This window comes from Gobio gobio (assembly GCF_949357685.1).
Source record: "Gobio gobio genome assembly, chromosome: 4".
NCBI classification, from domain to species: domain Eukaryota; kingdom Metazoa; phylum Chordata; class Actinopteri; order Cypriniformes; family Gobionidae; genus Gobio; species Gobio gobio.
The window spans coordinates 60,938,139-61,061,442 of NC_137100.1; the positions used below are offsets into that span (position 1 = coordinate 60,938,139).

Genomic DNA, 123,304 nt, shown 5'->3' on the forward strand with positions numbered 1-123,304 from the left:
GTCTTTAACTGTTGCGCTCATGTCTCACATGGAGCAAAACATGAACAAATTACAGTGAACTACTTATTACAGTATTTTTATTATCTGACATGCATTTGACAGTAATATTATTTATTTTTCTTAAGCGAAAAAGAACTTCAAATGCAGCCACAACTCTAACACTGCAAACTGAAAAAGGTATTTTAGTTTTACAATATAACTGTATAAAAAACAGTGCAACAAATAAACGTGGGTATATAAAAAAATATATATTAATCAGAAAATAATCTCTTTACAACCGTCTAGGAATAATAATAATAATTATTATTATTATTAGTAGAGACGTATTATTATTACATAGAGACGTAGCTAAATCTACTGTAGGCTACAAGAGTAGCCTAATATATTCTGAAAATTTCTTCACGTTAAACCAAACTTTTATTTTGACGGGTTGCCGTGAACATGTCACGTCATCGAGTGTCTGTGTTCATTATATGACACAGTAAATTCTCATGAAGTGGCGATTTATGCATTTTTGTCCTCAAATAGTGACCATAGACTGTAAAAACGCACGTAGAGTTTGAGAAACTGGGGGGAGGACAAAGACAGCGAGCGAGTGTAACGCACGTGTGTGTGCGCGGGCACCCGCCATCAACACAGAGACGAAATACTGCTAAACAGCGGACATACTGCTAACGCTTTTTCATTTCTTTGCTGCTCTAAATAGTAGTTGTTTGTGGCAACACAGCACAACTTCCTGTGTTTGCAATGCATTCTGAGCAGCGAAGAAGAACTGTGCGTGCAGCGGTTAGGCAAAGCTCGCGGTCATAACTTAGGTCTTGTTTAAGAAAATGGTATCGGATCGGTACGTGGGTTCAAGTACTCGCCGATGCCAGAATTTGTTGTGGTATCGGTGATATTTCTGATACTAGTATCGGAATCGGAACAACTCTACTTGAATGGTCAGATAGATGCACAATATTGTCAAAATGCCCAAAAATTTGCGTAAACATAGTCAGTTATGTCTTAAATTAACGTAAAAACAGTTTGGTGAAAAGCGGAAGTGTGTCAGTAAATTAGATTTGTGCATTCGGTCTTAAAGGGCCAGCAGCATAATAAACATGTTAATCAAAGAAAGAGAGAATCACTCACTGTTCTTGACTGAATCACCTTTGTATATTTGATAAGAATCAGTTCATATTTGATTCATGCTGTGAAGACTAGGCAAGTGTTTTAGTTATACACCTGATTACTCAATTTCTGTAGTATTTGTATGTTATATCAATGTAAAGTTGATAGGGCCCGAGCACCGATGGTGTGAGGACCCTATTGGAATTGGTCATTATTATTCTTCTCCGAAATTAATCACATTTTTTAGGGCCTAAACATGCTCTCAAACTCATGAAACTTTGCTCACACATCAGAAGTGGTGAAAATGTACATCTGATATGGGTTTCAGAATTAGGCGTGGCAAAATGGCTCGATAGCACCACCTGCAAAAATTAAATTAAGCGCCATTCACGCTATGTTTCACATACCAGTATGAAATTCAGTAGACATATGTAACAGCCCAATACCAACAAAAAAGTCCCTGGGTGCAAAATCTGAAAACCAACAGGAAGGGAGATATTGTGAATTTTTTCTGCAAAAGTTTAGCTTTTTTTGTCATTTCCATACATTGTACTTTAATGAACTCCTAGATTTAATCAGATCAACATCACATTTGGTCAGTCTAATCTAAAGACCTTTGCGACGTCAAATTATCTCGAGTTTTCGCCGAAGGGCGTGTCCATGGCGGCCTCACAAAGTTCGACGTTTCCCCATTAAGTTGTTGTAACTATAGCATACCGGGTCCAATCTGCCTTAAACTTCCCACATTTGATAATAGTCCTGGCCTGAAGACATCTACATGCCAATATTCAGTTGAACTTATGTTCAAAGCACCACGTGATGGCAACAGGAAGTGTGGCACATCGAAATGACTTTGCCATTTTTCTCCTATATTTACCCGCTTAAATGCATGTCGCCCACTATACGCTATAATAAAATAAAAATAGCTATATTGACATTTACATTGTTATCGTGAAAGAAATATTTCTGAAAGATTCTGAAGGCTTTGTTCATATCATACACCCCCAAGTCGCTCCTACATTTTTATTTTGTTGAAGAATAACTTTTTTTCACTTTGGATTATGGAGTACATTTACATTTACACATTTGGCAGGCGCTTTTATCCAAAGCGACTTACATTGCATTCAAGGTACACATTTTGTCAATTCTTGCTATTCCCTGGGAATCGAACCCATGATCTTGCCGTTGCTAGCGCCATGCTCTACTGTTTGAGCTACAGGAAAGAGTAAAATGGGATGTGAACAACATCATAACGGACTAGACCCGACATGAACTCCACAAGTTCATACAAAACCTGATGATCATGTTTTGAGATCAGCATAATCAACCTGATCAGCATGATTTGAGAATGATCCAGAAAGCATCTTGAGCTTCAGTGGAAGAACATCTGATCTTTTATACACGGAAGTTCACATGAACAGTGTCACAAATGTGCTTTTTTTCAAATAATCTCCTTTAGTGCAGAAACTAAAACATTTCGAAATTAGTCCAAAAAGTATTTCCAACTTAATTTCTTTGAGTCAGAGTGGTCTATGATGAAAACAAACACATGCGTTTCCCTCCTTCTCTTCATCTAGAGGGGCAGGAGACCTTTCCAAAGACCCTCCCACAGTTGAGCTGGCAGTTCCTCCTCTCCAGTGTGTGAAAGAGCTCTTCTCTCTTTCAACAGGCTCCTCCTCTTCTCATCTTCCCTCCACTCTGTTATTGGTTCTTCCCTGTCCTTCTCACTAACACCCTCCACGCTTGCAGTTCTTTTCTGCCAAACTCTTGCGCTTTTCTTTCTAAGTACACACTTCTCTCCAGTCTCTCAGCGTAGAGGATCTTCGTCACAGGAAGGGCTGGACTGGATCCCTTTATTTTGATGTGAGTACGCGGTCTGTTATTCCTCTGAATGTGGGTGTGAGTTTTCTCAGACCATGTGAGTCCAAGTGTGTGAGAGGGGGAGCAGCAGTGTTTGGTCTGGCTGTATTCCTAGCACACGTGGAAAGATAGCTGCAGTTCTTGGTAACTCTGGCTGCGTTTCAGAGACTACTTCTAATGAAATCATTTGCTCACAGACTACACTGAGATTGTTGTATTGTGACTGTGTGGATGCAAATGGTAAAACAAGCTAAAGTCCTGAATGAAGGGGACTTTTAGTCAGATTATCAAATCCAAGAAGGCATTCATTGGTTAAAAGCCAATGTCCAAACTTTTGACATCGGATGTGTGTCTTCCAAACAAACAAATAATTTACAGATTTTTAGTTTAAGGCAAGCATTACTATTCTTGTTGCTCATGAACGAACCACTAACCCTAATTATTATAATTTTGCATGTACCTGTAACTTGTTTTGCACTGTTGATACCTCAAATCTTGTGGTCTGTTGAGGAGAAGTGTGCTATTAGTTTTCTTGGAGATCTTTCACATGGTAGATCTTTTAATTTAGTTTGATTTGCAACCATCTAGTGATGCAAACACAGTTGCAACCCCTCACATTGTGGCTGTGATTTTTGTACGAGCAAGCGCCATAAAACAATAGTTACCTCTATTATCGTTATCATCACATTAATGGGTATTGCATTGATGATGTTACCTATATGTTGTTCTCCGCAGTTTCTCATCAAGCATTCAGCGGTGTCTGGTGTGTCCGGTGTGGCGCCGCCTCCAGGCATGACTCAGAGTAACGGGGAGACGCGTCTGCAGCGGAGCAGAGTGCAGCAGCTGCGGGACGGCATCACCGAGCGCTCACGGCGGGCCCGCACCACCGTACAGAACATCACCACTAATGACGTCAAAGGCTGCTTCATGCGGAATGCTTTCGTCATCCTCACAGTCGTGGCCGTCATCGTTGGTGAGAGGATGTTCGGTCTTGTGATCATTTGTGCCTCCTAGTCTGAAACGGATCTTCACATACAAGATTATAATTGAATAAATAAATAAAGAATACAATTAATTATAAAAGTAAAGACGATTCATTATAAAAGTGAAGATGTCATATAATGCGGGGTAAAATACAATATTATAATTGAAATAAATAAGAAATAAAAACGCTAAATATGGAATGCTAGTACATATTAAATATGAAAGTAAAAATTTTTATATTTATTTTAAATGCACATATATATATATATTGTCACGGCCAGCTCGTTCTCGACCGTAACATAAAGAGGATCACACATGCAAACGAATAGTTTGACTTACAAGATTATTTATTAAACACAAATAGTGATCCAGTACAGAAATATAACAAAGTCTAGGGATTTAAACAATACAGGGAAAAATAATAATCCAATTTGTGAGGAATGTTGAGAAATGATACCTAAAACAGAACGCCACAAAGTGGAGCAAAATGACTTCTCTGGAGATGTTCCCCCAGAGGAAGTACTGATGAGCAGGTGAATACAGCTTTTATACTCTCCGCCCATAAATTAATCAATTAAGTATGATTGTCTGCAGCCAATCACACCCTCAGAACATAATAGGAGACAGGGTCGTAACAATATATATATATATATATATATATATACATATATATATATATATATATATATATATATATATACATATATATATATATATATATATATATATACATATATATATATATATATATATATATATATACATATATATATATATATATATATATATATACATATATATATATATATATATATATATATATATATATATACCGGTACTTAGGTAGAAACATATACATAGAAGCCTGACAAAAATGCTCATTTTAAAGAAAAACGTCAGACGGACTTAGAGGCTTTTGCATCTGAAGTCTTCATATATATATATATATATATAAAAATTATGTGCATCTGTAGGTTTTGAAAATTACATTAGGTGGAATGACCATATCTCTTAATCAGCCTATCAGGAACTGCTATTAATAATCTCAAAATGGCGATATTGGCTGATTAGTTGGCCTAAATTTTAACATAGCTTAATATTTCAGGGAACAAATTTTATGTAATTAAGGAATATTTAGCAAAAGTATTATGTTATGCCATCATATATTCAACATCTTATATATTCCATTTCAGGAAACCTATATTTTTCAGTATTCTTACACATTTGATGTCATAACAGAACATTGAACCTCACCTGTCATGACAATAAAACCATATTATTAAAGACGTCATGAATGTTTTTGTTATGTATATCCGATTGAAACGGCTTCTCAAACAAGAACAAATGCGGGACTTGGTTTTGCCTATGGGGAATTTGATTGGATGGTTGTGGTTTGCTATTGTTTATTTATAGTTTATTTGGTTGGAACAGATACTGTGAACATAGATTATCCCATGTCAGTATCATAGTGTTTATAGCTAAGGCTAATTCGCAACACCTGTCCGTATTGGTGGATCTCATGTGAGTGACAGGCTGTCCCGTCCTCGCGCCAGTAAACACGTCATCAGAGAAAAGAGGTTATTTTGAAAAGAGTTATTTGGATTATAGATTACAAGGCACATGGATTTAAAATATATATGTGCATGGATACTATTCCATAAAAAATAATAATTGTCCATTTTGATGTCATGGCGACTTTAAAGAATTCCAATAAGGAACAATTGGAACCAATTTGGAGCCAATATGATCCAACTGGATAAACTGAAAATCTATTTTTGTTCGATCCCATCAGGATTGATTCCAAATTGATCCTCTATTTCAGATTTTCACAATCGTGACATTTATTTTTTTCTCTTACAACCTAAACACTCCAGCTTAAACGTGAATGTAAATGTTTTTTTTTTTACGGACCCATTCAAGCTGCATGTGTGTCTCTCTCACAGGTACAATTCTGGGATTCGGACTGCGGCCGTATAAACTGTCATATCGAGAGGTGAAGTACTTCTCCTTTCCCGGAGAGCTGCTGATGAGAATGCTGCAGATGCTGGTGCTCCCCCTGCTGGTGTCCAGTTTAATTACAGGTACTTGCATCCACTGTGGCGCCACCAGGCACTGACCAGACACGGGCAACTCTGCCAGCTAAACCCAGAACAACATGGGTGCACATGATGCAGAGGAAGGGGACGGGCCGAATGTGATCTGGTCAAGCTCAAATGGGGCGACAGATTGATTTATGTCTCACCTTTTGTTATGTCACTCACTCGGGCAGCTGAAGCCATTCAGTCCGTTTCTGCAGCTGTAGATGTATTTGTATATAGATTTTATAGTCAGCAAAACTATATATGCTTATGGAAAAATAGTTTAAGAAGGATTCAATTTATTTTTGAGATCTTTAAGGCTGATCCAACTTCGACACTGCTAAAAATTATTTTCTTGTTTAGTATTTTTGTCTTGTTTTGTGTCCATTAAAATATCTAAAAAGTCAAGATACATTTACATTTAAAAGGAAAATGATTAAAGATATTAAGTCTTGTTTTCTGAAAACATTCAGTGCTTAATTTAATGCAAACAAATTTAGTTTTTGAAACAAGACAAAATATCTGGAATGGGGTAAGAAAGATCTAATTTTCCCTTTTAATTAAGTTTATTTTTCTTATCCCTGTGACAGTTTTTCATGTTCCAAGCATAAACTCTATTTTATGCTTGGAACTTTATTATGAGAAATACAAATTAGAAATTAAGATTTAAACCTGGTTTCACAGACAGGGCTTAGATTAAGCCAGGATTAGGCCTTAGTTCAATTAGGACATTTAAGTAGCTTTTATAAATGTGCCTTAGAAAAAAAACATTACTGGTGTGCATCTTGAGACAAAACAATGACACTGACATATTTTCAGATATCTCAGTGCAAGTTGCTTTCAGTTAAAACAGCTCAAACATGCATTTTAGTCTTGGACTATAGGCTACTTGTCTTTTAAACCGGACATTAGTACCTTAGTTGCTTCTCTTGATTTAAGAATGTTTCGATATTTGCACTGGAAAACAAGACAAAAATACTGAGTATAAAATCGTTTGTTTTGTTTGAAAATAAAGGAGAATCGTAAGAAAGGTTAACATAAGTTCTCTGAGGAGTACGACCAGTTGAGGAAACTTTTCCAAACAGACAAGAGGTCAAGGGTCAAAGTGACCATACAGAGAAACGAACAAAAGCTTCTTTCAGTCACCTCTCTCTCACACACTCTTTCTCTGTGTATAAATAGCATTTGCTGCCTTCTAAATAAAGTCGTAAACTGTTTCTAGACAGATTGATGGCTGCTGTGCAGCTTTATAGATTGACTATGGAACTAACACAGTTTATATAGAATGAAGAAGACAATACTTTTGGTTTTTGTTCATCTTTGAAAATTGAAAATCCACATGAAACGGCGTTCACGAGCCATTCACATACATAATCAGGCATATTTTAGTGTGAAATGTGATATTTAATGAGAAAATGTATGGCAGGACTTGATTTTATCCATTGAAAATTGATTGGATTGAGAAAAGTTGATTTTACATACCAGAATGGAGTCAGATGTCTGGTGTGGAGGGGATAAAAAGTAAAAGATATTCATAATGTCATCTAAAAAGTAAAGAGGTGGAGCAAATTATTACATTTAATTGTTAAATTTACAATAAGACCTGAAATGTGTATTAATAGCATTTTGATTTCATATTGACTGCAATGGATATGATAGCAGCTGTCTTTAAAGATCTTTTCAGAATTGTTTCTCTCTTTCTCTCACATGCACTGTCACAAGGTTGAACGTCAATGACACAGTAGAGGCCCATTTAGATCATTTAAATGCTCAGAACATAAAAATGCACATACACACACGCACACACCCATGCATCACAGCTTGTTGTCAGGTCAGCCAAATCTGTAAAAGCCAAAACAACAATAAACTGTTCAATGGCTGCCCGGCCATACATTTACTAAGCAGAATGCACAAATGTTAATACACTGTGATTTAAAATGCTGTATATTGGCAATATAAACTGACTGTTTAATAGTGTGAGATGGAGAAAGAGAGAGCATTTTTATTTCTGTATAATAACCTGAGGGAATGAACTAGAAAAACAAGATCTTTGCATTTTCTGAGGAAGCTTTATTTTACAGTAATGAAAACCTAATTCAATATACTGTGAAATTAAGCTGCTCTAATAATGAAGTGCTGTCAAATCAATTAATCACATCTAACCTATATATATGTACGTATATGGGAACACTTTAGTTTAGGGTCCAATTCTCACTATGAACTAGTTGCTTATTAGCATGCATATTACTAGGATATTGGCTGTTTATTACTTATAAAGCACATATTAATGCCTTATTCTGCATGACCATATTCTACATCCCTTAATCCTACCCAATACCTAAACTCAACAACTACCTTACTAACTATTAATAAGCCGTAATTATTTAGGCAAATGTCGTAGTTAATAGATAGTTAATAGTCAGAATTGGACCCTAAACTAAGGTGTGACCATATATATATAATATATATATAGTTTTCACCATTTTTATTGTTCACCAGGTGAAAATCATAAGCCCAAATCTGAGTGGTATGACAATATATAGGGGAGAGCGGCGCACAGCCTAACGCTTTTTGACTTTCTCAGTTTGTGTAAATCCACTTGGGGTTGAGAGTATTTATTTTTTCCCACATTAACTTCACACATGTCTAGTACAATTATGTGGTTTTGTTTCATTAATACAGTGTATACATTTTTTTTTTTTTTACCCCAAAAGAATGGAAGTGAATGTGACAACATGCCCCGTGGGTGGGGCACATTGTAACATGACCAAATGACAGCTTAAAATGTTACCTGATATAATCACAAAAATATCCAAGACAAATTAAAATATTTTGTCAATAAAATACAATTATTAACTTTTTCAGATAAAATAATGGCATTTTTTAATCATTAAAAAAAAAATTAGTTTGACAACAAACACCTCAAAACACAGCTATACAGCTTAGTTCAAACATAATAATAATCAAGCATTTCTGAACATTGACTCTCTGGCAGTACGTTTTGGGAGTTCATTTTTAGTCCATCTCTGCAAAACGGACTTCAGGATGGACTAAAATGAACTCCCAAAACGTACTGCCAGATTCTGGAAGATGAATTCTTCAAACAGTGGTACTAGAGGATGTGGTGCTGGTCCTTCAAGAGTCACTCTCAACCTATCTGTCCATAAAGCCTATAAAAAAACCTTCTTCATGTATTTTACAACACTTCAGCTTGTGATTCTTATCTAGTGGGGGTCATTTTTTAGGATTCTTTACCTAACTGAAGTCTCTGAGATCCTGACACCTTCACTTCTGGAGACTCCAGGTAGGCTGCAGCTTTGGAAAATGGTGGCGCTGGAGACTAAAGGGTTCCTGATGGTTTCACCCTTAATTCTTCACCTTAATTCTTCATTCTTTTGCAGTTAACAGGTGTCTTTTCTTCACCACCTGTTTTTGTCAGATCCTGCTGACCCAACGAGCATTTCACTGTCCAATGGTCACGCCTTAACTGCAATGTCTAGTATTGCATTAGTATTGCATCCTTCTCATGGGCATTTAATACTTTTTGACTTTTCAGTCTGAGTTAAATCTCTTTTTTGGCTCAATTTATCTGTAAAAGAAAACATGCCTAATAATTCTGCACACCTGAATATAAGGTGATTTTCATTTCTAGCCTTCATGAACAATTATATATGGTAAATGGACTGCATTTATATAGCGCTTTTAACAGACCTACGGCCATCCAAAGCGCTTTACATTTTTGCCTCACATTCACCCATTCATACACCGACGGCGGTGTCAGCCATGCAAGGCGCCATCCAGCTCGTCGGGAGCAGCTGGGGTTTGGTGTCTTGCTCATGGACACCTCGACACTTGGTCAGGTGGAACCGGGGATCGAACCACCAACCTTCCGGTTTGTAGACAACCTACATGAACCACTGAGCCACTGCCGCCCCACGTAATGTATATCACTTATACATTATTAAATACTAAATCAATAGTAGTTATTAGGATTACTGTGGTTTGGAATTGGTCAAATGTGCCTGGAAAAAAAATATGATCAGAAAATCAACGTGCCTAATAATTCTGCACTCCCTGTATAGAATATAATAGCGTAGTTCTAATAGGGGCTCATTGTAATGCAGTGTGACAACATGCCCCACCTGCGCAACTGAGATTTAACCCTGGCACGTGTCTTCTGCTGGTTAGATCAGCATTAAAGATCGATTTCAACTCTTAAATAACAGATTTATCAAATAAAAGTTCAGTGATATCTTCCAAAGATTTTTTAATTTTGATGCTATTTTTTCTCTAGATAATGTTGATATGGCAACATTCTAGTAAATCCTGGAATGTGTGGAAAGTGTTAAACCATTTGTTACAAAATAACTATATCGTGATATACATTGTTATCGTTGTAATTGTAATTTCTCATATCGTGAAATACGAATTTGGCCATATCACCCACTGCTAACCCAATTGCTTAGAAACTAGTAGCATGCTTTTCCTCAAAATACCACATTAACTCTTAAATAACAGATATAAGATTAAAATCATATCAGATTTGTCTTATTTTAAATAAACACAAAAAACAGAGATGAAAAAGGAACTTAAGTTCTTTCAAAACTTTACTTTTGCTATGGTCAAATAAAAGTTCAGTGATATCTTCCAAAGATTTTTTAATTTTGATGCTATTTTTTCTCTAAATAATATTGATATGGCAACATTATAGTAAATCCTGGAATGTGTGGAAAGTGTTAAACCTTTTGTTACAACTTGCAACCCAGCGTTAGGTTGTGCCCCACTCTCCCCTATCATTTCCACAGTATAAAATGTCAGTTAGAAATGTTGCTATATCGTGGTATGTAAATATATGGCACTATTGACACTTTAGAGTGATGAATGCATGAATGAGACTATAAAGAGCGGGACGTGCTTGATGTTAAAAAGAACTATAAGCGCAATATATCCTGAAAAGGAACTCGGTGCGTTGCTCATGCTGACTGGCACACTGCCAAACTGTGCGCACAGAAAGCTGCTTCTCTCAGAAGGCCATAACGAATTTGGGACATGCTCGATGTTAAAAAGTGTTATTAAGCACAATAAGCAGTGAAAAAGAACTCAATGCAGTGCATGATCTGACTGCGTAAGCACATGCACAGAAAGCCGCGTCTCTCAGCATGTGATAGCAAATTCAGTTCTCTTTCATCTCTTATTGCGCTTGAATGCTTCGAAAACACACGCAACTGGTCAAAATGCCCATCGTGTGGAGTATTCATGTAAACACAGCTAGTTATGTCTCTAGTGAAAGTGTGTAAACCGGATGTGTATCGGTATAATGGATCCGTGCGTTTGGTCTTAAAGTGACAGCAACCTAATAAAACTGCTGCTCGGCGTCATTATTGTGAATCAAACAAAAGAGAAAATTGACTTACTGCTCTGGACTGAATAACTTTTTTAGCTTTAATAAGAATACTTTTATATTTAATTCATACAGTGAAGACTATGCAATATTTATTTTTTACATTTGATTATTACATTTCTGTACTAATTCTAACAACATGTCAAATAAACCTTTTGTACCTGAATTTTTTTATATTTAATTCATATTTCTGTTATATTGTATTTGTCCTATTTGTTGCACTTCTTTTTTATTATTTTTAATTACAGAATTTAGATAAAATAACACAAAATAACTATATCGTGATATATATTGTTATCGTTGTAATTGTAATTTCTCATATCGTGAAATACGACTTTGGCTGCTTACCCAATTGCTTAGAAAGTAGTAGCATGCTTTTCCTCAAAATTTGAGGAATCATTTATGTCTGTAAGACAAACAGTATGGATGCTGCAGTATCAGAACCTTAAATATTTGATTAAACAGCTACTTTATGGAACAGACAGATTTAGTTTATCAGCTAAATCTGGCTGTTCACAGATGCCATGAAGAGTGTGCTCTCATTAGATGAGAATGTCTTTGTGAGGGGTCACCCACAATTCGTCTTTGAAGAGTGTGTGTGTGTATATGTGAGGTAATTACTTTGCGGTATAGGAGAATAAGACTTTATAAGACTCTCGCAGGGGAAGTCATCGTTACCATGGCGATGAAAACTAATGAGAGCAGCAGGAAGAGAACATGACCTGTGCAGAAAGTTCCCAGGCCAGTGTGTCTGTGGGTGCTGGGGTGGAAGCTGAGGGGCTTTATGGGCTCAGGGGCAGTGAGATCACTACTTAGGATCACACACACACACACACACACACATACACCATGCCACAATAATGGAAGACATACATAGTTCAGTACAATGGGCGTTTCAGTCCTATAGAGAGAAATGTTCAATGGCAGTGGTGTCCTTCAGGAAATATACTGTTTTACTACTATAGAATCTGTTGTTGAGCATCAATGTAGAGTTTCTTTCTTTCTTTCTTTCTTTCTTTCTTTCTTTCTTTCTTTCTTTCTTTCTTTCTTTCTTTCTTTCTTATTATTTTTCTTATTATCTTAAAAATTAAGCTCTTACTTAAGTTAGCTTTATAGACAAACATGAATTGTCCTTCTTTACAAATCTTTTATTCAACAAGTATGGACTGGGATGTGAAGGAAAATCAGCCAACAAAGATCCAGCATGTTTCTTAAGTTTAAGGTCACTAAACAATTCCTATAGGTTCATTTTGTGTCAACTCAACCAGGTCCCTGGCAAATTTTTTTGATTTTGATAATCATTTTTTTGGTGAAAGACATACATAAATGAAGAAGAAAATCAAAATATGAAATGTGATGGATGTATATTGACTGAGAAATCCCCCTTTTTTTTGTTGAGGGGGTCAATATGAACATTTTTGGTCAATATTTGATTTGGAGCGAAATTTGGGGGGTAAAAATGACTTAAGAAAGATGGCAGCATCAGGATTTTATTTTTACACAGAGATTTGTAGGTCTATTAGTAAAATCTGTTGACTTTAGCCTTCTTTGTTGCGTTAGATGCCAATGGTGGAAAAAGCACTTCTTGTGTTTTTTGCTCTAAGTTTGCATGCCTGTAACTCCAGAGTCATTAAAGATATCTTAATATCTTTTTAGATTCTGGTACTTAACAAACATTTCTTTTAGTATCTTCATTTTAAAGGCCCTATATGGTTAAATCCCAGAGATATGGAGATCCTAATGCGGATCTGTGCATACATTGGTCAATTGTACACATTTTTAATGGTCGAAAAACACATTTTCATGAAAATTATGAAAAGGATTCAGCTTTAAATTCAGCTTTGCATCACAGGAATGAATTGCATTTTAAAATATAATATATTATATATAAATATTCAAATAGAAAACTTAAAATGTAATCATATTACTATATTTTTAGTTGAATAAATGCAACTTTGTACTGACATATGGAGCTTTTGAAAGCTAGCGTAGAATGAGCAGGACTGCCACTGTTGGTCTATATGCTGTTGCTTGCAATACTATACGGACATGCATGCACAGAATCATGTGAAACTAACTCATACTGCGGTCTAACACACCTGTGTGCAGGTATGGCCGCTCTGGACAGCCGAGCGTCAGGGAAGATGGGTTTAAGGGCTGTAGTTTACTACACCACCACCACTATCATCGCTGTATTCATTGGGATCGTCATGGTGCTCATCATCCACCCAGGAAAAGGCTCTAGGGACGAATTCACCAAACAGGAGAAAATCGAGTCAGTCAGTCCAGCAGATGCCTTCCTCGATCTCATCAGGTGTGGTGAAGTGCGTTCTTAATCTCATTTTATTATGTCTGTTTTTTTCTTTTTAACTTAATTTATTTTCTTTTTGCACAGAAACATGTTTCCTCCTAATTTAGTGCAAGCTTGTACACAACAGGTAAGTTTTTAATGCGTTTTTAAATAAGTTTTTAAACACTAGAAATCTAGCTCCCCATAAGATGGTAAACAACACCAAGTAACTGTTTCTATTCTCTCTACCTTCCACAGTTTAAAACGAAAAATGGCAAGCGAGTGGTCACTATTAGAATTCCAGCGAACGACACCTTGTTGGGTTTGAATAACGGGTCGCAGGAAGTCAAACTTGAAGAAGTGATACCGGTGCTGGGAACGGTTAATGGAATCAATGCACTCGGACTCGTGGTCTTCTCCATGTGCTTTGGCCTCATCATTGGGGGCATGAAGGAGCAGGGTCAACCACTACGGGATTTCTTTGACTGTCTGAATGAGGCCATCATGAGACTGGTTGCAATTATCATGTGGTGAGTGATTTAGAGTGGGAAAGTTCTCAGCTCTGAGCAAATGAATGGACATATTATGAATTTGGATTTTATAAACTGTGTTTGTCATAATGAATGAAGACCACTGGCTATGAAACTATGATAATTAAACCATGTCATGACCTGCTAGATTTTTTTATCCATTAGCAAATGAAACAGAATTAGTTTGAAAGAGTTTAAAATTGACACTCATAATAAATAATAATAATGAACTGCTTTGCTAAGACACCAACAGAAATCCCATCTTTTCATTCATCAGTTTGTGTGTGTGTGTGTGTGTGTGTGTGTGTGTGTATATATTTATATTCTGTATGTATATATACATGCACAGTAGTATATATTATTGTATTTTATATTATACATGCACAGTATCGGTCAAAAGTTTGGAAACATTACTATTTTTAATGTTTTTGAAAGAAGTCTCTTATTCTCATCAAGGCTGCATTTAATTGATCAAAAATACAGAAAAAAACTTTAATAATATGAAATATTATTACAATTTAAAATAATGGTTTTCTATTTTTAATATACTTAAAACTGCGTTTATTTAAATTGGAAAGCTTTTGTAACAATATACACTACTGTTCAAAAGTTTGTGGTCAGTCATTATTTTGAAAGAAATTTATACTTTTATTCAGCAAGGATGTGTTAAAAAGATTTAAAAAGGTATTTAAACTTTGTATTAATTAATGAATCCTGAAAAAAGTATCACAAGTTCCAAAAAAATATTAAGCAGCACAACTGTTTCCAACATTGATAATAAATCATCATATGAGAATGATTTCTGAAGGTTCATGTGACACTGAAGACTGGAGTAATGATGCTGAAAATTCAGTTTTGCATCACAGGAATGGGCTAAATTATATCTTAAAGTATATTGAAATAGAAAACCATTATTTTAAATTGTAATACTATTTCATAAAATTACTGTTCCAATTTGATGCTGTCACTCTGATGATCCTAATTGTATTTGTGCCATATAAATATCACGTTTTGTAAGAATATTTAAGAATATTTCTGCCTGTTTCTGCCAGTTTAAGTAGATTGAAGCAAGTCTTACGAACCTAAAAAAAGCATACGTCCTGGTACTTTTCAAATTGACACTGTGTGTGAAAAAATATATACGCGACTCAGGAAGGAAGTCAAGTGGGAAGTTTAGTTTAGTTTAGATTAGTTTATAAAGCACATTTAAAAAATAACAGTTGTTGAAACCAAAGTGTTGTACAAATGTAAAAGAAACTTAAAACAAACATATTCAAGAAAACCAAAAGGACAAATTAGAAATTGTACACCCTCAAAACAGAATTAAAACATAAAGAATAAAAATGGGTCTGAGGAAGACTGTTCCAGAGCCTATAGGAGCAGCCACTGCAAAAGCCTGGTCGCCTTTAGTTTTACCTGGGGTTTGAGAGGAGAAATTGACTAGATGACCGAAGAGATCTAGAGGAATTATGCGGGATAAGGAGATTACAAATATACTGGGGAAGCACATTCATGTAAAGCTTTAAACACAAAGAGCAGAATCTAAAAATTGACCGGTAGCCAGTGAAGAGAGGCGAGTACTGGAGTACTGTGCTCGTGTTTTCTAGTGCCAGTCAATATCTGGCTGCCACATTTTGCACCAATTGCAATTGTTCCAGAGATGATTTAGGCAAACCCAGATAGAGTGAATGGCAGTAATCCAATCTCGAAGTTATAGGGTTAGGCTCCTAAAGAGGGTCAAGAAACACGAATCCATCACACCGGTTTTAACAAACTTGCAGTGGCTCCCCGTTCAATCTAGAGTGAAATACAAGATTTAAATTTTTGTCTACAAATCCCTGAATAATCAGGCCCCCACATATCTCGCAAATCTGCTGACCCCTTATGATCCCCTAGAGCACTGCTTTCAGGAAATCAAAACTTCTAGTTCTACCAAGGAAAAATCGCTGGGAAAAAAGGTGATATCGCCTTTGCAGTTATGGGACGAGATTATGGAATGAGCTGCCTCTACCTATTAGATTGGCAAAATCTCTGTATCCAGTATTTAAGACCTTGCTGAAAGCTCATTTAACGTTGACAGCGTATAACTGTTAAACGATGCGATATATGTGGTGTCGGCGATGTTTGAATTGTAAATGTTTGTTGTATATTGTATCTTTTATTCCTTTTTATGTAAAGCACTTTGGTCAACTCTGGTTGTTTTTACTATATAAATAAACGAATGAAAGAAAAAGTTATAAATACATGAATTACAGTTTGAAGGTCCTTCGTGGAAAGCATCATCTTGATTTTAGCAATGGCTCTTAATTGAAAGAAACTACTTTTCACAACAGCACTGCATGGGAACTCAATAATCTGAACGATTCACTGAATGCTTTCACACCTCAGGTACGCTCCACTGGGCATAATGTTCCTGATTGCTGGAAAGATAGTTGAGATGGATGATATAACAGAAATGGGAGGCCAGTTGGGAATGTACACCATCACAGTCATCATTGGCCTACTGATACATGCAGTCATTGTACTGCCCTTGCTCTACTTCCTCGTGACAAGAAAAAACCCATTTGTGTTCATCGCTGGACTTCTGCAAGCCCTTGTCACTGCTCTTGGTACCTCTTCCAGGTGAGCTTTTACACCCATCCTACTACTATACTACTACAGCTTTGTACATACATACATACATACATACATACATACGGGCAAAAAGTATTTAGTCAGCCACCAATTGTGCAAGTTCTCCCACTTAAAAAGATGAGAGAGGCCTGTAATTTCATCATAGGTACACTTCAACTATGAGAGACAGAATGAGAAATAAAAAATCCAGAAAATCACATTGTCTGATTTTTAAAGAATGTATTTGCAAATTGTTGTGAAAAATAAGAATTTGGTCACCTACAAAAAAGCAAGATTTCTGGCTCTCACAGACCTGTAACTTCTTCTCTAAGAGGCTCCTCTATCCTCCACTCGTTACCTGTATTAATGGCACCCGTTTGAACTCGTTATCAGTATAAAAGACACCTGTCCACAACCTCAAACAGTCAGACTCCAAACTCCACTATGGCCAAGACCAAAGAGCTGACAAAGGACACCAGAAACAAAAGTGTAGACCTGCACCAGGCTTGGGAAGACTGAATCGGACATGACGGGCCCGGACATGTACTGGCTTAAGCAGGGGGACACGTCTGGCATACGATACATGGCCCCATTCATTCAGGATTTTTTTTCCCTCATTCTGTCTCTCATAGTTGAAGTGTACCTATGAGGAAAATTACAGGCCTCTCTCATCTTTTTAAGTGGGAAAACTTGCACAACTGGTAGCTGACTAAATACTTTTTTGCCCCACTGTATATATTAATTATAGTCATTTGTTCGCGAATGAGACTTGTGTCCTGTACACTGTTTTCTTTGCATCACATTCAATACAGACTGTCAACATTCATAACAAGTAAAATATGATTTATTTTGCCATAGCACTCCAGCTTACGTCGAAATTGCGCAACATTCTTATTCCAAGTCTTAACATGGGTAAAAAACATTATGATGAGTAAATTATAGAATTTGCCATGTCTCTCCGCAGCTCTGCCACTCTTCCCATCACCTTTAAGTGTCTAGAGGAAAATAACCATGTGGATAAACGTGTAACCCGTTTTGTGCTGCCCGTGGGAGCCACTATAAACATGGACGGTACAGCTCTGTACGAGGCTCTGGCTGCCATCTTCATCGCACAGGTCAATAACATGGAGATGAACTTTGGAGAGATCCTAACCATCAGGTAATGATGGGAAGCATTAAAAAACCTTATTTTATGACAGCGTACAACATTTATTCAGTAAAGGCAACAGGTGAATAGAGTCAAATTTGTAATCGCCAAACTTTCCCAGTTAAATAACCACAGTACATTAAGACATTCAATTGTGTAATACACGTTTGAAATGTTGTGTTTAAAATAAGCAAATATGCTATTTTTAATATCTAATAAAAATAAATCTAGAACAGAAATATGAACATTGGAATTGGATACAACTTCGAAATAATTGGTTTATTTTTTTATTGATATATTGGAGTGGAAGGTTTTTCAGAAGATTTGTGGTATTTGTGTTATAAGTGTCATTGTGTCATAAGTCGCACATGTATATTTGTGTCAATAGCCAACAATACATTGTATGGGTCAAAATTTTAGATTTTTCTTTTATGCTAAAAATCTTTAGGATTTTAAGTAAAGATCATGTTCCATGAAGATATTTTGTAAATTTCCTACCATAAATATATATAAAAAATGTATTATTAGTAGTAATATGCTTTGCTAAGGACTTCATTTGTACAATTTTAAAGACGATTTTTTTTCAATATTTAGATTTGTTGCACCCTCAGATTCCAGATTTTCAAATAGTTGTATCTTGGCCAAATATTGTCATATCCAAATAAACCATACATCAATGGAAAGCTATACATATATTTAATCACTCCATACAACATAAATAGTCAACAGTCCAGAAAGAAAATGACTGTTTTTAGGAATAAAATGTTAAATGAACAAAAAACTTCAGAATATAGATAGCACTGACGTTTAGTGCATGTAAGTGCTATAAAGTGGAGATTTCTTGCTTAGTGCATGAGAAAAAAAATAGGTATTAATTCTAATTAAAATAATTAAAATCTACAAATGCAAATAGATAAAGTGTAATAAACACTTTTTCTCCCATAATCTCAAAATTGACCAGTGCATGAAAATGTCATATCTTGTCTTAAATGCTGTTAATTCCTCACACCATTCAGTATTTTATCTCAATGAAACCAATAATGATTTTAGAGTGCATGCTTTGTGTCATTTTTAAAGCATCACAGCAACAGCCGCCAGTATTGGTGCAGCTGGAATCCCTCAGGCTGGCCTGGTTACCATGGTGATAGTGCTGACCTCTGTGGGACTGCCCACTGATGACATCACTCTAATTATCGCTGTTGACTGGTTCCTGTGAGTACTATGTTTTGTGTAATATGACAAATGTTTAAAGTATTTTTGTGTGTGAGATCATCCATCATAAGACTCAATATATGCATGGCTTACTGTACGTTTTGCACATTAAACTGGGATAGGAGGAGGTATTTGAACAACTACACACATCAGCCAAAACAAACAGACAGGGTTACCGCTAGAAATATTGAAGCATTTTCAGATTCAGATTCATTTGTATAGCGCTTTTCACAATACACATGAAGTTGATGTTTATAATATCTTCATGCCTTATAGTAGATAATATAGTTCACTTTTACGACAATACAAGCAATCAGTTGAGATTTGCTATATTGTTTATATCACCCTACCTGAGTATACTGTATGTATGCAGATAAAGTTGGACATTCTCACATGCTAATACAACTTTATATAAAGAGCTGGACGATAATATAGGTTTACAATAAAAAAAAAAATCAGGCAGTATATAGTGTATACAGTATAAATCACTTTATGTGAGTGTACGGTATAAATGCAGATATGGTTGGATATCTTCATATATAGAATTGTGTAAAATTTTTTTGCAATGATAAAAACAATCATGCAGCTGAGATGTACTATGTAGTATATATTGCTTTATGTTTTTACTGTGATGTGATGTTCTGAAGACATCTGTAAACTATATTATTATTATCACCCAGCTCTAATCTGATAAATGCGACTACGGTCCTGTTTACACCTGGTATTAAAGGGTTAGTTCACTCAAAAATGAAAATTCTGTCATTAATTCCTCACCCTCATGTCGTTCCAAATCCGTAAGACCTTTGTTCATCTTCGGAACACAAATTAAGCTATTTTTTGATGAAATCTGAGAGCTCTCTTTCCCTCCATAGACAGTAACATCATTGTAACTTTCAAGGCCCAGAAAGGTAGTAAAGACATCGTTAAAATAGTCCGTCACTACAGTTGTTCAACCTTAAAGGGTTAGTTCACCCAAAAATGAAAATTCTGTCATTAATTACTCACCCTACTGTCGTTCGACACATGTAAGACCTCCGTTCATCTTCGGAACACAAATGAAGATATTTTAGTTGAAATGCAAACTGCTGAAATCATGTGGCTTTAGCGATCCAAACCGCTGAATCGACTCACTGATTCATAACGCTTCGAAGCTTCATGATGCAGTGTTTTGAAATCGGTCATCACTAAATAAGTCGTTATTTAGTTTTTGTTTTGCGCACAAAAACTATTCTCGTCGCTTCATAAAGTTATTGTAGAACCACTGTAGTGAGATGGACTTTGTAACGACGTCTTTAGTACCTTTTATGGGTCTTGAGAGTGAACCGTGCATTGTGCCAATGGAGGCCTTTCTGAGCCGTCGGATTTCAACTAAAATATCTTCATTTGTGTTCTGAAGATGAACGGAGGTCTTACGGGTGTCCAACGACATGAGGGGAAGTCATTAATGACAGGATTTTCATTATTGGGTGAACTAACCCTTTAATTTTATGAAGTGACTTGAATACTTTTTGTGCGCAAAAACAAATAAAAATAATGACTTTATCCAACAATTTCATCTGTCAGTATCCTACTCTGTTTACGTTGTAAATTAAAACTTCGGATGCAAAAGAATCTAAGTCCGTCTGACGTTTTTCTTTAAAATAAGCATTTTTGTCAGGCTTCTATGTATAGGTTTCTACCTAAGTATCGGTACTTCTGAATGGGCTGAGCCTGGGATTTAGTGGGTTTGAAGTGAAAGTATTTTGTGAATGTATACTATATGCGGAGAGCATTCACTCAGTATCGTCATCTCATTTCTGAACGGAAGTGGCTTTTAGAGACTTGCATCTGAACTCTTCAAATACAGTGCAAGCTTCCGAGTTCTACATCAGAACGCCGGCTCACCATTGGCTGAGGCTGTTCACGTGAACACCACGACGCATGCGTGTGATGTAGAATAAAGAAAAATCTAATTAAGGTTGAATCACTGGAGCCACATGGACTATTTTACCGTCTTTACTACCTTTCTGGGCCTTGAAAGTGTTAATTAAACAGCTGTCTCTGGAGGGGTCAGAGAGCTCTTGGATTTCATCAAAAATATCTTAATTTGTGTTACGAAGTTGAACGAAGGTCTTACAGGTTTGGAACGACATGAGGGTGAGGAATTAATGACAGCATTAAAAGTTTAGGGTGAACTAACCCTTTAAAGTGCATTTTGGTCTTACAGGTGTAAACGGGGTCTAAAACATTTTGAGCTTTTCCACTTTCGACCACTTCCAGAGGTAATTGAAAACGCATTCGATTGGATTGTTTTCGTAGTGTAAACACTCATGTGATCAAATGTGTTCAAACAGCCACAAAAGACCGTCTAATCTCCGCCTACTGACCTAATGTGTAAACATTATGGGAAGCGCGCTAGCCAGACAGGATTTAAACTTTGTCGGCTGGAGACCAAAGTTTGGTTTGAAGATGAAAAGCGTACCAAACACAATGTTCTCTCCCCATTCCTGATTTCTAACACACACTCTCAGCATTCGGCTGGTCTTGTGGCTGTCCTAGCAGAAACGAAGTGATGCTCTCCGTATGTTTTTCTGTCGTCTCCGGTTGTGTTCATATGTTAATTGCCGAGCTTATTTTGTCCATTAGCTTGAAAGATCTGAAAAAGCCCATACATTTACCAACCCATAGACCCTCCACTCGAAGAAGTGTTTAAAAGTGGATAAAAGAGACGGATTAAACTCCAGGTGTAAACAGGAACGTGTCTCCCTCATCTACTTGTGATCCGATTTACCAAAACACATCTAAGAAATTAAGATATTATGATATAATAAACATTAACATTATGATTTTCTGTAAAGATGCTTTGGAACAATGTGCATTGTGAAAAGCGCTAAACAAATCGACATCTGAAGGTGCTTTGATGTAATATTCCTACACACAGACCCAGGCAGAACTTCAGGGCTGAACAGGAAGCAAGATATTCCATTTTTCACATTCCATAACCCATAATCAAATTGTACATGTCCATGCAACATCTGCTTTCAATGAGTTTTAAGACCCAGCAATACAGCCGTATCCGATAGCATGTTCTTGCGACCTTTATTCCCACCGCATTCACAGCAGTCAGTGAATTCAAGTTCAGTCAGGGACCTTGTTGTCAGATTATGTGCTGGTTAAAGCAGCAAACAGAACAGAAGAGGCATTGTGAGGGACGTTCGTACTAGGAAAGATGGGTCAGCAAAAACACCACGCAAGATGGAGGAAGTGTTTTTCTTAAGCGGAAGCTACATGAGGCCCTCAGAACACAACAAAGGCTCAAGTGATATTAAGCAATCCAGATGTGTAAACCAGAGAATGATTCACTATGGACAAGAGGAGATGACTTTTGATCAGATGTTCTGGTGCATTCGGGTAAAGCACAGCATAATTCTGTTTGTTTCATGGGCTATTTCAGAGATCGGCTGCGCACCACCACTAATGTTTTGGGCGACTCCATTGGTGCTGGCATAGTGGAGCACCTGTCCCGTCACGAGCTGCGCTCTATCGATGCCGAGATCGGAAACTCCGTGGTGGAGGAGAACGAGACCAAGAAATCATATCAGCTCATCTCTCAGGAGAGCGAGTGTGAGAATGCCAAGATCCCGGACAGCGAGACCAAAATGTAACTGCTTGTTTCCTGAGGAGATTTATCCATGGAGAACCAGAGTTTTTGTACAAACACTAGTAACGTAGTCAGACACTAGTCTGATATTCATCTCAAGTCTTTTTATATGCTTGTCAAAGACATCCAAATGTGTTGAAGTCCATCGCACAAGCAGAGACGGACATGTGTGGTCCAAAATGGTCTTCTTTGAACTGTTTTATTGTAGCGTAAACTGATTAGATGGGTACAAATCTTGATTACATTAGACATATTTTTAATAGTTTTCTAGGGGCAGGTTTGGTTTTGTTAATTCAAGAGATACTGAATGTCATTATGGAGGTCGTTTGTTGCTTCTACTTGGGCTGGAAAAAATAAAAGCAATGAATTGCATGCATTCAGTTTGTAACTGTGTGAGTAATGCTAAAAAAGAAACTGGTCGTTATGAAACACGGGATGTTTTGGCTGCTTAAGTTGGAAAGTGAGGCAGCGAGTCCAGAAAACAACAGTATGGTACACTATTTCAGCAAACTTTATCTGTGAAGTCGCTCAGACCGTGCATGAAAAACTGTACATTCTCATTTCAAGGCTTTTATAGATGACTGTCAAGTCTGAACAAAATAAAACAAATATCTATGAATTTTAAAAAAAAAGAGCATTTTGGCCTTAACTGCTCACACTGCATGTTTTGTTTTTTTTACACACACACACACACACACACACACACACACACACACACACACACACACACACACACACACACACACACACACACACACACACACACACACACACACACACACACACACACACACACACACACACACACACACACACACACACACACACACACACACACACACACACACAATCGATTTCACTTTGCAATGGCAATATATGAATGTTCTATCACTAATGTAACACCACCCAGTTCTGCAGAATAACATTCATTATCAGCTGACAATGGCTCATCCTTGACAACTCCCATTATTCTACTATACTTATCAAGTACACAGTGTTACCGCCTTAGAAAGAATGTGTGATACGATCTGTGTGCATATCAAGACTGTGTTGACACAATTTGATCATGTCCTTCTTGACCTGCCCCAGCAGGTTTTTTTTTTTTACTCGAGGTGAGTATAATTTTACATGTTTCAATGAGAACGTTATCACTCTTAAAAATAAAGGTTCTTTATTGGCATCAATGGTTCTATTAAGAACCTTTAACATCCATGGAACCTTTACATTCCACAAAAAGTTCTTTATAGTGGGAAAAGATTCTTTAGGATTGTTCAAATGTTCTATAGAGTGGGATGCATTTGATGTATTGGGGATGTACAAGATATATTTGGACACTTATGCCTCACTAAACAATGTATGAATGTCACTGCATATATAACAAAATATTAAGACAGAAGGTTTATTCATATATTAATTTTGTATAAGAAGGACTATATGTAGACATAGAAAATAAAAAAAATAATAAAAACATACAATTGTTAATTATAAATTTAAACATTTATTTGCACATGGTTTTCTCCAAAGCAAAATTTTTTTATTTTTTCAGTTTATGCATTCCCATGGGAATCAAACCCATGACATTGTCATCACTAGTGCATGCTCTACTGTTTGAGCTGCAGGAATAATACCTAAAAAGAAAAGCACACAAAAAGAAAAAAATAAGCATAAAAATAAATAAACTGGATTAAATTAATTCAATCAGAAGAGCAGTGCTTTCTTGGAAAAATGCAAAGTTTTCATTCTGGACTTGAATACCTTTGGGATACACATGACATTTAATAGTTAATGGAAGGCAGCCATGATATTATAGCTGAACATATTTCATATAGCCACACATAATTATTTCACTTCAAAAGACCAATAAATCCAAAGAAACGTTTAATGTAACTTTATTGTTAAAGTTATTAAACTACAGGTGTGCCCGCTGGCTTTAATCGTTATACTAAGTCGCCATCCAGTGGTGAGAAGTGAAAGTACACAAAGACTCAAAGGACAGGGCTCTTGTATCAAGTTATAATAACCCATAAGTTCCTAAAACACTGACAAAACACTGCTAACGGTTCCCCCAGTAAATCCATCAGCAGCTCAAATATATATTTTGGTTTATTTTCCCAAAAATAATTGTTATTTGTCAAACATAATTGACAAATTTAGAAAATAGTTGGGTTTTTCATTACAACTATTTGAAGATACCATACCTAAAAATTAAGACAGTAATAGACTATTTACTTAAACACTCTCATAAAAGAAGTACCATAAAAAAATCATAAAAAAGTTCAAAGTCAAAGTGTTTATTGTCATATGCACAGTAAGGAAAACACGTTTCCCTGTACAATGAAATTCTTTCTTTGCTGTCCACAGTGAATGCCAAGACAAGTGCAAAGTATGTAAAAAATAAAAACACAAACACAACACACACACTTTTCCCCCTGTGCAATTATACGTTTAGCTTCCAATAAACAAAGAATTAACAACAATCTTTCATATTTGGTGACTTTAAAATTCAAATGATATACATGCTACAGTATATTGAAGTTTTTTGATTATGCAATGGGATGTTTGAGGTGTTCTAATATTCAATTCATTCCGAGGGTCATAGAAGAGGATTTTATATTAATGTCAATACACATCATACTGTTATATACATACTAATATATATATATATATATATATATATATATATATATATATATATATATATATATATATATATATATATATATATATATATATATATATATATATATATATATATATATATATATATATATATATATAAAATGGAAGGAGAGGATTATATATTCATGTCTATTAATAGTATTGATATATATTAATAGTGCTATTTACAATATACATTATAATATATATAGTATAATGTATTGTAAATAACACTTAATATATATCAATACTATTAATATACATTCATATATAATCCTCTCCTTCCATTATTTTGTGTGTATATATATATATATATATATATATATATATATATATATATATATATATAGTGTATATTACAGTATGATGTGTATTCATTATAATGTATATTGTAAATAATAATATTAATATGCTGTGAAGTGGATGCAAAATTATAATAATAAAGAAAAACTCTAGAATAAAAACTATATATCTGGAAATAGACTGTAAATCATCAGCAGCCCATCTGTGTCCGCGGGAAAATAATCACGTTATTAATATTTGTATTTCCGGTCATCCTACAATTCCCTCTGACTAGCGACAAAGCATCAGTTGTGGGGCTTTTTGTTGTCAAACAAAGACGTAAGAAAATGTGTTTTACGAACATTTACGCGATTGGTTAATAAGTGGCTGAATTAAATTCTGCTCCATGATGAAATGTTTTTAAAGTGTGATCAAAGACAGCCTGACCTCCCCCACCCCAGATAAAGATAGAGTTGGCTTGTTGTTAGCTGGCTCGGCTAAACAAACCCCGCTAGCCCGCGCTGATCTTTTTATAGCAGAGAGGGGGAGCCAGAGACTTACAGCAGACCGACAACCAAGCTCTCATCCCAACAACAGTCCCCTTATTTTTTTCTTCTTTGAAGTTACCCCAAGCTAAGGTAAATATGAAACCCTCTCACAATTTCTGTTAAGTCCGCATTCGCGTTCCCTACACACATTTCGACACATTTCCATTTGTTTTTTTCTCGACGGAACGGCTCTGAGGAGACGAACGTCGCAACGGCTCGGCTAGTCGTTCTCCTCCGGCGCGCCCCCGTGGCGGGAAGCGCGTGACCCGGCGTCGCGCTCGTGCGTAGAGTCCGAGGCTTCTGGGGAGCTCGCGGAGGCCTCGCGACACAAACACGGGCGAGTGTTTTTGTGTGGAAACTCAAACGGATTATATACAAATAACCCACGCGCACTGTGATGACCGAGAACGTTTCGTCGTGCGACGTACGGCGTGAGGAAAGAATGGAGGAGAGAAAAAAGTGTTTTTATTGTTCGCGAAAGATGTGCGTAGCCGAACTAGCTTTCGCGAGTGTTTAGCTTAGCAGAGGCTATTGTTTGTTAAGACTAAACGACTAAACTATTGACTGAAAATTGTATGTAAAATAACGGAATTTGTTATTTAAATAAGTAGGAACACAATCGGCCCGGGTTTCTGTAAAAAAATCCCCCATCAGATCAGAGCAATGCTAGCTAGCGAGCATCTGCAAGGAATCTATTAAGTCCCGAGCTAACGCTTTGCTAATAGTCAAAATCATCTCAAATCATCTCTCATTTACCCACGAACGGCTTGAATGTTTGCTATGGTAAATATTTACAATCTCTGGTGTTCATAACTTCGCTATGTTCGTCATGTTTTGAGTCATTACGGCTGAATAAACGTCAGTGAAACGCTTTGAGGATGAATGGTTCCTCTCTCCAGCGATCGACTTGTCAACACTGTGTTTTTGATCATTTTGTGTCACCCTGTTTGTGCAGACGCGATGCTTCACCTCACTGTATGACCTGCCACGTCCTTTAATAGCATCTTGCATCAACGATTTAGAGAATACAAATATAAATTAGGCACATAATTGCATTCAGAACTTAAGCAAGCTGAAAGTCGTTATTACCGTGTTCTCGGTAAGAAATATAAATGTGTGCTTGCTGTAGACGTTAAAAATCGTTTCTGATTGTGCAGTTTTATTTTCTAGCGTCAAGAGGTTTGATTATGAAATGATGCATTATGTGCATTTCGCTGGCGAGTTGTTGTCATGAAACCTGCATGTAAGCGATCGGAATGGATTCATGAATATAAATAAGTGAAACTATTGGCATTTAAAGGGACCGTGCAACAGAAATGCATTTGTAATCTTCCCGTCAGAGATCATCTCTGGACTGTTTACCTTCCCAATACACTTTCTCATGCAAATGGCTCATGAATATTAATGTATTCAAAATAGCCCGGATGCGGAAATGCATTCTTAGGAGACTGTAGCATCTCCTTCTGATAACATGGAAGAGGTTTTTACGATTGTTTTATTTGAAATGCATTTAGCTTTTATTTAAACACAAATACACACATCTTGTCTTCTGAGAAGTGATGTAGTATTTTCTCTTGCTTGTGTGTAAAATGTGTTTTTGGTAAATCTATGTGAGGTCTGCTTCTTTGCATCTCCTCTTTTGTGCTGCTGTCAATCTCCCAGCTGTCATTGGTCCCCTATGGAGACAGGGTTGGGCTTGCATATCCAATAGAGGGGTGTGTCCACGGTCCATCCTCTGTCAGTCCAGAGTGGGTGTGTCCGTCAGGCTGTCTGCACTGTTTGTAGATGTTATCCGTCTTGCATAATGCTCCTCTACAAGGCAGTACATAGAAATCAATACACCTGTTACAGACAGTAAGTCTAAGTGGACTGATTCTGCCAGGAAGCGTAGTGTCTGTTTTGAAATGAGTGTATAATTTATGTTGCTCTATTATCAAGTCGGTGAGACTCCGTAACAAGCAAATGAAGCTTGTAAGACAGCATCCCATGTCACAACCTCATGCAAAACCCTCTTTCTTTTTGTAGGATTGAGTGAGATGTGAGGGATGGTCAGCGTATAAATATCTCTGTGGAACTCTGTGTGCATAAGACTTCTGTGCCCAGCCGTCAGTATGAATGGGGACATGCCACATGTGCCCATCACAACCCTTGCTGGGATCGCTGGTCTCACTGACTGTAAGTACATGCATCACACTACTCGTACTTCACTGGCCAATGGAGCGCAATAGTAACCGCCCACATTCCCAGTGGATTTTGTTCTAGAATTATTTTTCACATAAATTTTTTTCTGTAGGAGTTTTACAAAAATTCTACAATGTGGAATTATAAGCCACGAACCAAGCTGCAAGATGAACCACAACATTGCAGTCTTTTCTTTAAAACACAAAAATCTGTGTACTTAAATTAATTTATGTGTGAGTGAACAATTCATCCCATGAGGCATTACAAATGAGGTAATTGTTTTTTTTTTTTTTTGACTTATCAGTGACTACACATTTGAATTCTTTTTGCAATTAGGGATGCTCATAATTAACCGGTTAACCTATATTAAGAATTTTGACTGATTTAATACTATTGGTTAAATAGTTTACAATATTTTGAAAACGTTTGCTGTAGAGATGCTCATTTCGGTTCATTTTCCCGACTGGCAACCGCCGCCGAATATTAACCATTAACTGATAAGATTATAATATTGAATTGGCATTGAATAAAAATACACTTGACAAGGATCTGTGACCGGTTACATTTTTTTTTCATGAGTTTATTTTACCGTGCAAACGGCAGCATTCAGAACAACCTGTGTTCACACATTATCACATTTTCATGCACCTGCAGCATTTCTGACAACAGAGAAAAACAGAATAAAATAATATAAATTAAAAGCATCAAATAAATAGGCCTACACTAAATATTTTTCACAGAATTTTTTATACTGTTGTCTGAGGTCAACTTATTACCTTCGCGTGGTTTTTACATTCAATAACATCATAATGTGTAAGTAATAGGCTATTTTCTACCCTGGTTTTGAGCCCCTCTCCTGAAACGCTCTGTTTTTATGGGCGTGCCGCACTGAAGACTTGGAAGTAAACACCCACTGCTATGATTGGATAACAGTTTTGCACAATAATGAGTTTCGGCTCTCTTGTCAATAGACGTGAGGAATTGTTTTGAAAACTTCCAATGGGGAGAAATGGCAACCGGAATGATTCGCCCACAGGGCTCGCAAAATCTCTTTATCAAACAAACACAATTATTTATCTCTCATCCACCTGCAATTAATATGAATGTTTGTTTTTATTACTTTCGATGAAGACTGTGTGACGGCTTGGGTTTGAATATCCTTAACCACTCTCCTCCAACCGTTAGTCTGCTATGAGCGTGAGATGGAGAGGAGGAGTGCTGAAGTAAAACCCTGCCCACTAATCAATATTCTGTTTCGCTTGGAAATACGTCACAGCACTGAAATAAAATCAGGTGCAACTTCTGGTTCACTGGGACTTTAAACCGTTTAACTGGTCAAAATTCTTACTTTCGGTTAACGGTTAAACGGTCACTATGAGCATCCCTAGTTACAGAGTCCCTATTTATCCCTAAATAAAGTGAAATGTTTACAAACATTTAAAGAATATAAACATAGCTATAGGCTATTTTAGTTCCCTTCACTCCACAATAAATCCTTTCAGTGCTCCAAACTGCAACCAAATGGTCGCATTTTGCAACCTTTTTTCCTGCAGGTGCGACTACATTTTGTTAGGGGTGTCACTACCACATTGCCCTTGTCTGGCTATCACCAGAACAAGCTCAATTTAAGATTGAACATTGGTCTGGGGAGTCTTCCATTCAAATGACTTTGTACGCAATTGGATAGTGCTTCAACCAATCAGACCACAAAAATGATCAACGGCATCGATCCATCGATTCTCTATCCGTCATCGTGTTAAACCCGCCAATAGCGGGCCAGGTGGATAAGCCAGTCTGTGATTGGTTCCTGCAAAAGTGTGACCGAAGCAGTAGAAATGAATGTACAGGTTTCCAGCCTGAGCTGCAGGGCGAAATCAAATCGCTGACAGATCAGGCTGGGTTTACCCAGTCTAACATTGCCCAAGAGCTGTCTTTTTATATTGCATATGAGAAACATCTAACCTCAAACAAAACGAAAGTGAAATGAAACCACACTACTGATTTGAGCTGAGCTGCATAGACCATTTATAAGCAATACTAAACAGCGCAGCACAAGCTCAGAACAGGTACTCATTGCCCTTGATTCTCGATCACGGGACACCGTTACTACACGGCGCTGGGAGATCCAGTGAGAAAGCGCTTGAATTTGCTGCAGAATTAACAACATCGCAGTGAGATCTAGTGGGAGTCATTTACATTCAATGCAGAATTCTTATATCTGGGGTTAGAAACCACAGACATCAGATCAAACATCGCTGATGTGGAAACCATGAGAAACACTGTGTCATGAATGAAAGTAGGGTTGGGCGATGTCTCCTAAATTGGCAGTTGACGATGTTTACAGTAAAACATCGTGATGGACGATGATATCGTCGTTTTTTTAATTAATACAAATATATAATTTACTATATCTGTATTTTACCATCTCTTTACATAAATACTATTTTCTACTTAAAAACTATATAATTTCGTTATTTTACTAACCCAAATAATGATTCATCCGCGCTAGGTTGCACGTGAGGGAAAAAAAGTAGCTTCCTTCCACTTAAGAAGAGTTGTGCACTTTTTATTTTAATATATCTCTTTACAGAAATACTATTTTCTACTTCAAAACTATAAATTCGTTACTAACCCAGTGTCTTGTATGTTAATGCTGTTTTACGTGAATAATACAGAGTGAAGCACAAAGCTTTGTTTACAAAGGAAATGCATCCGCAGCCATGAATGGATTCATGCCGAATGAGAGAGGTAGGCTGAGCCCAATTTAAGATTTGTCAGCTTTTTTTATTCTGTTTTGCGATTTCCGTGAATATTAACAATATGCCTAACGTTAGTCCATTTTATCCCACATGGACATGCATCTCGTTTTCATATTCATCATCTTCACTCGCGTTGCACCCATTTTCGCAGGGAATTATAAACGTTTCTTCCTTTCGGTTGTTTATAATTAAGTCTATTATACCCATTCACGTCCTTTACTGTGGGAAAGTAGAAAACACTGTAGGACGAATAGGCTTTTTACTTAATTTTATTTAACACAGTTTGTGCTTGTTATTAGACTTGGTAAGGCACGTCAAGTTTATTTGAATAGTGCATTTCACACACACACACACACACACACACACACACACACACACACACACACACACACACACACACACACACACACACACACACAGGCCATTTTACTTTCGTTTTCTCTGGCAGTGAATAATCAAACATAGCTTAAATGTCTTGACTCTGTGGAAGATAAAATTCGCTCTTCAGAACTTTTACAACAAGTGTTGCTTCGCAACATCAGGAGAACACATCAAGACTCGCAATGGGGGGCGTGGCATAACGATGGTGGCGCTCTATCGTAATGTCAGTCCATCGGCACAACCCTAAATGAAAGAGTTGTAGAAGGTTTTTCAATCCACAAATCACCAACATTCACCATGGATTTAATGTAGCAACGCTAACTGTAACCATGGTATTATTGCAGAAATAGTCAAACGTTTTTTTTTTACATACATCTCAGGGAAATTCAAGCACTTTTCAAGTGCTTCACACTTTTTCCCAGCACTTCAAAGCTCTAAATATTATCCAATTTAAATGTTATTTTTAATGTTATAATTAGTAAAACTAAAAGTTAACAGATGTAGAAAAACTTTTCGGCAAACACTTATTTAAAAAAATTACCATGAAATTACCACGATAACCAGTAGACGGCAGCAGAGGAGCACTTTATAGCCGCTTTTCTACTGTCGGGCCGAACTGTAGACGGTTAAACAGTTAAGGAACGGATCCAGTTGTGTTTCTACTTGAGCCTGGTACGGCACGGCACGATTACAAACCGTTCTCGGCATAGTTGTCTAACCATGCTGAATTGTGCTGGTAGAATCCGTGAAGTGGATTAAATTAACTTTATGATTAAAACTCCCCCCAGCACTACCAGATCAGGTGCTGGCGCCAGAAGAACTATATATTGTGTTTTGCATTAATTTGGTGCTAATATGCGCAGCTGAGTAAACAACACTGTATGTGTGTCGCATGAAGGCGGCTTTCTGCTGCTTGCAAACAGAATCTTTTGAGGAGACATTAATTTGCGCAAATACACTGCAGACTCCCTCTCGCTCGTATCCAAGGTAAATCATCAACGCTATCATCTCCTTGTTGCTTTCACATTCACGTGAATTGTGGCACCTTTTGAGTGCAACCAAACTCAGACCACCTCCTTTATGTAGTCTCGGGTTCGATACCCCAGTGCACATCCGGGTCCACATGACAACTTTCACAATTTTTAATGCGAACAGTGCCCCGTTCCGAACTAAACCGCCAGTGTGAAAATGCCTTCGTGGCACCAGTACTACTGCTCTCAAATGTTAGTATGGAGCTCTCCCTTTAAATGTAACTATTCAGAACAGAACAAGAAAGAAAAATAAAAGTAGCTATGTAAACGTCAAGCCAAAATGAATTAATTTAAAGCAAAACTAAAACAGAAACCGGCTCATGTAGCCTACCTCTCTCATTCGGCATGAATCCAAATGTTTTCATATTTCAATGTATTTGGATGCTAAACTATTATATATTATTTAAACAACTAGGCTCGTGTTCCAATATCCACATAAAAAAATCATCATTCATCATCCTAAATGTGCTTGGCATAACACCACAGTGAGGCGGTGGCTACTGATTATTTAAATTGTGTAACACAGTGTAACTTTTTATGTGTTTGGTTAACTATTTTATTTTGATAATGAACAGGCTGCGATGTCAAGTTTGCAAGTGTTGATATGTTGTGTGTGTGTGTGTGTGCGCAAGGCGCGTGAAATTTTTCCTCATAAAAGTGGAAGAAACTTATTCAAATAAGAGTTAAGATATAATTTGAAACTGTAAAGGGTTCTTTTATTTGCGCACACTCAAACACAAAACATTGTGCTTTTGTAAACTAAAGAGAACAAACAGGTTGCGCTTTCTGCCGTCTCGGTTTCCTTGTTTGTGGAGCGCGTCAAAAAATGAAATATATTTAGCATATTTAGTACTTTTATATAAATGATTTGCATGAATCCTTATGTTCTGTTGTTCATGCTGGTATTTGCGCATGTAAAACTAAACCCTTGAAAAACTAATTGTTATTTTTAATGGGTCACACTTATCCATTCTAATTGAATAGTCAGTTAATGATCGGTTAACACGTTTTGGTTGTCGGTTATGTTATTTTATATATTTATAATAGGGAGAGATAGATAGATGTAATGTAATCAATTAATTTAAATTAGATCCTTTAAAAAAAAAAAGTATCACTTGTGGTTTCTGTGGAAGCATTTACTATTGCATGCTTGAAAGCTTATAATGGGTCTGTCTTGTACAGTACATTATCGTTAAAAATCAATTTATATGGAGAGAATGAAATTAATTTTTACTTCCAAAATTCTACTTTTGCGTTCTAAATATAATTTTTGCTCGTAAGACATGTGCATGTGAGGTCATTGTAGGTCATAAGGATGGTTTTCTTGTAAAAAAACAAAAAAACAAACAAATTTCAGGTAAAATTTTTATTCTTTTCTCATTGGCTATGGTAAAGCAATTTACGGTTGCCAAACATTACTGTTGTATTGGACTGGTGTGTGGTCACAGCTCACAGGTGTTTGTGTATCTTCTGTTTATAACAGGGTATTTCTTATCAGAATTTACAGTCTGGATTATCCATTTTATAATTAAGCAATATGAGAGATTCTAATGGTTTGTTTTTATAAAGCTATATATTTATTTATCTATTTATTTGCACTACGTTTGGGGTCGGTACATTTTTTTTGAAAGAAGTCTTTTATACTTAACATGGCTGCATTAATTTAATCAAAATATGGTAAAAACAGTAATGATGTGAAATAATTACTATTTAAAAGGACTATTTTATATTTTAAAAATAAATGTATTCCTGTGATCAAAGCTGAATTTTCAGCATCATTACTCCAGTCTTCAGTGTCACATGATCCTTCAGAAATCCATTCTAGTATGATGATTTGCTGCTCAAGAAACATTTTTGATTATTATAAATTAGAGATTGACCGATTTTGATTTTTCATAACCGATACCAATTATTTGCATGTTTTATGTGCCAGATAACCGATATATAGAAATAGAACCAATATTTATTTATTATTTTTTTAGTTTCTGCACACATAATTTCTTCTCGGTTACTACATCAGCGCAGTTACCGAGTCCATCTCATCTGATACAGGCATGTGCCAGTATCAAATTTTCATGTTGTGATTAATTGCTGAAGCTTTTATAATGGTATACGGTAGTATCACGATATTGCAATTCGTTGCAAAAAAAAAGTGTTGTCATACTATAAAAGGTTTAATAACTTTCTTATAACAAAAATAATCAAACATTTAAATACAATAAACCAATACACAAAAATGTATTTAAATATAAAAAACACAATACATGCTTTGGAAGTATTTTTCATTGTCAGTTTGTTAAAGGGTAACTAAACCCTAAACCAACTTTTTTTAGTTAATGATCTGTAATACTGGGGCTTTATTAATGCTGTTCATTGATTCGAGTAAATGTTTTGACATTTGAGTATAAAGTGTTTTAATTCTATAAAATATGGTGTAAAACCGCCAAAGTGCTGCCCTCTTAAGGTTGAACGGTGGCTACTGCAGTTGAATTTTCCTATTGGACGTTGTGGTACATCGTGACGTAGGATGGTACCTCCAACGGCTCACTATCCGCGCCCCTAGCACGAGCTCACCACGCCCTCAGAAATGTTTCCGCCAATCACACGATGAGAACGACTTCACTCCAGTATGAACTGTCATATTACATGAAGTGGAAACATTATGAATGAAACTCACTTGACACTTGCTTTAACATTGTATTGAAGAAAATACGGTTAAATAATGCAGTTGTCAGTACAAGTCAGGCTTTTCTTGCGATATTATTGCCGCCCGTCATGTGTACAGATAATTTTCATACATGAGACACGCAAGTGGTTGCCGCGGACGCAGATAGATTAGGTCAGTTCTCTTGCGCGGCTGCTTCACTAGCATCGTCGGCATCGGGAGTTAACTCAGTTTGAGCAGCGGCTCGCATTGATAAGGCTCCGGGTTTGTGTCTGTTACAGACAATCCACCCTCCTCCACTTCAGGTGAAGGTAGGAGAAATGACCGCTCTGTTGCAAAGCTGGCGTCACTCCAGTCATTCTCCATCTTTGCGACTCGCGAGTCAGACAGCTGTCAATCAATCCGTCACTGCGGGTCTCAGGTGCACGCCCTCCGCTCAGCCCCGCCCTCGGTTCATCCCCTCAGTGTCCGCCGGGCTCTGCCCACTTTTCCAGCATTTTTTGAAAATTGCCAGTGGGTGGAGTTAAGCTCTGAGCAGGGGTTTAGTTACCCTTTAATGAATGAACTAAGGTTAAAAAAATGTAGCCTTATTGTAAAGCGTGTGACTGAACAACAATCAGAACATATTCAAACAATATCTAGGGCATGTCATTTAGTCCAGATTAAAATATAAAATGTTTCAGTTTGAAAATGAATAGCCTTAAGACTTTAAGTATTAAGTATTTGGTTATGAGATAAGCATTGTTTACGAGGGATACCGGGGAAATGCACGTTGGGTTTGTTTACATCCGTGCGTGTTCCTCTTTGACCATAGAGCTGTAATTACTTATGCGAAATAAAGGCTATACTTGGGTTATATGGTAGCTGTTAAGATAATTTAAAGGGGTCATGAACTGGCTTTTTTATACTGTTGTCTGAGGTCAACTTATGACTTTTGCGTAGTTTTTACTATCAATAACATCATGAATAAGTAATAGGCTATTTTCTACCATGGTTTTGAGCCTAGCTCTTGAAATGCTCTGTTTTTATGGGTGTGCCACATAGAGACAGAGCGTATTTAGGCCACGCCCACACCGGGGGGGGAAAACAATCCAACGCTCTCCATTGACTTTGCATTGCGGGAGGCTGCCTCATTGTCATTTCGGACTTATAACAAAAAACAGAACAATGTCTGAAAGCTGAAATGTGACAAGGTGTACAGCAAACAAGCTAAAAAACACAGAAATACGTTTTTATAAGCTGTCGACCCAAAAAAACGAGCGTTTAAGAAGATAAAAGTGGATTCAGGCAATACGAAGTGAAGCTTCAGCAGGAAGAATGGGTCAATTTTGGGATCCTGACACTCAGTATGCCTCAAAATGTCTGTGTGCAGTAAACATTTTGTCACTGTTAAGTCAAATATCCAAATGTCCAGTTTATATATTATATTTACAGTGGCCGATTACGCTCCCCTCTAGTCGTCGTAGTTCTCAGTGTAATATGAACCGCACGCTCTGTCTGAATGGCCTGTATCCACTTTTTTGTACTTAAACGCTCGTTTTTTGGGTCAACAGCTTATAACAACGTCTGGGTTTTTGCTTCTGTGTTTTGTTTAGCTTGTTTGCTGTACACCTTGTCACATAACAAAAAACTGAACAATGTATAAAAGCTGATATAAGTCCAAAATGACAAAAAGGCCGCTTCACGCAATGCAAAGTCAATGGAGACGGTTTGATTGTTTTCCCCCCCGGTGGGCGTGGTCTTCAGATTATGACGCGTGTCGCTCTGTCTCTATTGAAGACTTGGAAGTAAACACCCACTGCTATGATTGGATAACAGTTTTGCATATTATAATGAGCTTCGTCTCCCCTGTCAGTTCACGTGAGGAATTGTTTTGAAAACTTTAAAGGTCCAATGGCATGAAATTTTCATTTTATGAGGTTTTTCAACATTAATATGAGTTCCCCTAGCCTGAATATTGTCCCCAAGTGGCTAGAAATTTTGATCGGTGTAAAACCGAGTTCTGGGTGTCTTTCTCTGCCTTTGAGAAAATGACAGCCCAGTCGAGCTGATCTGGAATTTTCCTGTTATGAAGTCATAACAGGAACGGTTACCTCCCTTTCCTCCGCCCAGAGAATTTGGCACGCCCATGCAAGCGCTATATTTGTTTGTCCTCGAGAGATCATGGCTTGTGAACGAGTGAATGCTGGCAGTTTCTCAGTGTTTGGATGTATAAATGAAAACATAAGTCTTTTTTTCAGTTCCTTCTGATCTGTGATCAGTGATTTCTGATGTGTTGCAAATTATTCAAGTTCACACAGAACTTTATTATTCTTGCACACGCTGCGGCGACAGAACGGTGTTTACTATCTTGTGAGTCAGTGTTTTTGTACGTCCTCATCACGTCTATCTGTTCTAAAATATGCATATAGTAGTGAGTTTCTGCTCAACATCGGCAGACTCGCATCTCTTTAGAGATAAACCTCACGCACGCCGAAACTCGGGCTGCACTGACCAGTCGGCCTTCAACATCCCCGACCCCAGTACTGCATCTGGCCCACAGCGGAGGCACCAAACGCGGCCCGAGATTAAGTAGAAGGGGGTAAACGTGAGGGTATCTGGGCTAGGCTAGCCAGCTATTCCCACAATAAACTGGATTACATTCGATTACTGCTGTTGTGTCTTTGTTTGCGCTGTGTACTCAATGCGCGTCACTGACGCTTTTCATATGATTGGAACATATCTAAAAATAATGCTATAATCAACACTTACTCGTAACTCGTTCATCTCGACAGCTGTAATGGTACATTGCATGTGTTACAAAGTTGGTAGAATAATGATGAAGACGGACTCGGCGTGACTGGGACTCGTGTTTATTCAGAACTCTCAGATACAAACACAATAAACTCGCGCTGCCAGACAGCGCTCTCACAACTCAGTAGTTACTATAAATAACTTTGTTAGCAATCGCTCCGTCTCTGGTACATTAGTGATGTCCGGTTCACGAACAAATCTTTCTTTTGAACCGGTTCTTTTTAGTGAACCGAACCAGTTCACCAAATCGGACTGAATCGTTCTAAACGGTTCGCGTCTCCAGTCAGCGCTGATCCATAATTTACTAGAGTTACTAACTTTCTGACATGAGTGACAGTCCCTCCGACTAGAAATAAACTAATAACCTGAAGTATATGCTAGTAAATACAACAGTTCACTGAACTGAGACTGACAGAACTGATGTGAAGTGAATTCAGGTCCATCTGTCTCTCTAGCAGCAGCTCGTGCCTGGTAGACCTTGTTAAACCACGCCCCCTCCGCTACAAGATCTGATACTCATTCAAATGCAAAGATGTCAGCCAATTACAACAGTGGGCGTTTTTACTGAAGTCTCACAGCAGACACGCCTCTTGAAACAGGGCAAACAGCCAGAGGGCAAACATCAGTATAGAAAAAATGCCTTTTATTTCTAAATTATGACATTTTATGATGTAAAAATCATACTAACAATATAAGTACACCTCAGGAAACATTATAAAATAATAGAAAAATTGCCATGCCATGGGACCTTTAAATGTGGAGAAACGCCAACCGGAATGATTCGCCCACAGGGCTCTCAAAATGTCTTTATCAAACAAAACAAAAAGTCCTGGCATTATATGTTCCAGTCTAATCACAAATCGCAGGACAATGAACCAACAGCAAACATAAAAAGAACCTCAAATACAAAGCCTGTGACCGCGTGGAAATTATGTTTAGTTAGACACGTACATTATCAGTAGATATCAAATGTAACAATGCAATACTATCACATATAAAAAACATTTTTTGCTCACATAATTGTGTTGCATCATTCCTGTCAGATCCAGAAGCCACAGCATTGTTTTTTAATCTCATCCTGTCAGCAAATCCAGTCTCTTGTTTACAAACTAATCCGGTGAAATGAGGCGAACTAATGCAATGTCTTCCCCACGTGAGCTGCATCTTCATTAAAAATAAAGTTCAACCATGCATTTTGAAAGGAAGCTTATGGCATGCTTGAAAAGTTCCGTCTTTATTGGCACATGGCTTGACGGATTACATGACTCTGCAAGTTTGTCTCTATTTTTAGCGCCAAGTTTAAACTACATAAGCATTTTTGTAACATCTTATTTGTGCATATCTCATGCTGTTATGTTAAAAAGTTTAATTAAGAGAGGCAAGTTATTTTATTTTTGAACACCGTTGTTGACTCATTTCCCCTCAGACGCAGTGCTTTAATGGCAGTCTTGCGCACAATTCTCAAAACGGTCACAAGATGGCACCATTTATCGGTGAAACCAATATTACAAAACCGATACCCGATTATGGGAAAATGCTTAAATATCGGGAAAACGATATATCGGTTGATCTCTATTATTAATGTTGAAAACAGTTTTACTGCTTTAATATTGTTGTGGGAACCATGATACGTTTTTTCAGAATTCTTTGAATAGAAATAAGAAATATTTTGTAACATTATTAATTTAAATGTACGTTTTATTATTATTTTAACCAAATACATTAAATATCATTCTTCCACTATAAGATACAATTACTGATATATAAACAATAATATTATTCTTTTGCACATTGTTTTGCACATGTAAAATAACTATATATATATATATATATATATATATATATATATATATATATATATATATATATATATATATATATATATATATATATATATATATATATATATATATATATATATATATATATATATATATATATATATATATATATATATATATATATATATATATATATATATATATATATTATAAACCATTTTGTTTGCATATTTACAGAATAAATAACGGCATTTTTATTTTTTCCTGTATACTTTGTTATATTTTACTCATACTGTGTTTTCTTCTCTGCTATTTTTATATTTGTTTTACCATAAATGGTTATTGTATATTGATTGTCTAGTTAAATGTTACTTTGAAACCAAAATAAATAAGTGACTATATTAAACCGGACCAGAGTTTTTCTCTGCTACAGTGTCTGTATTATCTTCAAGTTTAGCTAAAAAGAATTTGCTTTCTTGAGCTCTGATTCTTGTACTCTGTAAAAGGGGTGTTTTTACATTGGGTGCGTCAGAACATCTCTGACTGCACTTTAGATGCCTGTTAGATTTCTACCCTGGGAGCTCTGTAATAAAGAAAGCATGGCCTTATTGCTCTATGTTTGTGTGTACAGTGTTGAACCAGCTGCCCCTGCCCTCCCCTTTACCGGGCACCACCACTAAGAGCCTGCTGTACAGCGGGCGTGTAGCTGAGGAAGTGGGGCGTCTGATGGGCTGCAGGGATGAAACTCTAGTCTCTCAGCTTGCCAATGGCCTCAGCCAGGTCGCCTCGGAGAACATGTGAGTTTCTGCTTACATTTGCCCTGTACATAAACCACACACCTGCATACCTTCTCTGTCTCATTCTGTCTAAAGGCCTGGGTATACTTCATTTTCCACATTCTGCACAACTTTCAAAGTATACTTAACAGCGCGTTAAGCACGTTCAACACATGTACAGTACAATTGCTTTACTCTCTACCAGACGTCAGAGGGCAACACTGAGTCATGTAATTTACAGGACAATCACTTGGAAGGACAGAAGAGGAAAAGTACTGGATCCCCCATTGCATGCAAAGATTAGAACAAGATCCAAAATAGAAATACTGTTTTGTATCTCTCTTTACGCACTCTTCTTGGACTTGTACAGTACATCACAACTGTGTGTATTTCCACCTAGTGGACGCCCTATCATACACCCGCCGCAATACGACGCCAGGCGCAACGCAACACTGTGTTTTTTGCTAGTTTCAGCCTGACACAGTTGTCACTGCTCCATTTTTTTCGTTATTTAAAGGGTGCGTTAGTAATATGCCCATATAGGTGGGTGCACAACACGCATAATAAAAGGATTCCTCTCTGGAAAAGCATTCGGTCTTTCTGCTCGCAAATTCCACCCTGTAAATAGTAGGGCTGTGTATCACCAACAATGTCACGATACGATACGCATTACGATACTAAAGTCATGATACGATACGTATCACGATATGGATCAATTTGGATTTTCTTTTGAGGAGAGTTTAGTGACGATTAATATCTGTTTATTGAATAAGCAGTGTTATAAGAGTTGTGATAAGTGAAAAATTATTCAAAAGCAATGAGTTAAATATATTGTCACAAAAAAAAGCTTGGAATGGCTCGATTCAATATCGATTATTTTGGATACATATCCGGTACACACATCTCTCAACTAATGCTATGAACTATTGGAGTCAGTTGTAGCCTACTATAATAGCCTACTGAAGGTTAAAAATGAACTGATTTGTACAAATACTTAAATTACACTATGTTTTTTTTAAATTTATAAAGTTATGATAGCTTTAGAAATTACATAATCCCATTTCGGTAACACTTTATAATAACTACACACTATGAAGCATTAGTTAAGCATTAGTAGATAGTTAATTCATCATTTATAAAGCATTAATATACATTAATAGGCAGTTTATAAATACAGCTATAAATGCTTTATTCTTGATTTATAAACATATCTATAATGTGTTTAATAATAGTATTTTCATACTTTTATAAATGATCAATTTATCATTTCTAAATTAAGTATTACATTATTTACAAACCAGTTATTTAGTTGTCAGTGGTTCATCAGATCATTTAGAAAGTGTAAGTAAAGGATTAATAAACTCTTTAAACGTACATGTATACATCTTATTATTTAGACGTATAGTAATAGTTGCTCAGTGTGCTAATAAATGCATTATTAACATGTATTTCCACTGTAATTCATGATTAATTCAGGTAGTTATAAAACATTTAGTAGTTGTCAGTTAACTATTTTTGTGAGCTCATCTAAAGTGAGGACTATTTTTGCCTCGTAAAGCTTTTACAAAAGAGATTTTAAGGGGTGGTAAAACACATTCTTTTGAAGGCTTGATTGTGTTTGTGGGGTGCACTGTAACGTGTTCATGCTTCGTTTAAAAAAAAAATTGCATTATTTTTCATATATTTGACCTTTATTCTACACTGCTCTGTCCCTCCTTGTAAAACGGTCTGATGGTTTCCGGATTCTATGAAGCCGGTCGCTCAAAAATACGCAGTGGGCTCTGATTGGTTAGCTGGCCCAGTGTGTTGTGATTCGCTAACCGCCTAGTGCACGTTTGACGGAAACGTAACGCCCCTTACCTTTACCGGAGGCTGTGCTTTGATCAGTATTAGAAACAATGGCGTCAATAAAACCATACCAATCTGAGCCCGAATCAGACCCAGAACATTTTACTGAAGATGATCGAGCAGAACCTGTTCAACCTGTTCAGTCCTCAAGAGTAAAGACTGCGGATCTATAGTGATCGCTACTGAATGGCACTTTTGTATTTTTAGAATGATTATAGCCAAATATCTGTCGCAAGAACTATTAACCCAAAACAAACAATAAACATTGGCTTTACTAGTAGCCAAATCACGCACAGAACCATCATGTTTAGCAAGCCTGTAGATAAATTATACATAAAAGCTCTAATCATAGAATCATTTACACTAATGCCAAGTTCGCTGTTGAGATTTTAACTTTAGTGTTTGTAACGTTAAGTGTTCGTCGGTTAACGTTAAGTATGAATGAGCATTTAACAGACTGGTTTGCAGAACAGCATTGTCATCTGTTTACTTCCTTGCTACAACGTACAATTAACCTATTACAGGAAAACACATCGATGAAAAATAAATCAGACTTACAGGTTGTGGCCCGTAAAGAGCTTCTGTTTGTGAATCCAGCTGAATAAAAATGTACCAGTGGATCACACTGGATTACAGGAAGGCCAAAATACAACAAATAAAGTTTGGATAAAACAATAATATAATAAAAGTGTACCCATATTTCTACTCCATTTCATTTTTTCAAAATGCTCCTCTCTATAGTAAATTTTTCTAGCTCACTAATTAATTTATGGACACTGGATATAGATTTTCGAGGTAAATGTGATGTTATATGACATCGTTTACAAGCTGTTACTACAAATAGTAACAAAGCACAAAGATTTGATGGATGGGAGGCGCGCTGCAAAACCTGTAACAACTTAAAATCCTCTTATCCATTTTGAATGTCTGTGCCCGGTTGCATAAAGCACCTTAAGTTTTTCCCTCAAGTATGATACTTAAGGGGCGATTTCCCCTTACCTAAGAGAATAACTTAAGGGTGTTGCATATAATCTCTTAAACGGTTCTCTTAGGTAAGGGAAACATTTAAGTGTTTCACGACAGCGATCCTGGATTCACGTTATAAAAGTCTTGTTGCCATAGATACGCAAAACACTAACACTAATGCTGCGTTCACACCAAATGTGAATAGAGCGTCAAATTCGCGTCTAGTTTAAAACTTTGAATGCATTAGCGCGTCCAAAGCGAGATGGACACGAGTAAAAAGCAAGCGTTTGAAGCGAAATTGACGCGCGTCCTTTTGCGCTTTTCATAGTGGTTGTGTGCGGCCGCTAAATTGAAAAATACTACTGTTATTGTGTCACGAAATGTAGTTTTAAGAGTTGTTCAGTCGAGAATGTAGTTGTTTAAAGCTCAAATCTGTGGTTTATTTGTAAAGATAGCGTCTAATTAAAAATCCTGGCGATCACCGGGAGCTCGCGCTCATGTAACCCGCCTGGAACAGCCTTACCTCGGCTAGTCCTCCTGACTTTTGGCGCTGGTAAACGAGAAATGTTTAAATTCACAATCTATAGTTTCGGTTCTTTTATATGAAACATATAAGTTAAAATACTTTAATGACTTGTTATAACGTCAAATGACTTCTTTAATTACAGTATGTGACTTTTTCTTCATCTCATTCAGAAATGTACTTATGACTGCAAGTGTTCAGTGTCACAGTGGTTGCGATGTGTGACGGTCAAATCGGTATTCTTGCAACAATTTTTCATCGTGAAGATGGTCCAAAGGGTTCTCCCTATCCCTAAAAATTCTTCTTGGCACATAATGATCTTCAGCTGGTTCCATAAATTCTGCCATGTCGTCTTATTTTTGTCCGCGTTACAATTTCCAAACCTTAAGTTATACTTAGGGAAATGACCATTAAAGGGTAACTAAACCCTAAACCAACTTTTTTTAGTTAATGATCTGTAATAATGGGGCTTTATTAATGCTGTTCATTGATTCGAGTAAATGTTTTGACATTTGAGTATAAAGTGTTTTAATTCTATAAAATATGGTGTAAAACCGCCAAAGTGCTGCCCTCTTAAGGTTGAACGGTGGCTACTGCAGTTGAATTTTCCTATTGGACGTTGTGGTACATCGTGACGTAGGATGGCACTTCCAACGGCTCACTATCCGCGCCCCTGGCACGAGCTCACCACGCCCACAGAAATGTTTCCCCAATCACATGATGAGAACGGCTTCACTCCAGTATGAACTGTCATGTTACATGAAGTAAACATTATGAATGAAACTCACTTGACACTTGCTTTAACATTGTATTGAAGGAAATACGGTTAAATAATGCAGTTGTCAGTACACGTCAGGCTTTTCTTGCGATATTATTGCCGCCCGTCATGTGTACAGATAATTTTCATACATGAGACGCGCTTTTCAAACCCTGACACGCAAGTGGTTGCCGTGGACGCAGATAGATTAGGTCAGTTCTCTTGCGCGGCTGCTTCGCTAGCATCGTCGGCATCGGGAGTTAACGCAGTTTGAGCAGCGGCTCGCATTGATAAGGCTCTGGGTCTGTGTCTACAGACAATCCACCCTCCTCCACTTCAGGTGAAGGTAGGAGAATGACCGCTCTGTTGCAAAGCTGGCGTCACTCTAGTCATTCTCCATCTTTGCGACTCGCGAGTCTGACAGCTGTCAATCAATCCGTCACTGCGGGTCTCAGGTGCACGCCCTCCGCTCAGCCCCGCCCTCGGTTCGTCCCCTCTGTGTCCGCCGGGCTCTGCCCACTTTTCCAGCATTTTTTGAAAATTGCCAGTGGGTGGAGTTAAGCTTTGAGCAGGGGTTTAGTTACCCTTTAATTATTATATTATTATTATTATTTAAGGGGTTTTATGCAACATTTAACGCTTTTTTAGGGATTACTTAAATGAAAAAACAGCATTTAAGGGGAATTCTAAGTGTTTATGACGTTTCACTTAAAGAAACCCTTAAAGTTCCTGTAAAGTCAAAATTAAACATGTGTACGGAGTTTCTCACACCACAGATAAATGTGTTATTAACCACCCAGCCAAATTTGAATCATTAAAAAATCCGCTAAGTACATAAAATAGCTTATCAAAAACTTGAAAAAATTAGCAGCATTCTCTGCTCTCAAACGCTGGGGGTGTGAAAGCTGCCGTGGCACACAAGACAACACTCACTGATCACGACGCACCAGATGTCGGCGGGACGGGAGGACTTAGGCCGGGGCGGGGGATAGTCGGTTCTGCAGCGGATTATCAGTGAATCCCAGTTGTCTCCAGTTAAAGTTTGTAAAACGATCCGGTGTATTGTCACTGCAGACTCAGAGGCAGGCGTTGGTGGTGATCCTCAGCTCTCCATCAAGATGGCTGTTCACAAAATTAATCCACCTCTTCTTGATCATCGTGTTTGTTTTATAAGTTGTAGACTATAGTAACTAACAGTACTGACAGTAACTCGCGATCGAGCGGGCAAACTGATGCGAATGTGCTCGTTATGATCGTGTTAGGGGAGGAGCCAGGCTCGGTGGCTCCAGTGCGTCATCGAGACACCGTTTTAACCTCGCCCAGAAAATCCTGAACACAGCAACTGTTTAACGGTCTAACTTCTTAATTCAGTACTACATAGTTCACAGTCTTTGTAATTTGTTTCAGCAATACATTTCTAACATTTATAATGCGTTTAGAAAAAAATCTCAGAATTGCCTTTACAGGGACTTTAAGTAACACTTAAGGGTTTTTTTCTGCAACACCCTTAGGTTTAAGGGAAACATAAGGACAAACTTAAGGGAAAATTACACTTAAGGTGCTTTATGCAACCGGGCACTGGCACTGCTGCTCGTGTTGTTAAAATTGGTACCCCTTGACTCGCGTGATAATTGGTTTAAAGCACACAATATCGATACGGCAGCTGCCTTATCTATACGCGCATCGTCAGGAGTTCATGACGATGTATCTTTGTGTCGCTATTTTGAGCAAAGCCCTAGTAAATAGCAAATCCGCCATGGTGCAAGCACAACTGGCTTTTAAAGGGAATGGGAGATCAGACTCTGATTGGTTTATTGCACGTTATGCCCAAAACACACCAATGACTCATTAAGAGACTAGGTACAACCCTTTTGGACCATGCGCCTGGCGTGCCGACTGAATTTTTTTTTTTTTCCTTTTTTTTTTTCTCGACGTTAAACTAGCAAAATGGATTCGGACCGCCCTAAGTGTACCTACTCCATGTGCTCAGAACATTAAAATAGGGCCCTTGGTCTAAACATTCACCTTGCGCACCATCAGCACGCAATCACAAAAATTGGACTGCACGCAAGCGTGTGCGTGGTTGTCTGTGGACCCTCCTAATGAAGAAAATTACGTCACATCGACAGTGGGCGGCCTGCCACAGAATGTGGACAGCCGAAGTATACTGTGGGCTTAACTCTCGTCATTTCATTAATCATCCAAAATTTGCCTGACTCTGTGACATTCCGCGATATACAGTATATTCCATTTTAATGACTGGATTCTGTGATTCCATCTGCATTTTCTGCATTGTGGAAATCAATAGGGCCCTGTGTACTCTGTCAGTGGTCTGTGAGTGTTTCAAATGTGATATGTTTTCCACAGAGAGTTGAAGGACAACCTGGGAAGTGATGATTTGGAGGGAGATGTTCCAGTTCTGCTGCAGCTTTTGCTGTCCAGGAACCCCAGCATCTTCAGGAATAAGACTTCACCCGGCACTCCCCAGTATTCGGCCCAGCCGGGTAAGAGTTTTTTCAAGTACATGGGGAAACGGATATTACTATAAGGTTAACAAATTGCACTTGCAATCAGTTTAAACTGAAGAAATAACAGTTTTATGTACAATACTGTGTGTTGTTTGCTATTGCTTTTGTAAACGGGGGTTGCCAGTTGCTGTCAGATGCATGTGGCGGAAATTCACCTGTAAAAAGTCAGGTCAATCAGTGGTAAAAATCAAGCAAAATTTTAGTCTCCCTTACAAAGTATTTATTCAGCTCAATCATATTAACTTACAATAGAACAAACACTTGCAATTGATTGGTTAAGTAAATGGAATCATTTATATAAGGCCTCCTATTATCTTTTACCATACGTTGACACTTCTGTGCCATCTTCAGTTCACCCAAAAATGAAAATTACCCCATGATTTAATCCACACATGAAGTAATCACACGGCTCCGGGGGTTAATAAAGGCCTTCTGATGCGAAGCGATGCGTTTTTGTAAGAAAAATATATTTAAAACTTTGCAAAGTAAAATAAAAAAAAGTCTTCCCTATTGAACTTATGAAGAAAGTGGAACGCCTCTCGCATTTCAAAACGTTTACGCTACATCCTACTTCCTATGTCGTGTCAGTTATGCTTTAGTTGAAATATGGAAGGCGGTTTGGCAGAGGCTAGATATTTTACTTTATAGTTTTAAATATGGATATTTGTCTTCCACAAACCCCTCGATTCTCATTCAGAAGGCCTTTATTAACCCCCCGGTGCCGTGTGGAGCACTTTTTTATAATGGATGGATACCCTTTTTTGGGCTTATATTCACTGTCATTATAAAGCTCGGAAAAGCCAGGATATTTTTTAATATAACTCCGATTGTAATCGTCTGAAAGAAGAATGTCATATACACCTCGGATGGCTTGAGTAAATCATGGGGTAATGTTCATTTTTGGGTGAACTATCCCTTTCATCTACTTTGTCTTCCTCTCTACATCTTATAAATATCTTTACTCCCACTCAAGCATGTAATGATATGTGTGCCTGCCTACAGAATGTTCCATTTTCTCTCTGCAGCTTGTGTCCTTCTGATAAGACAGATTCTGCCTCTCTTTTCTCACCCAAAACATAGTTACCATTAGGGCTACAGAAAGAGGCATTGTTTTTATTTGACCTTGTAATGTTCCGTTATACTAAGAAAATAACAATATTGAAACGACAGAGAGGAAAGAAAACCAAATGAGTTATTTCTCTGTAACCATAACAATGAGCTCTCACATTGCATGTTAAATCAATCAGTATATAGAATCAAGGAGCTTAATGGTAATATAAAGAGCATACAAGTTAATGTTTCCACATCCAAAGTACTTGGCACTGCTCCATAGGGCTGTCATTTGAGAAAAATCTAATTCGAACGGATATCAAATATCAAGCAATGTATTCGAATATATTAGAATCTCTACGAGCGCCCCAATCCCCCCCAAAAAATCAGATGAGCCCAGAATATGAACGCAACGCATTTAATTCCACGTTAAGCATTTTTCTCCCATTGGAAACCATTAGGCTATAAGAAAACGCTTAACGTGGCTTTAATGTACTAAGACAGTGTTATTAAAGGAACACTCCACTTTTTTTGAAAATAGGCTCATTTTACAAGTCCCCTAGAGTTAAATAGTTGAGTTTTACCGTTTTTGAATCCATTTAGCCGATCTTTGTATCTGGCGGTAGCACTTTTAGCATAGCTTAGCATACATCATTGATTCTGATCAGTCCATTAGCATCTCATTCAAAAAATGACCAAATACACTTTCAATATTTTTCCTATTTAAAACTTGATTCTTCTACAGTTACATGGACTGATCAGAATCAATGATGTATGCTAAGGTATGCTAAAAGTGCTACCGCCAGATACAAAGATTGGCTGAATGGATTCGAAAACGGTAAAACACAACTATTTAACTCTAGGGGACTTGTAAAATGAGCCTATTTTCAAAAAAAGTGGAGTGTTCCTTTAAGAGACCAACCTCAGGAAACATAACAAAAATACTGTTCGATAGAACTGTGTGTGCTTGGTTTGTTACCAGAGTTATCTGCGTGCTTCCTCAGCGATGAACTTCCACATTTGCGGCTATCTTTTCTTCAACTCCTCAGGATCCATCTCGACGAGTGCAGGCAGATCGCGCGCACGGTTGTGATTCTCCTGGGAGGGCGCGCGCGCACAAACTAATATGAAATTATCTTGAAATACAGGCAAGGCATATGTATTGTAGATGATTTTGTACATCTACAATATACATGCATATATTTTTTATATATATTCATTTGCACATGACTGTTTAAAACCCCTGTTTAGACCCGTGTTCTCCCTTGTCCGACCCGCACCCGTATCCGACACAGTTGGGATGTTTTTCACCCGTTTCAGCAATATTCACGTGTACCCGCACCCGTGCAGGACTCTGCATGGCACTTTAAAAACCGGATAGTTTATTTATAGTTCAATTACGCATATTTTCACGTCATGTTCGAATGCATATTCGAATATCGAATAAAAAGTGACAGCCCTACTAATCCATTCTCCACTAACACCTTTTTACAAAACCTGCATTGCATTGCATCCAAGCTGATGTGTGTCAGAAAATGTTGTGCGCGAAAGTCATATGTTTGCAAACTCATCCATAAAAAAAAAAAACATCCTGCTTTTTGTTCCGTGACTTCATTCCGATGACTTAATGACTGATTGATGTCATTCTTTCCTATTTTAGCAGCAAAGCTAGCCATTTTAAAGCTTTTAGTAAACCTCTCAAATGGTTTAGAGTTGCTTTTTTGCTTGTTGTTTCTCATCCAGACCATTTTTCACATTCCTGTTTTTCACAGGTATAAGTCAGCAATCAATGGCACCGCCGTATAAAATCACACATGGCTCCATGCAGGGAAGCCCAGCCCCTGCCAATTACCAGCAGGCCTCGATGTCCCACAGCCCCTCTGGGTGAGTCTGCTTTCTGATTCAGTTTTCATGTGGAGGGCTAACTTGTGTTTCTATTTGTGTCACGTCAAATTGCTTTTTGTTGTACAAAACTAACCAACAACTGCTGTTATTTAGATTATAGCCAGCATCCAGCATGTTTCAATAACAATGTTACGTGTGGGGTTTAATTAGGGCCCGAGCACCAATGGTGTGAGGACCCTATTGGAATTGCTCGGTCTATAATTCTTCTCCGATATGAATTGCATTTTTGAGGGCCTAAACATGCTCTCAATCTCATGAAACTTCACACACAAAAAATGTACGTCTGATATGGGTTTCAGAACTAGTGAAATGGCTCGATAGCACCACCTACAAAAATTAAGTTAATTGCCATTTGCGCTATTTTTCACGTACAAGTATGAAATTCGGTAGACATATGTAATGGCCAATTACTACAAAAAAAGGCCTTGGTGATATTAAATTGTGAATATCTCGAGTTTTCGCTGAAGGGCGTGTCTGTGGCGGCCTGATAAAGTCTGATGTTTCGCCATGAAACAGGAAGCTGTTGTAAGTCAGGCATACAATGTCCGATCTGCCCCAAACTTCACATGTCTGATAAGAGTCCTGACCTGAAGACATCTACATGCCAATATTCAGTTAGTCATAGCGCCACCTGCTGGCATGAAATTGCATGCTTTACACTGTAATTCACTCCCCGAAAAATGCCACGAAGTACCAAACCTGCTAGAAACAGTTAAATCATGCAACACTTGGCTAAGTGCTAATGTATGCGATTTACGCCGCAAAACAGGAAGTTGTTGATCTGCCCCAAACTTCACATGTTTGAGAAGAGTCCTGCCCTGAACACATCTACTTGACAATATTCAATTATAGTAATAGCGCCACCCACTGGCAACAGGAAGTGATGTTTAACACTGTGATGCATTACTAGCAACATACTAAAATATGCAATTAAGTACTAAATGTGCTAGAAACATTCTAAAACATGCTAGAAACTCTTAGCTGAGTGCTAAAGCATGCTATTATCGTCATGAAACCGGAAGTTGCTGTAACTCAAGCATGCAATGTCCAATCTGCCTTAAACTTCACGTTTGATAAGTGCCATGGCCATTTACACGCCAAAATGTAGTTATCATAGTGCCACTTGCTGGTAGCAGGAAGTGTGGCAAATACAAATGACTGACGTAGTCCTCTTATTTTTATATACTTAAAGGCCCACTGAAGTGCCTTGGAACGCGCAGCATTATTCAATGTGTTGCCGTAATTTCCATTGAAACGGCTCCAGCTGTTAGCAGCTCCTCCCCTTTTTTGAAACAGCCAATAGCGTTTTATTACCACAGTTTGACTAGCCTTTCTGTTTTTTTAAACGCAGTTTTCTCCGAATCTAACCGTTTATCATCACAATCTCTTCCATATCTCTTTGAAATACAGCATCTGTGCAGCATTTAAACAGGTCCGATATATTTTGTTGTCTGCGCCGACTCGCGCATATGATCCGCGCTGCGCTCTCGTGTCTGTAGTCAACGGCTCTGGTCTAGAGTAGACTATGTGTGTGCGGTGCGCGTGAAACTATCGTGAACCCAGACTTAATTTGCCTCAATTGAAAGCGTATTCATCTGAATGGTTTCCTATTGCATGTATAGTACGCTATGTGCCGTTCACCATGTAGAAAATAGTAAATGCGTGAACAACTGACCGTTTTCAGACGCAGTTCAGGGTCTATTTATAAGGCAGGGGGCGGGACTTCAGATTCTAAAGCGCATTTGATTGGACAGTAGATTTGATGAGAAGGTGAAGTCTGCAATGATGTAATCAAAATCTGTGATTCGTTTTAACGGAAGTGAGAGACTGTAAGTTGTGAATGCTTATATCTCCTAAATGCACATTTTGTCATTGTTTTGGAAGTGGAACACACCAGCTTATTCATAACCTTAAGGCTAAGATAATCATACTAAAAGCTAAAAAACTTTATTTTGATTTCAGTGGGCCTTTAAATGCAAATTGCCCACCATGCTCTGTTTTCCTAAAGCCACCGGGTGGCGGTGGCACGGGTGTGTGGGCCCTTTCTTCGCTGCTTGCAGCTTTAATGTTTAATTGATTTTGGTACTTGCTTAGTGCGAATATCAAATCGCGAAGGCTATGGTTGAATTAAAGAAATAAATGTGCTGCGTGTTTCACAGTGAAGTGTGGCACTGTGTTCATCACCCGAGCAGCTCATTATTATATGTTTTCAGTGTCTCAGCAGCTTGGTTCAGAATAAATGCTGCTCCACAGTCCACACAAACTCATGTTCTCTGAGTTTTTGTCACTTATAACATGCCTTTAGAAACGCAACAGGCACCAACCATCTTCCCAAACTTGTATTGTAAACCAGCTGTTGTAAACAAAAGAAAAACTTTTAAGGGCTCCCTGCAGTTTTACGACAAAATAAAAGCTTGATGGTTTAACATTTTAACATTACAGTGAAATCTTACTATTTCTTATTTTAATTATATTACAGGGTTTTTTTCTGCATGGAGAATTATATATCGGTCACCTCCGTCAAATTTTGTCCGCCTCTGTCAGGTGATCACGTCACACGTGCAAGCTTTACTGAACAGTAGGGCTGGATATTGACACAATTTTTAACGAATTCACAAGCTTTCGATTTACGATTTCGTTTCAATATCGATTAGTGTGTATATATATCAGATACAGTAAATGTTCTTGAAGAAAAAAATTCTTAACTAATGCTGTAAACTATACATGGTAGTCTTACTAATTATACATGATAGTCTTACTTAGGTGAATTACTAATATTGAAAGTTAACATTAACTGATTTGAATACATACAAACATAAATTACACTCAATTATGTTTTTTATAATAATAAAGTTATAATACTAACTTTACAATTACATAATCATATTTCTACTCTAATTTGTTTTTTGATATATAAACATGTTGACTGGTGTTAAATGGTGGCTGTCATAAAAACTTGACAGATGTATTCAAACATGCATTAATATTGAAGAACATAAAAAATTATACTGAATAGCATATGTAATATGGTGCATATATTTATCAAAATGCTCATCTCTAGAGTTCATTTTTTCAACTGACTAATGAGTTTATGGTCACTGGATATGGTTTTTCGTAGGGGTGCTCCGATTGATCGGCAACCGATCTCGATCGGTCGATAATCGCTTTGGGATGATTGATCGGCGGTCTCTAAAAAGGCCGATCTCATAAACTGATCGCATGCTGACGACACATAAAACCCGCACCTGCCGTGAGAACTAGGGCATGATATGCAGCGACACCGTCTCATTCTCTTTCCAGCGCGGGTAAAATAATTATAATGCTGAAGGTGAGGTACAATTCATATTTCTATATTAAATAACTTACGCAGTCATTTGAAAACGTTCTGTGGGACCCAAGTTCACAAACAGCGCGCGTGAATCACAGCGTGCGCGGCTCTCTTTCTCCCTTTCAAAATGCTCAAATGGCTTCACATCAGCGCACCTGCACTAAAATTGAGCTGCTCAGTTGACACAGGATTTGCCACTTTGCACAATCGAGGCAGTGTCGCATCGTCACTAAAGTTTATCAATTGCATTTATTTTTAAGTCTTGCCAGTGTTCAAACCGCTCAGCACTCGCACGCACGGTCTGGACACACACACACACACACTCACACACAGGCCATCTCACAAAAAGCTTGCAAGTACAAATTGCGCTGAAATGGTCAGATACACACAAATGTATGTACTAAATTACCGTCTTGACGAGTATGCACGTAAGCCCCGTCGTGACTCGCGAGTGAACGTTTGTGCAACTGCATGTAACCGCATCCGTGTTCGCTCTTAAAGTGACAGCTGTCGAATAAACTGCTGCTGTCTCTGAGTTTCTCTTTGTCTTGTGTTGTTTGATAAACCTTTATGACACTCACTGCTCTTGAATGACTAACTTTTGCAACCTTAAGTGTAAGGATTAAACTAATTTAATTTATTCAGGGAAGACCAATATTGTCTTTAGTATTTCTTACCTCAATACTAATGTTAGACCTACCTGAAAAATTGTTTTTAAAAACAAAAATGCACTGCATGATCAAATATTTAGGTGAGATAATTATATACATTTATTATATACATTTATTTGGGAAAGATGGCCTACAGTAGCCTTAAGTTATCCCATTTTCTAAAATAAACACTTGGTGGTTCTTCAAGGTCTTGACTCAGTTAATTTATAGTTAGTTTCATTTCTACAAATGGTGCAAACTCTGCAAGATTAAAGATAAAAGATTTCCATTCCCCTGCCATTCTGTGATCGGCAATCGGCAGATCATGATCTTGGTGATCGGTGATCGGCCCCAAAAATGCTGATCGGAGCATCTCTAGTTTTTCTGAGGTAAATGTGACGTTACGTGACATTGTTCACAAGCTATTTTACTGGCGTCTTTCCGCGGTTGAAACACTGATTGAGCAATTACATGTGACGTGATAAAGATTTCAGTGCGTTGTACGAATCTTTAAACATACCTTGACATTCATTTATGTTTATTTCGCACTGTAACTGGTATTAAAGCAGATTTTTTTTTTACCCAGCCCTACTGAACAACATCCATTAGGGCTTTTAGTCCCAAAATCTGATGAGTATTTGCAGGTTCTAGCGCTGTCTGCCTGTGTTTACTCTTCCGTGATCACTTCTATGACTCAGAAGCTCATCTGCTCATGTCACTCATATTACTCATTCATAACCTGCCCTTTCGCTTCCGATGATGAACTTCCACTATACTTCCGCATTCTGTTCGGTACATAACAAACCCTGAGAATCGTTTCTACACATGAAACATGAAGCTAGTAAACATGATTACGACAATTAATAGTCTCTTTGTTGACAATGTCCTCTCCTGTTCCTTATGATAGGCGTTTTGTGGCGGGACAGTCTGGTTCTGGTGGACGGTTTCTGTCTCAGCAGAGCAGCCCAGTGCCCAGCCCATATGCCCCCCAGAGCCCTGCTACCGGCTACAGACAGTACCCACACCCTCCAGCCTACAGTCAACACCAGCACCTACAGCAAGGTCTCAACCAAGGCGCACACATAGGCTGCCCTGTTCAGCAGCTCTTCCATGCATCGAGATCTTTCTCAGTTTTCTGGCTCATTTAGACTTCATTCTGTTTTTTCCCAGGTTCAGTAGCAAGTCCGATGATTCCAGGAGGCATGAGAAATGTTCATGAGAATAAGGTAGAAGTTCTAATTATCAGTTTTGACGATTATTTGTCTGTTTTAGGCCTTTGACTATTGTGTTGAATAATTACTACGTCAGATATATATATATATACAGGGAGTGCAGAATTATTAGGCAAGTTGTATTTTTGAGGATTAATTTTACAACAATAATTAAACAACAACCATGTTCTCAATGAACACAAACTCATTAATATCAAAGCTGAATATTTTTGGAAGTAGTTTTTAGTTTTAGCTATTTTAGGGGGATATCTGTGTGTGCAGGTGACTATTACTGTGCATAATTATTAGGCAACTTAACAAAAAACAAATTTATACCCATTTCAATTATTTATTTTTACCAGTGAAACCAATATAACATCTCAACATTCACAAATATACATTTCTGACATTGAAAAACCAAACAAAAACAAATCAGTGACCAATATAGCCACCTTTCTTTGCAAGGACACTCAAAAGCCTGCCATCCATGGATTCTGTCAGTGTTTTGATCTGTTCACCTTCAACATTGCGTGCAGCAGCAACCACAGCCTCCCAGACACTGTTCAGAGAGGTGTACTGTTTTCCCTCCTTGTAAATCGCACATTTGATGATGGACCACAGGTTCTCAATGGGGTTCAGATCAGGTGAACAAGGAGGCCATATCATTAGATTTTCTTCTTTTATACCCTTTCTTGCCAGCCACGCTGTGGAGTACTTGGACGCGTGTGATGGAGCATTGTCCTGCATGAAAATCATGTTTTTCTTGAAGGATGCAGACTTCTTCCTGTACCACTGCTTGAAGAAGGTGTCTTCCAGAAACTGGCAGTAGGACTGGGAGTTGAGCTTGACTCCATCCTCAACCCGAAAAGGCCCCACAAGCTCATCTTTGATGATACCAGCCCAAACCATTTACATTTACATTTACATTTATGCATTTGGCAGACGCTTTTATCCAAAGCGACTAACATTGCATTCAAGGTACACATCTTACATTTTGTCAATTCTTGCTTTCCCTGGGAATCGAACCCATGACCTTAGCGTTGCTAGCGCCATGCTCTACTGTTTGAGCTACAGGAAAGCTCAAACCAGACCAGTACTCCACCTCCACCTTGCTGGCGTCTGAGTCTGCCCTTTACCAATCCAGCCACGGGCCCATCCATCTGGCCCATCAAGACTCACTCTCATTTCATCAGTCCATAAAACCTTAGAAAAATCAGTCTTGAGATATTTCTTGGCCCAGTCTTGACGTTTCAGCTTGTGTGTCTTGTTCAGTGGTGGTCGACTTTCTGCCTTTCTTACCATGGCCATGTCTCTGAGTATTGCACACCTTGTGCTTTTGGGCACTCCAGTGATGTTGCAGCTCTGAAATATGGCCAAACTGGTGGCAAGTGGCATCTTGGCAGCTGCACGCTTGACTTTTATCAGTTCACGGGCAGTTATTTTGCGCCTTGGTTTTTCCACACGCTTCTTGCGACCCTGTTGACTATTTTGAATGAAACGCTTGATTGTTCGATGATCACGCTTCAGAAGCTTGGCTATTTTAAGACTGCTGCATCCCTCTGCAATATATCTCACTATTTTTGACTTTTCTGAGCCTGTCAAGTCCTTCTTTTGACCCATTTTGCCAAAGGAAAGGAAGTTGCCTAATAATTATGCACACCTGATATAGGGTGTTGATGTCATTAGACCACACCCCTTCTCATTACAGAGATGCACATCACCTAATATGCTTAATTGGTAGTAGGCTTTCCAGCCTATACAGCTTGGAGTAAGACAACATGCATAACGAGGATGATGTGGTCAAAATACTCATTTGCCTAATAATTCTGCACTCCCTGTATGTATATATGTATATGTATATATATATATATATATATATATATATATATATATATATATATATATATATATATATATATATACATACATACATACATACATACATACATACATACATACATACATACATACATACATACATACATACATACATACATACATACATACATACATACATACATACATACATACATACATACATACATACATACATACATACATACATACATACATACATACATACATACATACATACATACATGCATACATACATACATACATACATACATACATACACATATACACAACTTAACTGCCGAAAATAACAGTGACGAAGTGACTAAATTATTGCGAAATCAGCAGAGCAACATCGTTTGAACACATTAATTGTGGTTATCTGAAATGGCTGTGGTTAAATTAAATAACCGTGATCAGATGGTCTTAAGAAGCTGTTCTGATTGTATATTTCTCTGTAAACTCCTAGGATCAGATGAGGACGGGCTTCACGTCTCACATACTGCAGTCATCTCCACCTTACACCCCTCCTTGCGATGGGGCTCAAGACATGCATCTCGGCTCCCCGGACAAGCAGCGCGGTCTGAAGCCTGAGGGAGAGCGGGACACCGCCGATAAGGCTGCGGTTTATGATATTGTGGCCTCGCCGGCAAAAGACACACTAACTCACACTAAGCTGATCCTGAGGCAGTCACGGGCGAGGCCAGCGGAGGTCGATCTTGGGGGAATGTACCCGGGCTCAGACCCAGAAGGAGAACTTGTTGAGGCTCTTGCCGCAATAGAAAGGATGGAAAGTGAAGCGGCCATGGAAACGGACCGTGGTGCTAAAGAGGTGCAGGACAAAGGTATGATGCAGGATGTCATTAAACACATTGTCTTCAAAACTAATATTTGCGCTGATATGGGAATCTGGAAAAATTAAATAATTTTATATTATGGCATATGGTTACTGATATATCAGTCATCCCTGATCCCTGCTCATGCTGAACTAACTGTTTAGCAATACACTTTTGTTCATATTTTTGAAAGAAGTCTCTTATGCTCTCCAAGGCTGCATTTGTTTGATCAAAAATACAGTAAACACAGTAATATTATGAAATATTATTGCATTTTTCTGTACAATCTTTACATATTTAAAAAAACGTTTATATCATTGATTGCACCGAACATTAATTTGGTACACATCGTCACAAGCATGACCTGAGACTACATGCTGCATATCAGCACAGCGCCACCTACTGGTCCGGAGATACGGCTTATAACTTCTGAACGGTTTGCCAACAAATCATAAAAGTGGTCTAGTTAGATTTGGGGTGACATGCTGAGTCGAATGATATCCAATTTTTCCATATCGGCTATTTTGGGCATCAGACATTTTGAATTATGTAGTAAAATGCTATATTTCATGAGCGCATTAGCATATCGTAACGAAACACGGTATGGGTCATTGGCACAATGCCCTGAAGGAGCCTGAGAAGTTCCGAGCCAGCGTCACCTGGTGGTAAAATCAAATATTCACATGCTTATAACTATGGATTTAGTTGACCTATTTTCTTGGGAAAACGCTATTTTAAATGGGAAGCTTATTTTTTTTTCCATTTAAAAATATCTTGAAAATGAATAAAAAAATTACTCAAAATGCCTTGAATCAATTGAATAGAAGTGTTAATTGATTAAAACAGCAACTTTACAACGGTAGTGTAATTGCAAAGCTGTACAAATGCAAAATCGAAATTGTATTTTGCAAAAAGAAAACCGTTTTACGACCTTGCTGTATTTTGATATTATTTTTATAAATAAGAGTTTGGTGACCTGTACATGTGAAATTCAATGTCTCATGCATGTCTTTTTCTCTCTGTAGATAAGCCTTTGAAGAAGCGTAAACAGGACTCCCACCCGCAGGAGCCTGGTGCAGCTGGCACAGCTGGTTCAGGCTCTGGGGCTCCAGGTGGGGGAGGAGGGGCTAACGCAGGGCACAGGCTGGCCCCTCAAGAGGCCAGTGCTGCGGGCACCAGCGCCAGCCGGCCGGGCTTGCAAGTGAGTTTGGAGCAAGCGGGAAGAGTGGAGGATGCATGCATGGGCATGCCTATCCCTGCCAGCGAAGCTCAGCGCTGGCCTCAGGAGCCGCAGGAGGGCGTCACCCCGAAGCCCGTCAAACACAAGCACGACCACGTTCCAGAACACCGGCATCGCCATGATGACAAGCAGCCCGATACCCCACGGCAGAAACATAGACCTGAAGGTCGGCATGCTGATGGCGGCACGCAGCGCGCTGCTCAGTCTGGGAGTAAACCGGTCGAACTTCCTCCATACATGCTGGGGGATAACACCAGTTCGGGAGTGCTTAAGAACTTCACCATTCCCAAAATCAGAAAAGGGGGAGATCATGGAGGCGGAGATCTTCCAGAAGGCTGGAAACAGCCGTGTGTGCGGCTAGAGAGACTAGAACCCGAGATGGACGTGAAGAAGAGCGTCAAGCCTGTGGTCGTTCTGCAGAAACTCTCCATAGATGAAGTGCAGAGGCTCATGAGAGAGAGAGACTCGCGTGGCTCCAAGTCCGGAAAGAACAGACTCTCCTCTGGGAGATCTGGGAAAGGTAGGGGAACTCCTTTCATCTTTGTCTTATTCCAGTTTGAATGACGGTTTCCCACTCTGAGAACATCAAGATGATTTTTCCTTTTGAATTGGACGAACAGCCAGGCATGGAGAAATATTACTTTGCTACTTGTGTGAGGGCAGTTATGCACATTGTTTCTTGAGCTGAACCATTAACGCTTTGGGTTTTTTAACACTTTGAAATGAATCTTATAAGTGGATGTCACTGAATAGTGTCTTGTGTATTTAGCCAGACTTTATTGTGTGAGAAATCGGAATACAGAATAGGGATGCAGGAATTAACCGATTTCTTGATTAACCGCGCTTAACAATGTCACGGTTAATTAACCGTAAAGGCTCTGCTACACCGAGTGTTTTTTTTGTTGCACAAAACGAAAATGGTTACACCAGCGGCGCGCCAGCTTAAAGTGCCGTGATTTTCATAGACACGGAGGCTTCTACTGTACACACTGGATTAACAATGGCTGAGGGACCAAACAGCGACATTTTATTTCCACCAAAGAAACACCTGAAGTCGGCAGTCTATACCTTTTTTTTTTTTAAGCGACCGTTATTTTAGAACATATTACTTTTCCCATGCCGATGGTCATGCAGTCACAATACAGATAAGTGTCGTGTTTATTTAATTTTTCCTTTTTATTCAAAATATTTAGAAACTTTTTAACTATATCATGAATTATGATATATTCCGATTGTCAAATATGTGTAAGTGAATGTGTTTTGTTGTTTAAACGCCTTTATAATGATCATGTTAGTTGATATAACACGCAATGAGTTTGCAATTCCGAGGATCTGTTTACATCACGTAAATTCATCAGTTTTCCCCAAAATACATAGAAGTGGCCAGTGAACATGGGAGAAGATCAAACTTTTTCATGCACAAAGTGTATCTGATATGAATATAATATTTATTTGAATTATAATTTAAAGCATTATTATGGCAGCTTCCATAGATATCGGTGTATGGAATTTAAATTTAACAAACTAAGTCTTTTTTATATAGGCTAGTAATTCATTTAAATGTCTATTTAAATCTCTGAAACCTCAAATAAACATTATGTGGTTGAATGGTTATATATGAATAGTGATATATGAAAAGCACTGAGCAAACGCACCTCTGGCTCAGCGCCAGCCAAAACGCAGAAGCACGTTTGAATTTATCAGTGACACAAACCAAAATAATAGACATGACTTTCTCAGGCCACATGTAAAATTAGATAGATTATTAAAAAGATTATTAAAATGAATACGTATGGATGACAGTTGGTGAAAATAACAGTTCGGTTTATTCCCCTCACACTGACATGCACTGATGTTTACAGAGCAGAGGTCACTTTTCTTTAATTCCAAAGGGAGAGACAGACTTTTGTCTTTATTATTATTTTGTGCTGTATTATTTGGTTACTGTTATTTCTGGTTCAAAAGGCAGCAAAAAATAACACTTTAAAATGATAGAAAGTTTGTTCATGTGATTTTTTTTATACATTGTTGTGAAATTAATGAATGCATAATAACCGTGATAATTGTGAAACCGTGATTATTTCTATAATCGTGCCAACAAAATCTATAATCGTTGCATTCCTAATACAGAATACATGAAGGAAAAATGGTATTAGTACTTTTAAATAAATGGTTGTATTTTGTATGTAGATTTTTAAAATAATTTTATAATACTATATAATACTAATACTTATAACTTTAGTTTGAGTTTTTAGTTTTTCACTTTTATTGTTTTCTTCTAAATATTTCTATTAGGGCTATCAACTTTAATGCATAAAACCTAAAAATCCTTAACGTTTTAAAATAATTTAACGCAAATAAATGAACGATGCACAAAAATTGCTTCATTAACTTAATTTACATCACACAATTAGATGATCTTAAAAGTCGGGAGTTTATCAAACTGAGCATCTACAATGGCGCGAGCACATGTAACCCTGGTAGGCGGAAATTTCTATTCTAACCCTTTAACCCGGTTTCACTTCTATGTTTGTGATCAGATCATTTTAAGCCACTAAGTTTTCAGTCTAATTATCCAGTAAGCAAATTCATTCAATCAGTCCAAAACAACCCTAATGTAAAGAAAACCAGGCTTATTACATCAGAGATGACAGAGAGAACAGTGACTTGCGGCCAGTTTTCAGTGAATGACTTATTTCAGTGTCTGTTTAGCTTTAAAACACAAGCTCTGTCATATTCTGTCATTGTTTCTGAAGAGCGCGAGGCCTTGCGTATCGTGCAGTGTGAAATACAGACTGAATGGAACATCAAAACATCCCATCGATGTATGGCCAGATGATACTCAAACTACGTTTTTCGGCTGGATGAAGCAAACAGCTTCTCGCTAGTAAAGTTTTGATGGATGAGAATTGTGTTCAAGGTAAAGACGCTTGCAGAAATGTACAGAAGTCGTACAGTAAGCACGCGCGTGTGTTATTATGCGCAAAACAAACCGTGTATATGTGCGCTCAATGCACTGATCACACATTGTATTTATGCACAGCCACGTTTCATTATATTGTTTCCACAAACATTTAATTTTTTTGTGTATATGTTGCGGTGTTTAATAATTCTGAATGGATCTGTGTACTGTAGTATAATGCAGTAGAGATGTTCCGATACCCTTTTTCCCGATACCGATTCCGATACCTGATATCAGTACTCGATATCCGCCCGATACCGAGTACTGATCCAATACCTGGGTGTGTATCTGTATATACAGCTGCATATAGTACTAGCCCTGTATGAATTGCTAGAATTAATTTATGGTGTGCTTCAGACTTAATAAAACATAAACAAATACATACAGTGAACTACTGTATTTATTACAGTATTTTTATTATCTGACATGCATTTGACAGTAATATTATTTATTTTTCTTAAACGAAAAAGAATTTCAAATGCAGCCACAACTCTAACACTGCAAACTGAAAAAGGTATTCTAGTTTTACAATATAACTATAAAAAACAGTGCAACAAATAAATGTAGGAATATAAAAAAAAATATATTAATCAGAAGATAATCTCTTTACAACAAAAACAAGTGAAAAATAAGCAACCATCTAGACATTATTAGTAGTAGTAGTAGTAGAGACGTTGCATAGGGACGTAGCTAAATCTACTGTAGAACAGTAGCCTAATATATTCTGTCAATTAAAAAAAAAATGTAATCCGAAGTTTTATTTTGACAGGTGGCCGTGAAGGTCTTTGAGTGTCTGTGTTCATTATATGACAGTTTTCTCAAATGAAACGGTAAATTCCCATGAAGTGACGGTTTATGCGTTCGTGTCCTCATATAGTGACCATAGACTGTAAAAAAAAAAATGACTTAAATTGAAAAAAAACTGGGGGAGGTTGCCGCTTGATAGTGACACATGGCAGAGATTACAAAGACAGCGAGCGAGTGTCACACACACGCGCCCACCATCCACACAGAGATGAAATACTGCTAAACAGCGGACATATTGCTAACGCATTTTCATTTCTTCTTCGCTGCTCTAAACAGTGGTTGCTTGTGGCAACACAGCACAACTTCCCGTGTTTGCGATGCCCGCGCAGTGGTTAGGCAAAGCTAGCGGTCATAATAACTAGGTCTTGTTTAAGAAAATGGTATCGGATCGGTACATGGTAGAGCTGCAACTAACAATGATTTTTTCTGTCGACTAATCTAACGATTATTTTTCCAGATTAATCTTATTATTCTTTTTTACTGATTATTGTATTTCAAAGTGAATTTGTATATTATTTTAACATGAAATCAATGAATGATGACTATTAATTGTATTTCAGGAAGGGTAGTGTACATAGTATGCCATTTTATAATGAAATATATGAACACAAGAAGCTTTTTAAACATAATATATAATGATACTATTCATCATAAAATGTATACAGAGTAGGCCTAATTAGGAAAAGTTGTTTACTATAGTAGTTGAGTATGATTTACTTATTGATTTTTGTCAATAGTAAACGAAAATGCACTTGTATTTATCTGCAAAAGGTTCACATACAGGAGCTCTCAGCATAGTTTTAATATAGTATAACTAGTTGTCTATTTTGAAGGTGCATAAACAACGACTAAAGCTGCCAGAAGTTTTTGCCCAAACTTCAAAGACACATTTAAATGATTAAAGCTAGAGGCATATCTTAACTTTAATGTTACTTTAATCATGCAAACTACCTATATACAGCAAGTTATTATGCATATGTGTTTGGGACAGAGCGGAACCAGGTCGCATTTACAGCAGATATATGCAGCCCATAATAAATAAAAGCACGAGACGTACTGGGGTCGGAGAAGAACCCAGGAAAATGTGACCGTCTGTTGCAATACACGCGCCACGGTTCAGCTGCGCGAGAGAACACTGGCAGCAGGGTTGCCAGGTTTACACAACAAAACCCACCCATTCGTTACTCAAAACTAGCCCAAAACAAGCCCAATCGCGTTTCGGGGAGGTTCTCTGGTAAACATCGCGTTCGGGGGGTTAAATATGTGTGTTTTTTTGCTTCAACCCGCGGACATGAGATACAGCCCGCGGCAACAGTGTAGAAGTTGCCCAATTCCGCGGAAAAAAGCGGACTTGGCAACACTGACTGGCAGTGTGAAATCTCCCGCTCTCCACGCGCACAGCTTCTGCTCTGCCACCGCGTGCAGTGTGAAACCGGCGTTACAGAGCGAACAAAGAACAGTTTTATTCGGCTTCTGTTTAAAGTACTCCCACACTTTTGAATGTCGCGGTCTGGCTTTATATGATAAATGATCATTTTCACTATGCCCGGGAGCAGAAGCTGCCATTATTCTAGATCTTCTGTTCCATTCTAGAACGTAAATATTGTGCCGCCGACGCGTCGACGCATTTCACGCACGTCGACGTATTTTCGTAGTCGACGTCATCGACGTCGACGCGTCGTTGCAGCCCTAGTACATGGGTTCAAGTACTCGCCGAGACCGATGCCAGAATTTGTTGTGGTATTCGGTGATATTTCCGATACTAGTATCGGAATCGGAACAACTCTATAATGCAGTCAGGTCAAGGTAGGGCTGAAACGATTCATCGAGTTACTCGATTACAAAAATTCTTCGAGGCAAAAATTCTGCCTCGAAGCCTCGTTAAATTCCTATGACGCACGCGCACTATACGCTCAGGGATCTGATTCACACGGACCGTTGTTCAATTTTCAGGAAGCACACCATAGCGCGTGATAAATTTTGAATTTAGTTGGCGCGATGCGGGGACTAAAGATCCATAAACGGCAGAGAATGTCTAAAGTTTGCGATCATTACATACAAAAAGAAGAGAACAAGGTGCAATGTGTCTACTAGACCTGGCATTTCACAGCGGTACGACTTCAATGGTAACGTAGCCTAAGCCTATACATTGATGTTCGCTGATTTTTATCCCATACTGTATTTGCAGCGATGTCGTGATGCGGGTTGACTAGATATGATGTTTAGCTTTGACGTTTTTAAGTAGTAAACGTATTCTCACACACACACACACACACACACACACACACACACACACACACACACACACACACACACACACACACACACACACACACCCTCGTCTCTCTCACGCACCAGTCAGACCAATCGCGGCAATGCATCACATATGCAGCATGCATTCACTGTATACACCGGGACGTGATGTGACGCGATTTTTCGAACGGATGCTTAACCTAAAATGCACCGCAATGCAAGTGATGCAAGCCAAATGCAGCGTTCTATTGAAAATGAATGTATGTATTTCTGCCGTACCAAACTGCAATGAAGCAACTGGTCTGACTGGGGCGTCACTCTTGCTCACGCACGGCACACGTGCACACATACACACATACACACACACACACACACACACACAGGTTGCTAGGTTACCATAGCAAATAGGCTCACCCCAGAAATTATATATTATTTGTAAGTAGCCTAATGGTAAATGCTGCAGGTGTAGAAATCTACATAAAACAGATATTTACTTTGATTTCAGTGCTAGATTACAGTATGAAACCTGTTGTGCATATTAGGGCTGCAGCTATCGTTTCTTTTTGTAATCGATTAATCTAGCACTTAATCGATCGATTAATCGGATAAAAGAAGTTTCCTGCATGCTTTTAAACAACCAAAACAAATAATGCATAACGAAAATGAAGAGGAAAAGCAATTTAATTTATTAATATGCACAACAGGTTTCATGCTGTAATCTAGCCCTGACATCGCGTGCGTACGTGCGTGCGTGAGGCTTCATTGCAGTTTGGTAAAGCAGAAATGCATACATTCATTCATCTTTAATACATACTATTAAAGTTGGAATTTTTCCAACAAATGCAAAAAGTGCATTTCTTTGTGATTTTTAAAATACTTGAAGGAAACGGTTCACTTTCAGCAGTTATTGTCTATGGGGCAGATTTATGTTTGTTTTACATCAGATAGGCTACAGTAGGCCTACATTTATTTGAATGCATTAATGAGAGAGCGATTGTGTGTGTGTGAATTACTCATACCGTCTCTATTCATTATGAAGCTGTGGTTTGTACTTACTTCAAAGGTATTCAAATATATGCCTATATATATTGTTGTATTGTTGTTTTTGAATAGTGCTCAATTAGGGCTGCACGATATGAGGAAAAGCTGCGATGTGCGATAACATTGCGATGACGATATGACTTGCGATAAATATTCAAATGTGAATGTTAGCTATACTGTTCCCATGTCTTAGTGCTTTAATAGGTCGTGTTCAGTGTTGGGCAGTAACGGAATACATGTACCGGCATTACGTATTCAGAATACATATTATGCCTAACTGTATTCCTTACAGTTATAATTTAAATAGTTGTTATTTAGAATAGTTACATTGTTAAAATCAATGGATGACATCAACCATAGCCTACTTCTCTGTTTCATGAGTTTATTTACTCTCTAAATAAATTAAGGCAACTCAATGCATTTCTCAGAACGCCCCAATATGAAAACGAAAAAATGCACAGTTTGCGTGATCAGTCGGAAGAGGAGCAGCGGGAGCTAGAGGTAGAGATGGAGCCAGAACAACAGAGCCAGGGCAAGAAATCGTTTCTATCTTGGAAATTCAAACAGCATTTCATATTAAAGAAAGAGAAGGGAGAACGAAATATGCGGTGGTTGGGGTGGCGGCTATACGCACGCACGCCTATATATTTTTTTTATATTTATATATATAAATTCATTATATATTCGTTAAATATATTATTCGTTTATATATTTTATTTTCAAAATGTAGGCTATTTAATTGAGATTGACGTGTATATATATATATTTATATAGGCTACCTCAATTAAATAGCCTACATTTTGAAAAAAAAAAAAAAAAAGGCTCAAACATGCGTGTTTATTTTAGTAGGCCTACTTCCGTCAGTGAAACAACAAACTACAGTCTGTAAAACATTTAAATAAATATCTGTAAATAATCTAAATATAAATAGTATAAGTTAAATATTAGTTAAAGAAAAAATTTGTTTATATTTCCTCACAGACGTGCGTCATGCCTCTTTGCGCTGAAAGGGAAGACACGAGCAGGAAAGAAGCATCGTTTTCTAATATCTTAATATTTTCTCCTGCTGTTCTTAAACTGATAGGCTACTTTTAGTAAAATGTGAAGAACGAAATTATCTTCCGCAGGGTCAAGAACTGAGGCTTTGTTTGATTATGCGCTTTGAGAGAAAGCGAAACTAAAAATCTCCGGCGTGAAATACGCTATAGGCTACACATAAATTTGACCAAGTCTAATAGCAAGCACAAACTGTGTTAAATAAAGTAAAGTTCGAAGTAAAATGTATCTGTCCTACTCCGTTTTCTACTTTACCACAGTAAATGATGCAAATATAGCCTAGGCTACTCCTAAATTAATCAAACAAGGAAGACACGTTTAATCCCCTGTCAGAGACGTAGCCTAAATGAGGATTTGGGGAAACAAATAAGAGATTCCATGTCCAGTAGAATAAAATGGAGTAAGCCTAAGCCTATTGTTAAATTCGAGGAAAATCGTGTGACCAGATAGCAAAACGCAAGCAATCTTAAATTTGTCTCACCACACAAAGCTTCCTCTCTCGTTCAGCCTGAATCCATATGTTTCCATGGCTGCGATGTAACATTTAATTGCAAACCTATTATTTATTTTGTAAATGAAGCTTTGTGCTTCACTCGTGTCATTAATATTCACGTAAAACAGCATTCACAAACAGAAAAAGGTGTTTTGACCGACCACCGCCGGTGCTCCTGCTTAGTTGACGTGCAACTTTACTTTCTCCAATGTGCTGATTTACAAGCCCAGAGCCGTTGGCCCCGTTGACGGCAGCTAAATATGTTATAATATATGTTTAGTAAGCAGGATTTGATGGCCGCATTCCTAGACTTATAAAATGCAATTCAATGTGGAAGTAATCCAAGTATTCAGAATACGTTACTCAGATTGGCGCATGTAATAAACTGTTTTCCCTTATTCATCGTGTCAGGCTGTCGGTTGCGATGTGTTCATCGCGCGAGTTCATATCGCGATGACGATGAAAATTCGATGTATCGTTCAGCCTAGTGCTGGGCGGTATACCGGTTCATACCGAATACCGGTATTAATTTTCTTTATGATATGAATTTTGATGATACCGCAATACCGGTATATGTCGCTTAAACAACGTTCGGAACGCGGCGCAGCGCGTCATTGTTTGAGAGGGGACCCATTTCATTGATGCACTGTAGTAAGAGCAGTCAGAGCACAGTTGAGATCGCATTACAGCACAGCCTATGGCTGTATCCTATACTCTCATTCACTATTCCCTACTTTATCACTTTATTTGAAGGAGTGAATGAAAACGTGCGTGAAGTCGGACAACCGTTGTGTGTACATCGGCTGTACACTCGTTATTGCGGTGCAATGGGATAGAATGAGTGCACTCAATAACGTCCACTAAGGTTTCGGACACCACTACAAAGCGCTGTGCCCTCCAAATAATGCTATATTTGAGGTTATGGGAGCGATGTCGGATTCAGCCCTTGATTATTGTTGAGAATTCAAACTACACGCGGCGCGCGAGAGAGCGCGGTTTCTGCACGGAGCGCTGCGATGAGTTTATCAACGCTCACCACATGGATCATATAGCACTGATATAGACCGGAGCGAGTGCGTTTAAAATTTTTATGGACATATTTCAAAAACTCTAGTGCTCTAGACATGAACCAGAAGTGTGTATGCGCGCATATTTCATCACGTCTTATTAAAATGAAATGTATGCACTGATTACACTGATAACCTATGTCTGATCACGAACGCGCTGACACGATGGATTATTCAAAAGACGATGTAAGTTAATAAATAAACTGACAATTCAAAGAAGAATGGGCCAAAAAGTAACTGCTTTATTCTTTCTGTGTTAAACTGATGTGTGTCATTCGTTCCGAGAGTCCTGTTAAATGTATTGCTAATATCCTCATTTCTCTTCGTTTTGGCAGTTTGTTGTTATAGAGGGTTAGATTTTTAAAATGCTTAAGGTGCCCTCAACTCAACTTTTAATATTCAGGTGTCTGTAAGTATGATTCTAAACGTGTTGCAGGTCTGTGTTTTATTGTTTGTTGTCTCTCCACAGCATCATTTTGTTAACCTGTAGACCTATTAACTCTAGTGTGGAATTTTTCTACAATATTCACTCGTCATGACAGTAAAACAGGGCATTCTAGTCAATCTCCTGCAGTATTTCCTCTCTCAATCAGTAGAAAATGTGATTAACACCCTGTCATGCATAGGGGAAAAAATACCGTCATATACCGTGAAACCGATATAATTTAGAAAAATACCGTGATATACATTTTTGGTCATACCGCCCAGCACTAGTTCAGCCCTATGCTTAATCGCTTCAATGTTCAAACTGGCAAGGCTTTAAACGCATTTACTTGACAAACTTTATGAGGACAAAAGTGAAAGCGATCTGGCTTCGGGGCTTGCGTGCGCCGTGTGTGTGTGTGTGGCAGCTATAAGAACGGCAATCAACTTACCTGTATAAACTGTGTAAAACATGCAGTTACTATAGTGATTCTGGGCATCTAGAATCTAACGTAAACTAAATTCAAAATGTATCACGCGCTATGGTGTGCTTTCTGAACATTGAACAGCGGTCCGTGTGAATCAGATCCTGCGCGTATAGTGCGCGCGTCATAGGAATTTAACGAGGCTTCGAGGCAGAATTTTTGCCTCAAGGAATTTTTATAATCGAGTTAATCGAGTAACTCGATGAATCGTTTCAGCCCTAGTACATATTAATAAATTAAGTTGCTTTTCCTCTTCATTTTCGTTATGCATTATTTGTTTAAAAACACACCCAAATGTATCCGATTAATCGATCAATTAAGTGCTAGATTAATCAATTACAAAAATAATCGATAGCTGCAGCCCTAGGTCAAGGCAGTTGGTTTGGGTGGTTTTTTGTTTGTTTGTTTTTTTGCATCTCCATGTGGTTCTGCTCAGTTTCACAACTTGACATGTCTAAAACGTAAACAAGCTTTAAAAAATAGAGATGCACTGACATTTCAGCTGCCGAAGATGATCGGCTTAAAATGGCATTTTTGGTTTTTGGCCGAAAGAGAAAAAAGGCAGAAAATTTGAGCCGTAAATGTATGTCTCGCCGCCCCTCAGTGCCCAGTGCTCAGGTTTCACTCTCATGCAGCATTTTTTGTAACTTTGCGAGCAGCACTGCTTCCGAAGATGCACAGTGGTAAATGCAGAATGCAGAAACGTGAAAACAAACCGTCTGACACATATCGTTAACGGCGGGTAATTACAGTATGTCGGGCAGGAAATCCAAACGCTCTCCTATCATCCATCAACCTCAAATATGGCTTATTTGAAATATGTAAGTACTAGCAACTTTACATGACTGCACGCTCTAACATTAACCTAGGTCAGGGGTCGGGAACTTTTTTTTGACCAATTCATTTCATTTTTGGTTAATGCATTTTTTCAAAAGAGCCACAGTAAAACGCGAGAGAACGCACACCGTGCTTCCATCTCCTGTGTTTACGTCGACATGGCATTTTGAGATATTTCTGGGTTTATTTGGCCGTTTAGGTGTACAACCGAAGACAAAGGCTAGCCTACTATGCTTGTCCGTGTTGCAATTGGAGCATGCACAGCGTGCGGTCTGTAGAATTCAGTTCTTTTTCGTGCTTTTAATATTTATTTTCAATATAAAGCACATCCCACTCCTTTTTTTCTCTCATTCATTCATGTTTCGTTATTAATTACTTTAAACGTCTTTAATCATCAACTGAAATCTGCGTGGATTATCATAAATACGACACATTTGCTCTGCGGCAAAAGTACCTGAAAATCAAGTAAATATATTTATATATAAATAAATACTATAAAATATACATAATATAAAGACATTTCTTTTAAATGTATATTTAATGAGGCAACAACATATGATAGATGGGACAGAACAAGATATTAATATTCTTTCATTGCGCAAAAGTATTATAATATAAAAGGTTCCATTATAACATTATAAAGCATCAGCAACACTTTGTGCACTGTTATAAGTTGTCTGAAGCCATTCCATAGTTTATTGTGAGGTACAGAGAAATATTTAAGTAATTAAATCGTAATTCACGTAAATGCTTCCCTCCGCTGTGTCTGTCAGTCATTCTCCATTCAGCTTTAAACTACATGACTGTTTCGGTTACAGCAGTCAACACGATGAAACTCTCTCCAAGATGATTCAATGTTACTGTTATTATGCATGATCTGTAGATAACGCTCTATGGTTTCGCATAAAATGACTTTATCTGGCTGGAGTTTTTTGCGGTTTCTAAATCCTGTTACTTTCTATCGGGTGTCTGTTAGATCACAACACTGGACTAGAGATTGTATTGTTCTTTGTATTTTGAACTTTTCAATGCGGACGAAGCGCTGCTCTGTGACTCCCCGTGCGCAGGATGATGCGCTTGAGGCAACATGATGTGCATACGTGTGCGTCGTGCCGCTCTGTATTGGAGCCTTTTGTATTGTAATACTTTTGCACAATGAAAGATTATTCGTAGCTAGGGATGCACCGAAATTAAAAATCTTGGCATAAGGCCGAAGCCGTTTTTTTTTTTTTTTGCTAATTTTTTCAGTATTGCATAAATTAAATAGTAACAATTAGTTTTTTACTATTTTGTCTTGCTTTTTTAAAAAAAGAAAAAGAAATGACAAAACTACAATTTAAAAATATTTATGTAACAATGAAATTTTTTTAGCATTTCAGCAGACATGATACAAACAAAGCACAATATAACTTAAAATAATATTTAAAAAAAGTGTAAAATTAAAATGTTTTTATTTGGCCATCTTATCTTATCTTTGGCCTATTATACATGTATCATAATGAAATCACTGAGGGTGCTTCTGAAATCACTGAGGGTGCTCTATTACTGTGCAGATCTAGGCTAAGCAACGGCTCCACCACAGCACTGAGTGTACAGTGAGACATTTAAGATTATTTATAATTTCAAAAATATTTTGCAGCAAATATTTTTCTATTAATCTATTAGTCTTTTTGCAACATGATAAACAATAGTTTTATTCAAAGGATTATATAGTCTGACTCGAAAGCGAGCCAAGACCGCTCCATTTACAATCACTAAACGTTGTCGCTATGTCAGTTCATCGTGATCTCACAAAGTACAATGAAGCTGCTAACAATCCACAATAAATATCTTACTTGCGTCGATTCGTGTCTACACTTTGTTTGTTCATGAGAAATTTTGCGAGCCTGTCACCGCTGAGGAAACGCGTTGTAAATGGATACATCTGACGTTCTACAGACACAAATATGCACTGGAGCATTTGCCATTATATTATTATAGTATCAACAGAGGGAGCTCTTGCTTGCATTTGAGGGTGCTTAGACAGTGTCTCCAAACGGCCATTTTTGCGTCTATCTCGGACACTTTAATGCTTCCACACTCCCGACATGTTTGCTGCATCTATAAGCGTGCGCGCCTCTCTCACATGTGCTGGTTGCTATATTTGATTGCGTCATCAAAAACGTCAATGTTCGGTTAAATTTATTCAGACTTTTCACTTATTTTCACTTATTAATTTCGGTTGCCGAACATTCGGTGCATCCCTATTCATAGCCTTTCTTGTTCCAATCTATAATATGTTGCTGCCTCATTAAAAAAGCTGTGCTATACATTTAAAATAAATGTTCTTAGTATATAGGCCCTATTTCTATAAATATATTTACTTTTTTTTCATGAATGTATATTTTACAACAATGTGTAACATTTGACCAGTTTAGTGCTACACGTATTCACTTTTATTTGGTCCCTACTAAATGTTTTTTTTTTTTTTTCACTAAAGGTTTAGATTTTATACAATTATTGTGCCCTCATGATTTTTCCAGAGTAACTTTTGCTGCTGAATTATCCACTAATCTAGTTTATCCACCATCTAGTTTATAGTAGTATTTTTGTCATAGTTTTATATATTCTTTTATTTTGTCGTTTTTCTTTATAATGACGTTATCTGTATTTAGTAGATTGTGTTTAACACAAAAAAGAGTTATTATCAGTTCAACACACTGTTTAAAAATTCAATGTAGAATTTCTATACCTCAAAACTGCACTGGTAACGGATTGGTATCGGTATCGGCCGATACTCAGAATTTTTGGGATTGGATCGGTTCTGAAAAAATGCTATCTGTGCATCCCTACTTGAAGCAACATGGAGTCACAGCCTGCAGCAAAGTTCAAAACACAAAGGGAGAAGATTTTGATGCAGAGTGTGTTAGATCTTTGCAACAGTTTATTGAGCCTTTAAAAAAAAAAAAAAATGTAGTTACGGAGTATGTGAAGAATAATTCAAAGCGCTCTCTACGCCGGTGTTGTGATCTAACAGACATGGTAGAAAGTAACATTTCAAGATGAAGTCCTTTTACGCAAAACCATAGACCTTTATCTATCGAGGCACAAAATATTGATGTATTGATCTATATCAATGTACTGTTACACCCCAAATTCCAAACTGTTAAGAGTCTACGTTCTATTTCTGTGAATTCACAATAACAAGAAAAATTTGTGTTTCTGTAAAATAACGAAAACAAAGTCAGCAAGAGGCAAGTCAGCATTGTTAACTTTGCAGCCGACACAGAAAACACTAGTTTATTAATGAACAATTAAAATGTGTCCTTGCTATTTTTTCCTGACACATTCATAATCTAATCATAACTTTTTCCAGTGCTTTGCGGCAAGCTTTGTGTGCACTTGAGCGCGGAATAGGCATATATTCCGCCCCTGCATATTTAAGTAATTAAATTAATATAAACGTGCGGTTAGTCGACTAGAAAAATCTTAAGTCGGCGGCAGCCCTAGTGAAATCTGATTAGCATAGAACTGAATGAATAATAATATATTTATTTAATATCATTTTAATATATATTTTCTGTCCAATTTTGGTTACTTTAAATAAAAGTGTGGGTATTTTATTTTATTGGCTTGTATATTTTTTTAAATTCAGATTCAGTAAGATGATTCAATTTAATTGAAAAGTGTTATAATAATACAATTATACAAAAACTAATTTAAAATAAGAAATTAATCATTATTAATCAGTTTTCTTTTCGGTGCATCCCTACTAAAAAGCTCTAAACATGCTCTTTGCTGTTGCACTGTACAACTACTGTACACTGAATTCTGAGTTTTGTTCTGAGTGTGCTTTGGTGAGCATGAATGTATGAATTATATGGACTCATATTTGGTGATTAGGTGTCCTTTGGAGTCTCCAAGTGTCGTTTCTTAGGAAGACACCTACATTTACCTTGAAAAAAAGCTTGCAGAAAATAAATTTTTGTGAAGATCGTCCTTCAATCTGAGATTTTATGTTGCTGGATATAGCAAATTAAAATAAATGTGTTAAACAAGATAAATGATGTATGCTTAATTTCAGTGCAAGTTGAATGTAAATCTTTGTGCACAGGTGGAATAGACCCTTCCGTGCTGAAGGATCTTCCTCCTGAGCTGCTGGCAGAGATCGAGTCCACCATGCCACTGTGTGAGCGGGTGAAGATGAACAAGCGCAAACGCAGCACTGTTAACGAGAAGCCTAAATATGCAGAGGACAGCTCAGAGGACGAGGAGTTCTGTGAGTAGCACTGCTTTCCACCACTGCAATGATCACTGTCAGCTCCAATGCCAAATCAAGAAACCGTGCTTAACCATACTTAAAGGGTTAGTTCACCCAAAAATGAAAATTCTGTCATTAATTACTCACCCTCATGTCGTTGGACACCCGTAAGACCTCCGTTCATATTCGGAACACAAATGAAGATATTTTAGTTGAAAGCTGATGTCTGAGAAAGGCTTCAGATAGGCCTCCATTGGCATTCAGTACATTTACACTCCCAAGATCCATGAAAGGCACTTAAAACGTTGTTACAAAGTCTATCTCACCACAGTGACTCTACAATAATTTTACGATGCGACGACAATAGTTTTTGTGCGCAAAAATAAATCTAAATAACACCTTTATCCAACTTGTTCTCGACTTCCGTGTATGCCTCCATGACGCATGCGCGAGAATATGACGTAGATCCGGCGTTCGGACACATGACCCAGAAGCAATTTGTTGACAAGCAGAGGAAGACGCGCGTGTCTAAGCTGTTGAATTCTACATTGATCGTGCTTTAGGTCTCGGCGTAGTTCTCAAAATGGGGCTAAAGTGTGTATTTCATGGATTCCCGAACGCCGGCGCTACGTCATATTCTCGCGCATACGTCGTGGAGGCACACACGAAAGTCGAGAACAAGTTGGATAAAGGTGTTATTTTGATTTTTTTTTTGCGCACAAAAACTATTGTCGTCGCATCGTAAAATTATTGTAGAGCCACTGTGGTGAGATAGACTTTGTAACGACGTTTTAAGTGCCTTTTATGGGTCTTGTGAGTGTAAATGTACTGAATGCCAATGGAGGCCTGTCTGAAGCCTTTCTCAGCCATCAGCTTTCAACTAAAATATCTTAATTTGTGTTCCGAATATGAACGGAGGTCTTACGGGTGTCGAACGACATGAGGGTGAGTAATTAATGACAGAATTTTCATTTTTAGGTGAACTAACCCTTTAACATTCTCTTAACAATGTTAAAGAGGTGCATCCTGAGATGCTTTTTAAACAGTGGTAATGGAGTTCACATGCTTGCTGGACACTTATTGACTACCTTCACTATCTTCTCCAATTCATCCATTAAATAAAAAATATACATGTAATAGTGATGTGCCCGAAGCTGAATACCTTATTTGGAAAGGCACTGAAAATGAATAACGCATTCTACTGAGCCCCTAATGGGACATGGTTAGTTATGCTGCAGTAGTCGGTGTTAAATGGTGTTCGGCCATACACAGATTACATAACTTGCCCACCACGGCACCACACTGCCGTTTTGCTTCTTTATAGAAATAAAAAACGTTAGTTGAATTATACAACAGATACTGAATGCAACTGTTCCATACAGCACAAACTGCAGAGTCAGATTTCACTTATCACGTGAAGAGGGCAAAGAGAGTTGACTTACAGGATGATGGTGGAGTATTTGTTGCGCAACAGATCCTGAGCATCGTTAGCAAATATCTTATCTTGTAAAATGTGCGGTCAGTACCGCCACTTCTTATACACAGAGTATGTGTGATCTTGAATTTGCTAAAGTGAAAAAGTGAGCGCATTCAAAAGCGATTTCAATACCCCTCGTATTGATGCCTGAAAATTATATACAATATAATTACCCAACTATACAATGCCGAGAGAATGCAAAAGTTTTGTGTGCGAATGCAAAAGCATTGAAATATATTTTTTCCTCCCATCTCAAAGGGAGGGATCTTTAACCTTTGAAAAAAATAAACTCGCAAATTGAACTGCAATTGAACTGCATGTTCCTTTAGGGGCTCCGTAGAATGCGTTATTCATTATCCAGTTCTTTTCCAAATGAGGTATTCGGATTTGGGCACATCCCTATGTAATAATAATTTCACCCATTTACACAAATTGATGCTCCATTGTTGCACTGAGTAGAATTTAATTATTTGTGAAATTTACAAAAATTAAATTCTTTAATAAAACGGCAAGTAGCAAAATTAAACTGGAACTTTTGAAGTAGATGGACTAATATATTATTTTCTTGTGAAACACTCTCCAATAAACGGTTTTATTTACAACTTTAAAAAAATATTTTTTACAGTGTGGATGGAAATGCTTAATTCAAAATAATCAGTCAATTGTTCAGTCAAGTCAACAAAAATCTGCCACTGTTTTCTGCCCCAGCATCTCGTAAACGTCAGAAGAAGGATCGCGATAGAGCATGGGAGTTTGAGGATCGAGACCGGAGGAGTTCGGGAGAGCATCGAAGAGGAAATTTTGACGTGCGCAGAAGCTCAGGCGGCCGATACGACGACTCTGATGAAGATTCTCCTCCTCCCAGCCTTAGCGATGGTTAGCAGAAAACAATTCAGCTCCCATTAGAATTTAATAATGCCATATTCTGCATTTTAGTTGCATTATATACAGTACACCTCAAAAGTTTGGGATCGGTAAGATTGTTTAAAAATGTTTTTGACCGAATTCTCTTGTGCTCACCAAGAGGTCAAAATGTGATTGTGCTGCATTTATTTGATAAAAAAAATTAAGTAAAAACAGTAATATTGAGGAAAAATACAATTTAAAATAACAGGATTTTTTTATGTTTAATATATTTTCAAATGTAATTTATTCCTGTGATCAAAGCTGAATTTTCAACATCATTACCCCAGTCTTCAGTGTCACATGATCCTTCAGAAATCATTCTAATATGATGATTTGCTGCTCAACATTTCTTATTAACGATGTTGAAAAAAAGTGGTGCTGCTTAATTTGAACAGTTCTTTGTACAGCAATTTTTTCTTGTAACAAATATCTTTCCTGTCACTTTTGATCAATTGAAAAACTAAATTAGAATTTAATAATGAATTAAAATGAAACTCAAAAACTTAGTGAAGCTACAGTGTCGTCATCTGAAATGTGCTTAAACGGTCCTTTAGTGGTTGATTTGGAGATTTTTATTCTTTCAGTTGCAAGACGTTTAAAGACGAAAGAGAAGCAGAAAAAGAGAAAAGCTTATGAGCCTAAGCTAACCCCTGAAGGTAAACCCTCTCACCTCCCTCATGATTGCTCAGAATTTTCCCTGTCAGAATGAAGCTTATTAAATCCCACTTGATTTTTTTCCTCTTTTTCTCCCCAGAAATGATGGACTCTTCCACTTTTAAGAGGTTCTCGTTGAGTATTGACAACATCTTTGAGAATCTTGAGGATGTGGACTTTACTGCTCAGGGTAGGGTTAATATATCTGTTTTGTTGTTGTTTTATAGCTTCTGTATGAAAACTCTTTTTAGTTTTTGAGTAAGGTCATCTCTTACTCCGTGTTGTCATGTTTGTGTGTTCTCAGATGACGATGAGATCCCTCAGGAGCTGTTGTTGGGGAAACAGCAGCTAAATGAATTGGGCAGTGAATCTGCTAAGATAAAAGCCATGGGCATCACCTGCAGGGTAAGAGATACTAGCCCATGTCTATGAGCAATCTATATAGTAGTGCATCTATATGGTATTTGAAGAACATTTAGTTTACAGTCTGTCTCTTGGGAAAATGGACCAATTTTAATAACTTGTCTTATTTGAAGTGGAATATTTTTGTAGAATGAGAGAGTCGCCTCCCTAATAAACCCTTTATAGGGTCTTTAAAGGTGTCACATTCTGCACTTTAGTTGCGTTATATTTATAGTGTAATATATTTACAAAATGTAATTTATTCCTGTGATCAAAGCTGAATTTTCAGCATCGTTACTCCAGTCTTCAGTGTCACATGATCCTTCAGAAATCAGTCTAATATGATATTTATTTGTGGGAACTGTGATACTTCAAAAGAACAGCATTTATTTGAACTCTTTTATAACTTTAAGAATATCTCTGCTGTCACTTTTGATCAGTTTACTGAATAAGTGTTTAATACATTTTGTTTGGGGATTAATATTTTTTAAATAGTTTTTCGTGCCCATTTTCCATCATCTCTCTCAACCAAATCGTATGAACACAACTCTTATGCTAAATATAAGCAAGAAAACACCTCTTGTCTGTAACATCTCAAGCTATAGCTATATACCACATATTCTTTTGTTTTCTTTCCTAATGCTTAGATCCCTTCTGATAAACTGGTGAAACTGTTGAACATCCTGGAGAAGAACATTCTGGATGGAGCCAGTCTTTCTACACTCATGAACCTTGTAAACAGCACTTTGTTCCTTTATTCATATTTTGTTTTTTTCGGGTGACACTTTTATACTTCAGATGATGCCTTTACTTTGAATCCACTGCTTTTTCTCACTCTTGTCTCCTCTGCTCTTCATCAGGATAATGAGGGAGAGGACGAGGAGCGTCTCTGGCGGGATCTCATTATGGAGCGTGTGACCAAGTCAGCGGATGCGTGTCTGACTGCACTGAACATCATGACATCATCACACATGCCCAAAGCCGTGTACATTGAGGATGTGATAGAGAGAGTTCTGCAGTACACTAAGTTCCACCTGCAGAACACTCTTTACCCGCAGTATGATCCGGTCTACAGAGTCAACCCTAAAGGAGGTGAGACTCCTAACTTCTACTGAAGGCCTGTTCTCACCGGGTCTAAAAATAATCATGGCATTTTTGCTCTAAACCTATTCAGTGCCTGAATGAATTGTTTGACAAATGTATTTAAAAAAGAGATACCAAAGTCCTTTTCAAGGAAAGTCTGTTCACTTGGAAGCCATATTTGCAACGCCTTCAGGCATCCTAGAACAAGTCCTATCTACTTGATTGAGGGAATTCTGAAATCTCAAAAATTGCTTGCTGAACTCACAATTAAATAAATAAAATATTCCAAATCAGCAACAAAATCAGACATGAACTGTCCCATAAATGTTGTTTTTTTATGCTCAAATAGCTTATTATTTTAGGCTAACTCAGCCAATGCACGCAAACATGGTGTGTGTAACATTAGCAACACATTAATAGTTGTCTGATAACAGTCATGCAAAAGGTTAATCATATTAATTACTGTTATGTGTCCGACATTGTAAAGAGTGATACCATTGTGCAGCATTTACTACGGTAAAGTTTACCCAAGTGGATCTCTGAGTTGGTGTAAGTGGGGGCGGGGCTAATTTTCATATTCATGCATCCGCATATATTAAATGAAGCAAGGATGTAGAGTTACATTCAAGCTATTTTAAGGCATGAATAAAAAAAAATTCCACTGATTTTTTTTTTTTTTTTAAATGTCATTTTGGTGGTCAAAGATGAGTTTTAGGGGATACAATTATTGACTAAAGGGGGAACTTTAAAATAATAATGGTAATAATAATATCATTGACATTTTCATTGGTGTTTACTGCCATGTGTTTGTAATTGTAAATGAAATACTAAATAACATGAACGATGTGTGGTTTCAGGTTCCTTGCTCAGCTCCAGAGCAAAGCGAGCCAAGTGCTCCACCGCCAAGCAGAGAGTCATCGTCATGCTCTATAACAAAGTGTGTGACGTGGTCAGCAACATCTCAGAGCTGCTGGAAATTCAGCTAATGACTGATACAACAATTCTGCAGGTAGGAACTGATCGGTGCAGTGTACTTGTGTATACTGTCTACATTTTTGGCATTTATTACGTGTTGTATCACTCTCTGATTTTGAAAGTGATTTTGTTCTTCTGCAGGTCTCTTCAATGGGCATCACTCCTTTCTTTGTGGAGAATGTCAGTGAGCTTCAGCTCTGTGCCATAAAGCTGGTGACGGCGGTATGTTTACAAAACCCTGTGCATTCAGTCTATTATGCATTGAATACATTTCTCAACATTTAAGAAAATTAGGAATATATATTGCTGACCAGCCATTACATTTTTTGCGTGATTTCATTAAAATATATTTAATTACAATGACAATAAAAACATTTTAGCCATTTTCCCCCCAAAATCACAGATTTCCAAAAGAAACTTCCAAAAGAAAATTGTTTCTTAAATGCTAATTTTGTTTTTAATGACGATTAAAGAAAAAGTCAAGTTAAAACACATTCTCTTAACCCAGTTTATTGTTCATTGACTACTATCAATGTGGGTTTAAATCCCCCAAAAGTGAAACATTGAACCTCCCAGGCACCATCAAAGCATTGAGAACGGTCCACTCAGATCCGTCAATCATTTTCCAGCTCAACCTATAGTGAGAGTTTGGGGCGTGGCTACTGTAGCAGGCGGAGCCAGAGGGTGTTTAGCTGCTGTGGGACCATGGCTGATGCATTACATGGGATGGGCTTAATCTAAGCAAGACGCTCTAGTTTGCTCTAGACAGAGTGTTAGCCTGCTCAGTTGCTTACTCATAAGACATAACACAGCTTAAAGCATTCCTAATATGTTAGACCTTTTGTTGAAAGTAGCCTAATTTTACCTGTTGAGACCTGCTTTCTTCACAAGCACATGTAAAGGCTATGTTTATGTATGAACATGCTTTATTTTTGTAGTTTGGCTAGGTGACACAAGTGTCACAGAAACTATGCTTCACCTTCATCAAAAGTATTATTTACGCATTGTAAATTTCGATTCCTGCTTTGTTCACATGTATCTGTATTGCAAAACATGGTACTAATAGAGGCACTTTGCTTCTCTCTGTGGCTCAGGTCTTCTCTCGTTACGAGAAGCACAGACAGTTAATTTTAGAGGAGATCTTTACTTCTTTGGCCAGACTGCCCACCAGCAAACGCAGTCTCAGGAACTTCAGGTACTGATATAACCATTTATATTTGGATTGCAGCTCTGCCTAAACGGATCTGTGATTAACATAAGCATTTCCTGCATGTCGATTCTGTCTGTGTGTTTAGGTTGAACAGTAGTGATGCAGAGGGTGAGCCCATATACATTCAGATGGTTAGTGCTCTGGTGCTGCAACTAATTCAGTGCGTGGTTCATCTGCCCTGTGACAAAGACTCTGAAGATGATCACAGGAAGGTACTAGCTACTCACCCAGCACCTCTTAAACTAGTCTTGCATTTTTACTATCACCATAAACCCTGGTGTAGATTACAGGCTGCATTAACAATATGGTTTAATCCATTTGTCAGGTTGACGACGATGTGTTTATCACCAACTCGTATGAAACGGCTAGACGGACGGCTCAGAACTTCCTCACTGTATTCCTCAAGAAGTCAGAACATCCTTTCCATTATCTACATTTGCTTTGTGATATATGTGTGTATGTGGTTCTTGCAGTACTCAACGTGTCTTTTTGTGTTGTAACTACATCTCAGGTGTGGCAGTAAACAGGGTGAGGAAGACTACAGGCCGCTGTTTGAGAATTTTGTGCAGGATCTGCTGTCTACGGTCAACAAACCGGAGTGGCCCGCCTCTGAATTACTGCTGAGCCTTCTGGGTAGATTACTGGTAAGAACGGATCTTAGCCAATCACTTTGTCTGCAATAGAGCTTTAACTTCCCCATCCGTGCTAAACATGTAATGAATTAATATTTATATGAACCCTTAGGAGTTTATCATGGAGTTTTGGGTGATTTGTGAGATTGTCATACCAAATATAGTTGAAAAAAAAAAAAAAACTAACAAAATGAATTGAATTGCAAAATGTATAATTAAAAAAATAAATAATTGAATTTTATTTTTATAAAATATTATTAAAAAAATAGCAGAAACAATTTGAGTAATTTAAGAAAAAAAACACAACGGTGCTTTCAGGGAAACATACAAAGGTTCTTTCTCCTTCAGTAACCCTTGACCCTACGTAATCTGTCCCTAGGTACATCAATTCAGTAACAAGCAGACAGAGATGGCACTGCGGGTGGCATCACTGGATTATCTGGGTACCGTAGCAGCCAGATTGAGGAAAGATTCAGTCACCAGCAGGATGGACCAGAAAGCCATCGACTGCATCGTCAGAGAGGTATACTCTTTCCTGTAGCTCAAACAGTAGAGTGTGGCGCTAGCAACGCCAAGGTCATGGGTTCGATTCCCAGGGAAAGCAAGAACTGACAAAATGTAAAATGTGTACCTTGAATGCAATGTAAGTCGCTTTGGATAAAAGCATCTGCCAAATGCATAAATGTAAATGTACTCACCTTACTTCAAAATACACATGCTGGTGCCTGTAGACTACATCTAATAAACATTCTACTTTACACAGTTTTATTTTAAATAAATGCTCCTTGTATGTGTCTTTAGGGCTCGGAAGGAGACGAGACTCAGCGGCTGCAGAAAGCTCTGCTGGATTACATGGATGAGAATGCAGAAACAGACCCTGCCCTCACTGTGAGTCCAACTAAGATGCACATGGACTTGTTATAGAGTTGTGTATGAGTTTCTCTATGGTCAGGTGTCAACATCTGGCAAGGTTGCCTGTGGTTAATATGACGCCTAGAAATAACAGTACCAGTCAAAAGTTTAGATATGCATGACTGATTTTTTTACTAGTGATTTTATGAACCTTTAAAAAAAATTAAGCTTCTGCTTAAATTTTTATAAGTAAAATTGGGTAGAAGTAAGAGAATTTTGATTTGTTTGTTTCATATATGTGACCCTGGACCACAAAACCAGTCATAAGTCGCATGGGTATATTTTTGGCAATAGCCAATAATACAATGTATGGGTCAAAATAATCGATTTATATCAAAAATGTATTATTATTAGTAGTAATATGCATTGATAAGGACTTCATTTGGACAACTTTAAAGGCAATTTTCTCAATATTTGGATTTTTTTGCACCCTCAGATTCCAGATTTTCAGATAGTTTTATCTCTGCCAAATATTGTCCTATCCTAACTAACCATACATCAATGGAAAGCTTATTTATTCAGATGATGGATAAATCCCAATTTCAAAAATTGACCCTTATGACTTGTTTTGTGGTCCAGGGTCAAATATAATATCGCAGTCTATCACTAATGAAAGGTTTGTATTAAGGTAAATTATCTGTTTGATGAAGGCATTTTCTCTGCCTTCTTCGCTACCCATAATCCTCCATGTCATCATTCCTCAATCTGATTTTGTATTGCAGTTTGCACGCAAATTTTACATCGCTCAGTGGTTCAGAGACTGCACTACAGAGGCTGAGAAGGCCATGAGGAGTCAGAATCAAAAGGATGACGACTCGGAGGGGACGCAGCACGCCAAAGAGCTCCAGGCTACCGGAGACATCATGCAGCGTGCCGAAACTCGCAAGAAATTCCTCCACACTGTCGTTAAAACAGCTCCCAATCAATTTACTACTCTCAGGTATTGTCATACATGAATTTATGCTACCCATCCTGTATTATAATGATTGGATTGTGGTATTAATGAAAAATAAACTTCTGACAGGATGAATTCAGACACTGTGGACTATGAAGATTCCTGCCTTATCGTACGCTACCTGGCCTCCACCAGACCCTTCTCTCAGAGCTTTGATATCTACCTGACACAGGTGAGAAGATGGGTCTAAGATATAGACATTATCAGTTTCCACCTGGTATTACTGTGCCTCTTGCGATTCAAGAACAAAAACGTAACACAACTTTTAACCCAATCTAATTAATCTCTTTGAAAGAGGGATAAACATCTTTAAGTGGTGACTTCCCAGCACTACTAATGTGTGTGTGGAGCAGAGTTTAAATGCATGCAAATGGTTATGCATAGAGTGCATTTTTATTTTTGTCTTTTCTTTATTTTAGATTCTGAGAGTTTTAGGGGAGAGTGCCATAGCTGTCAGGACCAAAGCCATGAAGTGTCTCTCTGAGGTGGTGGCAGTTGACCCCAGTATACTGGCCAGGGTAAGGAATATGACAGAATTACCTATAGTTTTTAGTTTTAATTGAGTCAGAGTTGACGGTCCATATCTTTTAATCTGTATATTTGTCTTGTGTAGTCTGATATGCAGCGTGGTGTTCATGGGCGATTGATGGATAACTCCACCAGCGTGAGGGAAGCGGCGGTTGAGTTGCTGGGACGGTTTGTGTTGAGTCGACCTCAGCTGACGGAGCAGTACTACGACATGCTCATCGAGAGGATATTGGTATGACTTTAAGCCACTACCTGTCTAATAGTTAAAGCTGCAACAATGTAAAGCTTTGGAATACTTGTTATATGGAACAATATCTGTATACGTTTGTGTATGTACTACCGTTCAAAAGTTGTTGTTTTTAATAAAGAAATAAAAATTTCTGAATTCTATTCAGCAAGAATGAATTTCATTTATCAAAAGTGACCGTAAAGACATTTATAGTCTTGCAAAAGTCTTCCATTTCAAATAAATGCTATTCTTTTGAGATTTCTATTTATCAAAGAATCAGTATTATATCACAGTTTCTGCAAAATATTAAGCAGCACAACTGTTTTTAACATTTCATTATAAGAAATGTTTCTTGAGCAGCAAATCAGTGTATTAGAATGATTTCTGAAGGATCATGTGACACTGAAGACTGGAGCAATTGCATTAACTTTTTATGACCATATTAATTTATAATTATAGCCAGTATTTGTAATTTTAAAAATCATTTTGGCACACTGCAGGACCATTTAAAATGAAATAGTTGGGGAAAATGTGAATAAAATTTGTTAGAATTAAAGAATAATATATTTGCTAAATATGCACTTTCCCTTTATACATTCATGTGAGTTTTAGCCTAAACCCTTGATGTCAAAAATATGTACTGTTGTGTCTGGGGCACATTCTGCGGTGGTGTTCTGCTATTTGGATTATTGTGCATGTAATCTGTGTGACATTTAAAGTGTTTATATCTGCGGTCTCTTCAGGACACCGGTATCAGTGTGAGGAAGAGGGTGATCAAGATTCTGAGAGACATCTGTCTAGAGCAGCCCAACTTCAGTAAGATCACAGAGATGTGCGTGAAGATGATCCGCAGGGTCAATGACGAGGAGGGCATCAAGGTGCAGTCATGTTCTCTGCTTAGTTTTTCATGAAAACCGCAGTGCTGAACTTTGTTGTGGTAGGTTTGTCCTGTTAGTTTGAGCTAACAGTCTTTCCCTCCCTGCAGAAACTTGTGAATGAAACATTCCAGAAGCTGTGGTTTACACCCACAGCCAGCCATGACAAAGAGACAATGAATAGGAAGATTCTCAACATCACTGATGTGGTCAGTATTTCACTCTTAGGCTTTTTCACACTATATATATATATATGTATGTATGTATGTATGTATGTATGTATGTATGTATGTATGTATGTATGTATGTATGTATGTATGTATGTATGTATGTATGTATGTATGTATGTATGTATGTATGTATGTATGTATGTATGTATGTATGTATGTATGTATGTATGTGTGTATGTGTGTATGTGTGTATGTATGTGTGTATGTATGTGTGTGTGTTTTTTTTGTTTGTTTATTTGTATATTTATATATTTGTTTGGTCTGACCACAAGTTTGATTCCATCTCTGCCCCTGCAGGTGTCTTTTTTACATTTGTATTATTTGGGTCTAAATCACAGTATGTTTGCATCATCAGTGTGAGAACCCCCGGCAGCCGTTTGTCCTTGTAGCTTGGTAACACTGGAGAAGGCATGTTTTTATTTCCTTGGCTTTACTACCAAAACATAAGACGTTCTAGTGGTGCTTGCATCTGTCTGGAACAGATGCTTTGCAAGATGTGCAGAAAATATGAGCTGCTCTCTGAAGGCAATTTCTGCAGAGACATCAGCAACAAGGAAATGCAATTGCTGCTCTTTTTGCAGGGCATCAGTCTCGCTTTACTGGATTCGTTCATAGGATTTGTACCCTAACACGAGTTTGGTTCCTTGGTGCACACTGAAATGAATAAAGCAGCTTTCACACAAATCATCAGTCGATCCGATCAATGACTACGTTTACATGGACAGCAGTAATCTGATTATTGACCTTAATCTGAATGAGACAATATTCTGATTAAGGTGTTTACATGAGTTGCTTTTAGAATATTCCAGTCATGTTCCTGTTTTACATTTGTCTGGCTATCACCAGACCAAGCTCAATTTAAGATTGAACATTGGTCTGGGGAGTATGCTCTGTATTTTCTACTGCACACGCGAGCATAAATTCAACGACTCTGTACGCAATTGGATAGTCCTTCAAACAATCAGACCACAAGAGACGTGATCAACGGGCAACGACCCATCGCTTCTCTATCCGTCATCGTGATAATCCCTCCAATAGCGGGCCAGGTGGGTAAGCCCGTCTGTGATTGGTTCCCACAAAAGTGTAACAGAAGCAGTAGAAATAAATGTACGGGTTTCCAGACTGAGTTACCGGGCGAAATCAAATCCCCGGCAGATCAGGCTGGGATTACCCAGTCAAGTTTTACATGTTACAGAACGTAGATCGGTTAATGGCACACGTCATTACGTCTCCATGCCACGCAGTCCGACGTTCCCTCCCAAAACGTATCAACATACATATTGTCTTAGTTATGGTACCATATACAGTTTTTAAATTTTACAAAAGCAACAAGTGCAGTTAATTATTTGTCATTACGATGGCGGATACAAATTCTCCAGCAACACCGCAGCAAACTCTTGAGGTATGACAGTAAAAAGTAAGGACAGGTGGGAGAAAGTTGCAGAAGCCAAAGCTCTCTTGTTTGCCATCAAATGGTTGACCACTGCCGCGTGCGTATGTGTCCTGTCGCAAAATGCAGTAAAAATTCCTACACAATGTTAATAGTTAGATTAATGTTCGTACATGTCTATAATGCGACTAAAATGGGAATACTCCACATGTCTTAATTCGATTTGTGTTTACTTCGAGTATGACTTTAGCCGAATTAAGGTCATTAGAAATTGTCGTTTACATGGGAGTTTCTTAATCAGAGTATTGTCTTAATCAGGTTAATATCAGAGTATTGTTGTCCATGTAAACGTACCCACTGTCAAACAGACTTGTGTCTGAAACAAAAGCTCTAGTGTGAATGCCTTTTGTTTGAAAATAGTGCATCATCCTGAAGCTGATCTTATTCTTTTCTCTGCCTCAGGTCGCTGCCTGTAAGGACACTGGCTATGATTGGTTTGAGCAGCTCCTGCAGAACGTAAGTGTTTCTGTGTCAAGTCCATTTCCATCTGCCCGCCTAGTTTGGAGGCCTGTAGCGCTTCAGTTCACTGTGGTTTGTTTTCTCTAGCTTTTAAAGTCAGAGGAGGATTCGTCCTATAAGCCAGCCAGGAAGGCCTGTGTGCAGTTGGTGGACAATCTTGTGGAGCACATCCTCAAATATGAAGAGGCACTTGCAGGTACGCATATACTACTGGACTTGGGAAATCCGATTCAGTTAATTAACCTGTTGACGTATGAAATAATAGTCATGAAAATATATTTTTATGCCTCATGTAATATGTTATAGTGGGAATATGAAGCTCGTACTGTAGACACTTTTTTTAAGTGTATAAACTGAGCAGAAATATGCAATTTTATGCTGTTGCTGATATTTATATGGCCAAAAAGTACACTGAAATGTCTGTTTTATCACTAAAGCTCTGCAGTTTTATTTTGGGGGCAAACACAATGCAGTGCAATACAATGATGATGTTTAATTTAGACTACAGGCCTTTTAGTTGCTTAAAAAACAAACAATCAATCAGACGACAGAAGGCATAGTAGATTGTGTGCAACAGGTTTTTCAGCAAAGTTTTGATCATGTTGATAATTTAAAAGCCTTAAATGTGTTATCAAATGAGACAATAGGCTTTATAGGGTTAACTTTAATTTGATTCAAAAACAAAGTAACTTTCGATTTTAAAAATCACTGGAAGTGCTCCTAGAAGTCTTTACATGTTGCTTTTTTTGTAGTTTTTTTTTATTTTCAATGGGGTGTTTGTTGTTGCATTTAATGTAATTTTTTTAAATAATAAATTATTGAATAAATAGTTAAAACACGAATGTTATGCACCTTAATTCACAATTGAATCAGTCATGATCTGTCAAGTCAATAGAAACAACTTGCCCTACAGTTTGTTTGTAAACCTTGAATTTGTTCTTGCTAGTTTTGCTGTAATCTTCCCCAAATAAATGAATTTGTTGTTGTGATGCTGTCTGTGTGCAGAGCATAAGAGTGTGAACTCGACGCGGTTGGTCGCATGCATCACCACGCTGTATCTGTTCAGTAAGATCAGAGCGCAGCTGATGGTCAAGCACGCCATGACTATGCAGCCCTACCTCACCACCAAGTGCAGTGTAAGTGCACACTTCCTCTCTGCAAGCGGCAACCGCTAAGCACCACTTTCTACAGTGCAATATTTGAGGTCATTCTGCCATCTAGTGGCCGTGTATTCTTAGTGATATTGTGCCAAGGTACACGTGTCCGAAGGTTTTCATTTATATATGTTTATGCATAATTTGTGTATATCATTTTCACAGTCTCAGAGTGACTTCATGGTGATTTGTAATGTGGCGAAGATCCTGGAACTGGTAGTTCCTCTGATGGATCACCCCAGTGAGAACTTCCTGACTACCATTGAAGAAGACCTGATGAAGCTCATCTTAAAATATGGCATGACCGTAAGTACACTCACAAACTCGTAAACATAAATCACATTTCTGAATTAACATTTGATTTACTTTGCACACAAAAAAATTGCACGAGTCTTTACCGGTCTTATGTGTACCTTTTTAACATAATGATCAAAATGTTCATTAATCTTAAATTAGATTAACTTCTGGCTGGATGTTCATTTGATGACATGGTTGCAAATACTCTCTTAAATCATGTTTATGCACATACCACTAAGTTCTTTCTCTTTTTTTTTGCACAGGTTGTCCAGTACTGTGTGAGCTGTTTGGGTGCAATAGTCAACAAAGTGACCCATAATTATAAGTTTGTATGGGCCTGTTTTAACCGTTATTATGGGGCTCTGACTAAGCTAAAGTTGCAGCATCAGGAGGGTACGAACAATATGGCACTGGCTGCCACCAAAGCAGCCCTGCTCAGATCTCTCTTCACTGTGGGAGCTCTCTGCAGACACTTTGACTTCGACTACGAGCAGTTCAAGGGCACCACTAAGGTATCACAACCTTTCCCCTATAAATATTTATACATGATTATACATAAATCTGTGTAGTTTACATGCAGCTGTGATAGCCATTTAGTTGTTTGCTTTTTAGCTCATTAGCATTAACAACACACACATTTTTTTTTCATCAAAACTGCACTGTAAGATGAAACGTTCATTCTGAGATTAAATAATAAATAAATAATATTTGCATTTATATATTTAGCTTTTTTTAAACCTAAGATTGCTTGTTACAGATAGTCATTAATTGATGTTTTATATATATATATATATATATATATATATATATATATATATATATATATATATATATATATATATATATATATATATATATATATATATATATATATATATATATATATATATATATATATATATATATATATAATATATATATATATATATATATATATATATATATATATAATATATATATATATATATATATATATATATATATATATATATATATTTTAAATTTGATTTATTTTTGTTTTCTTTTAAATATTAATCATATATTACCATAATTTTCCTTTTGTTTTATTCTTAATTTCGTTTCATTTTTTAAATTTGGTATGTTTAACAATAACTTCTGTTATTAAACCGGAAATCTGGAATTGACAGGTTGTGATAAAGGAGAAGGTTTTGGAGTTATTACTGTACTTCACTAATCACGAGGATGAGGAAGTCAAATGCAAAGCCATCATTGGGTTGGGTAAGATGACTCATTCAGTATTTTTTGGTAGTAATTTTAGTCATTCTTTGAATTTTAATTTTAGTTAGTATATTGTCTATAGCCCCTTTTCCACCTAAATTACCCGGAACAATTTGTCCCAGGAGCTCTGTTTCCCCCAGACCTGCTGCTGTCTGAGTTTCCATCACGGTCTAAAGTACCGTGAAGATTAGTCCGTTGACGTAGGACTGCACGTGACTTTCCAGAGCCCACTGGATTTTGTCCTCCACAAATAAACTTAATAAAGCCTGAACCTCGTTCGTTGTTAGTCCATTGGTCGTAAACTCCATTGTTGATTCGAATAGCAAACAATAGTTCTGCACGCACCGCAACAGACTTTTAGGTTGAAATAAAATGCTGCGTGAACTCAACCAATCAGCATGTTCAGTGCCCAAGTGCCATCCCTGAGAGTTCCTGAACTTTGAAAAAGTACTACCTCGCAAACAGGGCCGTTTAGAGGGGAACATTTCTACCCAGAACTTCATTTAGACCTTGGTTCCTGTGGTCAAAACACATAGAGTACCACCCCAAAGTCCCTAGTACTGATGTTTATGTGGTCAGTTTTACCAGGAAAATCCAAAGGATGTGACATTTACACGTTCCTGAGAGCGTCTCTTCCGTTCAATGACACATGAAACTAATGCTTATACAATGTTCAATTGTTTACTTTTTCAGCTTTTTGTTGTAGAACCTATTTTTGTCAGAGAATTTTTTTTATACACTACATATGGCAATGTTTTAATACTGAATAATATATACACCTTTTAACCTTTCTTTCTCTTGCATTCTGCAGGCTTCCTTTTCATCATGCACCCGAGTCAGATGTTCGTTCCAGAGGTGAAGTCTCTGTATAACGGGCTCCTATCTGATAAGCGGTGCTCCATCACGCTCAAGATCCAGGTGTTGAAGAACCTCCAGATGTATCTCCAAGAGGAGGACTCTCGCATGCAAGAGGCCGACAGAGAGTGTAAGTGACCGTGACATGATCATTCATAGGGCGGTGCAGTGGCTCAACATTTGCCATTATGATTTTGAGGTTAACAGCACAACTAGATCCAAACAGCTGAAAACTTGGACCAAACTAGGAACTGGAATTGATAAACTTCGTAAACTAAGTTCCCCTCTTAAAGAAAGCTTGTGCTTTTATTTTTCCAGGGCAGAAACTGTCAAAGCAGGAGGATCTGAAAGAGATGGGTGACATCTCCTCTGGTATGAGCAGTTCCATCATGCAGCTTTATTTGAAGCAGGTGTTGGAGTCTTTCTTCCACACGCAGTCCAGCGTACGACACTTCGCCCTCAATGTCATTGCTTTGACCCTCAGCCAGGGACTCATACACCCCGTGCAGGTACACACACCCGACATTGTAAACCCAGCATTGCTGTCATTACTTGTCCTGCACAGAATTTTAACCTCTATGCACCCCAACCCTTTGCATGTTGTTTTGTTTTACCTTAATAAAATCGCCAAGCCATGTTCACTGGTTTGATTCCCAGGAAACATGCATATGAATAAGATGCATTGGTTAAATGTGCATTAGGTCTGTCAAATACACTACCATTGTGGTGAGAGAGTGTTGTGTGTAAAAGTCTTTTATGCTCAGTAAAAACAGAAAACGGTTATTTTAAATTGAATTATTTCAAAATATTACTATTTTAAAATATAATTTATTCCTGTGATCAAAGCTGAATTTTCAGCATCATTACTCCAGTCTTCAGTGTCACATGATCCTTCAGAAATCATTCTATGATGATTTGATGCTCGTATTATCAATGTTGTAAAAAGCTGTTTGGCTGTAATGCATTCTTTGAATAGAAAGAAAAGCATTTATTTCACATCGTCTTTACTTTCAATTTTGTTGTTTGCAATTTCATGCAATTTAATCTTTAAGCTTGCAATGTAAACGTTTTAATTTCTTAAAATAAAAAATCTTACTGACCCCAAACTTTTGAACTGTAGTTGTATGGTAAATGTTCTTCCATAAATACATTTGACTGATTTGGTCATTCTATCATCTACAATTAAGAGCGTATTATTGTATTTAACACATTTTAATGGATTTAAATCCGTTTCACGACAATCCACACAGGAAATAATAATAAAAGGTGTATGTTGGGTGTGGGCCTACTCATCACTGTCACAACCTTGGCTGTAGAACTTGCAACTAACTTGGACTTGTCACTTTTCCTTCCTCCTTCCAATCAAAGTGTGTGCCATATCTGATCGCCATGGGGACTGACCCAGAGCCCACCATGAGGAACAAAGCGGACCAGCAGCTGGTGGAGATTGATAAGAAGTACACTGGATTTATCCATGTGAGCATCAATCTGCACACCTTGACACATGTCATATGCTTAAACTGGATCCCAGTTCGCTGTTCTTATTGGTCAGATACATTGAAGCTGAGTGTAAGAATGCACCATGGGATACCACATTATACTGTGAATTATCCAGGTTAAACCAACCTGTATTGGTTTTATTGTATCTTGCATGTACTAAATTGTGAACTAGAGTGATCGTTTATTTATGCACATGTATTGTTCCAGATGAATATATATTTTATTTATAGTATAATTGTTTATCATCTAATTATAATTATTTTAGTTTTAAATAGAATTAGATTAATGTGCTATAGCTGGTTTATTAATTTATTTTATCTACAGATGAAAGCTGTAGCAGGAATGAAGATGTCGTACCAAGTGCAGCAGGCCATCTGGGCATCATCAGGATCTGTGATCCGTGGTTTCCGTCAGGACGAGTCCAATTCCGCTCAATGTTCCCACCTCTACAGCATGGTCCGTGCAAACAGACAACACCGGCGAGCGTTCCTCATCGCACTGCTCAATCTCTTCGACGACAGCTCGGTTAGCAGTCTTTGTGTGTCTGTCTCTTCTTGTCGTTGGCTCTTTGTTGTGATGTTGAGACTGACCTTTTCCATCTGTCTGTCTCTCTCTGTCTGAGCAGAAGATGGAGGTGAGCATGCTGTTGTTCATCGCTGATAATCTGGCCTACTTCCCCTATCAGACTCAGGAGGAGCCGCTGTTCATCATGCATCATATAGACATCACACTGTCTGTATCAGGCAGCAACCTGCTGCAGACATTTAAAGAGGTAAACGTGCTCAAGTGCTTGTGTCTGATCTTAACCGTTTGTGCAGCACATTTCAGCACTGATTGTTTTGTGAGCCTGTCACAGTGTAATCCAGCTCTACTAAGAAGCTGTATTTGAAGAATGGGGCAGCGCTAACTCACAGCCTCGGTGTGAACAAAGCAAAACGCTGTTGCATAGAAGACATTTACGTAGGCACAACTAGGGGTGTGCCGGTTTCAGAATTGGTGATGACGGTTGTGATGTGAGTCAAATGTGACGGTTCGTAACATAACTGCCTGGAAACAAAAAAAGTGCAATGACATTTTAAATTCCTAATCTTTTTCGACTTCCAAGTTCCGTGACAGCGCACGCTCTGATCGGTAAAAGGGCAGAGATTTCAGACCTCTGTTTATTAAGGAGATCTCCAAGATTTCTCTTCTTGGTAGGGGGTGGTGCACAGACCTCTCCCGAATCATCTCCAGCAGTAGCAGCCTCCGAAGCACCACTAACTCCGCCTCCGTTTCCCTCGTAAGCTGAGGGAACCTATCTAAAAAATGTTTTTTTTTATGTTTGTAAAAAATATTTTAATAACACGGTTTTGGCGGTTATAGAGTTCTAATGACGGTGTTTAACTCTAACCGTCGGTCTCACGGTTATATACTAACCGTCACACCCCTAGGCACAGCAGCAAAAAATGGCCAATTCATTAAAATTTAATTTTAAAGGTCAGAAAGTGGAAAATAGTCACGAAAAACTAAATTATTATGGTGCAAAAAAGTTTGTGTAGGCAAACAAAAATACGCTTCCGTTAAGTCCCCTTATAATCAGTATTTTTTTCTTTCATATTTATATGGATGTCTGTACTTTTCATCATAAAGTATGAGTAAAGTATGATTTCCGACTGAAGCATGGCACTGTGTTTATTTACACACAAGCAGCTCGTGTTCCATGCAGGATCAAAAGCAACATGATCCCATTCATTTCAATGGAGAGCTGGCGACAGGAGCGTCAGTGACCATTGGTGACGGGATGTAGGTGTGTCCAATGACGCAGCAAAGTTGAGATGCGTTTAACTTGGCTGCAGGATGTAGAAGTTAATTTTAGTGGTTGTTAATTATGGTACTTGCACGCCATGCTGACTCCAAGGCTGAATGGTTTATAGATAGATAAATAGCTGCGGTGGCAAGGAACACTCATTATTTCTCGTTCATCTTTTTAATATTAAGCATTTTATGAACGGATTCCATTTATATTTATTCTTTTGCTTCCAAAATGTTTTTATCGACAAAAATCAATTAGTTGTTTACAACATGGAATAACATCTGTGAATGCCATTCACAAACGTTACTAAGCAACTAGTTGTGGGAACGGCCACTGGCGAAGTGCAGTGACAAAGCTTAAAGGCTGCTTCACATAAGCTCATTTTTGCGTCTGCTCTGAGTTTGGATCAATTATAATGTTCATTTTAAAACGCAATGTTGGAAAGCAAAGCAGTTATAAAACTATTAGTATTTTTATTTTACCATTTATAAATGTAGTTTTTTTGTGTTTTTTTTACAGTACATTAGTTTTATTGCAATGATAGAATTTATTTATTAGTAGTAGTAGTAGTAGTAGTAGTAGTAGTAGTAGTAGTAGTAGTAGTAGTAGTAGTAGTAGTAGTAGTAGTAGTAGTAGTAGTAGTAGTAGTAGTAGTAGTAGTAGTAGTAGTAGTAGTAGGTAGTATAAATTTTTTTTGGTGTGTGTTAATAATTTTTTTTTATCAAATTGAAGGGGGTAATTTTTTTTGTCCATAGCTCAGTACATGCTTTATAATATCTGGTGTTTTTGCTCCAAAAACAATTTCGTTTCACATGATCATTTTTCACTTTCTCTCCCTGTCTTACAAGTAGAGTTTAGATTCTCTGCCCAAGAATTTGTCCGGTTTAAATCTGGCTCGGGCTCATAATTACAGTTAATGTGTCAGGCCGGGCTGGGCTCAGACACAACGTGCACGGGCTCGGGTAGGGTCGGGCTTGATTTTTTTTTTGAGCCCGATCTAAGCTCTACTTACAAGTAAAGCAAGTGGTTGTTTTACTACTGTACCACAAAGTTTTCTATATTTAAATGACCTCTGTTATCACTGAACACATTGGTTATGACAGTTTCACGTATTAGATCCAAACATGTATGGTTGTGAGAAATTCCACCACAATTTCTAAACGAGCTGTTTTTGTACCAGTCTCTCGTTAAGATTCCAGGCAGGAAGAGCAGGAAAAGGAGACGGCGGCGGCGGCGACCACAGCCACAGCCACAGCCACAGCAGCAGCAGAACGGTGCGGAGGAGGAGAGAGGAGAGCAGGACGAGGAGAGAGAAAGGAACAGCGGAGATGAAGAATATGACGGTGATGATTTTGAGGAGGATGAGGAGGGGCAGCGAGTTAGGAAGCCCAAGCCTGTGGAGGTTATCAAGCAGTCGGAGTCAGATTCTGAGTCTGACCTCGATGATGCTGACGCTGTTATGGAGCGTCTTCCTGACGACACGTCTTCTCTCCTGGACTTCGCTAGGGCTTCACAGGGCATACTGTTACTGCTAGTGCTCAAACAACACCTTAAGAACCTCTACGGCTTCTCAGACAGGTAGCAAAACACCCATCATGCACCTCAACAACTCCCCAAAATATTGATTGCTATTCTCTCTTTATGTTTTATACATACTGTATTTATTCTGCTCTCTACCAATGCAGCAAAATTCAGAAGTACTCTCCCACGGAGTCGGCCAAGGTGTACGATAAAGCCGTCAATAGGAAGTCGTCAGTCAACTTCAGCCCACGGCAGACCATCGACTTCCTCCACCATAATGAGGTTCATGACGAGCTGACCTACGAGCTAAAGAGGAAGATCGTCAAACAGTTCCTCGATGTGAGCATACTTGTTTTCTTTTGGAATTTATTTCAAATCTTTTTTATTGGTTTTCAGTGACAGAATAGTGCATCATAAAAACAGTAAGATGTTGTCCATTATTAATCCCCTTACATAACCCCCCCCCCCCCCCCTCCCAAAATCCAATAACTCGATGTCCAAAAAAAGAAAGAAAAAATAATAAACATAAATAAATAAAAAGCTAAAATAATTTCTTAAAGATCCTTCTAATAGGTTATAATTATGTATCACTGCCAGTTAAGGTAAACCCTTAATGTAATTTAAGAAGGGATCCTTTTAGGAATTTTTAACATGTATATTCTATTTATATCGCTATTAATATTTTTTAACATTTTGTTTTTTATAAAGAAATTACCATTATATTTACCAATAATAATTGTCTTGGCAAACTTTTAAGGAGGCCACTGGGTGACTTAAATGATTTAATTTATTATAATATTATTCTTATATACATATAATAATAATAAACTTTATTTATAATGCACTATTCATGCATAACATGCAGTTTAAAGGTTTTTTTACATAAAAATAACATGGTGAAATATCAACAGTGAAATAAAAAGCATGTACAGCAAACAAGAAAAAAAAAGAATAGATAAAAAAAAATACAATACAGGATAAATTACTAAAACATATGAAAGGCAAACATTACAGTAAAAGTGGTCAGCTACAACACATCTAATAGGAAAAAAAAAAAAAAAATATAAGAGACCAATTACAAATCGAAGTTCATAGTAACTAATTAAACTAATTAAAAAGATTTAAAAAGCTCTGTGTTTAATTGCTAATTAAAAATACTAAGTGTACTAGCATTCTTAATATCTGATGGTACTGTGTTAGTTTTGGTGCATAATTTGCAAAGGCAGCAGCACCGATTTTCGTTCATCTATAGCTGGGAACCTCCAATAAACCTGCATTAGTTAATCTTAAGTTCTTGATGGGATATAATTAATGAGAGAACTGGCAATAAAGTTAAGTCCTTGTCCATTATGAGCTTTGTATGTGATGAGTTGGTCTTTATATAAAATAAATATTTTATAAAAAATAAAATGTATATTAAAACGTGCAGCTTTTTTACACCAGAAGTTATTAGAGCATATTATGGTGGACCTTCGAGTTGATGTTGAGAATTGCCGATTTACACTGCATGCTCTGCTTGATTCTCAGTTTAAATTGCTAATGGAGCACCTGGACCCTGATGAGGAGGACGAGGAGGGAGAGAATAGTGCAAACGTGAGGAATAAAGCCATCACAGCATTGCTGGGGGGAGCAGCCACAAGCCCCCGAAACCACCACACACTTGACTCAGAGGATGAGGACAGTGAAGGAGAGGAGAGGACACCAGGGGTGAGAGAACACTAAAACAGTCCAACACAGTCATCCTAGTCTGATTCTCTTACCAGCATATTCTGGCCAAGTACCACCTATTTAGACAGGAAGAAACTGTCTGACTGAAACTAGATAATTGCTCATGTTTTGTTTTTGTGTCTTTCGTCACCTTTATTTATACAGCGCTTTATACCATACAGATTGTTTCGAAGCAGCTTCGCAGTGATAAACAAGAAAATAACAGTGTTAATGTTGCAATTATGAAAATACAATTTCAGTGGTAAAGCAGCTCTAAAAAGACAGTAGTGTAATTAATCAACTCCGTTTGGTTCAATGTAGATTCAGCTGATTTGGTTCAATAGCAAATGTCAATGTTGCAAAATGAATCCGTTATGAAACCAACTCAGTTCAACTATGAAGCATTTCTGTAGAGGATAATAGTTATAGCCATAGTCATTATTCAGCTCAAGTCACTTGATTCGGTTCAGTAATAGTGCAAAGTTCATCAATGATGATTGAGTTCATCATTTAAAAACAAGCTCAATTCCGTTATAAGCAGCTCTAGAGAAGGCAATAGTGTTGCTATTCAGTTCAACTCAGTTTTGTGTTGATTCGATTCAGTTCAGTAGCAGCGTTGATGTTGCAGAGTTCATCAATTATGAAATTAATTCAAGGGTTAGTTCGCCCAAAAATGAGAATTACCCCTTAATTTACTCACCCTCAAGCAATTCTAGGTGTATATGACATTCTTCTTTCAGACGAACACAATCGGTGTTATATAAAAAAAATGCCCTGGCTCTTCGAATGGTACCTGCGATTTTGAAGCCCAAAAAATTGCATCTATCCATCATAAAAATAATCCACACGGCTCCAGGGGGTTAGTAAAAAGTTAAAAAGTGAGAAAAATATACATATTTATAACTTTATAAACCGTAATCACTGAATTCTAGTATCAGGCGTACGCGAGCCTTTTTCTGGCGGAAGAATGACCTCTGACCCGACGCATGACATAGGATGTAGGAGAAGCTCCCACATTTCTCTTTAAAAATTCTCGTTTTAGACTTCTAATTCGTGACCGGTGTTTTGTTTTGCTCTATCCTCTGCGCTTCCGTGTTCGTCGAGTCAGAGGTCACTCTTCCGCTGGAGCTCGACTTGTGTACAGCCGTTACCGGAAGCCAGAGATTATAGTTAAGCCATATTTAAGTTATAAATATGGATATTTTTCGTACTAAATTGCATTGCTCCGCCTCAGAAGGCCTTTATTAACCCCCTGGAGTCGTATGAATTACTTTTATGTAATATATACCTAGGATTGCTTGAGGTTGAGTACATTATGGGTAAAAATTCCCGTGAACTAACCTTTTCAGTTCAACTTTAAAGCAGCTGTACAGAAGACAATAGTGTCATTATCCAGCTCGGTTCAGTGTTGATTCAGTTCAGTTCAGTAAAAGTGGATAGTTCATCCATTTTTAAACTAATTTGAATCTGCTTTATAGCACCTCAACAGAAGACAATATCGTCACCATCCAGCTCGGTTCAGTGTTGATTCAGTTCAGTTCAATAATAGTGCATAGTTCATCCATTTTTAAACTAATTTGAATCTGCTTTATAGCACCTCAACAGAAGACAATAGTGTCATTTATCCAGCTCGGTTCAGTTCAAGTTTGTGTCAGTGCAGTCAAATCGATGATATTACTGAATATTAAGAGTCTTTGAACCCCTCTTCACAGGCGTCTCGACGCGGGAGGCGCACAGGAGAATCCGCAGACGTGCTGTTGGCGAACATGAACGAATCCGTCAGCGCGCTCGATATCATCGCCATCCACTGCCCCAAATACAAAGACCGGCCGCAGATAGCACGCGTGATCCAGAGGAACAGCGACGGTTACAACATCCACTGGATGGCAGGCTCATACTCCAGCACTTGGGCTGAAGCGAAGCGCCGCGAAGGACGCAAGCTGGTGCCTTGGGTTGACACCATCAGAGAGACCGACATCATCTATAAAAAAATTACACTCACCAGTGGCAACAAGCTCAACAACAAAATGGCGCAGACTCTACGTTCACTCTACGCTGCCAAGGACAGGAACTCCAGCTAATAATACGTAAACACATGCACACGCACGCACATACCTCCCATCTCAGATTCTCTCCCTGCCTATCAGCCAAACATCTCCGGGTCAGCCAAACATGAACACACAAACACGAGCGGCTATTCTACACTACAGACTCTTTCTCTCTCTCTCTCTCTGATGCACTCTGGGTCTGGTGGTGACATTTTGCCCTCTGCGCCAGGGTGCATCGTCGTATCGCAGGAATAAAATGTTTGGAGAAACATTGTATGGGTGCTCCTTCGCTGTTGTGCAGCAGATTTCTGGTTGTTTGATTTCTACTCCCAGTGTATCATAGTTTAACATAAAAATATTGTTTATATCTATAAAAGAAATTTAAATATATACTGAATGTTGAAAGAATTAGTTTGTTGATGTTTTTACTTTAATTCTTTCGTTTTTTCTCAATTTCTTTTTGGATTTCTTAGCGTCAAGCGGCTTTCTATAGCATAGCTCCTTCTTTATTGGCTGATGATGATTCTCTCTGTTGAGCTGTTTGTCCATTTTGTACGATAGCACCGTGTGGCTGTAATTTATTGTGTATAGCATGCAGTGTCTGTGAGGAGGGCTGTGTCGAAGGAGATTTGCGATAACAGGTTGCCCTGCTCAGCATAAAGGGACTCACATGCCTCTGATGGAACAAATACTGCAATAAATTTTCTACTTCTCTTACTTGCAAGACTCATCCTGTCCGTTTGCAACTCTTGTTCACTTGTCTTTGTTTTTTTTGCCATGTGCTTTGTTTTATTGACAGGTATAGTGAAGCGAGGACAGAACATTATACAGGACGACATGTCCAGTGTGTTGGACAACTTGCGCACGGCTCTTGTTGAAGGTGCCCCAAGTCATTTTTTTCTATTATAGAATTAAATAAGAAATGAGCACTTTTTATGGTCACACTTGAAAGTAACACTTTAATTTACAGTGTCCTTGTTACATATATGTATTTACCATAATAATAACAGAAAATTATGCATAATTACATGCAACTAATCCTAACCCTATAGTAAGTGCTTGTATTTAATTGATAATATTGCTCCGTACTTAAATATATAATTACACAGGTACTGAGTAATAATATTAAGTAACAGCGTGTTATTACTATAGGTTTACAAATTGGTGTAGGACTTACTGGTAAATTTTACAAATAATTAAACGGCAAGTTAAATGGGATTACATTTTGAAAAGTCTGAAATAGTATTTTCATATAAAACAATCTGTTTTAGTGTTGCTTGTAATTATGCATAATTTGCCGTTATTACTATAGTAAATACATGCAACAAGGGCACATCAAAATGAAGTGTTACCCATTTTACTTATTTAGTTGCTCAATTTAATTGTATGTCGGAGCAAACCACATCTGCACACAAGAATAGTACTTTTAATATGTGTACAAACATGCACTCCCAAGATGACTTGCTCAATCATTTTTTGCACTTTGCTAAACATTTAATAATGATAAATGATGCCTTAAACTGACTATTTCCAGGCAAAGCCATCCTTGTTGTGGTATCATCTCATATTCTAAGAGTGATCCAGAGCTGGTGGGGTCAGCAGAGAGACTAATGTAGGTTGTTTAGGATAGGAGACACCGAAACAAACATGTATGCAATATACTGTATAGTATGTACTATATGCACCCTATGCAAATTTTATGCATAGAAAACTCAGATGGCCTACTTTATTTTTAACTGAACAGCGTCATTGATGAACCGCAAGTAATATCAATAAGAGTTTTTAACACTATAAAGCCTACTGCATCATATTTGCTGCAGACAATCTACCACATGCCTTCTGTCGTCTGATTGATAGTTTATACTTTTAGCAAGTAAAAGGCCTTTTAGTATAATTGTAAAAACGTCCCCCTTTAGCTCGTGGTTCATGTGTCTGTCTGCTGTGAAAATCTTTACTGATTTTTATAAAGTAAACATAAGAATAACTTAGTGATATTTCAACTTAATTTACTTAATTAACATTAACATTGCTTGATATTAAAATGTGAGTCAAATATGATCCATCAAGCTTGATGTTATTTTCATCAAGCGAAGTCCAATTTTTGGTCAAGATCTTTTTTACAGAGTAACATCTTCCATGTTTTCTATGACTGTGGAAAGCCTGAATACGGCATCCTACAGGATTACTTTTATCTATTATTTATCTTTCAAACGTGTCTTGGTTTGTTTGTGCCCTCTTGTACAGGTTGTATGGCTCCAGTTTTCATTCCTGTGGCTCAAAGAGTCATGTCAAGTCAAGTCACCTTCATTTATATAGCGCTTTTTGCAACACCGAATGCTTCAAAGCAGCTTTACAGTGATGATAGGAAATGTATTTAGTTTTTGAAGAAAAGTTTTCAATTCATTTGTGTTGTAAAAGCTGATTAGTTATTTAATTTGGTGCCATTTAAACAACAATTAAAACAGAGAACTTCCAATGGCTTCCGGACCATGAAATAAGTTTGACATAGTTTTGAACTATACCATCATCTAAGAGCATGAGTAGAGCAGAACATGCAAAGCATGGGAAAGAATGAGAAAAATGTGCCTTAAGAAATTCAGCAAGAAATTCATGTGCCAAATTTGTAAATGTAAATATATGCTAATAGGATCCAGGATATCTGTCCTCATGTGACTTTTTAGAAGTCAGAAATATTACACCGTTAACCTGTTAAACATTAAGCTTGCTTTTAAAAAAATGATACCGTACCAATGAGCCAAAACATTATGCCGTTGGTCATCTGTGTGCTGTCGACCCACTGAGGTCTGGACTCTACAAGAAGGTGTGCTGCGATATCTGCCACCAAGACGTTAGCAGCAGATCCTTCAAGTCCTATAGGTTGTGAGGGGGAGCCGTCGTGGATCGAACTTGTTTGTTCAGCACATCCCACAGATGCTCAATTGGATTGAGATCTGGGGAATTTGGAGGCCATGTCAACACCCTCAACTCCTCCTCATGTTCCTCAAACCATTCCTGAATAATGTGTGCAGTGTGGCAGGGCACATTATCCTGCTGAATGAGACCACAGCCTCCAGGGAACAATGTTTAGGTTGGTGGCACGTGTCCAATTTACGTCCACATGAATGGCCGGACTCAAGGTCCCAGCAGAACATTGTCCAGAGCATCACCCTGCCTCCACCGGCTTGTCGTTGTTCTACAGTAATCCTGGTGCCATCTCTTCCCCAGGTAAATGGCATACACGCACACTGCCATTCACACAATGACAATCGGAGCCCTCAATTAATTTACTCATCGGACCAGGCGACCATCTTCCACTTCCACAAGGTCCAGTTCCTACTCGCTAATCCATTATAGGTGCTTTCGTGGTGGAAAGGGGTCATCATAGGCACTCTGATTGGGCTACGCATGGTGACACATTCCCATAACATCATTAAAATTTTGTTTGACTAGTACTTGGACTACCCAGACCTGAATGTGTGGCCTTGTTAGGAGATGATCAATGATATTCGCTTCACCTGTGACTGGTCATGTTTTGGCTCATCAGTGTTTGTCAAATTAAAGAAACTTTTAAAGTTAGCCATGTTTAAGTAACGTGTCGTGACCAGTGTTGGGGAAAGTTACTTTGAAAAGTAATGCATTACAATATTGCGTTACTCCCTTAAAAAGTAACTAATTGAGTTACGTAGTTACTTTTTAAGAAAAATAATGCGTTACGTTACTTTTGCGTTACTTTTTCTCACCTGGGCTGGGCTTGTTTTTGTTTTTGGGTTTTTTTTATAACAAAAAAGTTATAATTTTGTGCAACGGTAAAGACCTCTTCATACCAAAATTGAAATAATAAGCCCCAGGCTGAGGTAAAAATGCAAATTCACGCATGAACAGTAGAGGGCGCAGCTCCATTCTGGATAATGGTAGAATAGGATGCAGGAGAACAAAGTTTTACCAATAAAAACAAAAAATCTAGTAATTTTCATCATCAAAGGTCAGCAGCAAGACATTGGTAAATTAAACATAAAGGTAGATTATGCATAAAAATAGTTGTTTTATTTAACATTTAATTATTGGAGGTTTGCATAGTTTTCTGATTTTGCATTTGACTGATTTTATTCATTTTGAGTACTGAATCTTTATTGTGCAAGTGAGATAAATAAATGCTCACATTTAGTCTAGAACTACAATAACCATCATGTTCACACACACACCTCTGCACTTATTTTTCTCAACATGGGCACAGGAGAGCCGTCAGTCAAATTAATGTGAAAGTAACTTGCGTTACTTTTTTGAAAAAGTAACTCAGATATTTTGTTGTAAATTTGAAAAGTAATGCGTTACTTTACTAGTTACTTGGAAAAAGTAATATTATTACGTAACTCAAGTTACTTGTAATACGTTACCCCCAACACTGGTCGTGACCCCCCAGTGAAATCTCATTGGTCCAAAATTGTGTTATAGAATATATACAGTAGGTATGGACGCAAACCTTAATCTAAGTTCTTTGGTGTCATTATTTATGGTTATAACTGTAGAACGTCACATTGCTTTAACTGTCAGCAGGTGCTGGAAACAGGACAACAGGTGTTTGCTGCAATGGAAACGTTTCCCTGGACGTCATTCTGGGAGAAGAATGCATGTTATGACTGGCTACAGCCTTCATGATGGAGAGAATACGTGATTTCAACAGATGAAAGAAACAGATAAGTGACCAGTTGTTGTTGAGAACTAATGTGCATGAAATACAGAACAATGGAAGTTATTTATGCATCCAGAATACATAATTAATTTAAAACATTTCGATTCTCCTCATTTTTATAACTGTAATAAATGACAAATTAACCTAAACTGTTTTTAATAAAAAAAATTATATTCTGTCAAACCAAGACATGTTACCATTCCTAAATATAGAAGCTTTCTTCGACTTCTAATACTATGGCCTTGACACTACCAGTCAAATGTTTTTTGGACAGTAAGATTTTTTAAATGTTTTTAAAATAAGTCTCTTCTGCTTACCAAGGCTGCATTTATTTGATAAAAAAAAACAAACGGTAATATTGTGAAATATTATTAAAATGTAAAATAATTGTTTTCTATTTGAATATGTTGTAAAATGTAATTTATTCCTGTGATCAAAGCTGAATTCAGCATCATTACTCCAGTCTTCAGTGTCACATGATCCTTCAGAAATCATTCGAATATGGTTTGATGCTCAAGAAACATTTATGATTATTATCAATGTTGAAAACAGCTGTGTAAAACATTATATTTTTTAGGATTTCTTTAAAAGTTCGAAAGAACAGTATTTATCTGAAATAGAAAGCTATTTTGGTTCCAAATGCCATAACTTTTGTCCAAACTTGCTTTTATGAGTTTCTACAAACATTTGTGAAAGAATGTGTCACTCTCAGGATCTCCGTGAATAGAAGTGTGGTGCCGTGATAGGTTGCCACCTGTGCAATAAGTCTATTCGTGAAATTCTCTCACCACTAAATATTCCACGCTCAACTGTTAGTGGTATTATAACAAAGTGGAAGCAATTTGGAACAACAGCAACTAAAATCACAGATCGGGGACAGCACATGCTGAGGTGCACAGTGCGCAGGAGTCGCCAACTTTCTGCGTTGTCAATAGCTATAGACCTCCAAACTTTGTGTGGCCTTCAGATTAGCTCAAGAACAGTGTTCTCCAACCCTGATCAAACTCACCTACCTGTGATTTTCTAATGAACCTGAAGACATTGTTTAGCATGTTCAGGTGTGTTTGATTAGGGTTGGAGCTAAACTCTGCAGCGCATTGGCCCTCCAGGGCAAGATTTGAATAACCCTGGTTTAGAGCTTCATGGAATGGGTTTCCATTAGGGTTAGGAATCGTAATAAATTTTACAGTTCCGATTCTGCCAAACGATTCCTGTTCCGATTAAATTATTTATTAATATTATAAATAAGCTCAAACGTGATGAGTAACACAAGAATGAATTTCATTGGTTCTTGCTGAAGCTCAAACTGTGTTGCGCATCACTCCGAGCTCCTGCGAGAGCGGCGCGGCGCGTCTTGGACAATCGAGGAGAGTTGAAATCAGGTCAACTTTATGGTAATGAGCTATGATACGGTTTGGCTGCAACCAATCGGAATGTAGAAGTGCTTCGCTTGAGATGATTCCAGAGAGCGCCGTCCTGTAAACTTTGGTTCCGACCACATTGTTGTGGCGGGTTTGATAAGAAGGTGCGCAACACTATTTATAGGCAACATTTTGCTCTAGGAACGCAACGGATATGCAATTAATTTGCTCAAAACAACACCGATTTGACCAATTGCATTAATGCTGCACTTCAACCGTTATTGTAATGTAGGCTGCACACAAATGAATGTTAATGTTAATTAAAGAATTAAATTGGTTTATTTTGTTAGCAAACATGTAACTATAAGTTCTTTCCATCTATCTATCTGTTTTTGTTTTGTTTTTTTTACTTTCCCATTTAAATGATTTCATGTGGTTAACTTATACGGTTATACCCTACTTGTGGTTAGTCAGCACAAATGCCGATCAACATGATTGTTTGCCTCTTTAAATAAAGTTTAAAAAAAGACCAAGCATTCGATCTACGTCAGAGCATCAGCGCGTCCACATCTTTCTACAGCGTCGTTGGCAGGGTCGCCAGAGCGAATTTTGGCGGGCTCTCGCCGGCGGCGGTGTGAACGCACACTAACACGAGAATTAACCTCATTGGTTCTTTCGGAAGCTCAATAATATGTCACAGTATTACTGTTTTTATTGTATATTGATTAAATAAATGCAGCCTTGGTGAGCGGTAAAGATTTCTATCAAAATCTTTAAAAAAAAAGAAAATTACTCCAAACTTTTGAATATTTGTGTGTGTGTGGATCTTGAAACAGAAGCATATACCATCACTTAACCTCAGAGCTCATAGTAGATCTGTTTTGGTTTCAAATCATAAAAAGTCTCCTTCTCAAAGTGGATTTTTACTTCCAGAACCCAACATTTAGATGCACTCTATATATATTCAGCCTCCCTCTCCTTCTCTTCTGTTTTCCTCTGTCTAGTACTCGCATTACAGATTTACAACAGCTACTGACTAATTACTCTTCACCTTGTCATGTTGAGGTAATTGCATTAACAAGGCTGTTTCTTGTTGGCGGGTGTATTAGTGATGTCCTGTGTGGTGTGTGATGACACAGGTGAGTGGGGTGGCCGAAACATGAACTCTGAATTAGAGCTCAGATCACCAACGCGCTCCATATCTCTGGTTTCATTCTCTTCTTCATTTCCATCATCACTCTCTATTTATACATCTTTCTTCCACAAACCCAAGCTCTTCATTGAGTCAAGGGTCTTACTTTTCAGGTATCAAATTAGACAGATCTATGACTCAAAAAACTTATGAACAGTCTTATAGAAAAAAAAACTTTATGACTAACTTGTAAGACTAGTCTTAGCAGTTTATGCAACCAGCTTCAGGTTTCTGCGCCAGTCAAGTGACTGAAAACTATGAATATGGGTTAGAAACTACTTAAAGATGAGTACATTTTTTATTCATATTTTTTATTAAACAATGGATAACCATGAAAAAATAACTTGGGGAGAAAAACATAAATAGATATTTAAAAATATATGTATAAATAAGGATGAATTATCAAAGCCATTCGGTTGGGTTTTTAACATTGAACATAAGAATTTTTAAAGACCCCCTGTGGTGAAAATCCAAGTTTTTAATGTTGTTTGTATGTCTGTGTGGTGTTTTTAATTAAGGACGTGGCCACTTTGAGTGTCAGGTGGATCGTTTGTCTGCTGTCTGTTAAAGGGTTAGTTCACCCAAAAATGAAAATTCTGTCATTAATTACTCACCCTCATGTCATTCGACACCCCTAAGACCTCCGTTCATCTTCGGAACACAAATGAAGATATTTTTGTTGAAAGCTGATGGCTGAGAAAGGCTTCAGATAGGCCTCCATTGGCATTCAGTACATTTACACTCACAAGACCCAGAAAAGGCACTTAAAACGTCGTTACAAAGTCCATCTCACCACAGTGACTCTACAATAATTTTACGATGCGACGACAATAGTTTTTGTGCGCAAAAAAAATCAAAATAACACCTTTATCCAACTTGTTCTTGTCTTCCGTGTGTGCCTCCACGACGCATGCGCGAGAATATGACGTAGCGCCGGGGTTCGGGAATCCATGAAATGCACACTTTAGCCCCATTTTGAGCACTACGCCGAGACCTAAAGCACGATCAATGTAGAATTCAACAGCTTAGATACGCGCGTCTTCCTCTGCTTGTCAACAAATCGCTTCTGGGTCATGTGTCCGAACGCCGGATCTGCGTCATATTCTCGCGCATGCGTCGTGGAGGCACACACGGAAGACAAGAACAAGTTGGATAAAGGTGTTATTTTGATTTTTTTTTTGCGCACAAAAACTATTGGCGTCGCATCGTAAAATTATTGTAGAGTCACTGTGGTGAGATGGACTTTGTAACGACGTTTTAAGTGCCTTTTATGGGTCTTGTGAGTGTAAATGTACTGAATGCCAATGGAGGCCTATCTGAAGCCTTTCTCAGCCATCAGCTTTCAACAAAAATATCTTCATTTGTGTTCCGAATATGAACGGAGGTCTTACGGGTGTCGAACGACATGAGGGTGAGTAATTAATGACAGAATTTTCATTTTTGGGTGAACTAACCCTTTAAGGGTCCTGCACACTGTGCGATTTTTCAAAATCCTCTGCGAATGTTGCTTGTCAGACTGTACGAACATGATCCCCGATGTAATACATGTCACACTGTAGGATCTCAGTTGTCATTATGTCAGACTGTACGACAGTCAGACGCGAAAGACGCAAGCAAGAGACTCGTACAGACTGAGTTTTACGTCATCAATCCGTGACACGTTCGGTAACGGTGAGCCGCATTCACAGACACAATGGTAGCGTTCAGCAAACAACAAAAACAAGCGGTGGCATTTTTCATTCACCTGACTCTTTTCGACATGTTCCCTCTTGTGATTTGATGTTGTCGCACGAAATGCGTCATCAGGTTCTGCGCTCCTATTGGTTCTTGATTTGACGGTCGTCCTAGGAGAAGTCACACTGCAGGATTGCGCCTCAAATCTTCTGACACTGCCAGAATTTTGTCCGAGGTAAAATTTGATCGCAACGGTCATTAATCGGTTGTCGGGGCACATGTCAAACTAAGGATCAAAGACTTCAGATTTTAGCCTAGGATCAGATAAATCTTTTAGGATTTCAAAATTTGTCTCAGACAGGCCAAATCGTGGCCAAAATCGCACAGTGTGCACCCGGCTTTAGTCATCACGTCACCTCAGCTTCACCCACGTCCCGCCTCTTTGCCCATTTTCTGTTATCCGGGAGTGACGCGCTGTCAAGATGGCAACGGCTGATACATCGACTTATAGATGAGCCTGTATGAGTGAGTGGAGGCGGGGCTCATTTGCATATTCATGGATCAGCATATACTAAATGAGGCGAGGGTGTACAGTTACATTCAAACTATTTTAAGGCATGGACATGAAGTTTAAATATGCCGTTTTGTTGAGTTTCAAGGGATAAAATTATTGACTACAGGGGGACTTTAAGAAATCTTTCATTAAACCTCCTCACTAGTGGAGGTTAAAGGTCAAAAAGACCCCATAAGAACTTTTAAAATCACACAGCACACAAAACATCCCGTGTCTCATTTAAAAGGCCTGTTGAGGAGACTAGAAACAAAGGCTATCAGGTGCTTTAATGCTGTACGGTATTATAACATCCTGCCAACATCAATTCCCTATCCTGTATCTTCTCAGAGAAATGCAATCATGATGATTCCCTCAACCAAGTCATGCTCACACGTGTAATAACCTGAAATTGCTTCTATTGATTTTCCTGTCTTGTGTCATTGTCTCCCACAGCTGCTCAGACACAGCCACATTTCCGTGCCGAGTGCCTCTCCATGGTGTGGTATATCAGGTTGTCATCCAGAAACGACAGGTCGTCATCGTATTCGACTGGTCGACAGCAGGCGGTGGGAGGGGAGCTGCGCAGAATGTTTTTAGCTCCGCCGGCGAGGCTGGTGAGGATTTTGTCGTAGTTTGTGAGGGAGTTTACACACACGCCGCTGCAGTAGCTGAATATCATCTCCTCCTGACTCCGGTAGCCCAAACCCAGATCAGACACTTTCAGCTGGACTTGTCTTAGTGCACATGCTCTTCCTTTTCCTTTCTCTCTCTCGTCACGACTCGGCCTCTTTCTGTCCATCTTGCTACGGAATAAACCTCTCCGTTTCAGAGCTCTCTTGAATCTGTGGATGAAGGCCGAGTCGGGATTGGGAAGGCTGTCTGGATGGAAGAGGAAAGAGACACATTCACACATTTGCACTACAGATGCATCAATCTGATTTTAAGCAATGGTCTAAAATTTAAGCAGTCTGAACCTAAACAAGGTAGTTTTTTATTTGTGGAAAAATTGTGCTTTTTGTGTTGTATATGCATGCATGGTTTGCAAAACCCTATAAAGCCTGACATGAAATAATAGAAAACTCAAGCTTTTTGAAATGGTTTATTGAACCTTTAAGCAAAAAAAAAAAAATGCATTTGTGATTTGTTGAGTATCATATTTGATACATCAGGCTTTTATAGCTCATATCATATGATAGTGAGAATATGAAGCTCATACTCGAGGAGGAAAAAACTATATTAAGAGGCCAAAACTGAGCAAATATACAGGTGCTGGTCATATAATTAGAATATCATCAAAAAGGTGATTTATTTCACTAATTCCATTCAAAAAGTGAAACTTGTATATTATTTTCATTCATTACACACAGATTGATATATTTCAAATGTTTATTTCTTTTAATTTTGATGATTATAACTGACAACTAAGGAAAATCCCAAATTCAGTATCTCAGAAAATTAGAATATTGTGAAAAGGTTCAATATTGAAGAAACCTGGTGCCACGCTCTAATCAGCTAATTAACTCAAAACACCTGCAAGGGTCTTTAAATGGTCTCTCGGTCTAGTTCTGTAGGCTACACAATCATGGGGAAGACTGCTGACTTGACAGTTGTCCAAAAGACGACCATTGACACCTTGCACAAGGAGGGCAAGACACAAAATGTCATTGCAAAAGAGGCTGGCTGTTCACAGAGCTCTGTGTCCAAGCACATTAATAGAGAGGCGAAGGGAAGGAAAAGATGTGGTAGAAAAATGTGTACAAGCAATAGGGATAACCGCACCCTGGAGAGGATTGTGAAACAAAACCCATTCAAAAAGAGTGGACTGCAGCTGGAGTCAGTGCTTCAAGAACCACTACGCACAGATGCATGCAAGACATGGGTTTTAGCTGTCGCATTCCTTGTGTCAAGCCACTCTTGAACAATAGACAGCGTCAGAAGCGTCTCGCCTAGGCTAAAGACAAAAAGGACTGGACTGCTGCTGAGTGGTCCAAAGTTATGTTCTCTGATGAAAGTCAATTTTGCATTTCTTTTGGAAATCAGGGTCCCAGAGTCTGGAGGAAGAGAGGAGAGGCACATAATCCACGTTGCTTGAGGTCCAGTGTAACGTTTCCACAGTCAGTGATGGTTTGGGGTGCCATGTCATCTGCTGGTGTTGGTCCACTGTGTTTTCTGAGGTCCAAGGTCAACGCAGCCGTATACCAGGAAGTTTTAGAGCACTTCATGCTTCCTGCTGCTGACCAACTTTATGGAGATGCAGATTTCATTTTCCAACAGGACTTGGCACCTGCACACAGTGCCAAAGCAAACAGTACCTGGTTTAAGGACCATGGTATCCCTGTTCTTAATTAGCCAGCAAACTCGCCTGACCTTAACTCCATAGAAAATCTATGGGGTATTGTGAAGAGGAAGATGCGATATGCCAGACCCAACAATGCAGAAGAGCTGAAGGCCACTATCAGAGCAACCTGGGCTCTCATAACACCTGAGCAGTGCCACAGACTGCCACGCCGCATTGCTGCAGTAATTCAGGCAAAAGGAGCCCCAACTAAGTATTGAGTGCTGGACATGCTCATACTTTTCATGTTCATACTTTTCAGTTGGCCAAGACTTCAAAAAATCCTTTCTTTGTAGTGGTCTAAAGTAATATTCTAATTTTCTGAGATATGGAATTTGGGATTTTCCTTAGTTGTCAGTTATAATCATCAAATTTAAAAGAAATAAACATTTGAAATATATCAGTCTGTGTGTTATGAATGAATATAATATAGAAGTTTCATTTTTTGAATGGAATTAGTGAAATAAATCAACTTTTTGATGATATTCTAATTATATGACATTTACATTTATGCATTTGGCAGACGCTTTTATCCAAAGCGACTTACATTGCATTTAAGGTACACATTTTAAATTTTGTCAGTTCTTGACCAGCACCTCTATGACCAGCACCTCTATTTAATTTGGTGCTGTTGCTGATATTTATTTGAACAAAAAAGTGAGATTAAACTCTGATAGCTTGTAAATATTGTGTATCAAATATGATACAGTAGGTTTTATAGGGTTAATTAAAAAAAAAGCGAAAACTTCCCCTTTTATTGAAACTATGCTTCAAAAATAGTTAATATGACATCTGTGATTTTTGAAGGTATAGCTAACAATAAGAGTATGTGGGGAAAATCTGTCAAACCTTGTGCTCCTGCATCTTGCTACTGATCTCAACATTAGAAACAAGCATCTTAAGTTTATTTTTAATAATGTCTCTGATCATTTCAATCTGATTTTAATAGTATGCACAACACCTTTTAGCACAGAACATTACATGCTATCATGAAATAAAGCTAACATAAAATAGAAATGTTAGATAAAAAAACAACAACTTAAAAAACTTAAAGATTTGAAATGTTGCAAGTTAAAATTACTAAAACTGAAATAAAATAAATGAAAGCTGAATAGAAATATAAAATAATAAAAAAATTGACAAAAAAGTGCATCAAATTACTAGATAATTTCGATAAACTGAAAATATGAAAATAGTTAAATGATAAATACTATATAGTGTATAGATGATACTGAAATAACACTGTTATTGAAGAATGGAGCATGTGCACACAGAAGGTTTAAAGCTACAGTAGCAAAAGAGCCAGTTTAAATCTAAAGGTCATTGTCAAAACGATGCCCCGTCAAGAGTCATAATACATACGCCATACACATGATGTTTTGGGATCCTTAAAAAAACCCTGTTGTCGTGTAAATTAACTGTGAAATGAAAATGCGAATTTGTGACAACGTGATGTTGTGCGCATGTGTATTACGTGTTCAGTCTATAGGCACGTAGTGTTTCTTTACAAAGTGACATTGCCAACTACTGGGCTGGCAGCGGAATACAACGATTTTAGCCGTTTTCGTGGATCCATGTGATGGCGAATCGTTTTGACAACATTGTCATCTCTGGAGGAAACTTTTAAAAAACGCAAAATAAAATGTTTTCCATTTTTAGTACATCGTTGCCGTGTAAATGTAACAAAGGCAAGCCAGTAAGAGCTGTGTGTGTAAGGGTGCTTTCACATCTCTAGTTCGGTTCATTTGGTCCGAACCAAGGGCAAACAAATATACATTGTAGCATTTTTCAGCTTTTTTGGTTCCTTTTCACACCGCACCAATTGCTTTTAGAGATGCACCGATTGCAATTTTCTTGGCCGATTCCGATTTTTTTGTTAATGAGATCGGCTGATACCGATTTTTTCAGATTCCGATTTTATTTCTAAGAACTATAATTGACAGCATATATACAAACAAAAATCCACTTTTTCTTCAAAGCAAAAAAAAAGTTTTATTCTAAAATAAATTATTAAACATTACAACAGGATCTTCTCTCACTTAAACAACTCTCAAAAAATAAGTGTTCTGTGCCTGGAAAGAAGTAGAAATAACAAATAACTGAAAATCAGTTGCTTTATGAAACAAAACATTTTTACTAAAGTACAAAAGATCCTATGAATGAACAAACCTGAAGTGTACAATATTCCTCCAAATAATAGTTCAGTAATTTGGGTAATAAATGTTGCCAGCTCGGGATGTCACAGTACCAAAATTCAAGTAGTTGGTACCAATACCATAAAAATGTTATGGTACTCGGTACCAAAGCTAAATGTGTTTTTATATATGGCATATATTTCTCTGTTTTTATATATATATTTTTAATTTTATTTAACCATTTAAAAATTTTCATTAAATGTATCCAGTTTATTATTTATGATTGTAATCATTATAAGTAAATAATACATAAACATTTGCTGTTTAAAAGTAAACATTGTTTATAAAAAAAAAAGATAAAGTGAAAAATAATCAACCATTTAAGCATAATGATTATTATTAGTAGAGACGTATTATTATAGAGCCGGCGCTAAATCTACAGTGGGCTACAACAGTAGCCTAATATATTCTGTCAATTACATTTTTTTTAAACCAACTTTTATTTTGACGGGTTGCCGTTGCCCTTCATTGTCTGTGTTCATGATATGACAGTTCTCTCAAATCAAACGGTAAATTCTCATGAAGTGACGGTTTATGCGTTCGGCTGGTCATGAAGTCCATCATTTCTTTGTAATTGCTTTGGTCTTTTCGCTGCTTATACCAAGGAAAGATAGGAGAGGCTGCAGACCTGTGGCTGGCTCTGAGCTCTGGCCAGCTTTAGCCGTTTGACCTTTACTAACGTTACCTTCTTCAAACTGGGCATGTTCCGCGGGGTGATAGAGTTTTAAGTGTCTAATTAGGTTTGTTGTGTTGTGCGCTTTCCTGGTTTTTCCCCCGCGGTTTATTTTAACCTTTCAAGTTTTACAAATGGCATAATTAGTGTCTTCTAGTGTTTGCATGCGGCTGTGAGCGCGAGTGTGGCTCTGACGTCAACGTCGCGGCCGCGCTCGTGCTCACCACCGCCGCATGGAGACGGATCGGCTCAAAATCGGAGTCACGTGAGACTGCAGAAAATCGGCCAATTCCGATCCCTGGCCGATCAATCGGTGCATCTCTAATTGCTTTGGTCCGAACCAGTTGAAACGAACCAAAATGCATTCACATGACAACATCCACATCACTCATTGGCCATGGCGTATTTCCTAAACTGCGACTGCGCGCCCTGGTTTTGACCTGGCCGTAATCTATTACATTGTTTGTATACACCACAATATGTGTAATATAATTTCTATAATGAAGCGAGGATGCGGCTTGAAAACAACGTTCTAATGCACTGCAAACGGCGAGCGTGCATCGCTCACAACTTCAAGCGGCGGCGTGCATTAATTCTTCTTAACTCTGACATGCTCATCTTCTGAAAATTTCTATGAGGCTCCGCACCTCCTCACTACTCCAAGTTTGTCCGCGAGCTGCCATGCTAAAGTGCAAACTGTCAACAAACACTTTCTCATCACGTAATGCACAGCGCAGCTGACTACGGCATCTGGTTTAGTTAAAAAATGATCAGTACTTTTTGCAGTTGGGTCTGTTCGAGGTCGTATCACGTTCTCACCACAAACGAACCGCTCCAGAGTTCTTTTGAAAGCGTAGCGAGATCACCTCTTCAAGGAGCTCTCAGTCCGCTTGTTTGGTCCGCTTTTGGTGCGCACCCGAGTGCGATTGCTGCTTTCACACCTGACCAAATGAACCGCATCAAAGGGGAAAACCAACTCTAGTACGATTCAACCGAACTAAATGAGGCAGGTGTGAAAGCACCCTAAACCTCTCTGGCCTCAAGAGGCATGGTAGGGGCAGATGTTAGAGACTGCGGTATTTAAAGAGCTGTTTGGAGCAGGTCGAGTAGGACCGGTTACATTTGGTGCCGTGACCCGGATGGGAGTGACGTTTAAAGCCCGGGTATACTTCAATTTCCGCATCCGGACATGTCTCGCGTGCAATCTTGTCCGCACAGCTTTCAAAGTATACTCAACTGCGGATGGCCGAGTAGACACGTCCATTTTTATGACTGATTTTTTTTATAATAATTTTTTTAGTCGTGTCATAAGCAGGACATTCTCTCGGCAGGATCGAAGAAGAAATGTAGCGGATCAACCATTACTACATAGTTCAGAAGAAACAACAAAGCACAAAATTTGTACAAATGCTCGTCAAGTTCGCCTTCCGTTGTAGTGTTTTCTCCTCCTGTTGAATCACACTTTCCACTTCGACGACTGCACACTACACAGTACTGTGCGTATTGCCACCTAGTGGTCTCTTCTGTATTTCTTGTGCATGCGCTGTTGTACGCGCACCATCTGCACGGTCTCAAATTGGACTGCAAGTGGATGGGGTGTGCGGACATCCTCGAACCCTCCTGATGACGAAAATTGCGTCATGCAGACGTATACAGCTGAAGTATACTTTGGGTTTAAAGGTGCACTGTGTAAATTCTAGCAGCATGAAGTGGTGAGATTGTGAATTGCAACCAGTCACCGCTCCCCCCTCCCTTTCAAAGCACATAGAGAAGCTAAGGTGGCCGACACAGTAGCGTAACTTTGCTTTGAAAAGTGGTGGGGACACCGCACAACTCCTTTTGCTATGTGTTTATTTAATAACCGAATTTACTTGGGGACTGAGTTCAGGGTTGGAAATGCACTTAATTTTTACTTTGATGTACACATGCATCACATTCACAAATTATTCTATAAACATCCAATAAGCAAAATGTGACATTCACAACCCATCTAGGGTAACGTTAGCCTAATATCAATCAAAATACGCAAGATAAATATGGCGAACTTACCATGCGCAAATAGAAATTGCGAATTGAAAATATGCCCAATGGAAACGCGTCCATTTTGCAAAAACTCCCATATATCGCAAAAAAGTTTTTACGCTCACATGAGGTGGTTTTTCAGGCAATTCGAAAAAGGAAATTTTAGCAAAACTGCAATGGAAACAGTTTTTTCGCATTGACAGGTCACCTAGTACGGTCACGCATTGCTCCCACATACCACTCAAGTATGTCGTAATAACGAGATCTTGTCGTTAAACGACATATATTTTCTCCAGACAGTGGCGTAACTTTAACCTAGTAATGACAGACCCCGGTGCAGCTACAAATATCATAACTATCTATTAAGGGTGTCAAATCGAAATCGACCGAAATTAAGTCACAATCTCGAACTTCGAATTAAAAAATGGAATCGTCGATGCTGCCACGCCCCCATGTCACGTCCTTTTGCTTGCCTAGCGGAAGAAAAACACACGTGTTTAAGTGCTGCGAGTCAACCTCAGCTACAGCCACTCAAAAGATAGCCTGGCATAATAACTTGAATAACTTGATAACTTGAACCCCGTCCTCTTTCACTGAAGTCGCCGGTGTGGAAGTGTTTTGGATTTCCAGTGAGTTATGCTGACAACGTTCGCGTGCAAATGCAATTGCGCGCGCGTTACGAGTACTCATAGCCACAGACATGCGACCTTATTCGGTGGTGGAAAACTCCGGGTTCAGGCATTTAATTTGCACGCTAGAACCACGATACGAAATCCCAAGTAGAACGCTACGGTGATTCCCTCCATGTACAGTAATGTAAAGGAGAAAGTTATTGAAGGTCTGATCAGCGCACATTTAGTTGCCTTGACTACAGTATTTTAGCAATAGTTTAGCCGTTCTCTTTCCATATTCCTCTTTAAGAAAATTGTTACGTTGTCTTGTCTTGTTCTATTATACAAAAATATTGGACAACTCAAAGAGCAGCTCTAAACAACATATCCGTTTTTAGGAAGAACATGAAAGAATGAAAAAATACAGTCATCATTCTCAGGGGATAAAAAGTAGTTATCAGTGTGGTATATGTTCAACTGTTCGGAAATAGTTTAAGACACTTAATTGTTCAGAGAAGACTGTGGACATGGCTGTTTTATTGTTTCTGTTTGTTTTGTTGTGAACTTGAATGTCATCATCTGTGAAGAAAACTGCACTTACAAAAGAGAAACTAGATGGCAGGTTATTTTGCTTAAGTTTTCAATTGACTGAACACTGAAGATATAAGTTGTTACATTGTTGTTAGTAAATGTTAACTAAAATAAATTTGACAATGTAGTGTGGTACATTGCGAACAAAGGTCCGATATATTGCATAAGTCTAGTCTAAAAATGGCATTGCAACCTGTGCTTTAAAAAAAATAAATGTTAAAATGGAGAATCGAATCGAACCGTGACCTTAGAATCGAAAATGTAATCGAATCGAGGATTTGGAGAATCGTGACACCCCTACTATCTATAGGCCTACTGTAATTAAGACATGTATTCAAGAAATGCCTATTAAAACAGAAAGACGCTAGTTTCAGCCTTACTCAAAGGCTGCAGAAACAGCCCAGTTACGCAATCCATTCCCGACGATCTTGGTTTGCTTCTTATTTAGCCTATTAAATATACAGCCAAATAGGTGATTAAACATTGATCAAAATTAAAATACAATTTATGCTAAACGAAATAAATTTTAAAGAAAGACTTTCTAGAAAACAAAATTCAATGAAGTGATCAAAATCCATGTCCCCAGACATCTGATTATGTGCCTTACTCATTCTTCTCATTTTTCATAATCAACATAAAAATAATAATTTTTAAACATAGCCTAACCATGAAACTAAATGGGCTACGTTTTCTTTAACCCTCTGTCTGACGAAGTCGTCGGCGCCTTCTGATGGATTTTTCCTTTATGACAGCGGAAACAACTCACAATAGGCCTACTCCGTCATTTTTAGGCATACAGATAAGCTAAGTGCAAGATATAATTATAAACAGTAAACTGTCTACTTTTATTTGTGTTCACTCACAATAACGGCGAAGGAACAGATTATTTTGCACTCCACTCCAAACGCTGTTCATTTCAAAAATATATTTTGTTTATTAAATGCAAAGTTTTTAATTTCAAAAGCATTTTTAAATTCAGTTTATATTTCCAACAAACGAAATTCCAAGCCAGTGGTAAAAAAAAAACCCTTTGAGTGACCACCATCACATTCAAACATTTTGCTCGTCTCTGTATGTGGCGATGCGTCTCAATAACCTGGCGTATGTAAAAGTCGATCATTCTTTACAGATGATGGTGTGTTTGGACAGAAGACGAGACGAGTTCTTTATTAAACTCATAAAAAACAAAAGAATATAAAATTCCACAATTGATCCAGACCTTGAAGCAGATAAGAAAGAGAAACACCCAGAAATACAGTGCTTACAGTGCTGGGATATACATAAACCTAACATAATTTTTGGAATGACTTATCACGAGAGGAAAAAAATAGTTTTAGTCGCATAACATCAGTTAATGGAAACGCCGTAATTTCCGCTATATTTTTTTATCGACTATTAGGAAATATCGCAAAAGTTTTGCGCAAATCTGTAATGGAAAAAAAATAGTTAAATGAAAGAATTAGATTATGAAGAATGACGATTTGTAGATCGTGCTTTTACTTTAATACACACCTTCCGCAATCTATTTTTCAATTAGCTACTTTTAAAAAGTGGTAGGGACAATATCGAGCCTGGCAAAAAGTGGTGTGGACATGTCCCACCCGTAAATTACGCCTATGCATCGAAGACAGCAGAGAGTGACTAGCGCTCTGTAGATAAGTTTGTCCGTTTAGGGCTACTGTAGAAACATGGCGGCACAAAACGGTGACTTCACTGTAAGGGGAACCGCAGTGTACGTAGATAGAAATGGCTCATTCTAAGGTAATAAAAACATACCGGTTCATTATGTAAGGTCTTTATACACCACTGAAAACACAGTTATGTATATTATATTGCATTTCTGTTAATAGATCCTCATAAATACTACACACTGCACCTTTAAGAGCTGTGCATGTAGACCCCACTACCGTGACCTCAAATAGCACGCTAGCGGCTGCGGCCTTTAGCATCCTTGTTAGCGTGCCCACCCCCAATGCCGAAGACGGCGGTTCGAATCCCGCTCGGAGCGGGATGAGTAGGACTGGTTGCACAGGTGCCATCGGGATGAGTGTAAGCTATTAGGAGCTGTGCATGTAAACCTCTCTGCCCTCAAGAGGCACACTAGCGTTCTTGTCCCGCCTTGCATGGGTTGAGTAGGACCGGTTACCCTAAGAGTCAAAGAGGGTAGGTAGAAGATGTTAATGTAAAACTAAATCATGTCATCAACCTTTTGTTTGAACCTCAAGAACAAAAAGGACTGATATAAATTATGACATGACCCTTTTGAAGTGCATTGCAGAGTGTTTTTTGACAGTTTGTAAAGACGGTAGTGTTTTGATGTGCTTTGTGAAATGGTACCCCCATTGATAACCATGAGAGGACGAGTAGAGTGATCAAAGAGCCATAACGTGATATAGTTTGCTTTATTCTGACAGCTTTTAGCAACAATACCGCTTTTGTCCACAGGTACCAGATAAAATACAGGTTTTCTAAACGTAGATGAGTTGTAAGCTGATAGAACTCGAGTGGTGTGTGTCTAGTGTCCCACCCAGGTACAATGGGTCACCTGAAACTTCCTTACTTAACCATCACAACAGTATCAGGTGTGTCGTGAAACGCACTTTATCACACCTGTGTGTATTTGTGTGACTTTTATTTGTTTAATAAAAAGAATCAAATAGCTTTTCCTGACCTGAGTGACTTCGTGGCTGCGGATGTTTGATGGTACGAGCATCAGGCAGATTTTGGTTTGCTTTTCTCAGCAGGTCCAGTCTTTGAGAGCACTGAGCGTGTGGTTGTGAATAGCGAGAGTGTCCGGCTCGGTTCGGGTTCTGTAGAACCAGCGGGACGGATGACGCGCTGCTCAGCATCAGTGCACACGCCAGCATCACAGCCCAGATCTTCATCTTACTCTCTCCTCAGCTCAGAGAGCCTGTGTCGGTCAGCACAAACTCACATTACACACATGAAGTTCAGTCAGACCGTTTTGTTAGAGTATAAATCACTTTACACTACAGCCTTTATTGTACTGTATTTTTATCACATGCTTTTAGACAGCCCAGCTTTGAACCTCTTTTAAAAAAAAATTAAAAGCATTCAATTAATATATCAGTTAAGACAGATATAAAGCGTTTTTGCATATATATATATATATATATATATATATATATATATATATATATATATATATATATATATATATATATATATATATATATATATATATATATATATATATATATATATTATTAGTGTGTATATATGTAAATTAAATGTTATAATAACCATAAATATATAACTATAAATTATATGTAAATAACTATATATATATATATATATATATATATATATATATATATATTTATATTTATATATATATATATATATATTTATATTTATATTTATATTTATATTTATATATATATATATATATATATATATATATATATATATATATATATATATATATATATATATATATATATATATATACATTATTATACTGCCATACATTTTTTTTAAAGTAATAAAAAAAAATATACCCACAACTGGCTACTATATAAAGGAACTTTCTCAATTATATTTGTTATAACAGCAACATCAGTTTAATTTAATAAAGCATTATTGTTATTTTAAAATGTTTTTTTTTGTTGTTGTTGTTTTTTTTACAATACAATAGAAGAAAAAAAAGTGGTGGGGAAAATGCTGCCAATCAATCATACCTAAAATATAAATGTATGCATTAAATTAATAAAGCATTATTATTGTTATTGTTGTTATAATTATATAGTCACAAAACAATTTACATTAAGTTACAAAATACTTACAATACAAATGTGTTCAAGTAAAAAAAAAAAAAAAACTACATACAACTAGCCCCTAGTTACTATAAATAATACCAATTTTACCTAATTGAGCATTATTAGTAGTAGTATAAATAGTATATAGCCCCAATACAATTTAAAATTAACACTTAAAAACAAAAAACACCATAACAAGCCATTAGCCTATACTAAAAAAGAAAAAAAAAGAAAGATGATTTGGTGATAATCAATAGTGATGATCGTGGTAGTGGTGATCAATGATGCTGTAAAAGACAGTGAAAAGATGTTTGCTTCGACTCACCCGAGTTCAGCTCTGTGTGTCCGGCCATCAGCACTGATGATCACAGAGCCAAAGGTGCTTTCCGATAACATTTATAAAATAAAAACCGTGCATATTATATTTCCTTTCAACTGACTCTCATGTTCTTCAGCTGTCAGGGATCATCGCGCACAAACTACATCAGCCTCTTCGTGACGGCGGTTTAACATATGATGCAAAATATATTATTGCTGCTCTAGGTCCACTTCTATAATCAGATTATGGCTTTTAATTGTATTGATTATTTAATTGCTCAGGTCCAGTCTGAGTCCAGTCCAGTCGCGCGCCAGCTGTGATGTGCAGTGCGCGTGAACCGATCGCGCGCTCAAAACACGCTGAATGAAATCAGGAACAAAGCAAACAGCCTCCAGGATATTATTTAAACGTGCTGGAAACATCGCTAAAGATACATTTGCAGGAGCTGTATGATGAAATTTAGGCTAATTTAGTAAGTAGTCCTCTCATATAAATTATTGTATTATTTATATTGGCCTGTCCAAGTTATCTGTACTCGTTTTACAAGAATCCCGTGCTATAAAATACAACAATAACTCCATCCACAATGAAGTAGGCCTACCTATATTATTATTTAAATGTACTGTTATTTGCTAGGCGACAAATATATTAATAGCCAACAATAACCTGTTGATATTGATAAATGTATTTCCACTTTCCAGCTTGATCGAACTCATATAAATGACAAAGACTCCCTCTAGCGGTCAATACTCTACAGTGCAGTGAGTTTAACATTTGATTGAATAATGTTAATTTATAAAAACATAATCTTTTTAATTGAAACGGCAACATTTACAACTTTTACTTAAATGTAAAAAACTATTTTGAGCAGATGAAGAGAGTTAGCTTAATGTAGGAACACAAGAGAGAACACAAAAACAGTTTTGGCAGCAAAAGGGGGATCAACACAATATTAGGTGTATAATAAGGGATGCAATATTTAGAAACTTTTGACTGTCTCTGATTATCACTGTAATTGATATAGCCTAAAAACTGTTGAAGTTAAATATATTATTTTTGTAATTAATCACTGTAAAAAAAATTACTTGATCAATAAATCAGGACATATGTTTTTACATTACTTAGTTCAACTCATCAAA

General features: G+C 37.7%; 3 protein-coding genes across 6 annotated transcripts; 2 read left to right on the plus strand and 1 right to left on the minus strand.

Annotated features, from left to right (window-relative positions):
• The first annotated feature begins 2,720 nt into the window (after positions 1 to 2,720).
• Positions 2,721 to 23,489, plus strand: slc1a3a (solute carrier family 1 member 3a). Of its 3 annotated transcripts, none has more exons than XM_079815207.1 (10): positions 2,721 to 2,973; positions 3,706 to 3,943; positions 5,898 to 6,035; positions 13,543 to 13,747; positions 13,829 to 13,871; positions 13,982 to 14,253; positions 16,642 to 16,875; positions 17,831 to 18,025; positions 19,091 to 19,225; positions 22,659 to 23,489. In XM_079815207.1, the coding sequence occupies exons 2-10, from the start codon at positions 3,763 to 3,765 to the stop codon at positions 22,867 to 22,869; spliced, it is 1,614 nt and encodes a 537-aa protein (XP_079671333.1). In that variant the 5' UTR covers positions 2,721 to 2,973; positions 3,706 to 3,762; the 3' UTR covers positions 22,870 to 23,489. The 3 variants fall into 3 exon arrangements, with proteins under 3 accessions (XP_079671333.1, XP_079671334.1, XP_079671335.1); XM_079815208.1 differs by lacking the exon at positions 2,721 to 2,973 and adding an exon at positions 2,996 to 3,114; XM_079815209.1 differs by lacking the exon at positions 2,721 to 2,973 and adding an exon at positions 3,171 to 3,362.
• A 2,848-nt stretch (positions 23,490 to 26,337) lies between these two features.
• nipbla (NIPBL cohesin loading factor a) lies at positions 26,338 to 100,896 on the plus strand. Of its 2 annotated transcripts, none has more exons than XM_079816136.1 (45): positions 26,338 to 26,443; positions 28,379 to 28,528; positions 40,576 to 40,741; positions 47,182 to 47,318; positions 50,165 to 50,276; positions 55,183 to 55,337; positions 55,446 to 55,501; positions 57,810 to 58,185; positions 59,202 to 59,936; positions 74,934 to 75,098; positions 77,266 to 77,433; positions 78,048 to 78,119; positions 78,218 to 78,307; positions 78,422 to 78,522; positions 79,167 to 79,253; positions 79,380 to 79,611; positions 80,460 to 80,611; positions 80,719 to 80,799; positions 81,672 to 81,772; positions 81,873 to 81,999; positions 82,113 to 82,195; positions 82,299 to 82,431; positions 82,799 to 82,942; positions 83,221 to 83,307; positions 84,054 to 84,271; positions 84,356 to 84,458; positions 84,706 to 84,804; positions 84,900 to 85,046; positions 85,787 to 85,921; positions 86,029 to 86,127; positions 88,001 to 88,054; positions 88,145 to 88,253; positions 89,063 to 89,193; positions 89,377 to 89,517; positions 89,772 to 90,020; positions 90,657 to 90,747; positions 91,559 to 91,732; positions 91,921 to 92,111; positions 92,971 to 93,078; positions 93,427 to 93,627; positions 93,728 to 93,874; positions 96,075 to 96,472; positions 96,580 to 96,754; positions 97,943 to 98,122; positions 99,835 to 100,896. In XM_079816136.1, exons 2-45 carry the CDS (start codon positions 28,465 to 28,467, stop codon positions 100,201 to 100,203), a joined length of 7,143 nt encoding a protein of 2,380 aa, XP_079672262.1. In that variant the 5' UTR covers positions 26,338 to 26,443; positions 28,379 to 28,464; the 3' UTR covers positions 100,204 to 100,896. The 2 variants fall into 2 exon arrangements, with proteins under 2 accessions (XP_079672262.1, XP_079672263.1); XM_079816137.1 differs by lacking the exon at positions 26,338 to 26,443 and adding an exon at positions 26,625 to 27,136.
• A 9,201-nt stretch (positions 100,897 to 110,097) lies between these two features.
• On the minus strand, positions 110,098 to 120,952 carry gdnfb (glial cell derived neurotrophic factor b; the record flags this gene model as incomplete). The annotated part of the gene is made up of 2 exons (XM_079815301.1): positions 110,098 to 110,519; positions 120,739 to 120,952. The coding sequence occupies 2 exons, from the start codon at positions 120,950 to 120,952 to the stop codon at positions 110,098 to 110,100; spliced, it is 636 nt and encodes a 211-aa protein (XP_079671427.1).
• Between the last annotated feature and the right edge of the window lie 2,352 nt (positions 120,953 to 123,304).

Bases quoted from the DNA above. Each gene is read 5' to 3' on its own strand.
- slc1a3a (XM_079815207.1), top strand. From the start codon at position 3,763: ATGACTCAGAGTAACGGGGAGACGCGTCTGCAGCGGAGCAGAGTGCAG. The intron at 13,748-13,828 runs GTGTGGTGAAGT...CTTTTTGCACAG, and splicing joins GCCTTCCTCGATCTCATCAG to AAACATGTTTCCTCCTAATT. The intron at 14,254-16,641 runs GTGAGTGATTTA...TTCACACCTCAG, and splicing joins CTGGTTGCAATTATCATGTG to GTACGCTCCACTGGGCATAA.
- nipbla (XM_079816136.1), top strand. From the start codon at position 28,465: ATGAATGGGGACATGCCACATGTGCCCATCACAACCCTTGCTGGGATC. The intron at 58,186-59,201 runs GTATGATGCAGG...TTCTCTCTGTAG, and splicing joins TAAAGAGGTGCAGGACAAAG to ATAAGCCTTTGAAGAAGCGT. The intron at 90,748-91,558 runs GTAAGATGACTC...TGCATTCTGCAG, and splicing joins CAAAGCCATCATTGGGTTGG to GCTTCCTTTTCATCATGCAC.